Source organism: Callithrix jacchus, chromosome 4 (genome assembly GCF_049354715.1).
Source record: "Callithrix jacchus isolate 240 chromosome 4, calJac240_pri, whole genome shotgun sequence".
Taxonomy (NCBI): domain Eukaryota; kingdom Metazoa; phylum Chordata; class Mammalia; order Primates; family Cebidae; genus Callithrix; species Callithrix jacchus.
In genome coordinates, this window is record NC_133505.1 from 41,205,037 (window position 1) to 41,338,294 (window position 133,258).

Genomic DNA, 133,258 nt, shown 5'->3' on the forward strand with positions numbered 1-133,258 from the left:
CAATGATTATGTGCTAATAATAATTAAATATAAAATTAAGAAAAAAATACATAAATGCAAATGGTCTAAATACCTCAATTAAGAAACCCAGTCGAGGCCAGGCATGGTGGCTCACACCTGTAATCCCAGCACTCTACAAAAAAAAAAAGAAAGAAAGAAAGAAAAAAAAGAAACCCAGTTCAAATATAACAATATAGGCCAGGCCCACTGGCTCCTAGCACTTTGAGAGGCTAAGCCAGGTGGATTACTTGGGGTCAGGAGTTCGAGACCAGCCTGGCCAACATGGTGAAACCCTGTCTCTGCTAAAAATACAAAAATTAGCCCAGCATGGTGGCACGTGCTTGTAATCCCAGCTACTCAGGAGACTGAGACTGGAGAATCACCTGGGGGGTGGGGAGGAGGAAGTTGCAGTGTGCAGAGATAGTGCTACTGCACTCCAGCCTGGGCAACAGAGTGAGACTCCATCTTACAAAAACAAAACAAAACAAAACACACAAATGTAACAACAAAGGCATTTTAAAAGTAAAAGGTTGGAAAAATTTACATCATGTTTTCCTTAATTGGAGGAAAACAGGAGTAAGTGTACTGCTATCAGATAAAGTAAACTTCAGAGCAAAAAAAAAAAAAAAATTACCAGAGAAAGATAGGGATGTTTTACAATAATAAAAGAATCAATCTACCAAGAAGACATTACAATCACAAATGATCTATGCCCAAAACACCAGAGCTGCAAAATATGTGAAGCAAAAACTGAAGGGAAAAATAGAAAAATTCACAATTATAATTGGAGACTTCAATACAACTCTCTCAACTATTAATAAAAGTAGAAAGAAAATCAGCAAAGATATAGAAGAGCTCAATAACACCATTAACCAACAGGATTGAATCCACATTTTATAGGACACTCCACCCATCAACAGCAGAATACACGTTGGTTTCTTTTTCCTCTTTTCTGGTTTTACTAGGTGCAAGTGGTACATATGCAGATTTGTTACATGGATAAATTGTGTGTCACAAGGGTTTGGTGTACAAATATAATTTTAAAATAATTTAAATTGTACAAACTGTTCTCTGAATACAATGAAATCAAACTAGAAATCAATAACAGAAAGATAACAGAGGAAAGATCATCAGCAGAATACCAGACAGGTACTTTTTCAGTCGTCACCCTCCTCCCACCCTTCACCCTCAAATAGGCCCCAGTGTCTATTTTTCCCATCTTTGTGTGTATGCGTACTCAATGTTTAGCTGGTTTTCTACTCCTGCAGTAATTTGTTTAGGATTATGGCCTCCAGTTCCATCTATGTTGCTGCAAAGGCAATTCCGACTTGTAATAACTGTGTAGTATTCCACGGTGCATATGTACCACATTTTCTTTATCCAGGGCACTGTCGATGAGCAGTGGATAAAGAAGTCTAGGTTGATTCTGTGACTTTGCTATTGTGAATAGTGATGCAGTGAACATACACGTGCATGTGTCTTTATGACAGAACAATTTATATTCCTGTGGATATATACCCAATAATAGAATTGCTGGGTTGCATGGGAATTTTGTTTTAAGTTCTTTGAGAAATCTTCAGACTGCTTTCCACAGTGGCTGAATTAATTTACATTACCACCAATAGTGTGTAAGTGTGCCCTTTTCTCCACAACCTTATCAGCACCTGTTATTTTTGACTTTTGAACAATAGCTATTCTGACCGAGGTGAGATGGTATCTCACTGTGGTTTTGATTTGCATTTCTTAATGACTAGTTATACTGAGCATTTTCTTCCATATACTTGTTGGCCGCACAGAATATACATTCTTTTCAAGTATCCATGCAACGTATACCAAGTTGGACTATATCCAGGGCCATAAAACAGGTATTGATAAATTTAAAAGAATTTAAATTATACAGAATGTGTTCTCTGACTACAATGGACTCCACCTAAAAATAAGTAACAGAAAGATGACAGAGGAAAGTCAAGAAGCTGAGCAAACTAAGCAAACACTGTTAAATAATCCACAAGTCAAAAAGTAAGTCTCAACAGAAATTTAAAAATACAAGGAATTGAAAGAAAATAAAAATACAACATATCAAAAATGTATAGGAGAGACAACCCACAGAATGGGAGAAGATATCTGCAAACTACCCCTCTGACAAAGAATTAATAACTAGAATATACAAGGAGTTCAAACAACTCTATAGGGAAAAAAATCTAATAATCCAAACAAAAAAATGAGCTGATTTGAATAGACATTTCTCAAAAGAAGACATACGAATAGCAATCAGGCTTATGAAAGGTACTCAACATTATGAATCATCAGAGAAATGCAAATCAAAACTACAATGAGATATCATCTCACTTCAGTTAAAATGGCTTGTATCCAGGCCAGACGTGGTGACTCATGCCTGTAATCCCAGCACTGATGGACGTGGAGGTGGGCAGATCACCTGAGGTCAGGAGTTGCAGAGCAGCCTGGCCAATATGGTGAAACACTCTCTCTACTAAAAATACAACAATTAGCTAGGCATGATGGCACGTGCCTGTAGTCCCAGCTACTTGGGAGGCTGAAGTAGAAGAATCACTTGAACCTGGGAGGTGGGGGTTGCAGTGAGCATAGATCACACCACTGCAATTCAGCCTGGGCGACACAGTGAGACTCCATCTCAAAAAAAAAAAAAAGGCTTGTATCCAAAAGACAGGCAATAACAAGTACTGGTGAGGATATGGAGAAAAGGGAGCGCTTTGTACTCTGTTGGCAGGAATGTAAATTAGTTCAATCAATGTGGAGAACACTTTGGAAGTTCCTCCAAAAAAATTAAAATTGAGCTACCATTTTATCCCACAATCCCACTGCTGAGAATATACCCAAAAGAAAGAAAATTAGTGTATCAAAGAGATATCTCCACTCCTATGTTAACTGCAGCATTATTTACAATAGCTAAGATCTGGATGCAACCTAAGTGTCTATCAACAGATGAATGGATAAAGAAAATGTGGTACATACATACAATGGAGTACTGCTCAGCTAGAAAAAAGAATGAGATCCAGTCATTTGCAACAACATAGATGGAATTGAAGATCATTATGTTAAATGAAATAAGCCAGGCACAGAAAGACAAACATCACATGTTCTTATTTATTTGTGGGATCTAAAACTCAAAACAATTGAACTAATGGACATAGTGAGGAGAAGGATGATTACCAGAGCCTGGGAAGGGTATTAGATAGCTGAGGAGGGAGGGAGGGATGGTTAATAGGTATGAAAAACATAGAAAGAATGAATATGACCTACTATTTGATAGCAAAATAGGGTGATTACAGTCAATAATAATTGTATATTTTTAAATAACTTAAAAAATGTAATTGAATTGTTTGTAACTCAAAGGATAAATGCTTGAGGGAAAGGATACCCCATTCTTCATGATGTGCTTATTTCACATTCCATGCCTGTATCAAAACATCTCATGTGCCCCATAAACATATACACCTACCATGTACCCACAAAATATTTTCAAAATAATAATTTTAAAAATTATAAGACAAAGCTAAACCAGTACTGAAAAGGAATGTTATAGCATTAAAGGCATACATTAAAAAGAAGAAAAAATGGTTGCTACTTGGGAGGCTGAGGTAGGAAAGGATCACTTGAGCCCAGTAGTTCAAGCCCATCCTGAGCAACAAAGTTCTCAAATTAATAATCCAGACTCTCATCTCAAGAATCCAGAAAAAGAAAATTAAAATACACCCAAAGAAGAAAGAAAGGCCAAGAGTGGTGGCTCACACCTGTAATCCCAATAATTTGGGAGGCTAAGGCAGGCAGATCACTTGAGTTCAGGAGTTAGAGACCAGCCTGGCCAACATGGTGAAACCTTGTCTCTACTAAAAATACAAAAATGTCGGCCAGACACATGCCTGTAATCCCAGCACTTGGGGAGGCTGAGGTGGCCAGATTACCTGAGGTCAGGAGTTCAAGACCAGCCTGGCCAAAGTGGTAAAACCCCATCTCTACTAAAAATATAAATATCAGCTGGCCGTGGTGGCACACATCTATAATCCCAGCTACTTGGGAGGCTGAGGCAGGAAAATTGCTTGAGTCCAGGAGACAGAGGTTGCAGTGAGCCAAGATTGTGCCACTGCACTTCAGCCTGGCCAACAGAGTGAGACTCTGGCTCAAAAAAAAAAAAATATATATATATATATATACAAAAAATTAATTGGGCATGGTAGCAGGCACCTGTAGTCCCAGCTACTCAGAAGGCTGAGGCAGGAGAATTGCTTGAGCCCAAAAGGCAGAGGCTGTAGTGAGCTGAAATTGCACCACTGCACTCCATCCTGGGCCACAGAGTAAGACACAAAAAATTTGCTTCTTTGAAAAGATCAGTCAACTAATGAACCGCTAGTGGACTACACTCGCAAAGGAAAAACGAAAGAAGTAAGAAAAGTCCACAGGGGCTATCACTACAGACCCTACAGACATCAGAAAAACATAAATTGTGCTGGAACAATTGAACACCCAAAGGCCATAAGAGGAGAGAAAGACAACAAGGAGGAAAAGAAGGAGTGGCAGTGCAATCTAAGATTCATACTTCTGCAAAAATTGGCTCAATAAGGATTACAAAATTATATGTAAAATGTAAAACTATAAAACTTTTAGAACAAGATAGGGGAACATCTTCTGAATCTAGATCTGAGCAACAAATTCTTAGATCTGACACCAAAAACATGGTCTGTAAAAGGAAAAAATGGATATATTGGGCCTAATTAAAATTAAAAACTGTTGCTCTGTGAAAGACTTGTAAAGAAATGAAAAGGCAAACTACATAATGGAAAAAAATTTGCAGACCATGTATCCAACAAAGGACTAGTATCTAGAATATATAACAAATTATCAACATTCAGTCCAGGCTTGGTGGCTCATGCCTGTAATCCCAGCACTTTGGGAGGCCGAGGCAGGTGGATGACTTGAGGTCAGAAGTTTGAGACCAACCTGGTCAACATGGTGAAACTCTGTCTCTACTAAAAATGCAAAAAATTAGCTGGGTATTGTAGCGCATGCCTGTAATCCCAGAAGGTGGCCGTTGCAGTGAGCTGAGGTCATGCCACTGCCCTCCAGCCTGAGTGACAGAGTGAGACTCCATCTCAAAAAAAATAAGTAAATAAAATCCAACAGTTAAAAAAAAATTAATTAGAAAATGGGAAAAATTCATGAAGAGACATTTCATCGAAAGGTTGACAGATAAGCACATGAAAAGATGTTCAACATCATTAGCCATTAAGGAAATGCAAATTAAAACCACAATGAGGTCTCACCACACACATATTAGAATGGCTGAAATAAAAAGTAGTAACAATATTAAATGCTTATGAGGATGCAGTAAAACAATCACTCACACACTGCTGGTGCAACCAGTCTGGAAAACAGTTTGACAGTTTATTTAAAAAACTAAACATGCAACCATCATACAATTCAACAGGTACACTCCTGGGCATTTGCTCCAGAGAAGTGAAGTCTTATGTCCATACAAAAACTTATATTGATATCAGCCAAATCTAGAAACAACCCATATGTCTTCAATGGGTAGATAGCTAACGTGTTATACCCATACCATATAATACGACTTAGCAATAATAAATTATTGATATATGCAACAACCTTGTATGATCTCCAGAGAAATACACTGAGAGAGAAAAAAAGTCAACCCCAAAAGTTTATATACTACGTTTCCATTTATTATTTGTCTTAAAATGACAAAAATTTTGTCTTCAAGTGACAAAGTTCTAGAAATGAAGATCAGATTAGTGATTGCTAGATATTAGGAGGGTATGGGATGGTGGGGAAGTGGGTGTGTCTAGAAAAGGGCAAGTAGAAGAATCCTTGTGATCATTGAAGTGTTTCGTATCTTGACTGTATTCGTGTATCCTAATTGCGATGCTGTACCATAGTTTTGCAAAATGTTACCATCGAGGTAAACTGGGTAAAGGATACAAAGGATTGTTTTTATTACTTCTTACGACTGCATGTGAATCTGTAATATACAGCCAAATTTATACTTAATGGAGAATATTTAGGTTTATTTCCTTTAAGAGTAATGCTCATTATTACCTTACTGTTTGCCATAGCATTGGAGATCCTAGTCAACAATATGAAAAAGAAAACACTAAGGATTAAGAGGGAAAACACAAAATTCAATGCTCGCAGATGATACTTTATCTACCTGGAAAAAAGAGAGAAAAAATATCAGTAACAACAACAACAAAATCCCCACTAAAACCAATAAGAGAATCCAGCAAGGTTGTTCCATATAAGATCAACCTACAAAAATTGATTAATTTCTAATATTTGAAAATTATTTATCATTATTTTAAAATCATATATCCAATAAAGGGTTAATATCCAGAATATATAAAGAACTCTAAACCCCAGCAACAATTGTTTATACAAACAATTAAAAAGGAGGAAAAGGACTTGAATAGATATTTTGCCAAAGATGGTATACAAGTGGCCAACACACATATGAAAAGATGTTCAGCATTACTTATCATTAGAGAAGTGCAAATCAAAACCATAACATCATCTAACACTCATTAGCATGGCTACTATAAAAAGGAAAGGAAAAAGGAATGAAGGAGGGAGCAAATGAGGGAGGGAGGGAGGGTGGGAGGGAGAGAGAGAAGGGAGGGAGGGAGGGAGGGAAGGAAGATGGAAATAAGTGTTGGTGAGGATGCAGAGACATTAGAACTTTTATATGCAATGTTCCTGGGATTGTAAAATGTGTAGCTGCTATGGGAAACAGTATGGCAGTTCCTCAAAAAATTAATAATAAAACTACTATATGACCCAAGAGTCCCATTTCTGGGTATAAACCCAAAAGAATTGAAAGCAGGGACCTAAGCAAATACTTCCCGCCATACTCATAGCAGCACTATTCTCAATAGCTAAGAGGTAGAAGCAACAAAAATATCCATAGACAGATGAATGGGCAAACAAAATGTGGTATATACATATGGTAGCTAAAAAGGAAGGAAATACTCTCACATGCTGCAACAAGTATGAATTGTAAGGGCATCATGCTAAGTGAAATAAGCCAATCGCCAAAAGACAAAAACTCTATGATTACACTTGTATGAGGTATCTAAAATAATCAGATTCATAGAAACTGAAAGTAGAGTGATGATAGCCAGGGGCTAGAGGAAGAGAGAAATGAGGAATTGTTGTTTAATGGGTGTAGAATTCCGGTTTTGCAAGGTGAGAAGGAGTCCTGGAGATTGGTTGCACAAAAATGTGAATGTATTTAACACTGCTGAGCTGCACACTTCGAAGTGGTTAAGACGGTAAATGTTAGGTTATACGTTTTTACCACATTTTTTTAAATTGGGTACATTCTTCTACATCAGAAATTACTGACTCAAAAATAGAAGTGCAATAAGATACCAATCACAATAGCAGCAAAAGCTACAAAATGTCTGAGAATTAACAGCATACTCAGGACTACTATGAAAAAGTAAAATTTTAAAACCATAATAAAGAGCAAACGACATGATTTGAATAAATAAGTGAAGATTCTGTTTTTGCATTGTATGGTTTAATAATAAAAACAAGTCAGTTAACCCAAAACTTCTATAAATTCAGTATAACCACAGTCAAAATTCAAGTGGGGAAGATAGAACTAGAAGTGAGTATCCTCCCAAATTCCTGGTAGGAAACTACAAACTTAGGTTCTGTTGCTACTTTGCTTTTGTCCAAAGCCAAAAGAAGCTCAAATTTTGCACCTCTCTCTCCACCCCGTAACATTGACTTTCTTCCTTCTTGTTGTGAATGTACTTCCTGTCCTCCATCTGTTTTTCTGGACCCACCCTCAATACGTCTGCACCTGGGGTCTGCCTCAAGGGCTGACCTGCATGACATAACTGGCTCTCATACTCCCTGGCTTCCTCTTGCTTCCAGCATCAGCCTAAGAGCAGAGGGAGGAGGAGAGTGAGGTCATTGTTTCTAATTCCTTGGCTTCCTCCCTACAAGGTCACCTTGAGCTGCTGTGTCCCTTGACTGAAGGGCACTGCCCTTAGCAAAGTGGTGACTGTACAGGGCTCGCTCTCCTTCTGAGCCCTTCTGCCCCTGGCCTCTTTAGACCTGCAGTAACAGCTCAGCTGCTGCTACTCAGGGTTACTGTGTTATCCTCCACCCACTTCTTTGTAAATACCTTCCTAATAAATGAGCTCTCCTTGAACTGTCTTATTTTCAGTCTGTCATCTGTTTTCTGTTGAGATTCTGATACAATAAAAGCCATTTATTTATTCTCTGATCCAGACTAGAGTGGCCAGGGGCCTCTTGGAAGCCTCATATGCAATGAAAGAGGAAGGGTCTGGAGTAGTCTTTATGGTTTGTGGCCTCTCTACTCTCTGAAACCCCCGGAGACTGGTCTGGCCAAGTAGTGGCAGGAAGCACCACGGAGAAATTCCCCATGCCTTGCTTCAAGGCAGTTGGAGGGCTCTTTTATCAAGCCAAAAAGAAAAAAGGATTTGAGGATGGGGTTGAACTCCACCCTCATTTGTCATCTGATTTGCCCAATTTTACTTTGGAAACAGAATTACTTGAGAAAATGGCCTAAAAACAAGTTTCATAAATAGACATTAGGATTAAATGTCAATCTTGACTGTTTCTTTCACATGCATGTGTGCATGGGTAGAAGGCAAAGAGAACCTGGAACCCAGGAGCATGCTCTCCCTCAGGAAAAAAATATGCCAAGGATACCACCTCCCATGGTGTAATTAGGATTATTATCTGCTTCAAGACTGAAGGAACTCCCTGCACTGTGTGTGCCGTCGTTAACACAGACCCAGTTCTTTTATGGGAGGGGAGCTGGACTAGATGACCTTTAAAGTCAATTCTAGCTTCAAGTTCAGCTTTTAAAACAACAAGACATTGAAGGGAGAAAACAGTTATTTGTGCCACGTGGATTAGGTATAATCTGAAAGTCCAATTCTCTCCCTCTCACTCCTCTCCCTCCTCTAGGTCTCTCTCCTTTCTCCCACTCCAATTCTCTCCTCTCACCCTTTTTCTCCCTCTCTCTTGCTCTCTTCCACTCCTCCTCTTTTTTCTCTCTTTCTTTCACATGTGCTCGTGTGTGACACACGCACCCCTTTCTTGACAATCCATTATGTTTAACATTTCACTCTCCTCATGCAGCATCCATTCCTCTCTCCTCATCCTCCTACGATTGATCCACCATTACCCTTCTTCTACCTTCCTTTCAAGTACCACTTATTCCCCTGTCTAAGGACTCCTCTTTCTACCTATAGTATTCTGACTTTCTGGATCCTAGGAAACCTACATAGTACTTTTTCTTATTCCTTACCTGGAAGGGGACAGCCTTCCTATAAAACAAAAACTTGCCTTTCCACACTACCTGCCGAGGGGTCCATACGGCATTGTTCTGGGTTCCCGTCCTAACTTAAAGGGAAACTTTCACAATGTCTGGAGCCCTTGATGTCCTGCAAATGAAGGAGGAGGATGTCTTAAGTTTCTTGCCACAGGAACCCATTTAGGTGACACCAACCTTGACTTCCAGATGGAACAGTACATCTATAAAAGGAAAATGATGGCATCTACATCATAAATCTGAAGAGGACCTGGGAGAAGCTTCTCCTGGCAGCTCATGCCATTGTTGCCATTGAAAACCCTGCTGATGTCAGTGTTATATCCTCCAGGAATACTGGCCAGAGGGCTGTGCTGAAGTTTGCTGCTGCCACTGGAGCCACTCCAATGGCTGGTTGCTTCACTCCTGGAACCTTCACCAACCAGATCCAGGCAGCCTTCCGGGAGCCACAGCTGCTCGTGGTTACTGACCCTAGGTTACTGACCTCTCACAGAGGCATCTTATGTTAACCTGCCTACCACTGCTCTGTGTAACACAGATTCTTCTCTGCACTATGTGGACATTGCCATCCCATGCAACAACAAGGGAGCTCACTCAGTGGGTTTGATGTGGTGGATGCTGGCTCGGGAAGTTTTGCGCATGCGTGGCATCATTTCCTGTGAACACCCGTGGGAGGTTATGCCTGATCTCTACTTCTACAGAGACCCTGAAGAGATTGAAAAAGAAGAGCAGGCTGTTGCTGAAAATGCTGTGACCAGGGAGGAATTTCAGGGCAAATGGACTGCTCCAGCTCCTGAGTTCACTGCTACTCAGCCTGAGGTTGCAGACTGGTCTGAAGGCGTGCAGGTGCCCTCTGTGCCCATCCAGCAGTTCCCTACTGAAGATGAGCACTCAGCCTGCCATGGAAGACTGGTCTGCAGCTCCCACTGCTCAGGCCACTGAAGGGGTAGGAGCAACCACTGAATGGTCTTCAGCTGTTCTTTCATGGGCTCTTAAGCAACATGGAAATAAGATTGATGGAAAATAAACATCCATTACCTAAAAACAAACAAAAAACCTACGAAGTTAGGGCAGATAAAAGCCTGCATTGGAACTCTCTAGAAAGGGAACTGGAAACTGTCCCATTAGCTAACTCTCTACTTCCTTCCTCTGAGGTCCTGTCACTTTGATTCCCCCTGCGGTAACCAGAACCAGACCCTTCAGATCTGCAGCTTCTCTTTTAAAACTGCCCAGATAGGCTGGGCACAGTGGCTCATGCCTGTAATCCCAGCACGTTGGGAGGGCGAGGCAGGTGGATCACTTGAGGTCAGGAGTTTGAGACCAACCTGACCAACATAGTGAAACTCCATCTCTACTAAAAAAAAATGCAAAATTAGCCAGGCATGGTTGTGCATGCCTGTAATCCTAGCTTCTTCAGAGGCTGAGGCAGGAGACTTGCTTGAACACAGAAGGCAGAGGTTGCAGTGAGCTGAGATTGCCCCATTGCACTCCAGCCTGGACAACAAGAGCAAAACTTTGACTCGAAAATAAAAAAATAAATAAAATAAAAATAATAAGTAAAACTGCCCAGATATAGATAAGGCCAAAAATCCCCATTCCTAGACTTAACTAGAATTTCAAAAGGAATTTGCTTTGTCAACAAACAAAAATAAAACAGGAACAGTGAGTAGAAAAGAATAAAAATGAAACATTAAAATAGTAAAATATAGATATTAGCTTCCTTCCATTGACTTATTCTGTTAACCCCTTCCAGAAGAGATGCTCTAATTCCAAGGATCCTCATGAGGAAACCATGGATGTGCTGCAGATCAACTCACTCCTGACTTCTTTTCTTTCCCACATTCTAGTACGTAACTCTAATTCCAAAAACAATTCCACACACCAGCTTTCTGTGTCCAGCAGGTGTCGCCCTTCACAGGACTACAAGCCACCAGCTGGCGCTCTTCCATAGGTGAGCCCATTCCCCCAGCAGGGATCTCCTTGGGCTTGAGGTAGAAAGGAATGGAACGGTGGCCCTGAAAAGATGTGTGCTTACCAGCCTGAGGGGCTTCAGAATAAAGTAATCTGCTACTTCCGGCTCAGGTAGACAAACATCCTACAGAAATCTGTTCTTTGACCTTGGACAGGTCACTTAAATGTCTCTGAACCTCACATCCTTTGTAACATAGAGAGAAACAATCTGTTCCCTATGGGGTTATTGTGAGAAGAAACGGAGCCACAAACATAAAAGCCTGAGCCCAGTGCCCAAGACATGATAATCACTCAAGCTGTGTTCCCTTCTGCATTCAGGGTATGGAAGAACAGCTCTGTCCCCTGAATCCTGAGGGGTCTGCCTTAGGGTTGTGATGAGGATCAAAGCACCTGGTGCAATGCCTGGCCAGAATGCTGAGTAGCTGAAAATAGCTGACATCACTATTGCAGGCTGGCTATGTGCCTGGCAGCGTTCTTAGCCCTTTACAAGTATTAACTCATTTAATCTTCATAAAAGCCTATATGAGGTGAGTAAGCTGTTAATCCCCTTCCTTCCCCATATTCTGTGACTCCATCCCACCACAGTTAATTTCTCATTATGAATTGTAAATTAGAAAACGGCCCCAAATTCTGTCGTGTCTAAGTGGGAAAATGGAAGAAGGCACTGATTTCTCCCTCACTCAAGTAGAAGAGAATCAACCTCAGTCCCTGCTTTGCCCATATTCCTTCCCCAGGGTCCCAGGAAGAAGACATGGAAAAACAGTATTTCCACCAAAGTTTATTTCTCAGAAACAGTCACCAGTGACTGTCCGTCCTCTGTGGCACACTGAGGCCCCCAGGAGGGTCTTTAACTTCCTTCCTCACATTGTATTCATCCCAGAAACATAGCCTTGGGTAATAATTTGGTTACAGAATAGTCCCAGGAATGAGGTCCCCTAAATTGTTAAGGTTTACATAACAAAGACTGGGAAAGTCAAAGAATTCGATGGAGAAACCAGAGAATCCAAGGTAATGTCAGGGAGTTGAAGACGTTGGAGAGGAATGGTAGCATCATGGAGTTTGAATCTCCTTCTCACTCGGAGTGGAAGATGTAGGATTCTGCCTCTAGGAAATGTGCCGTGCTACAGAATAAATAAAAAGGAGATAATGAGGCTTTCACCCAAATTGCCCCCATTCTTATGTCACTGTAACCATCCCATGCATTAATACAGTGATATTGAAAAGTCTAGGGCACCAACAACTGATACAAAGGAACCACCTTCAGCTCCTCGCCACAGACACCCCACTTGGTAGAAGAGGAGGATATCGGCTTTCCTCTTTCCTGCTCTTAATCCTAGCAATGGCAGCTTAAATCATGCCCTTGGCTAGATCCTCATGGAAGTTCACCCATATAATAAGCAAGATTAGTTGAACCCACCACTGACCTCTCTAACCCGCACCCCTACCAAAGGACAAGTAGGAAAGGAGACCAACAGAGATATTACCTTCCGGATAATTGGACCCAGGAAGAGGAATGTAGCCTAAGAGAGGAAGATACTTGATTAGACCAGTCTTTGTGGATGAACGTATCTCTCATTATTCATAGCAAATGCACTAGGAAGGAGAAAGTCAATCACAAACAGAAAGTAAGCAGAGATTGGGACCAAGAGCGGGGATGGGAGTTCAGGGAGTCACTCACTAGAGGAGCCAGCCCTCCGCCAGCTGATCAAACCAAGAGAGAAGATGATGAGGCCCAGGCCCAACGTCACTGCAGACACAGAAACCTTCACTGTCTGCATGGGGGACAGCCCAGGTGCTGCAAAAAATAGAAGTTTTCTCAAACCAATTTCTGTTTTCACCCCCAGGGCAACTCAATTTATTGCAGCCACCTCTCGGTGGGCTCAAAGGTCCTTTATCCTAGCTCCAAGGGTCTAGCTCATTCCACCCACTCCCAAGAAACTGACCTTTCTCAAATCCCATGGACCTCTACTCCTAGAGTAAGCCTGGGGAACCCACCTCCCCAGAATTAGCATCCTGGCTTCCAGGTCCTCTCTAACACAGTGGGGCCTCTCAAGGTATCCTCTTTCCTTCCCTTACCCCAAAAGACACCCTTATCAGGATGAAGGACTCCTCACTGCCCTCTCCATTGCCCCCTTACTTTCTCCAGCTTCCTTACTTTCTTCCTTTGCTTCCTTACTTTCTCCAACTGGGCAGTTTCCTATTACACTGTCTTGCCACATTTCCTAACCTCCAGTGGTTCCATCCTGTGAGCTATCCTACTACTTGTGTGCCTTCTACATCTAGATCTCCCACGTGTCCTCCATCCCATCCCGCAGTCCCCGCACTTTCTGGGCCTAGTCCTGTTCTGAATCATGTCCCACCCAAATCATTTCCCCATTATAAAATGAGCACTCCATTACCAAAGGGAGGTAGGTTCTTGTGTACCCTATTAGGAGACATTCCCCAGGAGAGTTCAAGTGAGCATGTGATTTCTCTGTTCTCAGATTTTTTCTCTGTTCTCCATTCCCTTCCCAGCTGCCCAGCAAGAAACAGCACTTCCCACAAGGGGAAACCTGGTTACAGCAGCGAATCTGAGATCCTGTTCCCTGATCCTTTGCAGAAACTCTTCCTCTTCTTCATTTCTTCCTCTTTCTTTCCCAAGAATCACCAAAGCTGTGTGCAACTTCTCACGCTACCTTTATCTCCTCCCAACACTGAGGTCAGTGTTTGAACTGCAATTAATTCTTTATCCATTAGCCCCTGAGTGTCCATGCCAAATGGTCTGCCAGCCGTGGCTTCACTACTTCCCGATGCTTGGTAGAGCAGCCCAAATGCAGTACTGCCCCACACCAAGAAAAGTACCCCTGCTTCAACCTTCAGATCCCATCTGCTTCTGGCACTGGAATAGTTGAAATCTAAGGAGTCTAGCTAGACTAGTGTATTACAAATTTGGGGTTCTGAAAATATGATTGCCAAATTTGCATCCTCTTTTCAAAGCAAGCATGCTCCCTTCCCACACTCAAACACAGAAGCAGCAATGTCAACCACACCACAAGAGCAACAGTAGCACAGAATATTAAATTGGTGCAAAAGTAATTGCTGTTTTTGCTACCAAAAGTAATGGCAAAAACTGCAATTACTTTTGCACCAACCTAAATGTTTCCATTTCTTTATCCCATTTCCCCATTCCGGTCCTAAGCCCTCCATAAGTTTCTCCAGACTCAGTCCCCATTTTCAGCACCTCGCTCTCTACCATGCACCATATATCGATCCCCATCTCATTTTCTCTGCTTTAACCCTAATTCCATCCACCTGCCTATACTTACTCCAGTCCTGAAGGATGGGCTCAGGAGCCCCAATGTGCTCCACCACACAGGTGTAGATGTCCCCGTAAGAGGGGGTTAAGGCTAAATGAGAGAGGGTCTGGTATGTCCAGTCTCCATTGGGCTGGGCAGTCTTCTGGGCGCTGCTATGAGGAATGACAGGCTTCCCGTTCTTCCTCCACGTGATGATCACATCTGCTGGATAAAAGCCCCACACGTAGCAGGCCAGCATCACAGGCTCCCTCGTGTTAAAAGGAGTGGTTCGGGCTACTTGCACAGATGGTGGCCCTGCATAGGAGAAAAAACATCTTTAGGAAGAAGGGTAACATTCTGGCTTCTTCCCCAACCTGGTTGCTTTCCTATCACAATTCTTCATCGATTTTGCAACCCACTTCCCACCCCAGCTCCCCTGCCATGCTGCCCCTTGGAAGGAAGCGTTAGAATGTATTCCTGCATCACTCTTTCTTCTCTCCCATTCCTTCTTTCTTTCTTTCTTTACTCTTTACCCTACCCCTTTCTTTCTTTACTCCTCCAGAACTATGTTAGATTACAAACAGGAAAAGCCAGATCTAAACTGCAAGCTGTTCTAGAAGTCATTGTATTTATTTCAAGTATGTAAGCTAGAAAGTATTTGAAATAAGTAAGCTAAGAGTAATCTAGAGTTGTGCATTGGGTTTTTTAGGGTGGAAAAACAACTTTTCTCCAAATCTTGTTTAATACATTAATTTCCTAGTTAAAGTCTGTTCTCCTCACATAGTTAAGGAAACAAGCCTAACTTAGTACTCATTCTTAGATTTGGAATGTAGTCAAATTAAAATTAGTGAGATTGTTAATACTGCCATCTTTTTTTTTTTTTTTTTTTGAGTTGGAGTTGCGCTCTTGTTACCCAGGCTGGAGCGCAATGGCGCGATCTCAGCTCACTGCAACCTCTGCCTCCTGGGTTCAGGCAATTCTCCTGCCTCAGCCTCCCGAGTAGCTGGGACCACAGGCACGCGCCACCATGTCCAGCTAATTTTTTTTGTATATTTAGTAGAGATGGGGTTTCACCATGTTGACCAGGATGATCTCCATCTCTTGACCTCGTGATCCACCCGCCTCGGCCTCCCAAAGTGCTGGGATTACAGGTTTGAGCTACCGCACCTGGCCAATACTGCCATCTTTTACTAATTTATTCTCCTAGATGATCCTCTTGCTTGCCCCTATCTTGACATTTTTCAAACACAATCTTAAATTTTAAAATCCAAGAAATTATGTTAAAATGCAGATTTCCTAGCCTGTATCTCCAGCTACTTTCTTTTGACAGATCTGGAGTGGTATCAAGGGGCTTTCATATTTAACAAGCACCTCCTCCAGGCAATTCTGAGAAAGGTGCTTCAGAAACCACCCTTGGGACACACTACTCTGTCCTGTGGAGATCTTCAAGCTTACTTTTACAAATGTCAAGTCATTGTCAATGCCAGAGATTAAGGGTAAGAAAAAGCATGGGTCAGAATCCCCTAGGATTCCAAATATTCTCATGCCTGGGTCCACCTCAGATCTAGAATATCAAAATCTGGGATAAGAAGGCATGAACATGTTGGGTATGCATCCTGAGACACCCTGGCTTCTGCGAAAGCTCCCGGGATGGCTCCTCTCGGTTCAAGTGTCACCTCCCCTTCTTTACCCCTGTTCCACCCACGTCAGCCACCTTGTTCTCTTGAGGTTCAACCCTCCCTCTTCCAACATTTCAGATCCACACATTTTCTCTTCTTTGCTACTCAAAACTCAAATCCCTGGCCTACTCTGGGATCCTCCCTGGCCTGCCCTCCTAACTGCACTTCGTGATAGCCCCTCTGCACCCCTCTCTCCTCACGTGTCCTGTGGGTCAGTGATCCCCAGAAGGGCTGGGTATGTGTGGCACAATCCTGAAGCCCATTGCGCAAGCGCTGCATCAGGGTGTCTTGTTTGTTGAGGTAATCTGATAAGCCATTGGCCAACTGATTCAGCACCCCAAATTCGCAAGGGGCCATCTTGTTCTCCTCTGGATCCCAGCAGGTCAGCAGATCCTTGTTGAAGGAGATGCAGTATGTGAAATCCTTTGGCGTCCCATCATCATCCAACAGACAGGTGCTTTCCACATGGGCCACGAAGCCACCTAGAGGAGCCAGAGAAGGAAGAGCAGGTCAATGTCTTCTACTGGTGTGATAATAAATAAATAAATAATATATATGACATATAAACATATATTTAAGGGCTTCACAGACCTCCTAAAACCCTTGTAATTTCCTGAGTGACAGGGATGGTAGGTGCTTCTTTTGGTTTTGTTCTAATATTTTGTCTTTGACCCTGGTTCCTGACACAGAGCGCTTAATTGCTTAGAATTTCCTAGGTAACAGGCGTGTCTTTTGTTATAATGAGGTAACTCTTTGTGGGCTCCTGGAGGAGGGTCTGGTCACCAGAAAGACCAAGCCATGATTAGAAGCCTGGAACTTTTAGTCCCCTCCCCTATCCTCCCAGAAGGGGAAGGGGCTGGAGATTGAGTTAATAATCAGTCCTGCCAATGCAATGAAGCCTCCATAAAAATCCCTGAACTATGGAGTTTAGAGACCTTCTCAGTTGGTAAATACATCCACGTGCCAAGAGGTGAAGTACCCTAATTCTGTAGGGACAGAGCTCCTGTGATTGGGACCCTTTCAGACCTGGTATCTCTTCATCCAAATGTTCATTTGTATCCTTTAAAATATCCTTTGTTAAAGGGTGCAAAATTATGATTGAGTGTCCTATACCACTGTGGGATGACTATTATTAACCATAATACATTGTATCACTTCAAATAGCTAGAAGAAGGATATTGAATGTTGCCAACACAAAGAAATGATAAACGTTTTGAGATGATGGGATGATGGATATGCTAATTACTCTGATCTTATCACTATGCATTACATATACTAAAACATCATTATCCACCCCATGAATATGTATAATTATTATCAATTAAAATATCCTTTGTAAAAAATCTACAATAGTAAGTAAATTTTCCTGAGTTCTGTAAGCCACTCTAGCAAATTATCAACCCTAAGGAGGGGGTAATTAGAACTTCTGATTTGTAGCCAAGTTAGACAGAAGATGTGGGGTAAGCCAGGGACCTAATACTTGTGATTGGTGTCTGAAATGGAGGTGATCTTGTGAGACTGAGCCTTTAACCTTTGGGGTCTGTGTTAACTCCAGTTAATGTCACAATGGAATTGAATTGTAGGATATTCAGCTAATATAGGAGAATTGGTTGCTGTGAGAAAAAAAAGAAACCCACACGATTGGACAAAGAAGTGTTGAGTGTGAGCACATTGAAGAAAAAAGTTGATTTTTTTCCTATATTCAGCTGAGAACCCAAGCCTTGGTGACACCCAGTTAGTGTGGCACAGATGTCCTGCGTCAGGGAACATCCACTGACCAAGCTCATACACGGAAGTTTCTGAAAGCCTGATTTGAGGGAGTCGATAGAAGTAGTGGGAAAGTTTTCAGAACCAGTCGCCTGTTTCTGCAAGACTAAGCACAGGGATAGGAGTGGCCCCTGAGAGTATTTGCAATGTTTAAACATAATGATTTTCCCAGAACACAGACCTTCAGTAAGGCAAATTAATGAGAGAGAAAAAGGGTCAAGAGAAAGAATCAGCCTTGTACTGTGCTGGAAGTATTAAACATTCACTTCATACTTACTTACGAAGCACTTGCTGTGTGCCAGGCAAGTACTTCACTGCTAGGAGCTGGCAATGCAACAATAAATAAGATGAACATTGTCCTTGCCTGTATTCCAGCAAGGGATAGACACTGCACAAATAATTATACAGATTAGTTACATTAAAATGGATACAAAGGTACAGGACAAAGTGCTATAGGAATATATACCAGGGAGACAAACTATCTGGAGTGTCTTACCTGAAACAGGAACAGGGGAAGGGGGAGTACCTGGAAGAAGTGTCCTTACCTGCTCCGGTGCAGCCCAGGCTGAGCCCCAGCAGCAGTGGCAGGAATGTGATCATGCTCTGTTCTACAGAGACGCTGGGAGTTCAGTCCCCTGGACCAGCTCTTCCAGAGTCCGTGGGTCCTCGCCTGTCCCAGAAGCCCCAGTCTAGGTAGATGATCTCCAGACACTAAGAAGAATACTATATTGCCCGGGTCCCTTGATCCCCCCAGATAAGCGATTTGGGGATACTCAGCCCCTAGACATTAAACCGGTTCCCTCCAGCTCCCAGGAGTCCCCAGTGTCCCAAAGAGGGACAGATTGGCAAGGTAGGCGGGGACAGATGTAGAGACAAATCGCTAACTGCCTTGGCCTAGCATCATCAGTTACTAGGTAAACCTCATCCTGTCTTAGGCTTAGACAACAGGACTCCTGGTCTCTCTTCTTTTTCTGCAGAAAAACCAGTAGATTTCCCTAAAATAGTGGAGAGAATAATTGCAATATTCCCAGGATGTATGCAGCCTGGGCTGCCCACTGGTTTAACTTTTTCCCCTCAATGCCCTCCCAAAAGACCAGGCAGGACCAGATAACCTCTCCCGTTCCTTACAGGGAGGTTAGCTAAGAAGATAATTACAAAAATCCTTGTCTGTCCTGAGATGAGAGGACCCAGGGCCCTTCTTAGGCAGGTGTCAGAGGCAGGGCTGCTGAGAAGGAAGGAGGCACAGGAAGAGTACACAATTGTCTGATCTCAAGACTGCAGAATGAAGCGGCGCCACCTTAGAGATCAGGAACGGAGGCCTGGAAAATCCCTCCATGGGCCTCCATTGCTGCTTCAGTTCTAGCCAGTCAAGCTTATTTCCTCCTCAGTTATAATAGCTGCTTTCTGGAGCCAGTAAACCATATCCTCCTACAAACTGAGCAATCTCACAGGGTAGACCACAGGTTAACACCACTCAGGCTCCTTGAAAAATAGCTGATGATGGGTCAGTGCCCAGAGCTCACCTGCCTTCCCCCAAACACTAGACTCTGCTGTGTGTTTCCCCTACCGTACCCTGTTCCCTGGGGGCAGGTCCCTGCATTCTGAAGCCACTAGGAAAATGAGATAAAGCTTTCCTACTTTTCTGCCCCTGAAAAAGACAGATTTTATTTTTTGAGAATCCTAAGTAAGATTTTATTTTTTAATTTATTTTTATTCACTTTAACCTTTATTTTAGGTTCGGGGGACACGTGCAGATTTGTTATATAGGTAAATTGTGTGTCATGGGGTTTTGTCATACAAATTTATTTCATCACCCAGGTAATAAGTATGGTATCTGATAGGTAGTTTTTTTATCCTCTCCCTCCTCCCACCATCCACCCTCAAGTAGGCCCCAGTGTCTATTATTCCCTTTTCTGTGTCCATGTGTACTCAATGTTTAGCTCCCACTTATAAAAGCGAGAACATGCAGTATTTCATTTTCTGCTACTGTGTTACTTTGTCTAGGATAACAGCCTCCAGCTCCATCCATGTTGTTGCAAAAGACATGATCTCGTCCTTTTTTATGCTTGTGTAGTATTCCATGGTGTATGCATGCCACATTTTCTTTATACAGTCTACTGTTGGTGGGCATTTAGGCTGATTCCATGTCTTTGCTATTATGAATAGCGCTGCAATGAACATTTACATGCATGTGTCTTTATGGTAAAACAATTTATATTCCTTTGAATATATGCCTAATAATGGGATTGCTGGGATGAATGGTAGTTCTGTTTTAAGTTCCTTGAGAAATTACCAAACTGCTTTCCTCAATGCTGAATTAATTTATGTTCCCACCAGCAGTGTATAAGCCTTCCCTTTTCTCTGCAACCTCACCAGCATGTTATTTTTTGACTTTTTAATAGAAACCATTTTGACTGGTGTGAGATGGTATCTCATTATGATTTTGATTTGCATTTTTCTAATCATTAGTAATGTTGAACATTTTTTCATATGCTTGTTGGTCACATGTATGTCTTAAAAAGACAGATTTTATGTATATTTTGTAGCTTTTTTTTTTTTTTTTTTTGGAGAGAGTCTCACTCTGTTGCCTAGGCTGGAGTACAGTGGCATGATCTCAGCTCACTGCAATCTCCACCTCCTGGGTTCAAATGATTCTCATGCCTCAGCCACCCAAGTAGCTGGGGTTATAGCCATGTACCACCACACCTGGCTTTTGTAATTTTTTTTTTTTTGTAGAGATGGGTTTTCACCATGTTGGCCAAGCTGGTCTTGAACTCCTGACCTCAAGTGATCCACCCAACTCAAGCTCCCAAAGTGCTGGAATTACAGGTGTGAGCCACCATGTCAGGCCTGAAAAAGCAGATCTTAAATGGCAATTCATTCTTCTATCCCATTGTGAACTATACCGTTGATGGATCTTCCATCACTAACTTGAAACTCTAAATTGGCTTCCTTCTGCTCCCCAGTAGGTTTCAGGGCTGCCTCCCCACTCCTTAGTTTCTTAGAACTCTTGGATTTGATTCGACAGTGAGCTAAACAAAAGAGGATGAGGAGGGGGCCACTAGACACCACACTTACCTGCCCTCCCCCAAAGTCCCTGATCTCAGGAAAATCTAATACTTAGGAAAAAAATGGAAAGAAAAAATGCATACAAAGATCATTACCAAAAACAAAAGACTCATTGTATAACTAATTGAGACTAACTGAAGCTCTGCCATATCTCCCAGCCACCTTTGTACTACCCTTCCATCCTACAAAGTATATACACTTTGATTATATAGTGTAACTCTGCTAATGAACTATCAAGTGTGTTGGAATGGACAGAATATGGGGTGGGAAGTGCATAATTTGTAGAGCTTCTACTTTGTAACAGACACTATGCTAGGTAGGTCCTTTATGTACTATCTCATTTCATCTTAAAAGACTTGTTGCCTAGGCACAGTGACTTATGCCTATAATTCCAGCACTTTGGGAGGCCAGTGTGGGAGGATCACCTGAAGTCAGGAGTTCAACACCAGCCTGGCCAACATGTGAAACCTCATCTCTGCTAAAAATACAAAAATTAGCTGGGCGTGGTGGCAGCAAGCCTATAATCCCAGATACTCAGTGGGGAGCTGAGGCAAGAGAATCGCTTGAACCCGGGAGGCGGAGGTTGCAGTGCCACTGCACTCCAGCCTGGGTGACAGAGTGAGACTCTGTCTCAAAAAAAAAATGATTTGTTAATTGTCTTAATTCCCCAGGTTCAAAAACAGGTCCAAGGATTCACACCCAAAGTCAAGAGGCTCCTCTTGTTATACAGCTCTTACACGTGCATGTGCATGCACGAGCTCTCTCTCTCTCTCTCTCTCTCTCTCTCTCTCTCTCTCTCCCGAGCATGCACACACACTCACTATATCCTGAGCCTGTATGAATTTTCCCCTGTCCCCAAAACACTTCCCCCTCACATTCCTCCCCATCCTGCCCAGGTAAGCTGTTAGCCTAACCTTATAGGAACCAAGTCCTGGGATCATTTTCAATGTCTACAAAGCCTGGCCCTGGCAAAGGAGCACTCACTGTGTGGTCCTGTGCCAGCACTGAGCATGGCCTTAGCCAGTAACAGTGAGGCTAGGGGGTAGTTCCCTCTTACATAGCTGAATGTAGTTCCCTCTTATGTCTAGATCTCTGTCTGCTCCGATCAAAGAAGATGAGAAACCTTCTGTGAGGCCACAACAGGAAACAGTGGGAGGTGATTTCACTTCTCTATTAATGCAAACACTGAGGAAGCTTTTTAGAATAAAGAGGGACAGAAAATCCAGATGCCTGTTCCCTTTTTTTTCCTTCTGCTCCTCCTCCCAACCCTCCTATTTTTACCGATATAGCTGTCTTCCAACCTCCAGCCAATTTAAAATAACATCTCAATTGCTCTGTTGATTGTTGCTTATTTGTTAATTACTGATTGATTGTTGCTTATTTGTTAATTACTGATATAGCACCGGGACTGAAGAGGTATGGAGCCCCAACCAGGTTCCCACATGTTGCCTTTCTTTTACTGCCTCTATACAACCACCCATCGAGTGAGTCCTCTCTTTTTTCCCACTGCCTCTGCCCTTAGCCTGGCTACCACATGCCCTCGGTGAACTAGTCTCAGGGTTTGTGTGCAGAGCATTACTGGGAACATTCAGAACGAGAAGATATGGATTCTGCCCTCATGTCCTTTGCTTGTAGGTCAGTTGGGGAGCGAGAACAAACACTTTAAAGAGAATAGTTTATGTTAAAGCAATTAAGTAATAACAGAGCAATAAGGTCAGTGGTCTTGGAAGAGAGAGCCGGGCATGGTGGCTCACACCTGTAAGCCGAGCACTTTGGGAGGCCAAAGCGGGCAGATCACAAAGTCAGGAGATCAAGAACATCCTGGCTAACACGATGACATCCCATCTCTACTAAAAATACAAAAAACTAGCCAGGCATGGTGGCACATGCCTGTTGTCCCAGCTACTGGGGAGGCTAAGGCAGGAGAATCGCATGAACTTGGGAAGCAGAGGTTGCAGTGAGCCGAGATTGCACCACTTCACTCCAACCTGGGTGACAGAGCAAGACTCTGTCTCCCCCCCCGCCAAGAAAAAAAGAGAGAGAGAGAAGAGAGAAATAACCATAGGCATGGTAGACAGAGAATACTCTCAATCAAGGGGGCCTGGAGTGAGCCTTGAATTCTGGGCTGTATTGTGTTGCAGAGGAGGAAGGCAGTTGGCATCTCAGGCCTGGTATATAGCTCTACAAGCTCCTCATTGCTGTGAGGTACCATCAGGGAGGAGGCACCCTGCGAGGAGCCTGGGCTAGCTAAAACAAAGACAAGCTACAATAACGTCACTGGCACTGCACACTGAAGGAAGTCATAAATGTGATCTCTTGTTTGTTTTTGAGAGTATGGCCATAAAAATAAATTTCTTTTAGGCACTTCCTAAAGTTGCTCCATGTCAGTTCTGAGGTTCCTCTTTGGGACAGCTGGTTTTAACTCAAGTCTCCATTTATAAACACAAAAATTGCTCTACCAGTTAATCATGCCTCATAGCATAAGACCACATTCATGACTTCAGTGTCTTTTCAAAATTACACACACCTACATCCTGCCAAGATTACTTGCCCAATCTGTCCAATCCCCACCCCATCCCTGCCATCTACCCCTTACCTCACCTCCGCCCACACACACACCCCTATCCTGTCAGGATTCACTGCTCTAGACTCTGACCTTGGGATTATAGTTTTTGTAGGCAGTTCACTATCCTTCCATCCTACAGCCAAATTACCTAAACTTCTAAGGGATAGTCTACCTGATTTGCCACCACAAATACTTTTCCTTTTTTTTTTTGACCATAACTATTGAAGAATGTTATCTTCACCTTAACCATGAGAAAATGGAGGCAGAGGGAGGTTAAGTGATTTCCCAGATTTACCCAGAAATCACTTAACCAGATTTACCCAGAAGTCACTAAGTGATAGAACCATTATTTGAACTCAGGATTTATTATTTTAAATCGTATATTGCTAATAATCAATTGGAAAATAAAACTTTATTGAAGTGCACAAAAAAAGACCTGAGAGGTGCAGAGATATACCGTATTCATGGATGGGCCATGGTACCATAATGAGAATCTTTCCCTACGTCTCTAACCTAAATTCTACCCCAATTAAAATTACACCAGGATTTCAGAAGAATTTAACAAACTGATTATAAAATGCACATGAAAATAAAGTCAATGAGTATCTTAGAAAATAAAGAAAAGGAAAGTAAGTTTTTGGGGAAGGTGGTAAAGGAATGGAGACTAGTTCTACCAAATAGTAACACATATAAAAAGTCAAAATGATCAAACAATGTGATACAGATTAGTAATGAGAGAAAAGCAAATTAAAGCAACAAAATACCACTCTACACTCACCATGTTGCCAACATTTGAAAGTAATTACAAGTATTAGTGAGCATAAAAGGAAATGTGAACGATCTTGCTCTGTTGGTGGGAGTTTAAACTGTTTATGATCCCCGAATTATAGAAATTATAAACTAGTTGGGTGAAAAATTAACATAGGAAATAAGATAGCATATCCCAGTCCTTAGGCTGAGTGTTCTAAGTCTGGGAAGAGTTCAATAAAGAGAAATTAGGGACAGGTTCATTGAAGAAGTCAAACTGGAGTTGGACCTATGGAGTTGGTTAAGACAGGAACAAGCTGAGCAGAATAAAGAAGGCATTCCTGTGAGAGGAAAGAGCCTGGCAAATGCCCTAAACTAAAAACAGATATAATACCTTCAAGGAAGAGTGAGGAAAAAAGATTCTTTCAAGAACGGCATTTCTGCTGGGAATAGTGGGTAATATTTTTTATTAGAAAAGGGGCACCAGACTAGAGAAGATACTGAGTGCTTCTAGGGTACTTAAGTAACAGTGTCATAGAATGTCTGATCACAGAGCATCTAATCTAAGCCTATCATTTTATAGATGAGGACTTTGAGGCCCAGAGAGGGGAAATGACTTGTCTTTTAAGGCTTGCCTGACCAAAAATATCTAGATAAGTTGGAAAATAGAGAGGAAGAGAAATTAGGAAGAACTAGAAAGCAAAAAAGAACACATCTAGAATTAGTAAAGTGAGAATAAAAGCATCTAAAATGGAGAAAACACAACGCTTGAAGGTAGTTTTAAGGTATATTTCAGAAAAGAGAAAAAAGTTTATGAAGCTCCTAAGTTCTCCTCTGAAGATCAAGACGAATAATGATAAGGTTAGATTATTGAGCACATTTTGTATGTGCCAGACACAATTTTAAGCATTCTATAGATATTAACTTATTTAAGCTTCACAGCATGAAGACACACTGCCTTACTTCCTATGTTAATTTTTTCAACTCAACTAGTTTATAATTTCAGTAGTTCAGGGACCATAAACAGTTTACATTCCCACCAACAGAGCAAGATATTATAGTTCACATTTCCCTTTGTCCTCACTAATACTTATAATTATTTGACTTTCAAATGTTGGCAACATGGTGGGTGTAGAGTGGTAAGGCGGACACCATTGCTATCATCATCCTTTTATAGAAAATGATACCAAGGCACAAGTCAAGTAACTTGCCCAAGGGCTCACAGCTAAACACTGACAGTTACGATGGAAACCCCAGCAGGCTGGTTCCAGAGCCCATGCTTCTTAACCAGTAGCATGCTGCTGTTAGAAATGAGACGGTTCAGAGACAGTGCCAACTTCTCTTTGGGAGAATTGAATATTTTGTTTTAGATTAGACTTTAGTACAATGCCAAGAACAGAAACTCCCTCACCAAGTAATTGCCCTCTCAACTTTATTGCCACACTGTCTCCAAAGCAACTAAGGAATGCAAGAAATAAAGCATATGCAAAGCAATCTACCACCAGTGCTCATGTGCTGCCAGCTTTCATTATCCGCCCAGGACAGCACCTGTGCAGTTCTCCTTGGACAGTTCACTCAGGCCAAAGAACAGGTTGTCGGGAAAGACACGTGAATTCTCTGCCCTTCCAGCCTGTTCCCACTTCATGTCAGGGGCTTCATGATACTGTTTTCCCATAACTGACATGACTGATTGGAATAAATCACCTGGGAACTTATTCTTTCCATCCCTGAGCTTCTGTTTCTCAGTTATGGTGAGGGTTGAAGGGAGTTATACGTTCCTCAGGGCAGCCTATATGAGACATAAACATTTTCACAAACAGTAAAATACACACACACACTGCACAAGCAGCTTCCTTAACCATTTTGTGAGCAGATTATTAGAAAATAACTTTGCCTTCATTTCTTACATATTTTGAACAAACTGATAGAAGAAAAAACATCATGTAGTGCCGAGACCAGAGAATAAGCGCTCAGCTGACAAATTAGGGGTTTTCCCTATTTCCCTCCCTAAGGAGGGAAAGCTGTATTCAGGTTAAGGCATGCTGAACTGAAATGAGAACCCACTGAAGTTGCGATATCCAGAAACAAATACTATGAGTTAAGAAAGAAGCCACACTGATATTAAGAAATGAGATTTATTGCCTTGACAGGGAAGGGATGTGGTTGTGATAGGCAGACCACTCTGGGATCCCTGGGATGCAAGCCCAGGGACAGCAGAGCCCCCAGGTGGGAAACCTACACACACACACCCCAGGGATGTCACAGAGACTTCTTCTAGCCTGAGAAGAAGAGATCCTGGGCGGGATGCGAGAAACCTGTGCACCCTCTGTTTGGATGGCTGAAGCTGTTGGCATCAAACTCTGGTCAGGAAGAATCAGTCTGGGGAGAGAAAGTGATGGAGGAAAGCCATCAGGAGATCGATCCTCCTCCTCCTCCCTGCGCCACAAAGGCCTCACTTGCTCTTCCTGCAGCACACCCTTCAGAGCTTGATTTCTCCTTGTTCCCAAATCATCTCCAAGCACCTTTCCTACAGCACCCTATATGATTCCTTTTTCACTCAAAGCCATTCTTGTGACCCCATAACTGTGTGTGTGTAACTGGGTCCCCAACTGGGAAGATGTGCCCCCATGTTGCTGGATACAGGCCCCCACACCCAAGGGCCTGAGGACTGCTATATGTGTCCCCCCACCGTGCCACAGAATAATCCTGACACATGCACACATGCATCACTGTATCTGGCCCTTCCAGATGATATACTACCTGAGCAAGGCTTCCGGAAGTAGATGATGAGAACAACACCCACGATGATGCCCAGCACACCCAGGCCAAAGGCCACACCACACAGCACATTCTCTAGCAGATCTGAGGGCAGTGCATTCTGGGGCACTGAAGGAAATAAGGAGTGGCTCAGCCTGGGGACCTGGTCAGGGAGCCTCCCACCCAGGAAAATGACTTGGGTGTCTGGGATGACATGGGAGAAACTGAGGCCTAGAAGACTAGCATGGGCTTAGGGTAGGAATGGATTAAACAAGGTCCCAGTGGAGAAAGAAGGCCCCTCCCATAGGTCTATCCCTTTTTTGCCCCCAAAATGACCAGACTTCCAGGGAGAAAGCCTCACCCCAATAGGCAATTGCTGTGTAGCGGTCAATTTCGTGAGTCACAATGCAGGAGAAAATGTCAGAAGGTTCCGGTGTGACATTTAAGTAGGAAAAGGCCTGGAAGCTGAGTCCATCAACAGCTGAGACAAAAGTAGGCCCAACTCCTTCCACAGGGACGGAATGATGCTGCCAGTTCACTGTCAGCATGGGTGGGAAGAGATTACTGACAAAACAGACCAGCGTGTTGGGCTTGCCAAACTCCAGGGGCTTCAGCGTGAACACCTCAGCGATAGGAAACCCTGGTGCGGGGGTTGAGGTGTGGGGGAAAGAAGAGACTAGTTTAGATGGTATCTCTGTGTTTGGAAGGGGCATGACATATGAAGGGGAGGGCAGAGAAGAACACAATAGTTCAGACTTTGGGAGACAGAGATGACAGAGGAGCTGGGCTCCCAAGGGAGGTCTTCTTCCAGGCAAGAACTGCAGCGAGACCTAGAATCGGAGCCAGATCCAGGCTACTCTGGATTCCTCTATCCCAACTTCCTTCAGCACTTCCTGTCTAGAGCTCACATTGGTGTCTAACTATGTACTGTCTTCTCACTAAGATATAGTCACATCATCAATTTCTGCTCTCCCCATCCATCTTGCTGGGCATAGAGGCACAAGTGTTAATATCCAGTAGGCATCAATTGGTACCTGTTGAATTCATCACATTCAATACATAGTTCTGAATGCCTACTACATGCCGGGTGCTTCTACTCACAAAAAACATAGGGTGCAGACCAAGGCCGGTGGAAAAATTAAGGTGATGGGGAGAACCAGAAGCCATCTGATGTGGGGAGCTTGTATCAAGGAAAATCATTCAGTGCACATATGAGGTTAAGAATGCAGCCCTCCTCCCTTCACTCCCCTAAAAAACTCCTGACCTCTGGACACCGGGATTTTCCCATCAAATATTGGCTCTAGTTCCCGGATCATCATCTGGCAGAACACTTTGTCAAATAAAATGGCAGGAGCATCTCTCTGTTCCTGAGCCCAGTCAGCAAATTCAGGCAGGCGAGGCACCCGAGTGTTCTCGGAAAAGTTGAAGAAGAAAAGCTGGTCTTCATCGTAGGACTCAGAGAGTCCAACACTGGGACTCCCATCCTGGCAGTACACTGTGTGCTGGAACGTGTGGTTTTGCAGGTCATCCCGCCACACTGAAGTAGGAGCTGCAAAGGACACAGGGTGAGGCTCAGGGAGGTAGGAGCCTTCTCCTCCTCTCCAACTTGAAAAAAAGCAAGGCGGGACCAGGCGCAGTCGCTCACGCCTGTAATCCCAGCACTTTGGGAGGCCAAGGTGGGTAGTTCATGAGGTCAGGAGTTCGAGACCAGCCTGGTCACCATGGTAAAACTCCGTCTCTACTAAAAATACAAAAAATTAACCGGGCGTGGGGGATGTGCCTGTAGTCCCAAGTACTTGGCTGAGGGAGGAGAATTGCTTGAATCCGGGAGGTGGAGGTTGCAGTGAGCCAAGATCAAGCCACTGCACTCCAACCTGGGTGACAGAGTGACACTCTGTCTTAAAAACAAAACAAAAAACCTGGCAAGGCCTGCTTCAAGGAGCGTGGGCTGAGGTGAGACCCTTTCCTGTGTCTGTTGTTTAGACTGCCACTCCCAATGGGGGTGAAGAACAAATTGTGCTATCTCTCTAAGCTTTCCCTGCCTATAAAAAGGCCAGTTGTCTAAGTTGTCAAAAGCAAAAAGAGTTCTACTATCTAAAGTAACTAATCCCAGCACTTTGGGAGGCCGAGGCAGGCAAATCATTTGAGGCCAGGAGGTCAAGACCAGCCTTGGCAACATGGTGAGACCCTGTCTCTACAAAGACTACAAAAACTTAGCCAGGTGTGGTGGCGAGCACCTGTGGGTCCCGGCTACTCGGGAGGCTGAGGAGGGAGGATTGCTTGAACCTAGGAGGTTGAGGCTGCAGTGAGCTGTGATTGTGCCACTGTACTCCAACCAGCCCAGGTGACAGAATGAGCCCCTGTCTCAAAATATAAATATATAAAGGCCAGTACGGTGGCGCAAACCTATAATCCCAGCACTTTGGGAGGCAAAGGCAGAGGGATCTCCTGACGGCAGGAGTTCGAGACCAGCCTGGCCAACATGATGAAACCTCGTCTCTACTAAAAATACAAAAATCAGCCAGGTGTGGTGGCGTGCGCCTGCAAACCCAGCTACTCAGGATGCTGAGGCAGGAGAATCATTGAACCTGGGAGGCGGAGGTTGCAGCAAGCCAAGATCATGCCACTGCACTCCAGCCTGGGCAACCGAGCGAGACTCTGTTTCAAAAAAAAATTAAATTAAATTAAATTAAAATTAATATATATATATATATATAAAATAAAGTGACAGATTCAGAGCCACTCTGTTCATTGTGTTTGTGGGCTGCACAAAAACACCTAGCCAAAGACACAGGTGGAAGCCTGCACTCTGCTCACCACGCCATACATCCTGGCACAGGGCTTCATCCTCCTAAAGGGGATTCCTTTGTCTAATTAATGCCGGGCTACTATATTGACTAGAGAAGGCCATGGATGGGTTTCTCACTCATAGGAGGGGAGGAGGAGGAATGCCACAGCCTCCCCAAGCCATAGATGGGACTGCCTCCCACTTTACCCAGACACAAATGGTAAATTGGAAAAACCAGTCTCCAGACATTTCTTCAGCCACTTCACTGGCACCAAGCCTCTCTGAAAATGTCTTCTGTTCCTTCAACCCACCAGGCCTCCCAACGACAGCATTGGGAGAAGTAACCCTGCAACTGGAGAATATAATCCCTCTTCTTTGAAGCTCTTGGCAGGAATCCCCCAGTCAGCAAGAAACCTTTAATCCAGTACCCAGAATAACAAATATTTAGAGGAAGAGGGATCTTCCAGATTATTCTTCCATTCTGCCCCATCCTCTACAGAGAAGAAAACTAAGAGCCCATAAAGTTAAGAGACTTTTCAAGAATCACAAGATAAGTTAATGATAGGAAGCAGAGTAGAATCTGAGTGGAGGAGTGAAAATAACATTCACTTTGTTCAAATCCGAGCTCTACCACTTTCCAATGGTGTGGATTTGCACAAACTCTTGAGTCTCATTTTCTTCATTTGTAAAATGGAGGGAAAATCTCTGCTTCAAGAGATTGTCTGAAATGGAACATGTAAAGCACCTCTGACATCGTTTACCAACCATACATAGTAGCTGTCTTTCCCCACTCTCCTATTGTTTCTGCTCATGACTTCCCACCACTCACAAAGCACAGCACTCTTCCTCACAAGCACTGGGTAGGCTCCCTGGGTTCAGGATGGAAGTAAATGGGAGTACCATCTTACCTTCAGGGATGGCCCAGGAGTGGGGCAGCAGCCACAGAAGTGGTAGCATCTGTAGCAGCGCAGCTCCTTGGTTCTGTTCATGACCCATATCTTCTAGCTACACTGTAGGTAGGAGCTGCCAACCCAGCCAACCCAGCTTCCCTAACTCCCTCCCCCAGAGGGTGGCCTTAGATCATGTTTTGCGAGATCATTTCCAATAGCTGCCCTTGTCATTTTGTCTAAACCAATCAGAGAAGTGTAGGGTTTAACATCATCAATCACTGGGGAGATCCCTGGGGCCAGCAACCTCCTGAAGACTTGGCTGTTTGACCAGGGCAGACTATGGCATGTAACTGGGCTGGGAAGCCCAGTGGAGGAATGTTGCTTCCTGGTGGAGTTTCTTGTTTAATCTCAGGCTGTCCGCCTCAGTCTGTAAGCGACCAGCTGGCTCTTCAGAGCAGTGCCACCTCCTGGCAGAACGTTGCAGTTGGGAAGCACACCTTCTCACAATAAACCCCCAGGGCTCTTCAGACCCTGCCTCTTCTCCTCCCTCCTGGCTCCCTTTCTCTTTCTCAAAAAACTCATTCTTCTTCAGGCATTAGCTCTAATTCATTTTGCAGACATATGCTCAAAATATAAGAAATGCTGGGTGTTGGCCCCAGTGCTAGAAATACAAAGATGAATAGGCATAGTCTGCCTTCAAAGAGCTTAGAGTCTAGTGCTGAAGGAGAGGGCCAAGGGATAATTACCAAACAATATAACGCATTCAAATAATAATGTGCCAAGTGTTTTGGAAGTAGCAGTAATTTTATGAGGATGCGGAATAGGAGGAACATAATCAGGCAGGCTTCTAAGAATCTTGAAGGAAAAACAAGTTGACCAGCAGAACATGAAGGAAGAGAAAAACATTCCAGGGCAAAGGGTAGGCAGAAGTACAAAGATCAAAGACAACCAGAGATCCTTCTTGGAGACCCTGCATACTAGCTGATATGCATGTTGTGAAGGTCGACTGTGTGATAATAGGAGGTAATGGGGGGAAGAGGGATGTTGTGATGAGCTACAAATTCAGGTAAGAGCCAGATCACATGGACCCTGCTACACCACAAGGTGGAGCTTGCTTTTACTTAGCAGATGATAGAGATATTAAATGGGAGATATTAAATGGGACACAATCATTTTAGCATTTTAGAAAAAAAAGTTCTGATTGATATTTCAAACAATGAACTAGAGCTTTTAAATAATTGAGCTGAAACTACTGGGCAAGAGTCTATAGCATACAAAGATGAACAGTTGCACATACACACACCACACTCTTGTAGCAATACAGCAATAATTTAAATGACAGATGATAAGGGCCTGAATTAAGTCATAATTAGAGGAGGCGGAAGAGATAGAATATCGAGATAATTAGGAAGTAGAATCTAAAGGGTTTGGCTACTGAGTAGCTGTGGGAGTGAGAAGGTGGAGGAGTCAAGGATATCTCAGGTTTCCAGCGTGGGTGGCTGGGTGGGTGGTCAGGGATGGACTGAATTGAAGCAGAAAAGAATGCGATGGGAGCAGGTTTACAGAGGAGAGAAAGAGCTTGATTTTGTACATGTTGAATTTGAAATACAAATGAATAGCCAGCTGAAACTGCACGGTAGTCAGTGAGGTGTGTGGGTATGGACCCCAGGTAGTATGGTCTGAAGAGCCTGATTTTGGAGTCATCAGCACAAATGTCAAAGCAGAGACCATGGATAAGGTCACCCAGGTAACTGTGCAGAAGGAGTGGGACGTGAAACAAGGACAAAAGTATGCAGGGGTTCAAACTCCAAACCTCATACCAGTTATCCAGGATCCTGTCAGGAGCATTTAACCACTTTATGTGCTTCAGACTGAAAGAATTTATTATACAGAACTGGTTACAAAGGTGTTAAAAGGGCAAGAAGTACAAAAAAAAAAAGAGTCCTAGAAATGTAATTTTTTTTTAAACGATCTCTATCTATAAATCAGAAGCTGCCATCATTCCCTGTAAATCTACCCATTGCCTTGTGAGAGACATTGTCATAGTCAGTTCCAATCTACTAAAACGGTGCCACCTCCGTCAAGGCTAGAATCCTTGATAGGTGCTTCTTTTGCCCAGGAGGCTGGAGTCCTGAGTCTCCCATTCTTCCTGCTGCTACAACTACCAGCTATTGCCAGCAACTGTCACTCTGTTTAGAGGCTGAAGCAGGATGCTTCTCAGTTTCTCCTGCCTTCTGATCTCCTGCCAGTGCCTCCTACTGGCAAAATCTAACAGGAAGCCAGCTGTCCAGGAAGGCTGAGAAATACACACCTGGCTGACTCCTAAGCTGAGCAGTTCAAAACACAGTAGCGGAGGGTGTGCATATCACTGAGACAAAAGATAATAATGAGTACACGGAAATACCCTGGTCTGTAGGAATCTGGTGGCACAAGGAGCATCCAGAGTACTGAGAAGAACAAGGTAGAAGCAGATCAGAGAAATAAAACGGAGATGTACCATGAAGGAGGGCAAGGTCAGCGTTTTTGACTACTACTCAAAAGTCAAGGAAAAATTTTAAAATGCCCTTAGATTTGGTGATTATGAGATGGCTGACAAATTTATTGAGAGCTGTTTCAGTGTTGTAGTGGGAGTCAATTCCAGATTGTGGTGGGCTGAAAAATAAGTGGGAGGTGAGGAAGAAACTGTCAGTGTATATGCTTTAAGTTTGTTAGAGAAAAGAAAGAGAAAGACAGAAGGGGTGGGGGAAGAGGCAGTGAGAAAGCTCCCATGTGGCAATCAAGTTATCTGAGAAATCAATATATATGAACATTGTCCATCAGTGTTTCTGAGGCTTTCAAAATTCATACCTTCCCTCTCTCTTTTTTGAGACAAAGTCTCACCTGTTGCCCAGGCTGGAGTGCAGTGGCTACTAACAAGTGCAATCATAACTCACTACCGCCTTGAACCTCCGGGTTCAAGCAACCCTCCCACCTCAGCCTCCCAAGTAGCTGGGGACTACAGGCACATGCCACTGCACCTGGCTTCATACCCTCTTTTGATAAACAAGTAACAGCAGCAGTAATAGCGAAAAACAAAAACAACTGCATGATCTCCTAGATATTCTGGAACAGCAATGTGTAGATACGCGTGTATGTCTGTGTGGTGGAGGCAGGGTGCCAGGGCAGGACTAGGGTTTGGAAATCATTGTAACTCCCCAAAAAACAAAAGAACATTTCCCAGTATCCCAACCTTTATGGACTAACCCATCAGTGGTTCTGGCCGTGGGGAGATTCAGGCCCCTTGGAACCGAAGAAGTTTGTAAGACTACTCGGGGGAGACATATGGGACACAGCCACCTAGAGTCCTAAACCAAGGGTTAGTAAACGTTTTCTGTAAAGGGCCAGATGGCAAATATTTTAGGCATTGTGGGCTATCTGATCTCTGTCATGAGCACTCAGCTGTGGCACGAAAGGCTCCATACGCGGTATGTAAATGAAAGAGCGTGGCTGTCTTCCTAGTTTCCTCCTAGCTTTTCCTCCCACTTCTCGAGCATCTCCTTCTCTGTCTCCTTCATAGACTCCTTCCTTTCAGCTACTCTTTAAATACTGGTGTTCCCTGGAGTTTTGTCCTCAGCCCTCTTTTTATTTATGGACACTAAAATTCAAATTTCCTGTAATTTTCATGTGTCACGAAATATTCTTCATTTGCTTTTATTTTTCCCAACCATTTAAAAATGTGAAGACCATTCTTAGCTTTTAGGCCATTTAAAAACAGGTGGTAGGCAAGATTGTGCTCACAGCCCATAGTGTGCTGAATGATGCTCTACACATGTGGTCAGGATTGGGATGAAAACCCCAGATAAACCCACCTTTCAAAGAAGAACCTCAGTCCCCTTATTATTGGATTGGCAATCAGTTAACAAACACTTTGTGCCAGTTATACCAGTTTATTTGGAAGGAGATCTGGGGAAGAACAGGAGAAAGTAGACTGGGCGGAAGGGCAGAGGAATAGGTACAGCAGACACTGCAGTTGCTCTGGGTGAGAGGAACAAGGCAGAGAGGGTTCCAAGTTATCCATCCGGAGCACAGTGTAGACAAGACCAGAGTGAGGAGAAACATAACCACCCCTCACCATAGTCTTGGTGAGAACTATGGGGAGAACTCCATTCTCCCCTTCTGTAATCGCAGTTTAAATGGTAACAAGTTCAACATTTATAGTTACTCTTCCCTCTATGTAATCCTTCCCCGCTAGGACTTCCCAAGTACCTCCATCATAAGTATCTTGGGAATAGTCTCTCTTCCATTTGGAAAGTGATCATTGCGGGCAACAGATGAGCAAGGCAGCCGGTTCTGCCTTGCAGTAGGTCACTGTCTACTTTGTCATTAGCTATGAATGCCTCTGAAAATAATGGCACAGCACCGGGAAATCCAGGAGGCTCTGGCTTTCTAACACTCAGCTCTGCATCCCTTTCTAGCATTTAAAATGGACTCTATTTTTTCCCCTGGCAGAGTCAAATTTATTAGAAAAGTCACGGGCAACTGTGGCCCACTCTCATACTCACCATTTAATCTTTTAACTCTCAACAATGCAATTGTTCACCAAAACTTTTGTGTTGCCAAATCAAATGAACTCCTACAGTCTCAGCAACATTTGACACTGTTGGCCATATCCTATCTCCTAAACTGGTCAAATTTTTGGCATCCCTGATGGCACTCTCTCCTAGTTTTTCCTCCTACTTTTTTGGCATCCCCTTTTCAGTCCCTTTGGGACTCCTTTCTTTCAGCAACCCTTTAAGTAGTGGTGTTCCCTGGAGTTTTGTCCCCAACCTTTACTCTTCTTAGACTATACACTTGCCCTGGATGGTCTCATTTACTCCCACAGCCTTCAGTTACCACCCATTTGCTAATGTCTTCCAAGCTTACCTCTTCAGCTCAGATCTTGCTCTGAGTTCCACGGTACCCACAGACCAACAGCTTCTGGTCATCTCCACTTGGATGCTGTGCAACAAGATAATAGCATTCAAGAAATTTAAAAAGTAAGTTTAGTGATACCGATCTTTTATTTTTGAATTTATGTCAACATAGACATAATACAACATCAAACACATTTATATAATTTTATTATGTAACAATTTATTATATTTAATAAGTCTATTTTATTTGCAAGCAATAGAAACCAATTCTGGCTAACTTAAATTTTTTTAATTAGGATTTCTTGTAAACATACTGATCTGACTCATGGAATGAACGCAATAGTTGAATAAGCTAGCCTCAGGCAGAACAGCCATAGGAACTTTAGCAGCAGGGGTTGAGTTGCCATTAATATGCTCACCTGCAAAGGCCTCCTGCCTCTTTATCTTTCAAATTTCGCTTTGCTGGCAGAGACTCTTTTACTAGCTCAGCTTGTATTAGGTGTGTACAGGATTCATTGGTTGTGGCTAGGTGCAGTATCACCTCTATGGATTAGAGCTATTCCTAGAGAAGGGAGAATCATATGAAAAGTTATCACCTCAATACAGCTATTTCCAACATATGACATCTCAATTTTACGAGATCATCTAAGGCATAAACATATGGTTACATCTGTGTATTAATGCTCAAACATTTCCTAACTACCTAGGTGACATATGTCATCTACTTGTTGATCTCTGGTCTGTCACTTATCACATATTCAAATTACATTTATCTTATGATTCAATATTGATTTATTAATTTAAAATTGTATACTCCACTAATTTCCTTTGAAACTCTAAAATTTTTTTTTATTTTACTTTGAAAAACTCCAAGCACACACAGAAGAATCTCATAAACTCCAATGTACTCTCATGAATTTTAACAAGTTTCAACATTTAACATTCTTCCATTCTTGTTTCATCTATTGCTCTCCATTTTTTTTTTTTTGGAGTATTTTAAACAAATTATGTCATTACATTTCACCAGTAAATACTTCTAGGCATATCTGTAATAGAAAATAACCTCTTTCTTAACAAAACAATAATGCCATCACCACAATCAGTAAAATTAAAAATTACTTAACTTCTTTTTGCTTAGTATTGTCTTGGCTACGTGGGCTCTCTTGTGATTCCATATGAACTTCAGTGATTTTTTCCAGTTCTGTGAAGAAGGTCATTGGTAGCTTGATGGGGATAGTGTTGAATCTATAGATTATTTCGGGCATTATGGCCATTTTCACGATATTAATTCTTCCTAACCATGAGCATGGAATATTTTTCCATCTCTTTGTGTCCTCTCTTACTTCGTTGAGCAGTGGTTTGTAGTTCTCTTTGAAGAGGTCCTTTACATCCTTTGTTAGTTGTATTCCTAGGCATTTTATTCTCTTTGTAGCAATTGTGAATGGCAGTTCGCTCATGATTTGGCTCTCTGTTTGTCTGTTATTGGTGTATAGGAATGCTTGTGATTTCTGCACATTGATTTTGTATCCTGAGACTTTGCTGAAGTTGCTTTTCAGTTTGAGATTTTGGGCTGAGACGATGGGGTCTTCTAGATATACAGTCATGTCATCTGCAAATAGAGACAATTTGACTTCCTCCTTTCCTAATTGAATACACTTTATTTCTTTTTCTTGTTTGATTGCTCTGGCTAGAACTTCCAATACTATATTGAATAGGAGTGGTGAGAGAGGGCATCCTTGTCTAGTGCCTGATTTCAAAGGGAATTATTCCAGCTTTTGCCCTTTCAGTATGATACTGGCTGTAGGTTTGTCATATATAGCTTTTATCATTTTATGATACGTCCCGTTGATACCTAGTTTATTGAGTTTTTAGCATGAAGGGCTGTTGAATTTTGTTGAAGGCCTTCTCTGCATCTATTGAGATAATCATGTGGTTTTTGTTTTTGGTTCCGTTTGTGTGATGGATTACGTTTATGGATTTGCGTATGTTGAACCAGCCTTGCATCCCCTGGATGAAGCCAACTTGATCGTGATGGATAAGCTTCTTGATGTGCTGTTGCAATCTGTTTGCCAGTATTTTATTGAAGATTTTTGTATCAGTGTTCATCATGGATATTGGCCTGAAGTTTTCTTTTTTAGTTGAGTCTCTGCCTATTTTTGGTATCAGGATGATGTTGGCCTCATAAAATGCATTAGGGAGGATTCCATCCTTTTGTATTGTTTGATACAGTTTCAGAAGGAAGGGAACCAGCTCCTCTTTGTACATCTGGTAGAATTCGGCTGTGAACCCATCTGGATCTGGGCTTTTTTTGATTGGTAGGCTACTGACTGCTGCCTCTACTTCAGCCCTTGTTACTGGTCTATTCAGGGTTTCAACTTCCTCCTGGTTTAGTCTCCATTTGACCCAGCAATCCCATTACTGGGTATATACCCAAAGAACTATAAATTGTTCTACTTTAATGACACATGTACATGTACGTTCACTGCAGCCCTGTATACAATAGCAAAGACCTGGAACCAACCCAAATGCCCATCAATGATAGACTGGCAAAGAAAATGTACATATACACCATCGAATACTACGCAGCCATAAAAAACGATGAGTTTGTGCCCTTTGTAGGGGCTTGGATGAATCTGGAAACCATCATTCTTAGCAAACTGACACAAGAACAGAAAGCCAAACACCGCATGTTCTCACTCATAGGTGGGTGTTGAACAATGAGAACACGTGGACTCAGGGAGAGGAAGATCACACACTGGGGGCAGCTGGAGGAGTAGGGGAGAGTGGGGAGGGATAACATGGGGAGAAATGCCAGATATAGTATGCATCTAAAGTAAAATAAAAACATAAAAAATAAATTACTTAACTTCATTTAACCCAATCTGTTCATTTCTTCTAATTATCTCAAAAATGTCTAAAGGAATGAAGTTTCAAATGAAAGGCATTTAAATGCCTTTCTTATAATTTATGTCTTATAATTTTCAACTGTGCCATTAGTTTAAAAAATTGATTAGTTTTCTATTTTATGTTTCATAAACCTACTGCTGGTTCAATAATGAATTCTAATTAGGTATTCCCTAGGCAAACAGACTTAGGAATTGCTGCTCTGAATGTATCTCCATCTCAAGATCACAAGACTACACTCATCACTTTCCCTTCCCAATATATTCCAACTCGTCTCCTATATTTAAGACTTAAGTGAATAACAAGATGTCCACCTGAGCTACAAATGTGGGTCATCCTTGAGGACCCCATCTTCCTCAAACCTTCCCATCCAATTGTCCTAACAATTCTACCTTTCTAATAGCTCTTGAATCTTCCTTTCTTTTCTTTCCATTCCCACTGGTCCAGGTCTTCAATGTTTGGTTTTCACTGGATTATTGCAACTTTCTTATAATTGGTCCGTTGTTCTCTCTCTCTCCAATCTTACTACTTTTCACCGTGCTGCCAGAAGGGTATTCTTGTTATGCTTAGTTGATCAGATTACACTTCTGCATGAAAACCTTCCATGATTCTCAATCACCTACTTTCCTTGTCATGACCCTTATTAACCTGAAGTCCACTTGTCTACTTCTATATATCCTTTCAGGAGAAATCTCACCCCTCTCAGGAAGCCTTCTTTGAACCCAGTTGAGATTAGTAGCCTATTCAGTACGTTTCCATAGTATCCTGTGCCGGCCATTATCATTGTTTATATTGTATTATTCTCTTCCATTTATATGTCTGTTTCATAGTCACCTCATCTCTACTACAGGTCCTTAGGGGAGGGTGTACTTTTTTTATATATTCCCAGAACCCACCAAGAAGGCCTACCAACAAGTGACAATTCACTTGATGAACAAATGGGATACCAGTCTCTGAAAATGGAAGAGCCTTCAAGTATTAGATGGTGATGGATTGTCCGTTCTAACACAGATATTTCAAAAGTAAATCTTATCAGGCATATCTGTGAGCCTTTCTACACCTCCACACCTTCCCTATGCACTCTACTACCCTTCCAATTTCATTCTAGCTCCTTCCCAGCTCCTTGCCAACTACCGTTTTCTTCCTACTCCCTGCCACTTCCTGTTTCAGAGCAACCCTGGCCATCCAGCTCCCACATTAACTCTTATTTCTACCTTAGTGTATTTAACCATACCCTTATTCATCCTTCCGTTTTAGTGACGTTACTATGATGCAGCAATCCTTACAACTATCTACAAAGTTTTAACTTATTATCCCCATTATATATACAAGAAAACTGACTCAGAAAGGTTCGTTCATTTATTTAGCAAATATTTATTGGGCACCTTCTATGTCTCTAGCAGTATGCTGTGTATCAGATACCTGCCATCATCACACTTAAAGTCTAATGAAAATAAAGAGACATCAAGCAAGCAAACATACAAATCTATAAAAACAAATTATAAAGGATACCATAAAGGAAAGGAATTGAGATCCATAAACTAACCAGAGTGGGAAACCTAGTGATATAGAGATGAGATCTGAAGGTTAAGTAAGACTTAGCCAGGTAAAGAATGGGAAGCAGTGTTCTAGCAAGGGAACAGCATGTAAGAGGCCCTGAGGAAGGCAATGGGCTAGCTCCTTCAAGGAAATGAAGGAAGACCAGTGCAGTTGGAACATAATTAGGGAATAGCAAAGGACAGGAGATGAAGCCAGAGGCAAGACTATGTGAGACCTGTGGGTCCCAGTGAGAATTTGGGGTTCTTTTCTAAGTTCAATTATTTTTGATGTCATGACTACTTTATTCCTTCTTATGGGTGAATGCGTTAGGTTCCTAACTGACCTACCTCCAGTCTCTCCAAAACCACTCCACAATTGTCAAATAAATAAATCAATCCTACAACGAAATCTTCCTACAAAGGTAGCTCTTCCTTTTCCTTTCAAAAAACAATTCTCCTTTCCACTATATTCAGTCTCAATTATTTAGCCTGGGGTGTCAGGTCCCTCATACTCTGGATTCTAATTTGATCCGAAGTATGGATTAAATAAATCCAATACATCTTCTTATGAAGGTAGCTCTCACTTCCCCTCTCAAAAAACATAAATAGCTCTCTCCTTCCTACCATACTCTTTATTACTTGGTCTGGATTTTCAGGTCCTCATACTCTATTGTATTCCCAGACTATAGAACCTGCTCTCCAATATCAGTAATGTCCCCCAGTTACCAGTCCAGTGAGTTTTTTTCTGTCTTAATTCCCTCACACCTTGCTACAGGGTCTCACTTCCTCTTTCAATCAGAAGAAGGGTTTTTAACCTGCAGTCCAAATGCCATAGCAATCAGAAGTCTAGTTCTAGTCAGAGCAATTAGACAAGAGAAAAAAAAATAAAGGCCATTCAAATTGGAAAGAAGGAAGCCAAACTATTCTAGTTTGCAGACAAAATGATATTATATATACCAAACACTAAAAGCTCCACACACACAAAACCTCTTAGAACTGATACATTCAGTAAAGTTGCAGGATACAAAATTGTCATATAAAAATCAATGGTGCTTCTGGATACAAACAGTAAACTAATGGAAAAAGAAATTAAAGAAAGTAATCCAATTTTCAATAGCTACAAAAAAAAAAACCCAAAACAAAATATAATAACTAAAATAAACCAAAGAGGTGAGAGATTTCTACAAGGAAAACCAGGAAACACTGAGGAAAGAAACTGAAGAGGTCACAAAAAATGGAAAGATATCCTGTGTTCATAGATTAGAAGAATTGGTATTGTGAAAATGACTGTACCACCAAAAGCAATCTACAGATTTGTTGCAATTCCTATCAAAATACCAAAGACATTATTTGCAGAAATAGAAAAAACAAACCTAAAATTCTTACGGAACCACAGAAGACACTAAATAGTCAAAGCTATGCTGAACAAAAAGAACAAAGCTGGAAGCATCATACTACCTGACTTCAAAATATACTACAAACCTATAGTAACTAAAAGAGCATGATACTGGGATAAAAACGATTCATAGACGAATAGAACTGAATAAAGAACACAGACATAATAGATCTACATATTTATAGCCAACTGACTTTCAACAAAGGTACTAAGATATTCAGTATTTAGTACCTTTGTTGAAGAGGACACTATCTTCATTAAATGGTGCTGGATAACAATATGCAGAAATATACAACTGGACATCATTTCACACTGAGTATAAAATTAAAGCAAAATAGATTAAAAACTGAAATGTAAGACCTGAAACTATAAAATTACTATAAGAAATACTGGGGAAATGCTCAAGACTTTGGTCTGAGCAAACATTTTTTTGGTATAAGACTTCACAAGCACAGGCAACAAAAGCAAAAATAGACAAATGGGATTACATTAAGATAAAAAGCTTCTGCCACAGGAAACAATCAACAGAGTGAAGAAACAAACTTCAGAATGGGAAAAAATATGTACAAACTATCCATCTGATAAGGGATTAATAACCAGAATATATATCAACAAAGTGAAAAGACAACCTTCAGAATGGGAAAAAAAATATGTGCAAACTATGCATCTGATAAGAGATTAATAACCAGAATACATAAGGAACTCAAACTCAACAGCAAAAAACCTCCAAATAATCCCACTTGAAAATGGGCAAATGATCTGAATAGACATTTCTCAAAAGACATACAAATGGCCAACAGGCATATGAAAAAATGCTCAACATCACTAATCATCAGGAAAATGCAAATCAAAACCACAATGAGATATCATCTGAATCTATTTAAAATGGCTGTTATAAAAAAGACACAGATAAGAAATACTGGTGAGGATGCAGAGAAAGGGAAATGCTCATATACTGATGGTAGAAATGTAAATTAAGAGAGCCACTATGGAAAACCGTATAAAGGTTCCTCAAACAACTAAGAGCAGATCTACTACATGATTCAGCAATTCCACTGCTGGGTATATATCCAAAAGAAAGGATATCAGTGTATCAAAGAGATGTGTACACACCTATATGTATTGCAGCACTACCCACAGTAGCCAAGACATGGAATCAATCTAAATGTCTATCAAGTGACTGGATAAAGAAAATGTGGTGTGTATTTAATATATATAAAATGGATATTATTCAGCCATAAAAAAGAATGAAATCCAATCATTTGCAGCAACATGGATGGAATTGGAAGTCATTATGTTAATGAAATAAGTCAGGCACAGAAAGAAAAATATTACATATTCTTTTATGTGGGAGCTAAAAAAGTTGATCTTATGGAGGTAGAGGGTAGAATGATGGTTACCAGAGTCTGGGAAAGGGCAGGAGTAGATGAAGAGAGATTCATTAATGGTTACAAAAATATAGTTAAATTGAAAGAGTAAGTTCTATAGTGTTGGATAGCACAGCTGGGTGACTAGAGTTAGCATTCATTTACTATATATTTCAAAATAGTTACCAGAGTAGATTTGAAATGCTACCAACAGAAAAAAATAGATGTTTGAGGTGATGGATATACTAATTACCCTGATTTGATCATTACACATCTGTATGTATCAAAACATCACATGTACCCCATAGACAATTATTATATATCAATAAAAAAGTTTTCAAAGAAAAACAAAAGAATTCAGAGGTCCATAAACTTGGATGAAATTTTAAAATGTCATCTTTCCTTTTTTTGAGATGGAGTTTCACTCGTTTCCCAGGTTGGAGTGCAACGCATGATCTCAGCTCACCACAACCTCTGCCTCCCGGGTTCAAGCAATTCTCCTGCCTCAGCCTCCTGAGTAGCTGGGGTTACAGACATGCACCACCATGCCCAGCTAATTCTGTATTTTCAGTAGAGACGGGTTTCTCCATGTTGGTCAGGGTGGTCTTAAACTCTCGACTTCAGGTGATCCACCCGCCTCAGCCTCCCAAAGTGCTAGGATTATAGGCATGAGCCACCGTCCCTGGCCTGTCATCTTTATTTTCAAAAAACTCTCATTGAAATTTAATTTTATGAATGTAGAAAATAAATCTTTGTAGTAACAGTAACACGGTCATCAATGGAAAACACCATCAATTAATATTTTCATATCACATTATAGTTGTTACAGACATCTCAAAATATCACTTACAATTATGGGAGTTGTTGAACTTGCCAATAAATCATGCTTTTTAATGTATTAGTAAAGAAACACTGTATTGTATTAATACAGAAACACATACTACTAGATCATCACACATTTCTTTAAATACAGTAATGCCCCCTACATAGCACCAAATCTGGTTATACAGTTTCTTCCTATCCACAGATGTACTTACAATAAAGTTTAATTTACAAATTAGGACAGGAAGAGATTAACGACAACAGTAAAATAGGACAATTATATTGTAATAAAAGTTATGTGAATATGGTCTTTCTGTCTAATACACAAAGTATCTTATTGTACTTATTTTTAGACCAGGGTTGACCTTGGGTAACTGAAATCACAGAAAGTGAAACTGCAGATAAGCGGGGACCTCTGTATTTCGGTAACTGTAGTTTATATTTTATTTTATGCATTTACAAATATCATCAGACAAGATCCAAAGGCTTCACCAAACTGGCAAAAAAGCTCATGGCACATAAAAAGCTTAAGAAGTCCTGATAGAATCATTCATTTAATAAACATGAAATCATTCTTGGAACCATCTTCTATTCTAGCTTTCTCACATTATGTTGCTCTGCTTCTCCTTCTGGTTTGAGATCTGCCATTGGTTCCACTTCTGATTCTTGCTTCCTGTATGAGGATCTAACCAAAGCTCAATCCTTCACCCTAAACTGTATTTATAACCCCTCCTTTATAAATCTCAGCTACTTTCATGGCTGATTCAAACATCACTTCAATGCTAAGTCTCAAATTTACTTTTCCTAATCTTTTTTTCTCCAACTTCAATCTTGGATCTTAAACTCCCAGCTGTGCCTAGTAAACAGAGTAATATACCACCTAGAGTCAGCTGGGTTCAAATCCAATTCTACTGCTTACCAAAAGTGTGACCTTAGATAAATAATATCTGCTATGGTTTGAATTTCCCCTCCAAAACTCTTGTTGAAATTCATTGCTATTGTGACAGTATTAAGAAGTGGGATCTTTTAAGAGTTAATTAGGTCATGGGGTCTCTGCTCTCATAAATGGATTAATGCTACTACTATAGGTATGGGTTCCCATTTAAAAAGGTATGTTCTGGCCCCCATTCTCTCTCCATCTCATGTGCTTGTTTGCCCTTCTGCCTTGGGATGATGCAGCACAAGGCTCTTACCAGCTGCGAATGCCATGCTGTTGGACTTCGCAGCATCTATTGTTTATAAATTACCAGTCTGTGGTATTCTGTGATAGCACCAGAAAACAGACTAAGACATCCTTTGCTTCTGTTGTTTCATTTGAAAACTGAGGGTAATAATACTCCAACCCCCTGTTATTTTAATTTTATGTTTATTAACATGGACAGTGCCAGCCACTGGAAGACAGAGTTCCAATCTAACAACATAATTCTGATCAAGTCACTGGCTGAAAAATTTCAGTTACCCACTGGTTCCAAACTTAACAGCTGGAAACTCTCCATGATGTATTCCCTAATATAAATTTACCTACCATTTTCTATTTGCCTGCTCTACTTCTTAGAGCTTATGTTCTGGCCAGATTGAACTAGACTATTTCCTGTGACAATTTAACGCTGTGCTGTGCTGTTCTACTTCTGTCTTTCCTCACACAATTCTAATGTCTCAGATATGTTTGAAGGCATCAATTTTGTCTATGATTATTCCCCTATACATGATGCCCCATAAAACATACACATCGCACTCTTACCTAAGTCACATACTTACACATCAACTCACCTCAATATTTGCTCCATTTGTGAGGACCTCATACTGGCCAGATACTATGACTGGATCTGGGGGTATGAAAAAGAAAAGAAAGCAAGGAAAAAAAATACATTATGGTCCTGCTCTCAAGATCAAGGTCTAGTACTAGAGAGAAACATGTAATCACATAAATGCCACTCACTGTGGAAAGTATAATCATAAGAGGAAGGGACACCAAAGAATGAGCAGTCAGCTCAACTTGAAAGGTAACATTAAGCTTTTCAGAGATGTTGGTATTTGGGCTTACATAGATTGGGGAAAAGCCATATACAAAGCACACATGTGTAAAACAAAGAGGCATGAAACAAAATGATGTGTCTGGGAAACAGTTCAATAGAGCTGGAATATAGGGGCCAAGAGGAAGTGGCTAGACATGAGGCTTGAAAGCTAGGCAGCCTGTTCTGGCAAACATAGGAATTTGGACTTTATCACATAGTCAATGAGGAATTAACATTGAGTTTAAAAAAGAGATATGGCCAGGGCTATATTTTGGAAAGCTCTCTCCTGGCAGTATCATGGCAGAGGCAGAGAGGAAAGTCTAAAGCAGCATTGTCCACCAGAACTTGCAATGAGGCCAGGAACGGTGGCTCACACCTGTAATCCCAGCAGTTTGGGAAGCTGAGATGGGCAGATCACAAGGTCAGGAGTTCCAGACCAGCCTGGCCCACATGGTGAAACGCTGTTTCCACTAAAAATACAAAAATTCGCCTGGTGCGGTTGCAGGTGCCCATAATCCCAGTTACTCGGGAGGCTGAGGCAGAAAAATTGCTTGAACCTGGGAGGCGGAGGTTGCAGTGAGCCAAGATCGAGCCACTGCACTCCAGCCTGAGTGACAGAGCAAGACTCCATCTCCCAGATGGGGGTGGGAGTCAGGGTGGGGGGGAGTTGGGGAAATGGAAGGAAAAAAAGAATTTCTTGCAATGACACAAACGTTCAATAATCTGTGCTTTCCCCTATGACAGCCACTAGTCACAGGGGGCTATTGAGAACTTAAAATGTGGCTAGTGTACTGAGGAACTAAATTTAAAATTGTATTAATTTAAATCCCGATAGCCATGTGTCTAGGAAATAATTTAGGAGACGGTTGGTATAGCTCAGGTGATAGAACTAGGACAGATGAGTGAGTTGATGGTTAGTTCTAAGAGGTAAAAATCATGAGTCTGTAAAGGTGTGGGAAAAGGATGTAAAGGTGAGAGAAAAGGAAATCAAGAATGGGCTCCCAGATTACACACTTTGTAACTAGCCACCATTACTTAGGATAACAGAAAAGAAAGAACAGGTCTAGAGTGTCTAGAGACTGCATCAATTATGAACATACTGGTGTCTGAGAGTTATTAAAGTGGGAATATTTAGTAGGAAGTTTAGCTGAGAGAGCTGTCTGAACTAAAGATACAGACTTGAGAGGCTTTGAGCCATTGAGTCAGATTACCTAGAGAAGTTGAATTGAACTAGAAGCAAACAGGCATAATCATAGCAAACATCAACACACAAAAAGGGGCTAAGGAAGAAAAATCCAGAGACTGGAGAGGTACAGTTAGACAAATAGGAAAAGAAACAAGTGAGCGTGATCATAGAAATCAAGGGTAGAGGGAATGTCAGGAAGGAAACATGATCAAATGTGAAACGCTTCAGAGGTCAAATAAGGTGAGAACTGAAAAGTGCTTCCTGATTTTGCTAATTAGGCGGTTCTTGGTGAGATTTGCCAGAAAAGTTCTGGTGGTAGCAGCCTGGCAGAGGTAGCTTGAACAGTGGGGATGGGGAGAGAGAGGGTGAGAAAGAATTGAGATGGTAAGGATAATTTCAATTTCAGGTCTTGGCTGTGCAAGGGAGCTGAAAGGTAAACGAGTCTCGAAGAGGGCATGACATTGAGAGGGTTACGCTTTCTGCTAGCGGGGGAAAACAAGATAAAAGTTAAAAAGGTCGAAGGGCGGAGAAGGAAGGACAGGCTCTGGTCAATAGAGAAGGTTGACCAGGTCAATAGTAAAGGATTTCCTTAAACCGAAGAGAGGACCTCTAGTGAAATGGGAAAGGAATATACATTTGGCCCAGTTTGCAGGTGGGAAATGGGAGGCCACGAGTTCCGCAAGTTGGCCTTTTTGTTCTGTGAGGTGTCATCTGACGGTGGGGAGAGAGATTAGGGTCTACATCGTGAAAATGTGGACCATACTCTGGGGAATCAAGGGAGAGGTTATCGGCTAATGACAAATTAAAGGCTTACGTTTTAGCTGGCAATTGAATCAGCGTAACATTTTAGGTTACCAATTCCAAAATTTGGGGGGGATTCATTCAAGACTGAGAGAGTAGAGGTCAACACTTTAGGAGTATACGAGGTTCAAACGGTCCACCACGAGATCAACAGAGAAGGAAAAGTGATTAGCTAGTAAATATCGTAGAAAGAAGAGCTGTCCAGGGATTCACAGGTTTCACTAAATTAAAGTTTAGCACAGGTTCAGGGAACGGAGAGGTTAACAGGCTAAGACTAAGCCGAAAACGAAGTCCAAATCTCTGGTCCGCTCCTCATCTCCCCGCGCTGCAGGCGCGACGAGGGCGAGAAACTCCCTCTCCAGTGATCGCACACCACAGGACACCAGGGAAGGGGCCCCTCTCTGCAAACCCTCATATCTGCAAGTCCAGGCCCCATTCTCCTCCGCTGACAGGATCTCAGCGGCGCGCGCTTCCACTGGATTCCGGCCAGGATTAGCCAAGCAGCACCTTACTGCTACCGAGGATGAAACAAGCGTGAACGCCCGGGGTTGCTTCGCTAGGCCGCGGGTAGTGGGGGAGGGGGCGTTGAGGCTGGAAGTCGGTGCCCGGGGCGGGCTCCAGCCACACCAACTGCGCGCGCTCGGAGCCCAGTCGCCGGAGCTGCGGGCCTGGCCTAGACGCATGCGCACTGCGGCTCTTCCCGCGGCCTCCGGCACGCTTTTCCCTTCCCCCAGTCAGGACGCACCCTTGCGCCTGCGCCATGTGTGTTCTTGGGCTGCGGCAGCCATGCTGAATCCGTACGGAGAGGCGAGTGGGGGGGACACAGTCGACGTCTGCGGGATAGGAAGCTGGGGATTTGGAAAAGCAACAGCATTATAGCGATCTGGGTTTCAGAACATAGGCTTGGGCTATGCGGACCCCTTGGTCCCTAGCGCGACCCCCAGGAACGTTTAGGAAAACTGGTCCTCCTGGCTGGGGGAGATGGGGGGGGGAAAGACAGTGGGCACGTGACTCCGGTCAGCCAATCTGAGTGCTGCTGACGTGGCGGCGCGGCCCCAATGTCTCCCCACCCCCCCAGCCCGGTCGGGAAGGGAGGGGCTGGGGGCTACGCCCCCTCCCCCAACACGGCTTCGTTTTCCGGGGGGGGTTGACACCCCGGATTACATACCCCGTACCAAGCCGAGGGCAACTTTGGAGGCCCCCTGGAAGGCTTTAGGATCCAGGTGAGAATGGGCCCTTGTGGGGCGGAGATGTTGTCAGTCACTTAAGTGCTTAACCAATGGTGGGGAGTCCGGGAGGGGGATTCTTGGGGTTCAGAAAAGAATCCTGAGAGTGGAAAGATTTGTCCTTCAAATCTTTTACAGCCAATGGGAGCCTGGAAGGGGGCGAGCGGGAGAGGGCCACCGGGGTGGGGGAGGGGAATGGCCAGCCTCATTCCTCCATACCAGTTGGAGGGCAAAGGGGTGAGGGGGCGGCGTGCCCCCCCAATCCATTCGGCCCCTGGGGGTACAGCAGCTAGGAGCCAGGTGAGAAGGGATCCTTCGGCGGCCGATAGAGGGGTAACCTGGCGGTGGGCTGAGGAGTGGAGTGGTGGCTGTGGCTGTGAATGCTTTCGGTGATGGCCACTCAGGTTGTGAACTGAGGTTGTTCCCAGGCGCCAACTTGCTTTCTCCCCAGAGTCTCTGGAGGGAGCATTGCTGTGCGCCCTTTCTGTCCGCGGTAGAGGAGCTCCAGTCGTCACACGCCAGGCTGGAGGTTACGCTTCGAGTCGCTTATCGAATTTGTGTGCATTCACGTGGACACGACCTGTGGGGCCTTCTGCCCTTGTAGGGTCTTTCTTGAGCACGTGTCTACTCCAGGCTGGGGGGCTTACAGGCTGAAAGCTTGAGATCTGCTTAGGAAGAGAAACCAGGCCCAAGGTGGGTGCTGGCAGCAGGGGGTCAAGAAGGCATGGCCTGAATGCGAGGGAGGCTCGGGACCTGGAATGATTTCACAGCTCCCAAGGTTTCGGGTTTCTCCAGGGTGGCCTCTTCCATCGCCTCCCTCATCCCCTCCCCCAGTCCTGAACAGTTCTTTCCTTGTGTACTGCGGGGGAGGGAACGGAAAGGAGGAAAGAGTTACTTTCCCAAATTACTGAGTAGCAGTAGCCTCCCTAGTGACTCATGTGGGGGAAGGGAGGATAAAGAGGGATCGGGAGGCAGTGATTTTCTGGAATGCAGAGTATAAGCGAGAGCAATGTCTGGCTGCCCTTTTCCTTTCTAAGGCCCAGTATTTTCTCAGCCTCCTAAGTTTTTCTTCCATTGCCGGCTGCTCGACGGGCCTCTGTCCTGACCTGCAGAGCCTTGATGGAGAAAAGTAGATTTGGGAGGTTGGGCCACTAGGGGGAGGGGAGAGGGCCTCTGCAAAGTTGCTGTGTCATTGCCCCCCTCCCCCGCTGCAGCCACCCAGACAGGGCCGCATGTACTTTTGGGGGCCAGGGCCTGGTCCCTGGTGGGGGAAGGGGACTCTGCTCTCCCGATGCTCATTTTCTCCCGCCCTCCCGGGGTTTGCTCTACTCAGGGCGTCAGGAAGACGGGAGATTGGCGGCCATTTTAGACGCAGTAACCGAGGTTGGAACTGAAGGGCTACAGCAGAGGAGGGAGGGTGGCGTGTTTGCAGCTCAAGGACCTAGGCCCTTACGAGCCCTTCGCGGGGGACGGGGAAATCTTCCCGTATATTTGTTCACCTACGTTGATTATTTTTCTCAGATACCTACACAAGTTTGTTTTCTCCCTGGTATCAAAGAAAGGGGAAACGGGGGAGGGAACGCCCCGCCAAAGCCCAGGTTTTCTCGGGTGGGGGAAATCCTTTCACTCTCGTAAGGGGGCGGGGACGGCCCCAGGGATGCTCTAGAGATCCTGACCTTGGGCTCTGGTTTATTTTGCACCCTTATTTAGATAACCAAATTATGAGGAAGACTTAGTAAGTGGGGGGAGGAGGCGAAACTGAGCTCCCAAAATGGCTCCTGCCCCTCCTCGGAGGCGGACGGCCGGGGGGAGGGGAGGAGGGGAGGAGGGGGAGGGCTAGTCTGAGCCGCAGCCGCCGCCTCCTCCGCTCGCCCTCCTCCCTGGCGCTGACCGATGGACCAGCCGCTCCGTGGGGAGGACTCCGGACCCGGGTGGGGGGGGGCGGGGGGGTTACCTTGTCTCCCGTGGCTGAGGGACCCTAAGAGGCGGATACGGGTCTGCCCTTAGGGGTGGTGCGGGGCGTGGGGAAGGTCCAAGCTCGCCTGGAGGGGGAGGGTGTTTCCCCTAAGTCGCCCCTCGCAGGACTTGTTTTTTCCTGCCCTGAGCCAGACGCCGGAATGGAGTTTGAGGAAGAGGTGAGGTGGGTTACATTGTATAGGGTAGATGGATGCGTTTGGAGATTTTAATCCCACTTCAGGGTGGCCGAGGGGTTTTCGAACGAGCAGAAATGTGTTACTAACTGCAGGTGTGAGTGGGGAGGGATCAGAAAGGCGTTTGGGCGTGCAAATTTGGGAGACGTATTCGAGCTTTCGTGGCCTGTGGGATTAAACAGAGTAGTAAATGTTTTGCTCTTGTCTTTCCATTGTTTGGCTTGGGGGAGGGAGGGGAGTATTTTAAGACTGGCAAGGCTGTGTTTTAGATTGTGAAGCATGGGACGTTAGGTCCCCTCGTCGCCATTCTGAAGCCTGTTTAAGCTATTCGCCATAGAGGAGCAGGCCGCGGCTTCTAAGATGGCGTCTTCTTCCTCATTTCAGATTCTTCGCTGCAGCGGCCGTACTGCCGAGAACCACCACCCGCCGGGCGCCTTGCGGCCACACCCCTGGCATGCCCGGGCCGGCTACGCCCACGTGACCCCTCCCGTTTCCCTGCCGGTTTGGCCAATGGAGGAGCTACGAATGGCACGACCTGCCAGAGCTTGGCAGTCTCCAGTTGCGCTGTGTATGGAAGCCTGGGAAGACTTTGTTGGAAGGGGAGGCGAGAGAGGGTGCAGGAGGCTCTGGGGCTATGGCTTCCGCACCCCTTCCAACCGCCCTCTTTCCCTGGAGTCGGCGAACCACAACCCAGCCAATTGGCTTGGAGATGTGGCGGGTTGCCACTTCCCTGTGGGTCTCTGCGGCACTCTGCCTGGTGACTGACACCTTGGAAATGAAGTTTATGACGTCATCCTTGCAGCTGGCCAATAGAAAAAGCTCCCGCGGAGAGGTGTTCCTCCCCCTTCGACTGAGCTGCCTCATGCGCGTGAGCGAGCGCGGGCGCGCGGAGGGGGTGGAGGAAATCTCGAGCAGGGTGGCGCGCATGAGCGGCGAAGCTCCGCCTCTCCGCCTATATATAAAGGGCTGGCGCGGGGCTCGGCGGCGCCATTTCGCGCTGGAGTGGAGCAGCCTCTAGAACGAGCTGGAGGATTCTGCCTACCGATACAGAGCCTTCGAGTCGTCCGGGGCCGCCATTACAATCCATCTCCATCCGCTTGGAAATGGCTTTCGTCCCGGCCTATGACCGGTCCCAGCGGACAGTACAGACCCCATAGAAGCCCCTGAAGCTCCCCTTTTTTGGGCCCCGCCCAATCCTCGGAGTCTGTCCACCCCCTCTACTCCGCCCTCAAGAGGATTTCAAAGATGGAGGAGGCGGCTCCCTAAACCACTTTTCGTGTTCATCCGCCTCCATCCGAGATCGAAACGGGACCTCGTCGGGCCCGTAGGGTCCTGACAAGAAGAGGGAAATCCCTGCAGACCAACAGCGGGCTATATTGACGACGGTGTTTGGGATCGGGGACTGTCTTGGTTTGAAGAGTCAGTCCCTCCTTAGTCGCCCGCCTCAGCTGAGGCCGCCGCCATTTTCTTGCTGTCCGACGTCTGCAGAGCGCGCCAAGCTGTCCGGAGCTCTCCGCGAGGCCCCGAAGAGACTGCTATTGTGTCGGCTGGGCAGGGGGTTTGTCGCCTGGAGGACCAAGAGCAACGGCCTTCCCCCTAACTTACCGGGTTATGCTGGACCGGGCGGTGAGGGGAACCGAGGCCACCCGGACTTACCGCGGCTGAGGGCGGCGCCGGTTCCCTGCGGTCAAGATGCTGCAGAACGTGACTCCTCACAACAAGTACGTTTCCGTGAGCCGAGTGTGGGTAGGGGACACGGGGCGGCGACACGGGGGTGTGGGACGCCCCGGCGTGCTGCTGTTTTGCGGCGCAGCTGTTGGGCTCGCGGAGGGGGTTGAGCGACCGCTTTGAAACCGTGGTGGCGGCCCGGCCACTGCGCATGGGGGAAATCGGGTTGTCAATTTGTATGCCATTAATGCCGCCTTGACCCAGTCTTGACCGAGTCAGGCAGTTAGTTTGACGGCGGAGTGTAGTGAGGGTGGACAGCAGGTCTTGCGTTTGGTGGGGTCTGGTGTCCAGCGGCGGTTTGTCATAGTCTTTTAGGGGGATTCACGGCCACCTTTAGTGCCATGTAGGGTTGCCATGGAGATAGAGAGCTTCAGGGACTGGCAGTGGGGATTCCCAGAGAAGGGTAAAAGGATCACTCTCCCAGCCTGCGGGTTCCTAACGCCTGGAGTCTGTCATTAAATCTCTTGTTTTCTTTGGGTGGGTTGTGTGTTTGTCGGTGGAGGGTTTTTTTTCCCCCTAACAGGAAGCATTTCATTCAGGGCAGGAGGGTGGAGCTAAGGCTCCTAGTTCAGCTCTGCGATGTAAACAATGAGATGCCCATCTAATGTCTTAAATCTTAGGTGGTGGGAAACGCTAATCGGAGGAGCACTGCAGGGGACTGTAAATTAACTACCGTTGGCGTTTGGTGTCCAGAGTTGGTGTTACAGGGGGAACTGGTAGTGGAATCGTGTTGTGTAGCGGGTGGGTGGAAGGGGCTATCGCTTATTGACCTTGACTGTTTTGTATGGCTGTTTTTTTTACTTCTTTGGAATGAGACTTTTCATTTGGTGAGAATAATTTGGGGGCCTGGCAAAATTTTGTTTCAGGCTGTGAAGTCTGACAATTGCTTCCTTGTCTGGATTTGGTTTTGAGTTGGTGTGATTCTTCCTTTGGATTTCTAGTCCATGTTGTGTTGTGGCGTTAACTATCCAGAGCTTCTGGAAGATGGTTCTCTATCTAGATGGATTCTTCTGTGTCTCATCAGCATTTCGTGAAATTTTTTATTCCCATAATTTGTTCTCTTCCTCTTTTCACCGGCTTTTTTCAGGCTCAACTACCATGGCAACCACCAAACCCCTAGTGAGGAGGAAGCTCCACCCATTTTTAAGCCCCGTCCCCATAGGGCTGTAGTTCTGAGATGTGCCCTATCAGAAACCATCTTGGAGCTTTTTAAAAAATAAAAAAAGAATAGAAATAGAGCTCATCAGACTTCAGAAAGTGGGACCTAGATTGGTATACTAAAAATATTAATAAAATGAAGGCGGGGGCAGCAATAAAAGAGCCACAGATTGTTTGGATATTGCTTCTGCTTAAGAAGCACTTGCACAAGCTTAACCATCTCACTACGGCCGGCACCTGGATTCATCAGACCGTCGTGCAAATGCACTTTTTCCTGGTTTGCACGATACTACCCTAATTTTGTTTCCCCTCTTTACAGGCTCCCTGGGGAAGGGAATGCAGGGTTGCTGGGGCTGGGCCCAGAAGCAGCAGCTCCAGGGAAAAGAATTCGAAAGCCTTCCCTCTTGTATGAGGGATTTGAGAGCCCCACAATGGCTTCGGTTCCTGCTTTGCAACTGACCCCTGCCAACCCACCACCGCCGGAGGTGTCCAATCCCAAAAAGCCAGGACGAGTTACCAACCAGCTGCAATACCTACACAAGGTAGTGATGAAGGCTCTGTGGAAACATCAGTTTGCATGGCCATTCCGGCAGCCTGTGGATGCTGTCAAGCTGGGTCTACCGGTGAGTAGACACACTGGAGTAGGGAGGTATGGGATGAGCATGAATGTGTGTGAATGGGGGTGGTCTGCCTAGTGTAGATGCTGCGGCCCCTAGGGAGTTCCCATTTCTCCCCTGTAGGGCAGGTAGCCACCGGATTTCTGGATTCTTGACCCTTTGTGATTGATCCGACCGCTTGCTGTAACTATCTTGGCATCTTTCATTGTGCCCTCCATGTGTCCTTCCTTAACTTTTGTGCCCTGGCTCCATTTTACAGATTCCCACCTCGGGTTGGGAGAGGACCACGGTGGCCAAAATTCTTAGCTTCTTCCTTTCCCTCATGCAGCCCATGGATAGCCAGCCCCAGAGGTAATGTCACAGGATGGGAAGTTTCCAGAGTGGGTGGGAGGTGGGTGGTTAGAGAAAGGCAGCAGGGGGCTCCCTGTGGGTGTCGAGAATCCTTTTTTTTTTTTTTTTTTTTCTTTTGTCCCACAGTTTAACTGGGGCCGCAGTTTAGATAACTGTTCTTTGATGCATAGAGAGGGTGTGTGTGTGAGTGTGAGTGGGGGATCAGTAGTCTCCCTATAAGCATTTTTCTATGGTTCTGACCTAACATTTCTTTTTTTAGGATTATCACAAAATTATAAAACAGCCTATGGACATGGGTACTATTAAGAGGAGACTTGAAAATAATTATTATTGGGCTGCCTCAGAGTGTATGCAAGATTTTAATACCATGTTCACCAACTGTTACATTTATAACAAGGTGAGTTTTTCTGTGTGTTCATTTAGTAGGTGGAGAGAAACAGTAACTTTTATTATGGCTAGGTATATTTGTCTACAGTAAAGTTTAAATCATTTTCTACAGAATGTGTTATCTAGGTAGTCAGTGTTAAAAACCTGACGCCAGATGTTACTGGAGTGATGTGACTTCAGAGGTTCAGTAAAGGTTATTTAAGTAGAACACTTCATACTTGGGGGTGGTGGCCCTGTTTCTTAGAAAGTTCCAGAGACCTGAGTTGGGACACAAGGGATCTGTTTTCTTGTGAGCTCTCAATCCCTTCTGAATTTTAAGGGGTCATAAAGGTTTTTTTCTTATTTTGGATTTTGGGAGACAGTTCGAAGAAAGTGGAAATTAGTGGCCTGGAGTAGGAAATTCTCTTCAAGATTTGATGAGAGCAGATTACTTGCAGGGGTATGGTAATGTTCTCGGGTCTGAATGCCTCTGAAAAAGATGGTGTATATCTATCTACTGTTGGCATTTTTCAACTTTATTCATTGCTGTCTGTGTTCTTGTAGCCCACCGATGATATTGTCCTAATGGCACAAACATTGGAAAAGATCTTCCTACAGAAAGTTGCATCGATGCCACAAGAGGAACAAGAGTTGGTGGTGACCATCCCTAAGAATAGCCACAAGAAGGGGGCCAAGTTGGCAGGTAAGAAGAGTAGGGGTTTTGCAAATGGACACCTAAAGATGGGAAAGAGAATCAAACTAAACTTCCCTTTTGCCTTTTTTCTAGCACTCCAGGGCAGTGTTACCAGTGCCCATCAGGTGCCTGCTGTCTCTTCTGTGTCACACACAGCCCTGTATACTCCACCACCTGAGATACCTACCACTGTCCTCAACATTCCCCACCCATCAGTCATTTCCTCTCCACTTCTCAAGTCCCTGCACTCTGCTGGACCCCCACTCCTTGCTGTTACTGCAGCTCCTCCAGCCCAGCCCCTTGCCAAGGTATGGATCTATGGATTTCCTCTGGGCTGCCTGGAGGGAAGGGTCTTAAAGTAAGGTGGGCCTGGAGTAATAAGTCGCTGTCTTGTTTCTTTCTGCAGAAAAAAGGTGTAAAGCGGAAAGCAGATACTACCACTCCTACACCTACAGCCATCCTGGCTCCTGGTTCCCCAGCTAGCCCTCCTGGGAGTCTTGAGCCTAAGGCAGCACGTCTTCCCCCTATGCGCAGAGAGAGTGGTCGCCCCATCAAGCCCCCACGCAAAGACTTGCCTGATTCTCAGCAACAACACCAGAGCTCTAAGAAAGGAAAGCTTTCAGAACAATTAAAACATTGCAATGGCATTTTGAAGGAGTTACTCTCTAAGAAGCATGCTGCTTATGCTTGGCCTTTCTATAAACCAGTGGATGCTTCTGCACTTGGCCTGCATGACTACCATGACATCATTAAGCACCCCATGGACCTCAGCACTGTCAAGGTACCCACTGCATGGGGCAGATGGGATGCTCAGGTAGCGATGGGAGCTTAGGGATCAGAACAATAAGTCAAGTCTCCTTATGTGGGCACACAGCAGTCTTCGGGTTCTTGGTATTTTACTTTTATGGAATAGTAGTGAGACAGAAGGTCGGGTGTTTTGAAGAATTCATATTTTCTGGAGTTTGAAACAGTAGGGTGGGGTTTGTCTTGAACAACACTATCTGCCTATAATTAAGTACGACTTATGTGGTAGTGTTGGGTTAAGGAAGTTATGGGGTGGAAAGATAGTCATAGGTCACCTCTCCTCCCTTGTCACTTAGAAATGATTTCTTTTTCTAGACATAAATATTGCTTCAACCCACCCAAATTCCTTTGACTTCAAATTGAACCCCAGGGCACAGATCCTTAAGGTCATCCCCACTGTGCTCTCAAGAGAGGGCTCCTCTTGTGGTGTCTGGGGTTGGCAGGGAAAGGTGAGTCTCCTGCCTGTGCAGCTTCTGATGGCTGCCTCCTTCTGCAGCGGAAGATGGAGAACCGTGATTACCGGGATGCACAGGAGTTTGCTGCTGACGTACGGCTCATGTTCTCTAACTGCTATAAGTACAATCCCCCAGATCACGATGTTGTGGCAATGGCACGAAAGCTACAGGTGCGTATAAAGGTTGGCATTTGAAAAATAAATGGTATGGGGAGTTATTTTGTCATCCGTGCTGCATAGCCTTAGCATGAGGATCTCACTATCTGTACAGTTGTAAATTGGAGCTGTATCACTTGGTGGCTGGGTATGCAGGGCACTGTTTATCAGCAGAGTATTGAGTCTGCCTCTTTCTTTCTAGGATGTATTTGAGTTCCGTTATGCCAAGATGCCAGATGAACCACTGGAACCAGGGCCTTTACCAGTCTCTACTGCCATTCCCCCTGGCTTGGCCAAATCATCTTCAGAGTCCTCCAGTGAGGAAAGTAGCAGTGAGAGCTCCTCTGAGGAAGAGGAGGAGGAAGATGAGGAGGATGAGGAAGAAGAGAGTGAAAGCTCAGACTCAGAGGAAGAAAGGGCTCATCGCTTGGCAGAACTGCAGGAACAGGTATTTTGTCACCTGGGTAAGAGGTTCACAGTCTGCCTTTGTTCTAATTTTTTCTTGTTTTATCTTTATTTATTTTTCCCACTTCATGTTTTTTTTCCTCTAGCTTCGGGCAGTACATGAACAACTGGCTGCTCTGTCCCAGGGTCCTATATCCAAGCCTAAGAGGAAAAGAGAGAAAAAAGAGAAAAAGAAGAAACGGAAGGCAGAGAAGCATCGAGGACGAGCTGGGGCCGATGAAGATGACAAGGGGCCTCGAGCACCCCGCCCACCTCAGCCCAAGAAGTCCAAGAAAGCAAGTGTCAGTGGCGGTGGCAGTGCTGCTTTAGGCCCTTCGGGCTTTGGACCTTCTGGAGGAAGTGGCACCAAGTGAGTGAGAGTAGGAAGCAGAGACTAATTGGGCTCTTTCTGTCTTTACAAGGGGTACCATCTTTCCTTGCAAAGTTTTCTCTATATGGCCAGTTAACAAATACAGTAGGCTTTGAGCATTGTTCCCTAACCTTTTTGGCACCAGGGACCAGTTACATGGAAGATGGATTTTTCCATGGACAGGGTTTGAGTGGGGATGGTTTTTGGGATGAAACCGTTCCTCCTGAGGTCATTGGGCCATTAGAATCTCATAAGGAGCGTCCAATCTAGATCCCTCCCACATGCAGTTCACAGCAGGGTTTTCTGTTTCTATGAGAATCTAATGCCTCTGCTGATCTGACAGGAGGCAGTGATGCCCACATGCCTGTTGTTCATCTCCTGTGTGGCCCAGTATTAGGCCACAGACCCAGTACTGTTCTGGAGGTTGGGGACCCCTAGTTTTGGGAGCCATAGGGTCTTCCATAGCCACTCTGACAGTGAAAAGTGAAAGTAGCCATAAACTATGTGTAAACAAATGAAGATGGCTGTGTTGTAGGAAGACATTTTTTGCAAAGACAAGAGGCAGACCATATTTGTTCCTTGGGCCATGTAGTTTGCCTGTTTGTCTAAGTAAATTAAAGTCTAGATTTGATTTCCATGGTGTAGTTGTTTTTGGGTGGGTGGGGGTGTGTGTATGTTTTGTTTGTTTGTTGAGGCTCCAGGCTAGAGAGTGTGGCGCAATCTCGGCTCACTGCAACCTCCGTTTATTGGGTTCAAGCCATTCTCCTGCCTCAGCCTCCTGAGTAGCCAAGATTACAGGTATTCGCCACCACCCCCAGCTAATTTCTGTATTTTTAGTAGAGACAGGGTTTAGCTCTGTTGGGCAGGCTGATCTTGCACTCCTGACTTCAAGTGATCCACCCCCACCTTGATCTCCGAAAATGCTGGGAGTACAGTTGTAAGCCATCGTGCCTGGCCCTCAGTGTAGTTTGATAGTGCTTTAGGGAGCAAAGAGGTAGATTTATGCCAGTATACCTAAATAGGTGTACCCTGTTTTATTGTATTTCACTTTATGGAGCCTTTTAGATATTACATTTTCTTTTAAATTGAATATTTATGGCAACTCTGTATGGAGCAAGTCTTTCAACACTTCTTTCAACATGTTTCTGTTAAAGTATTTTTTCATTAAGGCATGGACATTCTTTTTAAAGATGTAATGCTGTTGCCCACTTACAGTCAGGAGCATAGTGCAAACATAACCAAATAAGTGTGATTCACTTTATTTTGATACTCACCCTTTTGCAATGGTCTGAAATCAAACCCCCACAATCTCTGAGGTATGCCTGTTTGTCATGAAAGCCCAAAGTAAATATAATAAAATGCCTGGCAGGTAAGAGTTCTATATAATGCTCTGTTTCACTAATATAGTGTCCCCATAGCCCACCTCTGACTTGGCCATTTGACTTGATGGAAAAACAGAAGCTTCACTCTGAGTAGGAAATAGGATCACTGAATTAAACAGTCAGAACGTACTGGGAGAGGTTAATGAAACTTTTTTTGCTAACAACTTTTTTTGTCCATAGGCTCCCGAAAAAGGCCACAAAGACAGCCCCACCTGCCCTGCCTACGGGTTATGATTCAGAGGAAGAAGAAGAGAGCAGGCCCATGAGTTACGATGAAAAGCGGCAGCTGAGCCTGGACATCAACAAATTACCTGGAGAGAAGCTGGGCCGAGTTGTGCACATAATCCAAGCCAGGGAACCCTCTTTACGTGATTCAAACCCAGAAGAGATTGAAATTGATTTTGAAACACTCAAGCCATCCACACTTAGAGAGCTTGAGCGCTACGTCCTTTCCTGCCTACGTAAGAAACCCCGGAAGCCCTACAGTAAGTATGAAATATGAGGTTCAGCTCATCTGGTTCTGAGGACGGTTTAGGAAAGATGGTAGAATCTGTTTGCATTCAGGATTATGGGCTCCCAGGGTAATGGGATGTGTTGTGGTTGGCTCCTGATATTCAAGAAAGGAACTTGGCAACCTAGAGGTCCATAACAGAATGCTTGGGGCAATCCTGATGTATCCTGGTAAATTTTTTTATTAGCCATCAAGAAGCCTGTGGGAAAGACAAAGGAAGAACTGGCTTTGGAAAAAAAGCGGGAATTAGAAAAGCGGTTACAAGATGTCAGTGGACAGCTCAATTCCACTAAAAAGCCCCCCAAGAAAGGTGAGTATAAACTTTTAGGCCACTACAGATTGACTGCGTCCTGCCTTTCTTGACCATCTTTTATTGACAGAAGTCTTTAACTTTCAACTTTGTTCCTGCAGCAAGTGAGAAAACAGAGTCATCCTCTGCACAGCAAGTAGTAGTGTCACGCCTCAGCGCTTCCAGCTCCAGCTCGGATTCCAGCTCCTCCTCTTCATCGTCGTCGTCTTCAGACACCAGTGATTCAGACTCAGGCTAAGGGGCCAGGCCAGATGGGGCAGGAAGGCTCCGCAGGACCGGACCCCTAGACCGCCCTGCCCCACCCACCCCTTTCACCTTTGCTGTGACTTCATCTCACCCTCCTGCCCCCGTCTAGGAGAGCTGGCTCTGCAGTGGGGGAGGGATGCAGGGACATTTACTGAAGGAGGGACATGGACAAAATAAGATTGAATTCTCATGAGGCCCCACTGGGGAGTGATCTCTTGGACATAGATCCCCCATTCAAAATGACTGGGGCAGGGCAAGGGGGTACAGGATGGAAGTGTGCAAAGCTCCTGATTGGGAGTTATATAAGGCCATAGCTGCCCTGTTGACTTCTAAGGGCCCTGTTTTGAGGTTGTTTGTTCTAATTTATTTTAAGCTAGGTAACGCTGGGGGGGGAGGGTGGGGCCTTGGTCCCCTCAGCCTCCTTGGGGAGGGAAGAAGGGGGAGCTCTTTTTTTACGTTGACTTTTTTTTTCTACTGTTTTCCCTTTTTCCTTCGCTCCATTAGGGGCCCTGGGGGTTTCAGTCATCTCCCCATTTGGTCCCCTGGACTGTCTTTGTTGATTCTAACTTGTAAATAAAGAAAATATTATTCAAGTTTGAGTTATCTTAATAACACTGTCTTTTGTAGTGTTTCAAAAGAAACGTGATCAGAACTGTCTGGATAATTTTGGAGAAAATACTCTGGCAATGAGAAAAAGCAATAGCTATTCTATAATTGGACTGTCTTAATTTTTAAAGCAGTAGGCTTTTGCTGTGTTTTAAATAAAGTAAATCTATCTCATTTTAAGTAAACTGAGTCCTTAGAAGTAATCTTTAGGTCTAAATTTGCTCTGGTTTAAACGAAAAAAATAAAAAAGCTCTCTGGCTTATTCATGGTTCAGTCAAGAATTCAGAATTTTGAGGTGGGCTTTACGTTTTCACATTGGCACTGGATGGGTGAATTTTCTCCTGAGCTGACTTAGAGGTATCCTGAGGTCATAAGTATGTGTTGGGTTTATTGACTTTTAAAAAGGCAGTCACACCTACTTTGTTATATTTTGCTGCTGTGGTCACACATTACAGATTTACAGATGAAGTTTATTAGTAGAATACTAATTCAAGAGTATTCTAACAATGAAATTTAAGTCAAAACTATGCTTTATGCATTATCCCCTTGCCTTGCTAAGGGGAGAGAAAGGTGGTATAAAAAGTTGAGGGGGTTAGGATTCCATTCTGGAGTTAGCCGGGCGTGGTGGCAGATGTGTGTAATCCCAGCTACTCAGGAGGCTGAGGCAGGGGAATTTTTCAAACTAGGGAGGGAGGTGGAGGTTGCATTGAGCTGAGATCGCACCACTGCACTCCAGCCTGGGTGACAGATTCTCGTCTCAAAAAAAAATACTGGAAAAGAGACATTTGGTTTAATATAGTGGTCAATAGTAGGAAACCTGAGTAGAGACCTGAAAAGTAGAATCAGGAATGTAGTGAAGCAAATGGTTTATTCTGCCATAAATGACACTAGAAACTAGGGTGGGTTTTGGAAGCAATAGATTTTACTAGTGATTCTCAACCCTCTAGGAATTCCAGTTGGGGCTTGAGCAGCAATTTTCAAAAGCATTAAGAGGGGAACAAATCCTTTTTTGGGCTTTTTTGCTTACTTGTGTGCACCAATGAAAGCTCTTCAGCTCTCATTGAGCTTGGTCCCTTTCTGAGAATAGATGTTGCGGTTTTATAAGTACTTAATAGAGACTTGCGTTGGGCAATGGGTGATGGGATACAAATTACAAAGTTCTGAAAATCAGAGGAAATAGATTTAAGCTAAGTGCATGTCTATCGAGTATGTCTCATTTCAGAGGAAATTTAAAGACGGATTAGTTTTAGGAGGAGGCTCATTATAGAATATTTTGTCTGACTGCAGCCCCTTATGTACTCAAAACTCAAGATTTGTTTTCTGTAGTATGGAAAAAAAATTTCAACCTGACTTTGGAGGCCTGTTAGTACTTAATTCTCTATAAATTGAACCCACACCAACCCTAAGTGCTTTGAGAGATAGAAAAGGCCTGGCTCATCCCCTTGACTGCCAACCTGGCTGAACTGGGCTTCAAACCTGCCTTCTACCAACTGGACCAGTCTGTCTTTAGATTGACATTAGATTGACTTTAGTTTTGAGCTTATTTCAAGCCTACCTCCTTTAGACATTGTAATTGTTTGAGGAGTTTCATTGAGTTCCATCTTCGTTGCCAAGGGACTTCATTCCAAAATAAGTCTCCAGCACAAAGGACTAGTTGCGAAGTCCTGTGGGCATTATTTACCCCATTCTCTCTTCAGCTCTTGGAATCATGGGTTCTATTGCTGCTGCTTTTCATGCTGCCGTTTACTCCCTTTTATTGCATTCCATAGGAAGCTTTTTGTTGGGGTGGAGAGGTGAGAGTCTGGTCTTAGGTACTCAGTCACATATTTATTGAGTTCCCTTGATTGCCTTTTCAGCAAACTTAGGCCCATAGACCTGTACATTGCCAACTCAGAAAGTATAAGGTGAAGATGAGAAGACAAAGTCTTATAATGGAGTTTGCTTAGCACAAATAGAGTGCAATTAACCATCACGATGTGGTGATTATACTGATTGAATCCAAGATACAGGCATGACTTGGTCTTCACAGACTATCCTTACAGTGCACCCATACGTGGACCCCAGTTCCAGCCTGCCTGGAACCTTCCCAAACTGCTGCTCTTAGGTTCACTTGAGACTACCTTGATTGGAAGGCCCTGCTTCCATGAGTGACCAACATGGACTCCAGGACAAGGACCAGAGCTGACCGGTGTTACTCTCTGGGGCTTAGTGGAAAACTGGAGGAAGATTTTCCTGAGCAATTAGAGAGTGGCTGTGATAGCTGTGAAGGAAACGTGGGAATGGTAGCATGGAACTGATGTGTCATCACCATGATTTCATTTGTTTCTGGGTCGTCACCCTAGTTAAAGATGTTCACAGAATCTCACTAGTTGGTCTCTAGCACTGAATGAAAGGACAGCTTCTTGCTGTCAGAATGTATATGGATTGGGGAAAGGGGCAGCATTAGACAACCAGTCACACAATTTTTAATTAACAGGACAGTGTGCAGAGATCTAGCAAGAATTTAGAATAGAGGGTTCTCTGGTCTAATCTGAGATCTATTCAGATATCTCAGAAGGAAGAGTTCCTTCCTGTTTTTAAGGGGTGGATGTGTGGGAGCAGGGAGTAGTGAACATTGCCAGCAGAAGAAATAGCAACTGAGAAGGTAACTAGGTGGTGCTGAAGCAGTAAGGATGAAGGTGAGTGCTTCCAGGTAAGGCCAGAAAGTGGGGACGCTAGATCAAGGAGAGCATTTCACCTCGGATAAGGACTTGAATTTACACTCAAAGACTAATAGGCAACACTATGGAGCACTTACTGTGTCCCATGCACTGTGCTAAAAACTTACCCTGTAAACTCATTTGGTCCTCACTATAATCTGGTGAGGTAGATCTTGTCTGCATTTAACAGATGAAGAACTGAGGCACAGAGAGATTAATAAATTTGCCCAACATCGCAACATTGTCAGTGAGTGCTGAGGTGGGATTTGAAACTAGGCAATCTGGCTTCAGGGTCCACATTTGTAACTACTGCACTAGACTTCCAGTGCTGTGGACCAGTAGGGAGCTAGGAGATAGACATGCTTTAAGGAAATTGCACTAGGGGGAATCATGTTAGGGTTGGTGTGGGGTGTTGAGAGTGGGTAATTTAGAAAGCAATTGCAGCAATTAATCCCAGCAAGTGGGAATAGTGTTGTACATATTTTGCACCAATCCAGTGTATTTAAAAAAAAAAAAAAAGTAGTGTTGTAGAGAGGCAGAAATGTAGATAGATTTGAGAGCTATGTAGGAGATAAAATAGGGACTTACTCTCTAAAGGTTTTTTTTTTTTTTTTTTTTTTTTTTTTTTGAGGCGGGGTTTTGCTCTTGTTTCCCAGGCTGGAGTGCAATGGCGCGATCTCGGCTCACCGCAACCTCCGCCTCCTGGGTTCAGGCAATTCTCCTGCCGCAGCCTCCTGAGTAGCTGGGATTACAGGCACGCGCCACCATGCCCAGCTAAATTTTTGTATCTTTAGTAGAGACGGGGTTTCACCATGTTGACCTGGATGGTCTCGATCTCTTGACCTCGTGATCCACCCGCCTCGGCCTCCCAAAGTGCTGGGATTACAGGCTTGAGCCACCGCGCCCGGCCTCTCTAAAGGTTCTTATCTCCACACACTAAAGGAACAACTGAGCACACGTGCACATGCAGATACACACCTCTCCGAGTCCCTAGCACAGAACTTTTCCAATAGTGGAAGCTTGGTATTTTGTTGACTAAAGGAGTGCCACCTGGGTGACTGGCAGATTTGAATGGAGCTCCCTCCAGCCAGTCTTGCCAAAGAAGGAGGGATTCTGAGGCTCTTGTAGACTGCCACTGAGGGCATTTGGCGCCACCTGTTGGGCGTGTTACCCATAATTTCCTCCCGAATCTCTCCATTTTTGTGCCCTGTCCACCCCGATGTTAGGTTCTTCTTCCCTTCTTACTTTCCTATGCTTCAACTCTTAAAATGTGGGCCTTTATTTTTATGACCCAGAGGTTCACAGAAAGAGATTAGGACTTCTTAGTCCTTATCTTCCTTAATTTACCTCTGAAGCATTCCATGGGGCTTCCCCTGATTTTTTTTTTTTTTTTTTTTTTTAAGAATGAGTGTTTTTGTCACCCACGCTGGAGTGTAGTGGTATGATCATAGCTCACTGAAGCTTCGACCTTCCAGGCTTAAGTAATCCTCTTGCCCCAGCCTCCTGAGTAGCTGGGATTACAGGCATGAGCCACTGCACCCAGCATCCCTTGGCTTCTTTGACTTGACACCACTTGTTCCTGGCTCTCATACTTTTCAGGCAACCCCTCTTAGTCTGCTTCTTTAAAGCTTCTGCCTCTGCCTTCCATAATATGTTGTCCCTCATGACACCTTCCTTGGTCCCCTTTTTATTTGTGCAGTATTTTTAAGCAAGTTTACCCATTCCTCTGGGGGCAACTCCCACTCATAAAATCTGAGTCTCTGTTTAGACCTTTTATTAGTCCATTCTCACGCTGTTATGAGGAAATACCTGAGGCTGGGTGATTTATAAAGAAAAGAGGTTTAACTGACTCACAGTTCTGCATGACTGGTGAGGCCTCAGGAAACTTACAATCATGGCAGAAGACACCTCTTCACAGGATGAGAGCCAAGTGAAGCAGGAAAACACCTTATAAAATCATCAGATCTTGTGAAAACTCACTATCACGAGAACAGCATGGGGGAACAGCCCCCATTATTCAATTATCTCTACCTGATCCCACCTCTGACACATGGGGACTATTGCAGTGTAAGGTGAGATTTGGGTGGAGACATACAGGCAAACCATATCAAATCCTGAGCCAAAGTTCCAAGTGCCTAATGCATTGCCTGGCTAATGGCAAGGTCCCATAAGCTCCTGCATTCAACATGTCCAGATAAGATTCTACCTTTTTCCCAAAACATGTCCCTTATAGTGAGTTCTCTAAGTCAGCAGTCCCCAGCCTTTTTGGCACCAAGGACTCGTTTTGTGGAAGACAAGTTTTCTATGGATGGGCAATAGTTTCCAGATGAAACTGTTCCACCTCAGATCATCAGGCATTAGATTCTCAAAAGGAGTGTGCAACCTAGATCCTTCCCATGCTCAGTTCACAATAGGGTATGTGCTTTTATGAGAATCTAATGCCGCTGCTGATCTGAAAAGAGGCAGAGCTTGCTCACTGCTCACCTCCTGCTGTGCAGCCCAATTCCCAACAGGCCACGGACTGGTAGTGGTCAGTGGCCCAGGGGTTGGGAACCCCTGCTATAAGGAACAAGCACTCTTATGGAGCTTACTATGTACCAAACACTTGTGAGCACTTTTGCACTGTGGTCTTCTTAATAATCCCAAGAGGTAGGTACTCATCACCATTTTATACAGGAGAAAACATTTAGTAACAGGTCTATAGCTGCCTAGTTTCTCCCCCTTCTCTCCTCCCCCAACTCCCTGTTCAGTCATTGAGATCTGTTGAACCTTCCTCTGTCACTTCTCTCAGTGCCCCCCATCAGCCTGGACTCTCACTCAACTCTCTCACTAGTCCACATCTTAGAGCTATACTGTGTTGTTTCAGGGTCCATCACCCATCTCTCCCTTCAGGCCCTGCGCTATCCCCACCACACCGGTATAGACCTCCCTTCCTGGGTTACCAGGCCTGTCACTTGCAGTGAGGCCTCCTCATCTCAACTAAGGAGGTCAAAATAAGAATAATCTCATATGAGTAAGAGGAACTCATCATCCTTGCCAAGCTTTCCAACCAGCCCCAAACTTCAAGTATTTTTGTGTCCTTGTATAGCAAGTGAATATTTCTACATAATAAAATATTTCTTACATCTCTTTGTCAAATAAGGACATTGCTCATTTTGTCAGAACAGCTAATGTTTGATTTGAGGTTGAAGGAGAAAAGGGATTTACTCCCCAGCAATAAGCATTTTTGCTGGTGTTTAACAAACAAAGAACATTTCTTCTATTAGCCGCCACTGTCAGACCTCATGGAATCAGGTGCTTTTCTAATTGCTGAGACTATGAGAAGGTAACTGATTAATTGATGAATACTTTCCCCTCTTCTGCCCCTGCAGAAGAGATATTGGAACTGTAGAGACAATGACAGTTCTTTCAAGAAAAACAGTTGGCTGGGCACAGTGGCTTACGCCTGTAATCCCAGCACTTTGGGAGGCTGAGGTGGGTGGATCACTTGAGGTCAGAAGCTCGAGACCAGTTTGGCCAATATGGTGAAACCCCATCTCTACTTAAAAAAAAATACAAAACTTAGCCACTGCACTCCAGCCTGGGTGACAGAGGGAGACTCTGTGTAAAAAAAAAAAAAAGTTATTACCTTGTCCTCCTGCATGGTTTTTGTTTCTTACCCAGTTACTGCAAAAAAAAAGAAGACATTTTTGTTTCATCCACCCATTTTCTTCTCTCTCTCAAAAATAATAATATTATTATATAAATCACCCAGTCTCAGGTATTTCCTCAAATATATATATATTTCTATTTTTAGACAGCGTCTTGTTTTGTAGCCCAGACTGGAGTGCAGTGGCGTGAGCTTGGCTCACCGCAACCTCTGCCTCCCGGGTTCAAGCAGTTCTTGTGCCTCAGCCTCCCAAGTAGCTGGGACTACAGGTATGTGCCACCATGCTCAGATAATTTTTGTACTTTTAGTAAAGATGGGGTTTTACGATGTTGGCCAGGCTGGTCTCGAACTTCTGATCTCAAGTGAGCTGATCTGCCCACTTCTGCCTCCCCAAATGCTAGGATTACAGGCATGAGCCACCACGTCCCACCCAAAAATGATTATTTTAAAGCAGTTTTCAAGGTTTTCTAGCTTTGCTCATATTCTTTTAACTCTAAGTAACCCAGGTAAGTGGAAGCTGAAAAGTTACAAAGTGACAGTTACCAGGGCCAAGCAGTCCTGCATCTCTACCAAAGTGAAACTTCATTCTCTCTGATGCGAAGTAAAGTGATGGTTGTTCTTCCAGATCCATGATTACCATGACATAGTGTTCTATATTCTTGATTTAAGAAAGCACTAGCACTACCCAATCTCCTGTGCCCTTTGCTTGCTGTGTCAAGCTTCTGGTTGCACCCCCTGCCTTCCATAAGGAACTTTCCTTACTTGGCCTCGAATTCCCTGATGTCTGGTCGGTGACCTGGTGCTGAAACTGGCTCTGACACTGTGCTTAGACTTCCCTTAAAATTCTGCATTCTGTTCTGGACCTGTTTCCAACCACAATGACACAACCCACTGATTTACTGTTCTTGAATTCATCTCTGCTATTCAGGCTGATCCCCAAAGATCTCATGTCTTTCTATCACTGCCTTTGGTCTTGCAAATAGACCCCGCAGAGCCCCACGATTATTTAACCAATGATTTGGCCAGGGAGTAATACAAGAGACAAAAATTGAGGACAGGAGAGAATGATGAGCAACTGAGGGAGCAGCGTGGGGTTGAAAGGCTACCTCAGAAAGCAGTTATGTTATTGATGGGAAGGTGACCGATGTTACTGCAGGGGATATCAAAGGCATATGTCCCGAACTTCAGAGTCAGGTAGAAAACAAAACAGAAAGGACCTTCATTTCCTCTGAGTCTGGGGAAACAGAGAGAGAAGGAGAAAGCCAGGGAAAGGGAACTGACACTTACTGAGCCCTTGCTATCTGCCAGGTATATAGATAGGCACTTTTCATAGTTACCGCTTCTGGCCCACACAACATTCCTATCACATATGTATTATTATTTCTATTTCAGAGATGAAGAGACTCTAAGTTAACGTGCATAAGATCACAGAGCTAGTGAGACGAGACAAGGCTAATTTCAAAGTTTATATCCTTATATACCAAACATTTCTGGTTATATTCTAGATATAAGGAAACAAGGAATTCAGAAGTAAAACTTAGAAAAAACATCCAGATATTGTTAATTCCACCAATCTGAGCTAAAGCATGAGGCTAGAGATGAACACACACACACACAGTCACATACATACCTCTATCTTTTTAGAATTTTATTTTATTGGCCAGGCATGGTGGCTCATGCTTGTAATCCCAGCACTTTGGGAGGCCAAGGTGAGCAGATCATGAGGTCAGGAGATGGAGACCATCCTGGCTAACACGGTGAAACCCCATCTGTACTAAAAATACAAAAATTAGCCAGGTGTGGTGGCACATGCCTATAGTCCCAGATACTTGGGAGGCTGAGGCAGGAAAATAACTTGAGCCCAGAAGGTGGAGGTTGCAGTGAACCAAGATCATGCCACTGCACTCCAGCCTGGGTGACAAAGTGAGATTCCATCTCAAAAAAAAAAAAAAAAAAAAGGAAGAAGAATTTTATTTTTTATTATTTTTTTTGAGACAGAGTCTCCCTCTGTCACCCAGGCTGGAGTGCAGTGGCACAATCTCGGCTCACGACAACCTCCGCCTCCTGGGTTCAAGCAATTCTCTTTCTTCGGCCTCCCAAGTAGCTGGGATTACAGGTATCCGCCACCAGACCTGGCTAATTTTTTGTTTTGTTTGTTCTTAGTAGAGATGGGGTTTCGCCATGTTGGCCAGTCTGGTTTTGAACTTCTGACCTCAAGTGGTCTGCCCACCTCAGTGTCCCAAAGTGCTGGGATTACAGGCATGAGCCACCAGGCCCAGCCTAAAATTTTATTTTTATTATTTTTATTTCAATAGCTTTAGGGGTACAAGTGGCTTTTGTTTACATGGATGAACTGTATAGTGGTGAAGTCTGGGCTTTTAGTGTACCCATTATCCAATAGTGTATATTGAACTCAGTAAATAATTTTTCATCTCTCATCCCCATGCCCCGACTCCCCACTTCTGAGACTCCCCACTTCTGAGTCTTCTATTCCGTATGGCTTTGCATACCCATAGCTTAGCTCCTACTTATAAGTGAGTGTTAAATTAGGTTTAGCCTAAAGCTGCCTCCTTACATGTTTTAAGTTCAGCCTAAAGGTTTCTCTGTACATAGTAAAGTGAAATCTAACTGGATGTGTAATCAGACTGAAACCTACTCTAGTGCCAATCACTGAGTTTTGGCCAATCAAAGGTGACCAACTGTTCAAACCGAGTTCAAATAAGGCAAATGCCGAGCTATAACAAATCTGGCTGTTTCTGTTCCTAACTTCAGTTTTCTGTACATCACTTTCCTTTTTCTGACCGTAAATCTTCCACCACGAGGGTGTGCTGGAGTCTCTCTGGCTCAAGAGGCTCCCCAGTTCACGAATTGTTCTTTGCTCAATTAAACTTTGTTGAATTTCATTTATCTAAGGTTTTTGTTGTTTAACAGTGAGAACAGGAAGTACTCGGTTTTCTGTTCCTGAGTTACTTCACTTAGGAAAATGGTCTAGCTTCATCCAAGTTGCTCGAAAAGATATTATTTCGTTCTTTTTTATGGGTAAGTACTATTTCATGACATATACACATCACATTGTCTTATCCACTCATCAGTTCATGGGCACTTAGGTTGATTCCATATCTTTGCAATTGTGAATTCTGTGTCTTTTTGATATAATCACTTATTTTCCTTTGGGTAGATACCCAAGAGTGGGATTGCTAGATCAAATGGTAGATCTACTTTTAGTTCTTTGAGAAATCTGCATAGTGTTTTCCATACAGGTTGTACTAATTTACATTCCCACCAGCAACGTATAAGTCATCCCTTTTCACAGCATCCTTGCCAACATTTATTGCTTTTTGACTTTTTAATAACAACGATCCTGGCTGGGATAAGGTAGTATCTCATCGTGGTTTTAATTTGCATTTCCCTGATGATTGGTGATGCTGAGCATTTTTACATATGTTTGTTCGCCATTTGTATATCTTCTTTTGAGAAATGTCTGTTAATGTCGTTTGCTCACTTTTTAATGGGATTATTATTATTATTATTATTTTTGAGACGGAGTTTCGCTCTTGTTACCCAGTCTTGGAGTGCAATGGCACGATCTCAACCGCAACCTCCGCCTCCTGGGTTCAGGCAATTCTCTCGCCTCAGCCTCCTGAGTAGCTGGGATTACAGGCACGCACCACCATGCCCAGCTAATTTTTTGATTTTTAGTAGAGACGGGGTTTCACCATATTGACCAGGATGGTCTCTATCTCTTGACCTCGTGATCCACCCGCCTCGGCCTCCCAAAGTGCTGGGATTACAGGCTTGAGCCACCGCGCCCGGCCGGGATTATTTTTTTTTTTCTTGCTCACTTGTTTGAGCTCCTTCTAGATTCTGGATATTAGTCCTTTGTCAGATGTTTGCAAATATTTTCTCCCATTCTGTGCTTGTCCGTTTAACTCTGTTGATTATTTCTGCTGTGCAGAAGCTCTTTAGTTTAATTAAATATGTTGGTCCTATTTATTTGTTTTTGTTTCTGTTGCATTTGTTTCTGAGGTCCTATTCATAAATTCTTTGCCTATGCCAATATTCAGAAGAGTTTTTCCAAGGTTTCTTCCAGCCAGAATCTTTGTAATCCCAGGGCTTAGATTTAGATTTACAGACTTAGATTTAAGTCTGTAATCTATCTTGAGTTAATTTTCATATATGTTGAGAGTCAGGGATCCAGTTTCATTCTTCTACATGTGGCAATCCAATTTTCCCAGCACCCTTTATGGAATAGGGTGTCCTTTCTTCAGTGTATTGTTTTGTCTGCTTTGTCAAAGATTAGTTGGTTGTAGGTATTTGGCTTTATTTCTGGGTTGCCAATTCTGTTCTGTTGGTCTATGTGTATAGTTTTTAAAGCAGTATCATGCTGTTTCAGATACTCTGGCCTTGAAGTGTAATTTGAAGTTGGGTAATGTGATGCCTCTAGATTTATTCTTTTTGTCTAGGATTGCTTTGGCTATCCAGGCCTTTTTTTCATTCCATATGAATTTTAGGATTGCTTTTCCTAATTCTGTGAAAAATGATGCTGATATTTTGATAGGAATTGCATTGAACCTGTAGATTGCTTTGGGCAGTCATTTTTCATATTGATTCTTCCAGTCTATGAGCATGGCATGGCTGTTCATTTGTTTGTGTCATCTATGATTTCTTTCATCAGTGTTTTGTAGTTCTCCTAAGGGAGATCTTTCACCTCCTCGGTTAAGTATATTTCTAGACATTTTATTATCTTTTTGTAGCTATTGCAAGTGAGATTGAATTCTTGATTTGATTATCAGCTTGGTCATTATTGGAATAGAGCTGTGCTATTGATTTATGTATGTTGATTTTGTAACCTGAGACTTTACTGATTTCATTTATCAAATCTAAGAGTCTTTTGGAGGAGTTTTCAGGGTTTTCTAGGAAGAAGATTGTATTACTGGCAAAAGCGATAATTTGGCTTCCTTTCCTTTCCAATTTGGGTATGCTTTCTCTCGTCTGATTGCTCTGGCTAGGACTTCCAGTACTATGATGAATAGGAGTGGTGAAAGAGGGCATCTTTGTCTGGTCCAGTTCTTGGAGAATGCCTTCAGCTTTTTTTTCCTTTTTCTGAGATGGAGTTTCACTCTGTTGCCCAGGATAGAGTGTAGTGGTGTGATCTCAGCTCCCTGCCACCTCCACCTCAGGGGGTCAAGCAATTCTCACGCCTCAGCCTCTCAAGTAGCTGGGACTACAGGCATGTGTCACTATACCTAGCTAATGTTTTTTTTTTTTTTTTTTTTAGTAGAGACAGGATTTCACCATGTTGACCAGACTGGTCTCAAACTCCTGACCTCAGGTGATCTGCCTGTCTGGGCCTCCCAAAGTGGTGGGATTATGGGCATGAGCCACTGCGCCCGGCCAGCTTTCAACTTGTATCCATTCAGTATGATATTGGCTGTGGGTTTATCATATCTAACTTTTATAATTTCAAGGTTTGTTCCTTCTATGCCTAGTTTCTTGAGAGATTCATTATAAAGGGATGCTGGATTTTACCAAATGCTTTTTCTGCATCCATTGAAATGATCACATGGCTTTTGTTTTAAATTCTGTTTATGTGGTAAATCACATTTACTGACTTGCATATTTGGAACCATCCTTGCATCCCTAGGATGAAACCCACTTGATCATGGTGAATTATCATTTTGATGTGCTGATGGATTTGTTTTCTTAGTATACTGTTGAAGATTTTTGCATCTATGTTCATCAGGAATATTGGTCCTGGCTTTGATATCAGGGTAATACTGGCTTCATAGAATGAGTTGGGGAGGATTCCCTCTTTCTCAATCTTCTGGAATAGTTTCAATAGGATTGGTACTAGTTCTTCTTTGAACATCTGGTAGAATTCAGCTGTGAATCTGTCGGATCCTAGGCTTTTTTTTTTTTTTTTTGAAGATTTTTTTATTACTGATTTAATATTACTGCTTGTTACTGGTCTGTTCAGGATTTCTGTTTCTTTCTGATTCAAGTTTAGAGGGTTGTATGCTTCCAGGAATTCATTCATTTCCTCTAGGTTTGTTCAGGATTTCTGTTTCTTCCTGATTCAAGCTTAGAGGATCATATGATTCTGGGAATTTATTTATTTCCTCTAGATTTTCTAGCTTGTATGATTAGAGGTGTTTATAGTATTCTTAGATGATCTTTTGTATTTCTGTAGTGTCAGTTGTAATGTCTCCATTTTCATTTCTACTTTTTTTTTTTAGAAAGAGTCTTGCTTTGTCGCCCATGCTGGCTGGAGCATTGCAGCCTCTGCCTCCTGGGTTCAAGCAATTCTCCTGCCTCAGCCTCCTGAGTAGCTGGGATTACAGGTGGGTGCCACCACACCCAGCTAATTTTTGTATTTTTAGTAGAGACGGGCTTCACCATGTTGGTCAGGCTGATCTTGAACTCCTGACCTCGTGATCCACCTGCCTCAGCCTCTCGAAGTGCTGGGATTACAGGCATGAGCCACCATGCCTAGCCTCTTACGTGTTTTTAAATGCAGCTACTGCGCGAGATTCCTGCATGCTGTAGAAAATTTATTTTTTTCACTAAGCCCAATTAATTTCGCTTAGCTGGAGAACTGTTAAGAAGTGTGAAGACACGAAAAAGAAATGAATGACTTCATTCCACAAATATAAGTAGGGGAAGTTCCAATGATGGCATTTGCTGCAGGAAGAGAAACCAGGATAAGTTAAAACTGTTAATATTCACTTTAGACTGTGTAATTTCTATATGGTAACTATTCATACCTACCATTCATAAATTCTAAATGGTAACCAGACCCTCAGACTTGGATCAGAGACTGGGACCTTTGTGAACGAAGAGGCCTGAGGGAATGGATTGTAGGAGATGGATGGTGAAAGGAAAGCTGCGGGTTGGAGCAGGTGTGCGTCTGCGCCTGCATTGACCATATAAGAGGGAGAGTCAAAAATTATAAGGACTTTTAAGATTGTGGAGACTTCGTACCTTCTTCATTTTTACTACTTTTTATTCCTCATTTCTGTAGGTTGGCCATAAAATCTCAAACATGGGGAAAATACAAAACTATAAAACAACATTTTTTCCAGGTGAACTTATTCTTGGTGTTTCTAGGATGTCTATGGAAAATGTTACAGTAACTTCTGACTACAGAATTTTTTTCAAATGATATAATATTGACAAAGCAGTTGTAGGGCTCCCAAAATAAAATAAGTTTGTGTTTTGAACCTATGGATGAAAAACTTGCCAGAGAAATGGTCAAATTTTATGTATCTATTTAGCAGTCATGTAGTGGAAAAAAATTTAAAGGCATTATATCATGTTTATTATATTTTAATTAAAAGAACAAAGCATTTATATTATTTAAATTATAAAATATTACAGAACAATAATTATTCAATTGGTGACATACAAAGCTTACGAGCTCAGGAATATAGTGATTTCTTCCTTAAATTCCTGCTATTTTCAAGTATGGTAAAGCATTGCAAACACACACACCTCTTTATGAAAATTTCCAAACCTACAGAAAACTTGAAAAAAAGTAAAATAATGCTTGAATGCTGCTATGGTTTGAATGTGTCTCCCAAAGTTATTAGGCTCTTTCATTTGCTAGGACACGTATATTAGTAAATCATTAATTAAAATTGGCATTTCTAGTTCAAAATTTTTTTCCAGTTCAAATTTAATATTATTGTTTTAATTCAGCTACTTTTACTTGATTTTTATAAATTAAAAATCTTAGTTCTTGACTGGGCATGGTGGCTCATACCCGTAATCCCAGCACTTTGGGAGGCAAGCAGATCATTTGAGGTTAGGAGTTCAAGACTAGCCTGACCAACATGGTGAAACCTTTCTCTACGAAAAATACAAAAAAATTAGCCAAGTGTGGTGGTGCATGCCTCTTATCCCAGCTACTCGGGAGGCTGAGGCAAGAGAATCGCTCAAACCCACGTGGTGGAGGTTGCAGTGAGCTGAGATCAGGCGCCACTGCACTCCAGCCTGGGCGACAGAGCCAAACTCTATTTAAAAAAAAAAAACAAACTTAGTTCTTAATTACATTAACATAATCACTGATTTGCTTTATGTTACATATAACATAAAGTTGCTACATATAAAACCTGTAGGAAACTTAATCCCCATTGCAACAGCGTTGAGAGGTGGGACCTTTAAAAGATGGTTAGGCTATCTCTTAGAGAGATGGGCAGAACCCTCATAAAGGGATTAATGCCATCATCTCTAGAGTGGGTTAGTTATCTCATCTCAGGAATGAACTCCTGATGAAAGGATAAGTTTGACTCCTTTCCTCTCCTCCACCCTGTTCTCAGCCTTTTGTCTTCTGCCACAGTATGACACAGCAAGAAAGCCCTTGCTAGATATTGGCACCTTGATACTGGGCTTCCCAGCCTCCAGAATTGTGAGAAATAATTTTTTTTTTTGTAAATTACCTAGTCTGTGGTATTCTGTTATGGCAACACAAAATGGACTAAGACAAATACCATAGATTCAACAACTGTCAAGATTTGGTCCTATTTGTTCGAACTGTGTGTATTCTAAATTCATTTCAAAGTAAATTAGAGATCTCAGCATTTCATCCCTAAATACTTTAGCATAAAGATGCCTTGTTATATAACTATAGTACTGTATCATACTGAACAAAACTGAAAACAGCTCTCTAATATCGTCGATTGCCAGTCCATGTTCAAATTTCCCCATTTGTCTGAAAAGTGCTTTTATATCTGTTTTCCCCAAAGATATTGGTGAGAATCATCCACTAAATGTGATTGTAATGTCTCTTAATTCCCACTATCACAACCATTTTTTTTTTCTTTGAGATGGAGTCTTGCTTTGTTTCCAGGCTGGAGTGCAGTCACACGATCTCAGCTCACTGCAACCTCCACCTCCCCGGTTCAAGCCATTCTCCTGCCTTAGCCTCTGGACTAGCTGGGATTATAGGCCGGCACCATCACGCCCAGCTAATTTTTGTATTTTTAGTAGAGGCAGGGTTTCACCATGTTGGCCAGGATGGCCTCGATCTCCTGATCCATCCACCTCAGACTCCCAAAGAGCTGAGATTACAGGCATGAGCCACCGCAGCCTGCCCCCACCCATTTTTTAAACATCATCTTTTTAAAGAGACCAGGTCGGTAGAATCTCTCACATTTTGAATTTGTGTGATATTTTCTTTGTGGTTTCATTTGACTTATTCCTCTATCCAATGTATTTTTTATAGACCAGAACTTTTTGAACTAAAGGCTTGATTAGATTCAGGTTAAAGCTTTTCGACAATAGTTCTTCATAGGTATTGCTGTGTACTTTGCATTTCGTCTTATTAGAAAGCATATGCTTAATATCTTGTCCTATTATTGGTGAGGCTAAATTTGATCACTGAGTTGAGGTGATGACAGCCAGGTCTCTCCTCTGTAAAGGTATTTCTCCCATTTGCCAATAGGAAATAATCTGTGGCCATGATACTTTGGCATGATGTGACTCTCCTGTTCCCCCCATCTATTCTCCTGATGTTTTTAACATATATGGTGCCTTCCCTGAAGCAGTGACCACATTAGGTTTACAAAATGCTAGCTTTCCAATTCTATTATTTTTCCCAACATTTATTCACTGGCACTCTGAAGGGTAGACCTTTTTCATCAGTGAAACATTTCCTTGTGAAATGTCAGGATAAATACTTGTTTTCTTTAAGTACCGATTTTCTGTGTTAGGAATAGGAAGATCACATTCAGTGCTAATATAAATGGGTTGTTGTTGCTTATTTTTTTTAAAATCTGTATTTGACTATTAATAGGAACCCATGAATTTTTATATACTCAGTGTGCTTAATTACATTATAGTCATCTTTTTGATGTCTGATTGTCCCAATTTTGGCCAATGGAAGCTGCTTCAAACTGGCTGATCTGTTTTTTTACATAACTTTATTAGTCTTTGAACAGTGCCTTGGTTTATGAAAACAATGAGATACTCACACTTGCTTTGTATTTTCCATAAGTCAGATCTAGAACTGGTCACTTCTCCAAGAAGTTCCGTTTCTTCTGAGTGAGAAATGATATTCAGAAACTACAATCTGTGCATTGAGGATGCTCATTGCTACAGTGCTGTTATTAGGATCTTTCATTTGGTAGAGCTACGACATATATATTAGTAAATCATTAGCTAAAATGGACAGTTCTAGTTTTTTTAGTTCAACTTTAATATTATTGTTTTAATTCAGCTACTTTTAGTTGCTTTTTATACATTAAAAACCTTATTATTATTTTTTGAAACAGAGTCTTGCCCTGTTGCCCAGGCTGGAGTGCAAAGGCGCACAATCTCGGCTCACTGCAACCTCAGCCTCCTAAGTTCAAACATTTCTCCTGCCTCAGCCTCCCACGTAGCTGGGATTACAGGTGCTCACCACCACGCCCAGCTAATTTTTGTATTTTTAGTAAAGATGGGATTTTGCCATGTTGGCCAGGCTGGTCTCGAACTCTTGACCTCATGATCCACCCACCTTAGCCTCTCAAAGTGCTGGAATTACAGGCATGAGCCACCTTGCCCAGCCTTAAAATCTTAGTTCTTAATTACATTAACATAAACACTGATTTGCTTTATTTTATATATAACATCGTTTCAAATAAGGATACAAATATCACAACCGTAAAACAACTGAATGATGTTCAAAGTTTTGAGAGTTCTTTTTGTCCTTAGAATATTTATTCTATTAAGTCAGCCTGGGCAACATAATGAGACCCCATTTCTATTTAAAAAATTTATTTTAATTAACTGGGTATGGTGGCATGTGCCTGCAGTCCCAGCTACTCTTCTTGGGAAACTGAGGTGGGAAAATCACATGAGCCCAGGAGTTTGAGAATGCACTGAGTTATGATCACACCAGTGCACTCCAGCACTCCAACCTTGGCTGGCAACAGAGCAAGACCCTGTCTCAAAAAAAATAAAATAAAATAAAATAAAAAATAAGAGAGAGAGAGAGAAGAGAAAAAGAGAGAGAGAGAAAATAACTATATTCCACCAATAATATACAGTAGTATCTTTTAACATCACTTGGAATACTTTTTTCCATGTAGTTCAGTTCTATTTGTTTTAAATTTTAGAGGGTTTTTTTTTTTTGTTAAATTCTTATTAACAGTGTAAAGCATTTATTGTTTCAAAGGTCAATATTCTCTTCTCACTTCTATTCTCCCTTCCTCCCTAAAAGTAGCCATTTTTATTAATTTCTGGTTTATCCTTCCAATGCAGCTCCCCCCCACCCCCACTTTGGAAACATGCACTTCCTCTATTGCCCAAGCTGGAGTGCAGTGGCACAATCATAACTGACTACAGCCTCCAACTCTTAGGCTCAAGTGATCCTCTTGCTTCAGCGTCCTGAGTAGCTAGAACTACAGGGCATACCACCATGCATGGCTAATGTTTTTAAGTAGAGACAGGGTCTTGCTATGTTGGCCAGGCTGGTCTTAAATTCCTGACCTCAAGTGATCCTCCTACTTCGTCCTCCCAAAGTGTGGGGATTATAGGCACAAGCCACCATATCTGGCCCAATGAAGCTTTTTGAAAAAAAAATATATATCTTCTCTCTTTCTTACTACAAAGGTAGCACATAGTTTAATCATTCTTTTGCATTGTGAATTTTCCACTATAACCTAGAGATTCCTCCATATTAATTCAAAGAGATCTTTCTCATTTTTTGTTAGACTTTTTCCTTTAATTGATACATGATATTTTACATATTTTATTTATGAGGTACACATGAGCATCTGTTACATGCATACAATGAGAGTAATGATCAAGTCTGGTATTTGGGGTATCCTTCACCTTGAGTATTTATCATTTCTATGTGTTGGCAACATTTCAAATCCTCTCTTCCAGCTACTTTGAAATATACTATATATATTATTGCTGACTACAGTCACCCAGTCTGTTACCAAACACTGGAACTTAGTTTTTCTATCTCCTCATTCTTTCTAACAGCTCTACGTTACTCCACTGTGCAGATGTACATAATTTTTTTCAACTATTCTACTCTTAGCTTACTAGGCATGTTTCCAATAATTTCCACTTATTACAAATAATGACATATCATTTTTAAAAAGCAGATTACTATATAATAAAGATACATACTTAAGTGCTCAATAGGTGAAAGATAATAGTATTAACAAAACAATAAGGTTAATAACAGAAGAACGAATTTTAATTTATTTTTTTTATGTGGACATGTCACCAGGGTATCTGAGAGCAGGGTGACTACATTTGTTCTTTAGCCAGCTGGAGATTAAACATTTATTGAGTAACCACCATGTTCCAGGCATTACAGTAAGAACTTGTACCTAAAGCAGCTCCATATGCTGAAGGCCTTAGGAAAGGAATAAAGGGCAACTGGGAATCTGACCAGGTTTCAAGAGTGATGTTGGGACTCTAGGGAGGAGGCAGCAGAAGGTTTCCGGTGGACAGAAGTCCGGGGTAGTCCGCCTTGGGAGACTCTAGGCTTACTCAGATTTGGAGGCTCCATGTGGGGTGAATGCAAGCCACAAGATGGAGCCAAATCACAAGTCATTGGTAGCAACCTCCTACACCATAAGGAGGTGAGGAGAGGAAGTGAATCTTCCTCTGCGTGCTCCTCTGCGTGCATGATGACTGGTCCGGAAGATTTTCTGAGGTCAGAGAAGAAAGGAAAGCCTGAGAAGTGGAGCCTCATTCACTGAAAGGCATCTGTTTATAGAGATAAATAGGGTAATGTGATAGGGAGACTGGAGATAGGTGGTTTATTTAGCAAAGTTGGTCAAGGAAGCCTCCCTGACTTGGTACAACATGAGTTGTCATCGATGATGAATTGGAGGCATTAATGTTAAGATCTTGGGCTGGAGGACTCCAGGGAAAGATAGTGTGGCTGCTGCTTAATGAAAGAAGGAAGAGTGGAGGGAAGTAAAGATGGAGACACATGCACTGCCAGATCATATAGAATCTTGTTGGCCAGAAAGGAATTTAGATTATATTTTAAGCAAGAAAGAAAGTCTGAACTGGGAGAGTGCTTTGAATGATCCAGGAACAAGCAGTAAAATCTCTTCAGTAATTCCAACCCCAGTCATTCTTCAAACTCACCTCATTCCTGCAGCCTGTTGCTGCTGAAGCCTCAGAAGAAGTTAATTCCCAAAGTGGGTAAAACCTCCTCCTACAGATTTCCTAGTAATGCTGATGTCTGACCCTGCTCATCCTGCCACATGTCTCACAGCTGGTCTCCATTTGCTGCTGAGTAGGACAGTGCAGTGGAAAGAACATGGGCTGTAGCATCACACAGACCGTCCAGCCACCTCCTAGCTGTGTGACCTTTGGCAAGTTAAGTAATTCGAATCCTAGCTTCCTTCTCTGTAAAATGAAATAATTACACTTAACTTGCTGATTGGTTGTAAGGAAGAAATAAAATAATTCATGTACAGTAGAATGATGCTTTTCTTTTTTCTTGTATTTAGGGTTATCACACAAGACAAAGCATATGTCACCTCCAAGGCCTTTCCTCTTTTGGCTTTGGATTTCCCAAAACCTGAAGCTCACTTGACATTATGCCAGGTGTCTCAGACATTGTACCAGAGAGAGAGGGGGAAATGCCTTTGCGAGGCAAAGGGGGAAGGTTCTCCCGAACTGAGGAAGGCACAGTGGCCTGTGGGTCTGAAAGAGCCCTCCTCCCTTGCAGCAGCCAATGCAGGGTCGGGGGGGAAGGACATGGGAGGGGAGGCCCCCCAGGGAGGGGAAGTTGTACCCCTGGTACCATGTGGTACATCTTTGTAGTCCTGCTCCCAGGCACTGAAGATCAGTCCTCTCTAAAGATTCCCCTGTCCCAAGCCTGGTGCAGAAGCAGTAGAGCTGCCACTTGGAAAAGACCATACAGGTTAAGCCCTGAGCATGCTTGCAGTAAGCAGTCTGGACAGATGCAGGAAGACAACAGGGGCTTCTCCAAGGCCTCAGCATGTGTCAGGGCACACACCCTTGGAACAACTGTGAGAGACAGAAGCCCCAATAATGACAGATTGAATTTAAAACCAACCTCATGGCAGGGATTTTGAATCAGATTTAAGATGTTTTAAAGAGCAGGTTTTGAATCGGATAAATCCAATACACGTGAAAAGCATTAAGGACAGGCCCATTGCATGTGTTGGGTAAAGGGTAGCCAATGTCACTAAAACCAGCTGCAGATAGTCACAGCAGGCTGGACTTGGAGCAAACAAAATGGAATTAAATAGAATTCTACAAGTGTTTCAAAGCCCATTATGTTCTGGGTGTTGGAAATATAAGGCACAGACTTCTTTTGTGTTAGAGGAGCAGTTAGTGACAAAGGCAAATTCATACACAGTCAACTCTGCCATTGGGCGGAATGTGGTATGCACTGCAGAGAGAGGGTGGCCAGCATATTAGGCGCTGGGATTGGAAAGGCTTCACAGAAGAGGTGACATTTAATCTGGACCCTGGAAGGACAGGTGGAATTTTTACTGGTTGGCGGAGGAAGGCAGGTCCAGCACAGAGAATAGTTTGTGCAAAGGCAGGGAGGGGTAGACATGCAATGACAGTTTTCTGTGGCTTAAGTATTGGCCATTTTCAGGAGGAGCTATTAGAAATATGGTTAAAATAGGCCAGGTGTGGTGGCTCATGCCTGTAATCCCAGTACTCTAAAAGGCCAAGGTGGGTGGATGACTTGAGGTCAGAAGTTCAAGACTAGCCTGGCCAACATGGTGAAACACTGTCTCTACTAAAAATACAAAAGTTAGCCAGGTATGGTGGTGGGCGCCTGTAGTTCCAGCTACTTGGGAGGCGGAGGCAGGAGAATCACTTGAACCCGGGAGGCAGAGGTTGTAGTGAGCCGAGATTGGGCCACTGCACTCCAGCCTGGGTAACAATCGAGATTCCATCTCAAAAAAAAAAAAAAAAAAAGAAAAGAAAGAAAGAAAAGAAAAAAAAGAAATACGGTTAAAATAGTGCACTGAGGACAGTTTGAGAAGGGTCTTTTCATCCTGTAGGTAATGAAGCTCCTAGAAGAATTTAAAGGAAGCAGGGAAAAAGGAGATAACCTACAAGCTTCCAGAAAGAAAAAAACAACAATTACATACAAAGTTTCATGACACAATATCTTTTGGCTTATCAACAATAACACAGGAAGCTAAGGGATTATAGAGAAATGCCTTAAAACTTTTGATGGAAATTATTTCCAATCTTGAGTTTTATACCTGTGCAAGCTATTATTCAAGTGCGAGAGTAGAATAAGCACATTTTTTGACATACGAAGCATAAAGCATTTTCCTCATATGCACTCTTTCTCGGGAAGCGGAAACAGGATGTGTCTCACAAAATAAGGCAGACCACAAAAGGGCAATGACTGGATACAAGAAACTCGGGGGACAGGTAAATCCTGACGAGGATGGTGAAGGGTGATCTCAGAGTGGCCGCTGTGTCATCAAGGGCAGAGTTAAGACTGGAGCAGACAGAATGTTCTGGGAGAATTATAGCTGATGATAAAATTGACAGAATAGCTGACTTGTCTGATTGTACTGCAAGGAATTTTGTGATTCATTAATAATCAGTACAAATAACAGCCAAGCAAAGGAAAACAGGACAATTAAGCACTCCAGAGAAAATGAAGTCCTCTAGGAAAGGAAGAGCAAGCATGGCTTCCTCTATGGTTTGCCATTACAGGATCACACTGATATAAACACAGTAACATAGTAAAAATACAATATAGCAAAAATTAAACATAGTAATACAGTGAACATACAATATAGTTAAAAATGACCATATAGTCATGTTAAAAGAAGGGGCATGGGAAGGGGACATGATGTTCTTTGAAGATGAAAAAACATATAAATCCCCTTCTTCCACAGCAGGAGGTAAAGAGATAAAGCTTAAAGCTGAAAACTCTTGATGTAGCGACATAAACATGTTATTTGGAATGGGAGGTTAATACCAACAGAACACATTAAAACAGTTGAAAGTTATTTTCTGTGAGGGTAAGGATATGGTGGGAGAGGGCGTTGGAGACTGGGATTTCTATGGCAAATCTTGTAGAAATGTTTGACTCGGGGCTGGGTGTGGTGGCTCACACCTGTAATCCCAGCATTTTGGGAGACAAAGGTGGGCAGATCACAAGGTCAGGAGTTCGAGACCAGCCTGGCCAACATGGCGAAACCCTGTCTCTACTAAAAATACAAAAATTAGCTGGACGCGGTGGTGGGTGCCTGTAGTTCCAGCTACTCAGAAGGCTGAGGCAGGAGAATTGCTTGAACCCAGGAGGCGGAGGTTGCAGTGAGCCGAGATTGTGCCATTGCACTAGAGTCTGGGTGACAAGAGCAAGACTCTGTCTCAAAAAAAATTGACTCTAAATTATGCATATAACATAATTTGGTTAAAAATTAAAAACCAAAGAGAGTGGATGGGAAGAGAAGATCTGCATGCAGTCCGTGCAGGACACTCTCAGAGAGTGTGACTGGGAGGAGCTTGGGTAGAAAGGAGACTGGGTCATAGGACAGACAGAGGATTTGATGTTCTCATTATATAGGAGAGATGACATGCTTGGGGACCTTTTTTGTAGGGGACCCTGCAAAAAAGGGAGAGTTTGGAAACACAGGACAGGAGACTATTGGATGCTCTAAAAGAGAGTGAAAGTCAGATCAAGAATGCAGGAGGGCAATTTGTTTTTTGAAATAAAAGACTATGTACCTTGAGACTAGAAAAAAATGTGAATATACACGCAGATGCATAAATCTAAAAGATTTGGAATTATTCCTAGAAGTTCCAGTGACTTCAGGGTAGTATATGCAACACTGAAAAAAAGCACATTTCTTGGTCAAAAGAACACAGTTTTATGACTTTATTAAGCCTTAGGACGGAGATGAGAGAAATGCCTTTCCAACGATGCACCAAGTTAACTTCTAAGCGAAAGATCAGCAGAGATCAGAGACTATTGAAAACACACATATCTCGTGATGTCTTCTGAGAAACAACTTATTCCTCTTTCTCTGAGAACAACGTGACCCTTGCCACGGGGTGAGTGCTTGGCAGCCACGTTTGTGCAGTGGGATCTCTTCCCCTGTTCTAACTACACAGGGCTGGGATGGACAGACACCTGCTCCAAGTTTGGCCGGTTATTTATTTTTCCAAGAATTTAAAATTCTGGCTGGGAGACACAGCCTCTGTGGGTTGTGAGAGTTGAAATGAAACAAACTGAGGAGTTGTGTGGACATGTTCACTGTAAAGGACAGTCAGTCCACAGAGAGAGAATACGGCTGCCATGCAGGGGGTCTAGAGAACACAGACTGCGTGGATGTGAGAGTGTCAGAGGGGCAGCTCTACCTTCTCTGGGCTTTTTGGTTCTGAGTTCTGTTCCTGGGAGGCCTGGCTAAATCCTACCCTTGGGCCCTGCGCTCCTCCCCACGTCTACATTGCAAATATCCTATACTTTGCATGTGATCACATGAAGAGGGTTTCTGTTACTGGCACACAGAAAGTTTGCCTGAGACGTTTCTCTTTCAACTTCCACCAGGGTCTTCTGGTCGTTGATTTCAACTTATTCTCTCTTAAGAAGCCCATCTAGTCCCCATAATCTCTTGGTTTCTTTCTTTTCCAAGTCCAACGGCTCACAGTTTAAAACCTCATTTTGCCCGTACTTACTTGTACCTTGATTGGCTTTGATGCCCTAACAGACCCAGGTTCTTCAGAAAGCCTTCCTAGTCCACCTCAGACCTCAGGGATCTCCCTTTCCCATGATGCCCCATGGCACCTGACTATGTCACAGGGTCCCCAGTTATCAGACCGCAGCGCAGGTCCAGAATGGCTGCATCAGTCATCCAGAGATGGTTAAAAATGACAGCCTTGACAGGGTGTGGTGGCTCATGCCTGTAATCCTTGGGAGGCCAAGGCAGGCAGATCACAAGGTCAAGAGATTGAGACCAGCCTGGCCAACATGGTGAAACCCTGTCTCTACTAAAAATACAAAAATTAGCTGGGCATGGTGGTGCGTGCCTGTAATCCCAGCTACTTGGGAGGCTGAGGCAGGAGAATCGCTTGAACCTGGGAGGTGGGGGTAGCAGTGAGCCAAGATTGCACCATGGTACTCCAGCCTGGTGACAGAGGGAGAGTCTGTCTCAAAAAAAAAAAAAGACAGCCTCCTTGTTGCCACCCCTTGCACCCCCAAGATTCTAATTCAGTAGGACTGGGTGATGCCTGTTATTTTTATATTTTATTTATTTAGAGACAGGGTCTCACTCTGTCACCCAGGCTGAGGGCAATGGCACAATCTTGGCTCTCTGCAGCCTTGAACTCCTGGGCTCAAGCACTCCTCCAGCCTCAGCCTCCCAAGTGGCTGGGAAGACAGGTGCAAGCCACCATACCTGGTTAATTTTTAAATCTTTCTTTTTAGAGATGGGGTCACTCTACGTAGCCCAGGGTAGTTTCTATCTCCTGGCCTCAAGCGATCCTGCCCCATTGGCCTCCCAAAGTGCTGGGATTACAGGAGTGCACCTCTGCACTAGGTACTGTACTTTTAGAGGGATCCTGAGCAGTTCTTATGTGCATTCTGGTTTAAAAATCGTCATCTGTACTGCTCATTCTGGTCTTGACATAAGCTACCTGGTATGGTGACTTATTCTCTTTGTATGTTTTTGATTTTGTTCACAGAAAAGTAGACTAAAATCTTCTAGGCCACATAAAGAGTGTCCCGGTGGACCTCCTCTCTAACCAGATACTCTGCAGACCAACTCTACCGCCTCCTACCTATCATGACTGCCCCCATTGAGGGAAGTGGCCACCACATGCAAGCCTTGGACCTCTCTTTGCCATGCATGGGACTCTAGGGAATGTAGAAAAAAGAAATAACATCCTGGCAGGATACCAATGGCCTCTTCATACAGAGTAAACCCAGGCAGGAGTGGAGTCCCCATGAGCCTGTCCTGTCCCAGTGCCCTTCAGACCTGTCATTAGCTGAGAAGGTTGTGAGGAACAGGAGACTCTATCCCTTTCAGGGCAAACCTGAACTCAGGAGGCATATTTTATGAAGTCCACGTGAAATGGCTCATTCACAAAGCAACACACAATGGGCCAAACGGAGCAAGACACAGCCGTACGGGCCCCAGGACAGCTGCTAATCCCCAGCACCACACGCCTCACCTCTGGGAAAACTGGCCGAGACCTAAAAAGGACACAGTGTAAACACTACCAAAGCATTTAGTGCAGCCAGAGCTTCGGGTAGAGCAAGAATGTGTGCGTGTGTCGAAGGGGAAAGGGAAGCGACTGGGTATCCCACGAACCTGCCATGAATACTGGGCCCAAAAAGGAGGGGACCTATAGGAAAAGTTTGATCCCACTCAAAGTCAGCACAGCGAGATGCATTTAAAGGATGCTGAGCACTCAGGGGCTGTCACGAACCCACGAGGATCTGCAGCGTGTCTCCCACAAGCCGTTGCTCTCAGAAGAATCATTACCTAAAGTAGCAGAAACCATACGATCGAGGTTACTCAGTCTGAAGACTCTGCGATCCTATCTCTGAGTGCCCACCTCTTCCAAATCCCACTCCCTCACCCCACATATTCTTCTTTCCTCCTTGCCCATTTCTTTCCTGATTTCTTTCCCCCCAACAGAATGTCTGATTCTCCACCCATGTCCTGTTCAGAGTCATCCACTTTCCTCCCTCTCCCCCCAGACTCCCGTAGCCTCTGCACCTGGGGGCACTGGACACACATATGCCCATGATGATGAGGATGGTGCCCACGAGGAAGCCCACCAAGCCAATGGCCAGGCCCAGGGCACAGACCAGGGTCTCCATGTTATCTGGCGGTGGAGTAGGCACCTGGGGCTCTGGGAGAGAAAGGAAGGAGTTGGTCGTGCCGGGAAGGACTCTAGAGTAAAGTAAATGCCAGGAGGGTGTGTGGGGAGGGGCTCCATACCCCAATGCCTGAGCAGCGGTGTGTCCAGGCCCCAGTGCTCCACCTGGCAGTCATAGACGTCCTCAGCCAAGGGCACAAAGGGCAGGTAGTGGAACTTGCGGAACGAATGGTCAGGCTGGGAGTAGAAGCTGGTCTGGGCCACTCCCTCAGTGACAGTTTGGCCATTGCGCAGCCAGGTGATATTGATCACAGGGGGGAAGATGTTGTCCACGATGCAGATGAGGACGTTGGGCTGGCCCAGCTCCACCCGGGACTTGGGGAGCACAGTCACCCGTGGAGGCACTAGGAGGAACGGGACCTGAGTCCACAGGTTCCTCCCTCACCCCAGGGGCTTACTAGAACTGGGATTAAGGGATGTGTCCCCTTCGTGGCCATCTGTGGGCAGGGGATGCTTTGGGATGGTATCCACTGGGGCAGGAGAGGAGAAAAACAGAGGGAGAGGAGACTGGGAAGGGAGTGGGGACACCAGGAGCTCCTGCATCTGACTGGTCCCTGGGCAGGAGTCCGGGTGAGAGGTGTCTTTCCTCAAGGAGAGGGGTGCCAAAGGGGTCTGGGAAGGCCTGGAGCCTCCTCGGAAAGAAAGGGACAGAGCATGACAGGTGCGGGCGCTGAGAGCATGCGCCAGAGTGATGGGGGCCTGGGAACTGGGATGGGAGGAAGTTTCCCTGGACCTTCCTGCCTGACTGGGTGGGCAGAGGGAGGGCCGGTACCGTTGATGGCCCTGGTACGGTTGGAGCGCTCCACCAGGACATCCAGATGAGCTTTGATCACGGCGATGCTGGCCAGCCCACCCTGTGGGTCAAAGCGGGCAAAGTCGCCAAACTCAGGCAGACGCCACCCGGCCTCGCTTTTCTTCAGGTCCACAGAGAACAGCTGTTCCCCATCAAACTCATGGGTGAACTGGCCCGAGGCGTCGTAAGACTGGTAGAAGGCGGGTCCGTAGGAGCCCATGTGGTCAGCTGTATGTGGTGAGTTCAGGGTTAAGGAGAGAGAAGAAAACGTGTCTGTCTCATCCACAATATGTGATTGTTGAGTCCCTAAGCCTGGGCCCTGTCCTGGGTTCTGTGTGGGGACATAGTCCTGTTCTGACACGAGGGTAGTCCTGGGAGAGGGGAAGGGAGAAGACAGGAAGAAAGACGCTCATCCCAGCACACCGCAGCCGGCACAGACACAGTGCAGGCTGGTGTATCAGGATGGAAAGAGGAGAGGCTGCCTAAAATCATGTTTGGGGCTCCAGAATTTAAATCTCGGCTGTGGTCATCTGCTCTGCCTGTGTGGTCAGGCCCTGTGTTGTGAGCTGGTGGGACTGTAGGGGTGGGATGAGGAGTGATTAAGGACAGGAGAGTGGTGGAGCTTTGCACAGAGATGCAGTGCAGGTGAGTGTGAGGGGAAACAGGCCACGGCTGGCAGGAGTAGGAATCACGGTTAGTGACCCAGAGACCAACAGGATAGAAAGAAGCAACTCAAGGCAGAAGAAGTCAGAAGTCAAGGTTCATGTCCCAACTCCTCCATCTCAGAGCATTATCACTGTCTCTTCCAGAACTGTTGTCTAGTTTTCTGGAAGTTGGGGATTAAGTTTTAATTCTTGTAGACTTCTGTGAAGTTGTTTGAGCAACAATTATTGAGGAACTAGCATGCACCCAGCACAATGGTGGGCCAGGGAAATAAAAGCAAGCAAGACAAACTAGCTGTGGACCCGCACACCAGCCCATGTCTCCTGAAGAACAAAGACAGGTAAACAGCTAACTACCAGCGTGGGCATAAACACTGCAACAGAACTGGACTTGATCAGGCACATTCTGGGCCAGGGGTGGTAGAGAAATCAGGGTGCTTGCTGGCATCTGCTGGGTAAAGGTTTGGGTCTCAGGATGGAGGAAGGAATGAGGAGAAATCTGAACATGAGCAAATGCTGAACAGGACACCTGCGCAGCTGACCGAGCTGCACCTTCACTTAGGTCCAGAGTGGATGTGACGGAGGTGAGGGGGATTGGGTGTTTCTTGGTGAAGGAAGCTGCCCATAAACCAGAGAGGGAGGGGAACAAGCATCCTCCATGCCACCTCTCATGTAACCCAATTCCATAAATCTCTGCTCCCCCCCACCCCCCTCACCCTTGGACTCACCCTTGGTGGCCCCTGCCTCCTGCAGGCTCAGGAGGGTGGTCAGGGTGTACAGCCCCAGGACCAGCCCTGCTCTGAGGGCCATTGCACTCTGGTGCTTTAATCAAATCAATCTCGGTCAATGTGGGGTGTACAGGAACAAGGCGGAAGTAAAGAGGAAGAAAACAGATTCGAGGATGGGGGAGACCCCTGCTATCTTCAGCCAATCACAGAAATTCTCTGAGTCAATGTATCTGTTGCTGGGTAAAGAGGGAAAGAGCCTGGGTGAGAAGGTGGAAGGATTCACTGGGCCCCCAGGAGAGGCCAAAGGAAATTTTGGAGGACAGGTGGGGCTGGGAACAACTGATACCACATCCTCCAAGAAGGGACCCCCGGAAGGGAGAGAAAAGGCCGTCCGAGCGCCGCGTCTATCTTGATCTGCGATGCAGGGAATCCTACTTTCCCTAGAAGCTTCTGTGGACAGATTTTGAGTTAAAAGTAAAATAAACTTTACCAATAATCTTTAAAAGGAAAACATTGGATACACAGTAGAATGAAAACCTCTTAAAACCTTAAATCACTTTCAAAAATGTTATTTTATTTTTCTCTTATTATTTCATTGTGTAAGAAAAAATATGTAATTGTTGGAGATGTTTGGTCTAAAGCAGAGTGTAAGGAGCTTCTCCGGACTCCCTGAGGAGGGCAGAGGTGCTGGTCCTCTCTGCTGGTCCCTCCAGGACGCGGGCACCTCCTCCAGGCTGCCACAGGCCGGAGGACGGCATCACCCTTGCCTTTGGCTTCCAGTTGGGCTTGGCTAATACAAGGCACTGGGAGAATTTAGTCCAGTATTAAAGAAAAAAAGAAGTGAACCTAACATCTAAGGAAACAGAAGTCTAACCAAATTAAGCCATGTGTGAAAGACCATGAAATAGATGATTTTCAACTTGGAAGGGACCTAGGAAATCATCTGGGTCTCTGGTTCCAAATGAGAGTCATCTGGTGAGTTTGTTATAATACACGTTCCCAGGTTTCCTCTTGACCTAGTGGGTTAGATTCGCCTTTCCAAGGAAGGTGGTTCTTGGGTAGCCTGTGGACTGGTAAAAGCTGGTCCAGTGCTCTTTCCTCAATAAAGAAGGGATGCCTATATTGAGTGGGGCAGACACAGCTTCAAATTAATGAAATGACAGCTAGTAATTGAATTGTGTGGCACAGTTTGTGGGGAGCCCTAATCTTAGTTTTTGTTTCCATTCTGCAGTGTCTAGCATAATGCCTAGCACATAAAGGTGCCTAGGAGATATCTCTGCATGAATGAACAGTGTCTTCACTGCTTCGTTCCTGCCCTGGTCGGGACCCTCACCACCTTCATCTCTCCCCAGGTGAGGTGGGAGCTGGAGCCATGAAATGATAAGATGGGTAAGACATGAAAAACTCAAGAGAAAGAATTTGCTTCTTTGTTTAATAACAATTGAGTATTGGGTGTTTTTTATTTCAAAACATACACAGATTTTTTTAAAGTGTGATTTTTTTTATTAACTTAAAACTTAATTATATGATAATCCTTTATGGCATAGAGTGTGGTCAACTTCTGTAAATATTTCACATGGACTCTAATAAATTTGATGCAGAATTTTATACATGTACATGTTTATTGGATCAAGCATGTGGATTTTGTCATTCTTATTGGTTATGGCTTTCTTTATTTTTGGACTGACCTATACATTACTAAGAGTGCTGCATTTATTTATTTATTTTTTAGAGATGGGCTCTTGCTCCGTTGATCAGACTGGAGTGCAATGGAGTAATCACGGCTCACTGCAGCCTCAAACACCTGCGCTCAAGTGATCCTCCTGCTTCAGCCTCCCAGAGTAGCTGGGACTACAGGCATGCACCACGACTTCTGGCCTATGAATGGTGTATTTAAACCTCTAACTATGACTGTAGTTTTTTCAACTTGTTTCTAATTTTTAAATCAGCTTTTGCCCTCTATGCATTTAGATTATTAGGTGCTTACTCTTGGGAATTTTTACAGTGGTGAGCCTTTTCCCAATTTGTCCTGACAATCTTTCTGTCCTAGTCTGTCTTGTCTGATGGTAATAAGCTCTACAGCTGTCTTTGGGTATTTGTTTGCTGTATCTTTTTCTACTCTTTTGTTTTTACTCCCCTGTGTATGTCTGCTTTAGATGTAGCCCTTGGTGTGGGCTACAAAAATAAACAATATATAGATTTTTGATTTTGATTCAAGCTGGCAGTCTCTGCCTTCTAACTGGTAGTTCACTTCATGTGGCAGTCAAAGGGAGCAAACTTGTTTCTGCAAGAGACAAACACGGAAGCGTCAGTGGTTTAACACAACACAGGTTTATTTTTTAGCCATGTGTAGTTCAAGGCAGGTCAGGCACTCTGCAGCTCTCCTCCGAAAAGTGCCTCAAGGTAGCTAAGCACCTTGTATCTCCACTACTGAAGAGCACTTCACTTCCAGCTTTGCAGGGGAAGGCACATTCGTCCCGTGGTTTTGGACCAGAAACGATTTGCCATCTCTGCTCACATTCCATTGGCAGGAAGTAAACAAGGACCCCGCATAGGCGCATGGGGATGGAAAAACGCACTTTAGCTGTATGTGCAGGAAGATGTAATGGTTTGGTGAGCACATGGCACTGTCTTTGCCATATTCTGACTGTTTATTGTGAATATTAGTTCACTTGGACTTGTTTCTAATACCTTATTTATTTCAACATTTCTATTTTTTTAAGTTTCCTCTCTCTCTTTTTTTTTTTTGGAGTTGGAGTTGGAGTCTCACTCTGTCGCCCAGGCTGGATGCCGGGTGCAATCTTGGCTCAGTGCAACTGCCACCTCCCCAGTTCAAGCAATTCTCCTGTGTCAGCCTCCTGAGTAGCTGGGACTACAAGCACATGCTGTCACACCTGGCTAATGTCTTTGTTTTTTTTTTTTTTTAGTAGAGATGGGGTTTCACTGTGTTGCCCAGATTGGTCTCGAACTCCTGAGCTCAGGCAATCCGCCTGCCTCGGCCTCCCAAAGTGCTAGAAATTACAGGTATGAGCAACCACACCCGGGCAACTTTTCTCTTTTGGTCTTCATTGGCTTTTTTTGTTTTTGTTTTTACCGATACCTTCCCCATCTTCCCTTTGACTGGATAAGAACTTTGCATGCTTTCAAATTCATTCTCATACTTTCTCCTTCACCGAAGTATTTGGTCAGCATTAGTTCTCACATCTTTTGGCCCCTTCTAGAATGCTTTCTCTGATTAGAATTCTTTCAAAAAGTGTCAAATGTGGGAATCTGCATAGCAAACCTTCTGAAGGCTTGGTATGCTTGATAATTTTTTATTACACCAACACTTTTGAATAAAGTTTAGCTGTGTATTCAATTCTATTTGAAGCTTTTTCCTTTAATATTTTAAATAACATCATTCCAATTTTTTTTTTGCATCCAATGTCACAGTTAGAAAATCCCATGTCAATATTTCATGCTGGAATCTTTTAGAATTTTCTCATTGCCTTTGATACTTTAAAATGTTGCTAGTGTATCTAGAGTGGGTTTTTCCTTCTCTTTAAGACATTATGGATTTTCTCTATAAATTCTGGGAATTCATTTTATTTATTTTATTTTATTTTTGAGGTAGCATTTCACTCTTGTTGCCCAGGCTGGAGTGCAGTGATGTGATCCTGGCTCACCACAACCTCTGCCTCCCAGGTTCAAGTGGTTCTCCTGCCCTGGCCTCCCGAGTAGCTGGGATTACAGGTGTCCGCCACCACGCCCGGCTAACTTTTTGTATTTTTAGTAGAGACAGTGTTTCATCATGTTGACCAGGATGGTCTCAAACCCCTGACCTCGGTTGATCCACCTGCCTCAGCCTCTGAAAGTGCTGTGATTACAGGCATGAGCCACCGCACTTCTTTTTTCTTTCTTTAACTATTTTCTCCTCTATTTGTTTGTCTTTATAAAACTCACATAGTCTATATTTGAACAATTCTCTCCTCCTTTTCCCTTGACTTTGCTGTTTATGACCTCTCCATTCTTCCCTCTTTAATTAGCTCCTCAGTGTAGTCCGTCAACTTTCCATTTGTTTTCAGTTGCATCTCTCCCACCATTTATCCCATTAATGAGGCTTTTACTTTGACTGTATTTATTTTACACTGAGAACTTCTAGGTGTTTTCCTATATTTTCTATTGTTTTCCTACTATAATAGCTTCTCACTATTAAAGTGCACTTTTAACGCTGATTTTAAATGGCTGGCCTCTGTTTTCTATGACTTCTTTCAAGCACATCGATGGTCCTGTTTGCTGATTTTCTTTTGAGGTAGTGGCACTCCCTACAGGTCTCGTTATTTTGGCCCATTGGTGGTCATCTGTGTTAGTGTCATGTGTGTAAAGACAATGAAGAGCCAGCTGGAGTCTTCGGCCAGCACAAAACCACAGTCACTACCCTTTGGGTGTCACTTCAGTTCAGGGCTTCAGGGTGGGAGCACTGGGAGGCATAGGGAGCACTGGTAGCTGGAGTGACGGAGGAGGCAATGACTAGGGCAGTCCCCAGCTCCTCCCCACTCCAGCAGGATTTCAGCTTGGATTTTCTCACCTATCCCTCAACAGCTTGGCAGGCAATCAGGATATGGCCATCGTTCTTCCCAGCAGGGAGCAGGCAGTGCTTGCTCAAGGCCAACACCAGGGAGGCAAGAGCAGAAGCTTCCAGGAACCGTCTCATCGCCACAGCCAGCAAGCAACCCAGTTCAAAACAGCTTTCAGTCTCACCAGGGCTTCCTCATTATTTGTCTTCTCAGAATATGCATGTATGGCCCACATTCCCTCCCAGATAGAAAAGACCTGTAAGAATCTCTGTTACACAGTCGCCTCTTTCCCCCCAAATGGTAGCAGAATATTAAATAAATAAGTTGATGATAACAAATAAAAGTAAACAAAGTGGATAACATGCCTCTAGGAGAGGTACTGTTATTGGGACTAGAGTCTAATACTGGGGTAAATATAAGTTCAACAAAAACTTACTAAAGTGTCCTTTTAAAATGACACAAATCCAGTTCTAAATTGTCTAAAATGCTGACTTTGAGGTAAAGTTATATCTGTCATGTTCTTTGGAGCATGACAAGTTCAGGTAGGTGTTGGGGGACATTCTTCATTAAATACATGTTTATAGGACACCTACCATGACCTGGGTACTGTGTCTGCCCTGGGAGCACAGACGAGCAGGACAGACTATGCTGTCCAGTGCGGTAGCCGCCGCCACCTGTAGCTATTCAGCAAAAAATGTACTCTAAGTACAAAATGCCCTGGAATTGGAATACTCGATTAAATATACATACATAATCTCAGTAATTTTATATTAATTAATGTTGAGTTGACAATTTTTTGTATATTTGCAGTTTGCAATATATATTACATTAATCTCACATGTTTCTTATTGTTTTTTAAATGTAGCTACTAGAAATTTTGAAATTGAATTAAGAGGCTCCTTTCTACTGGCCAGCACTGCTCTGGTTGCTCTTGGTTGGTTACCAGTTGGCCACTGGCTCCTTTTCTGAGATTTTTCCATTTAAGCAGCCTGCTACTTGCCAGGGTCTTCAGGTCCTTTCCTGTTGCTACCTAGATATTCCACCAGAGGGCGTCCTTACCATTGAATTTTTCCATTCCGGACCTTAGAGCTGACTATTCTGTTGGCGCATCGCTCTATTTTTAATCTATTTTAAGCACCGTGCTAGGTTCTGGGACCACAATTATGGTTCCTGCGATCAAGAATAGCTATCTTGGAAGTCTGTACACAGAAATAAATATGTTGTTAAAAAAAGGAGAAAGTCCATTATATTAATGTGCAATATAAATTTTTATGTGGCCTGCAGCTTTCTGGGGCTAATCCTTTCCATAGTAATTAAGTAGTTTCAAGTGCCCGTATAACTGCAGGAAGTCAGGTGGCCCAGTGCTGTCACTAGAATGTCTGATGATTCTTGCACAGAGAAGTGATGCAAATGTGTGCTTACATATGGAGGATGGCATCTCTTCCCCAGCCTCCTGCCCTGGGCGGGCTGTGGTGGTTATTTGGGGGCAGCTCCCTAGGACAGCAGATTTCTTGTTGGCCATCACTTTTCAAACTCTGGACTTCTGCCCTTTGGCTGGGAGCTGCTCACTTCCCTTAGAACTTTCCCCTTCCATCTCCTGACTTCCCTAAATCCCAGAGCCCCAACCTCTATCTCCTGGAAAATTCTAAGCTAAAATCACTCTTCCTTTGTATCTGCAGATAGTCTGAAATTTATACATTAAAACGTACTTATTTTTTGAAAACTTCACATCTCTTTTGGGAAAGGCGGAGTCTTTCATGGTTTCTTCTCCTCCCCCTCCCTCCCCGTTTTGGGAATGACATCCTGGGGCAGAGAATGAACTTATAGAGTGTGCTGGCTGTGGGAAGCTGTGCCTGGGTAACATTTTTTCTCTTTTCTGATGGTTCTCTGCTCCCATTTCCTTGGCCTCTCCCATCGATTGCCAAGATTTCTGTGGCTGGTCTAATCTGTGATCGATTATCCCTGGCAAAGGCAATGGGGCTCAGCCACCTTGCCTGCTGGGGGCCCCAGCGTGGCTCTGCCCCTGCTTACATCCTTCCAGTTTTGCTGGGGCCTGATCCTGGGCCCCCGTGGTCTGGGCTGTGGCCCCTGGCTCCAAGCCAGTTCTATCCTCTCCGTGACCATCCTGAAAACCAATTTACTGCACATCAGCTCACTAAAATCAACCCATCAACTACTCAGAAATTAATTCACCAAATCATCAATGCTTCAATTTTATCAATTTACCAACAATTTGGCTTTGAAGTTTTTGTCCTTTTATATTGAATTGAATGGTTTTTACAGGCTTTTGAAGACTTCTGAAAAATTTTAGTTAATTTGCCTTTCCTTTTGTCTTCATAGTAGTTTTGAAGTAATGTTCGATGTGTCAGATGTTGGGGATACAAGGAGAAGATGACAGTGGTGACAGAGTTTTTTCATCTTCCCAAGTGTCCTCACAAAAACAGAGAGTGCAATTGGGCTAGCAAAGGAAAATACCCACAGAGTCTCTTTATCAGAACAGGGACGTTCCTAGGGGACCTCCCAAGACTCTAGAATGTGTGTGGGTAGATCCAAGCAACCACACGGGATTCTGTGGACTCTAATGCCATGTGGAGATAGCAGAGGGTTGAGAGGGGAGGGTTCTGGTGTTTCTAAGGTCTTGGGAACACAGAAATGGCCAGTACATGCCCACCTCCCCAGAGAGATGATCTCAGTCTAGAATTACTAATTTTGCCCTAGGTAGGAGAGGCTAGAGAGAAGATGACATTTGAACTGTGCCTTGGAGGGTAAATACGAGTTTACCGATGCAGAGAAGAGGGTGAGAGGCTTGCAAGGAAAGAAGACGGCCCGGGCAAAGGCACAGAGGCTGCAAAGCATGTGGTAGGCAGGGGAGTGCTGTGTGGCCAAGTAAATGAGGAGCTGGAGGAGGCGAGGCTTAGGAAACAGGCTGGTGTCAAACTGTGACAGTCACAGATGTCCTGCTAATGTAATAGAGTTGTGCCTTATCTATGATAAATGGCAGCAAGAACAGTGTTTGTTTTGGAGCCAGGTGAAAGCAGGATGGACTTGAATTGATAGGAAAAGAGGCAGCAAGCCATTTAATTGATTGATTGATCAATTAATTACTTATCCCAGTCTCCTCGTGAAAGTTCCAAACCTTATCACTCTGCTCTCACTCCACATTCAGTTATACATAGCAGGAATTCCTTGCCTTTTACCTCATCAAGAAAACACCCTTCATCAGCGACATTCTGACCGTTCGGAGACGCTGGCTTCTCTTTCTCAAGTCTCAGAGGCTGGGACTCTTCCTGCTCCAGGCTAACCCTGACCTCCACCTATGCCCTCGAGACCTTCACTCCTGCCTCCACTGGGTGCTTGTCTCAGCCGTCCTCCCTTCTATCTCTGTTCACTCTAATCAGTCCCTTGCTGCTGGATCCTTCCCCTCAGTTTAGAATGTAGGCTCAAATCTTCCTTGTCCCCAACACTTTTCTCATCTCTCTAGCTTCCATCCCATCTCTCTTCTTTTTTTTTTTTTTTTTTTTTTTTTTGAGACGGAGTTTCGCTCTTGTTACCCAGGCTGGAGTGCAATGGCGCCATCTCGGCTCACCGCGACCTCCACCTCCTGGGTTCAGGCAATTCTCCTGCCTCAGCCTCCTGAGCAGCTGGGATTACAGGCGTGCGCCACCGTGCCCAGCTAATTTTTTGTATTTTAGTAGAGACGGGGTTTCACCATGTTGACCTCCTGGTCTCAATCTCTTGACCTGGTGATCCACCCGCCTCGGCCTCCCAAAGTGCTGGGATTACAGGCGTGAGCCACCGCGCCCGGCCCCATCTCTCTTCTTTACTCTTCCCATGTTCACTAAAGAAAATGCTACATTTTTGTGTTTCCTTTCTTCCCTCCCACACATTCTCAGGGCCACCGCAATCTGACAGTCTTGTCCATTACCTCACTGGGACAGAAACTGATTGCCAAGGTTACTGACTCTTTATCTCGGTGGATTTCTCTGCTGCTTTCATCACAGGGAATCATTCCACTTTCTTGAAAACTCTCCTTATTCAGATTTCAAGACATCACACTCCTCTGGTTTTCTTGACACCGTTGAAATCATTCATTCTGGGGTTTCTGCTCCTCTGGGAATCCATAAATGCAGGGTCTCTCTAGGGATCTGTCCCCAGCTAACAATGTCTCCTTGATCACACATTCATTTACACAGCTTCAATTCTTAGTCGTCTAATCATGTCTGACATAGTAAAGAACCATCCTTGGCGTCTTCTAGGTGCTTAGTAGCTGTCACGTCCTTTCTTCTCCCCAGACCTTTCGAATACAGCATCCAGGTTTTCTATTAATGGAGAACAAAATCTAACCATGTATCTCTTCTCCTCTAACATGAATCCTCTTCTTTTTCCACTTCCGAACACTCGCCTTCCTGCTTTGGCTCTCTTCATCTGATCAGAATGAAAAATTAAAAGATATTTCAATGGTTTTGTCTAATAGCTGATCGACTACAAAACATTTATATTCTTGGATGTGCCGTTTTATTATGCAATCACAAATGGTTTACACATTTGACTTTTCTTAAAACCAAAAATCAGTTTTTAAAATTGCTTTATACCTCTGTGTGGTGCTTGCTTGATGAAAACAAGCAACTAGAAAAGGCCCGTCTACTCCCACTCAGTGTCTCCAACTCGGTAGCTTGCCTGGCTACCAGGCCCTTCTTGGGAAATAGTCTGCCAGACACAAATGACACTCTGAGCTCACACTGCCCATTGGCCCAGGAGGGAATGGAGAACGTTCTCTACGCAGAAGTGGGTGTTCACCGCAGAAACCCCCTTCCATGAGGTTGCTTCGGTTCTGCTTTCACTTTCTCGTCACATGCAAAGTGGCCCAGAAAACAGCAGCCCCTCCCTGGAGCTATTTTCTGCCTTTCTCAGAGAGCAGGGTCTCCTACTCTCTGCTAAGTTTTGTGAGGAAATGGATTGTATCCTTTCTTGGTGAAAATGAACTCTATGACTAAGGTCTTAGTGTTGGTTATATAGCTCTCGTGCCGAAAGACAACCTCCCTGACAGGGCAAGAAAGTCCTGTTTATAAATAGTCAGAGACAGACCAAGGAAAAGGACAGAGCTGACCACTGAGCCCAGAGGGCTCTGTGACTCATCAATCCCGTGGCAATTCACTGCTAGTCTTCTGCAAAAGACTGTGACCCAGAGGTGACCTCAGACGCAGGGAAATAGGAACTCTGTAGGGGACTGAGAGGCAATCTCTTTAATTGGGCAGAGTGTAGTATCTTTCCTCTCATGGTTTGCAGCTCAGCCTAAGGCCAGGCAAGCTCCCAGGAGGCCATCCAGGCTGTGAGGTCCCTAGGGAATCTCAGAGACCTCACCAAAGGGTCACTCCTGTCTTAGCAACTGAGTAGGAAGCATTTCTGCCACCAAACTGAACAAATCTGAGAAACTTGGGCCAGGAGGGAAGGGAGGACTTCGAGGTTTAGAGTTGAGCAGACGACTGCCCAGACAGGCGACAGCAAGGACAGGCAGAGTCCAAAGCATCCTTGGAGACAGAAGCAGCATCCAGGGTGTGCCGATAATCCAAGGACATGGTAGAGCTTCAGGGGACAGACCCACACAGATTCTAGAGAAAGAGTGTGGACATGGCCAGCGTGGGTTAGCCTCAAAGCCAAGGGGAGGTTTGATGGGACTGAGATGTCCTCATGAGGCCAACCTAGAGTGGGAGGGCCTCGTTTCCACAGGATTTAGGAAGTAGGTTTTGGCAGAGTCAGGCTGGGACCAGCTGTAAAGGCTTTGCCAGTCTGACTTGACTTAGTGCCACAGGCAAGTGAAGGCAGGAAGCTGAGGCTAATTGGTTCTGGGCCTTTTGTTTTCTGCCTCAGAACAGAGAGCTCTGGGTTGAGGAGGGAATCATACTAGCACCCAATAAATGATTGGAAAGATGTAGGGGGAAATATTGAAAACATTTTAAATGTGATGTCGAAGTCCAGTCTGTCTGGAGCACAGCGTGTTTGTAAGGGCACAGAGGGAGATTACGCAGACTGTACACAACCTGCACTGCCAGGCTCGGGACGTGGGACTTTGCAGGCAGTAGAGAGACAGTGAAGGTTTTTGAGAAGGAGCTGAAGTGATCATGGTTGTGTTCTAGGACTATTAACCTGGCACTAGTGTAGCAAATAAATTGGATCTGAGAGTGGCAGGAAGGTTGAAGAAAAAATAAGAACAGCCTTAGCCAACTGCTTTGGAGAACAACCGGGTAAGCTCAGAAATGCCCAATTTGATGCCAATAATTATCACAGAAGGCGTTTGCTTTTGTGATGTACGTAGACTCATCAATGTGCTTTTTCTTCCATTACATCATTTGGTGCCTCTGGTGTGACCTTCCAAGTCCATCCTCCCTCCCGACCCTATCTATCCAGGCTCAGCCCCGGTAATGCACTGCTCCTACAGAGCCTTCCACCGCTGGCCCTGAGTTTCAGAGAAGACACAGGGAGACGACAAAGCTCTAGAAACCATGGAAACAATCTGGGGAATGGGGGGTCACTATGAGAGGAATGAAAGACGTCCGCTGTAGACAGCATATATGGTGCAAGTCTATAATCTTGGGAAAAGTCGGGCTACATTAATCCTGTTCACCGAATCCTGAAATACACAACAGAGGGAGTCTTTTAAACTTTGAAGATGGTAAGTTTAACATAAGTAAAAAGGCAAACTCTCTCATACCAAAGGCTAATAAACCTATGGGAACTCATTAGTCCCAAAAGTGCAATGTGTAACTTCTCAAAGCATGTGTATGTGTATATATATGGACACACCACACACACACACACACACACACACACACACACACACACGACAGAAACTTGAAGGATTGCTAAGAGAGCTCAAGCATACTTATGGTCTATTTAAACTCAAGAAGCTTTTGTAGGGGAATCTGCCCTTCTACACTTTGTTCCCGCTTGAAGAGAGAAGCCCTGTGCTTACAGCAGTATCCACCTGAGTGGTTTTCCCTCCCAGGGGATATTTGCCAATGTCGGCAGACATTTTTGTTCTCACACAAGGTGAGGGGAGCACTATCGGGTATCTGGCGGGTGTAGCCCAGGGATGTTGCTAAGCCTCCTGCAATCACAGGACAGCCCCCAGCACAAAGAATGACTCAGCCCAAAAGGGCAGGGGTACCAGGTTGAGAAACCCTGACTTAGGGTCATGTTCCGGCCTTAAAGTGCAGTTGCTATTGTTTGCAAGCTTAATTATTGCAGGAGCTATTCCTCTGTTAAGGACCGAATTGTATGTCTCCCCACAGCTGGAAATTCCTATGGTGAACCCTTAACACTTAATGTGACTGTGTCGGAGACAGGGCTTCTAAATGGTAATTAAGGTGAAATGAAATCAGGTGGGGCCCTAAGCCAAAGAGACTGGTGTCCTATAAGAAGAGGAAGAAACACCAGGAGAGCAAATGCAAAGAGGCCACGTGAGGACACAGTGAGAAGGCAGTCATCTCCAGGCCAGCGAGAGAGGCCTCAGAATGCAAACTACCTTGCTGGCAACTTGATCTTAGACTTTCAGACTCTGAGAAAATAAGTTTAAGTTGAAGCCACCCAGCCTGTGGTATCTTGTTATGGTGGCCCTGGTTGACTCTACCATTTCTCATTTGCCTTGAGCTCTTCCTCACTCAATAAGTTTCCACTGAAAATGAGATGCTGGTGCAGCTCCCCGCTGCCCGATGCTCACACGCAGCCCACCGTAGATGGACCTACACAAGTGGCACTCAAGCCCCGAGAGCCGAGGGGACCCCACCTCCAGGCCAGCCAGGTGCAGGGCAAGGGAAGACACGCCCAGGCCACCCCAACTTCCCTGGATCACATGGGCTGCGGGGGCTGGTGGATCAGGGATGGGAGGTGCGGGGAGCTTGCTGCAGCTCCTCACCTGGACAGGAGGGAAGATGCCCCCCACATCCTCTAGTTCACCCTCTCAATTCAAATTTGTCAGCCCTGCAACTGAGATCAGGGGATGGCACCAGGTAGAGTTTTTAATTCAAAAGGAAGCAGAATGTAAAGATTTCATCAAGACAACGAAAGAATATCCCAAAGGCATTTCAGATGAGGGCTGCCACTCCTATCCCAGGCACAGAATGCAAGGGCACGGGGGACAGAATGATTTCAAAGCAGGGGCTGCAGGTACTTGTGGGGCTTCGGCACTCACTGCCATGGGCCACCTTGAGGCTCTGCTCTCCACGCTCCATCACAGGGCTCCTAGGCTACCCCAGGCGTGGCTCCAACAGATCCCAGTTTAGTGTGTGCTGTGCCTGGCAAAGCTGTGGGGGCATGGTAACCTCCACCTAGGTTTCAAAGGATACTCTGGAAAGCCACAGAGTGTGGTCAGAAAGCCACCATGTGCAGGGCCACCATGGAGGGGTTGCACTGGGCAATGCCCAATGAAGCAGCAGGGTAAGGGCACCCCTGAGGCCCTAGACCATTAGAACCACTGGTATGCAGTTTCACCCTGGAGAGCCTCTGGCACAGCGCTGCCTCAGAGGTAGGGCCACTGAGGGAGCAACCAGGAGGGCAGGGCTGCCCAAAGCCCTGAGGCAGAGGCCACCTCCCCAGTGTGCCTGGAGGGCAGAACCCTGATTCAAAAAGATCATTCTGGAAACTTGACTTGCTCAGGACCTGGTACACCTTTCTTCTCTCCCATTCCTCCCTTTTGGAATAAGAATTTCTATCCTATGCCTGTCCCACCATTATATTTTGGAAGCAAATAGTATATTCAGCTTCACAGCTGGAGAGCAATTTGGCTCACAATGCCTCATTCCCGGAGTCTCACCCGTATCTAATTTATTCTCTTAGCCCTCTTTATGTGTACAGTTCAGTTGTGTAAACAACATTCACATTGCTGTGTAAGAACTCTAGAACTTTTTTATACGCAAAATGAAACTTTATATTCAGGGGCCAACTCCCCGTTTCCCACTCTTCCCTTCTCCTGAACCACAGCTCTGTTTTCTGTTTCATACAGTATTTATCTTTTTGTGACTGGCTTATTTCACTTACCATAATGTTCATCCATATTGTAGTGTGTAACCGGATTTCTTTTTAAGGTTGGATTCCACTGTATATGTGTGTATATACATTATATAACCCTTTGTTCCATTCATCTGTCAATGGACTTTTGGGTTGTTTCCACCCTTGGCTATAATGCTGCAGTATACATGGGAGTAGAAATATCTCTATGAAGTGCTGATTGGGTTTCCTTTGGGTATGTGTCTAGAAGTGGAATTGCTGAATCATGTGATAATTTTATTTGCAAATTTTTAGGAAATCTCACACTGTTTTCCACTGTGGCTGCACCATTTACATTTCTACCAACAGTGCACCAGGATTCCAGTTCTCGACATCCTCACCAACTCTTGTTAGTTTTTGTTCGGTTTGGTTTTACAGCGGCCGCCTTAATGGCTGTGAGATAATATCTATCTCATTGTGGTTTTGGTTCACGTTTCTCTAATAAAGTGGTGTTACACATATTTTTGTATACTTGTTGGCTATTTGTATATATTATTTGAAGAATTATCTATTCAAGTCCTTTGCCCATTTTTTTTTTTTTTTGAGACCGAGTTTCGCTGTTGTTACCCAGACTGGAATGCAATGGCACGATCTCAGCTCACTGCAACCTCCACCTCCTGGGTTCAAGCAATTCTGCTTCTCAGCCTCCCGAGTAGCTGGGACTACAGGCATGCACCACCATGCCCAGCTAATTTTTGTATTTTTAGTAGAGATGGGGTTTCACCTTGTTGACCAGGATGGTCTCAATCCCTTGACCGTGTGATCCACCCGCCTCGGCCTCCCAAAGTGCTGGGATTATAGGCGTGAGCCACCGCGCCCGGCCCCTTTGCCCATTTTTAAACCAGGTTATTTGGTTTTTTTAATTGACAAAGAAAAATTATATATATCTATCATGTACAACGTAATGTTTAAAATAGGTATAATTGTGGAATGGTTAAATTGGACCTAATTAATATATACATTATATACTTCTATGGTGAGAATGCTTAAAACCTACTCTCTTAGCAATTTGCAAGAATACAATGCGTTGTTATTAATTATAGTCACCATGTTGTACACCAGGCCTCTGGATGTATTCCTCTCACTTGACTGAAATTTTGACAAACATCTTTCCAACCAGCAGCACTTTGAGCTCCTAATAACCACCATTCTATTCACTATTTTTATGAGTTTAACTTTTTTGGATTCACATATAAATGAGATTATGTGGTATTGGTCTTTCTGTGGCATTTCACTTGACACAGTGTTCTTCAAGTTCATTTATTTTGCTGTGAGTGACAAGATCGTCCCCTTTTTTAAGACTCAGTAGTATTCTGTTGTGTGTATATAGCACATTTTCATTATCCATTTATCTGCTGGTAGACGCTTAGGTTGTTTCCGTATCTTAGCTATTGTGAACAATGCTGCAATGAGCACAGGAGCATAAGTCTCCCTATGAAGTGCATAAGTATCGCATTTCCTTTGGGTATATGCTCAGAAATGAAATTGCTGGATCATATGGTAGTTCTATTTTTCATTTTTAAAGGAGCCTCCATACAATTTTCCATAATGACTACATAATTTATATTCCCACCAACAGTGTACAAGGGTTCCCTTTTCTCCTTATCCTTGCCAACACTTGTTATCTCTTGTCTTTTGATAATAGTCATTCTAACAGTTGTGAGATGATATCTCATTGTGGTTTTAATTTTCATTTCTCTAATTAGCTACATTGAGCACTTTTTTCATATACTTGTTGGCCATTTATATGTCAACTTCTGAGAAATGTCTTTTCAAATCCTTTGCTCATTTTAAAATCAGACTGTTTTCTTCCCATTGAGTTGTTTGGATTCCTATACTCCTTATCAAGCATATGGTTTGCAAATATTTTGTTTCATTCCATAGATTATCTCTTCACTCTATTGATTGTTTCTTTGGCTGTAAGAAAAAGTTTTTAGTTTGATATAATGCCATCTGTCTATTTTTGTTTTTGTTGCCTGTGCTTTTGGGATTGATTATATCTAAAAATTATTGCCCAAACCAATGTGATGGAGCTTTTCTCCTATGTTTCCTACTAGTAGTTTTACAGTTTCAGGTCTTATGTGTAAGCCTTTATTCTGAGTCAATTCTTGTTTATGATGTGAGGTGAGAGTCTAGTTTCATTCTCCTACATGTGGGTATCCAGTTGTCCCAATACCATTTATTGAAGAGACTGTGGTTTACTCATTGTTGGTTCTTGGCACCTTTGTTGAAAATCAATTGACCATCAACGTGTAGATTTGTTTCTGGGCTCTCTATTCTGTCAATGTATCTGTTTTTATGTCAGTACCATGCTGTTTTGATTACTATCACTCTGTAGTATGTTACTACATTTTTAATCAGGTAGTATGATGCCTTCAGTTTTGTTCTTTTTGCTCACAATTGCTTTGGGTCTTCAAGGTCTTTTGTGGTTCCATATGAATTTTAGGATTTTTTTTTCCTGTTTCTGTGAAAAATGTCAGGGAAATTTTGATAGAGATTGCATCAGATCTGCACATCACTTTGGGTTGTACAGACATTTTGACAATATTGATTCTTCTAATCTATAAACACAGGATATCTTTCCATTTATTTATGACTTCTTCAATTTTCTTCATCAGTGTTTTATAGTTTTCAGTGTATAGGTCTTTGACCTGCTTTGTTAAGTATTTTATTTATTTACTTATTTTTAGCTACTGTTAATAGGATTGTTTTATTGGTTTCTTTTTCAGGTAGTTCTTTGTTAATGTGATGCTACTGATTTTTTGTATGTTGATTTTTGTGTCTTGCAACTTTATGAGATTGCTTTATCATTTTTTCAGTACAATCTGTATTCTGTTGCAACTAGATTCCTTTATTATTTCATAGTTTTTAAGTAGAGTCTTTAGGGCTTTCTGTATATATAATCATGTCATTTACAAACAGTGACAATTTACATTTTTCCTTTCCAATTTGGATTATTTTATATTTCTTTCTCTTGCCTATTTGCTGGCTAGAACTTCAGTACCATGTTGAATAGAAGTGGTTAGAGTGGGCCTCCCTGTCTTGTTCTTGGTCTTAGGGGAAAAAATTTCAAGTTTTCCCCACTGAGTATGATGTTAGCTATAGGTTTGTCATATATGGCCTTCATTGTGTCGAGGTACATTCCTTCTGTACCTAATCTGTTGAGTTGTTTTTTTTTAGTCATGAAAGGATGTTGCATTTTGTCAAATGCCTTTTCAGAATCTTTTGAGATAGTCATATGGTTAGTATTCTTCATTCTGTTAATGTGGTATGTCACATTTTTAGATTTGAGTAGGCTGAAACATCTTGCATCCCTGAAATAAAACCCGCATGATCATGATAAATGATCCTTTTCATGTGCTGTTGCATTCAGTTTGCTAGTATGTTGTTGAAGACTTTTTTAGGTTATTTGCCATTGTTGCTGCTGTTGAGTTGTAGAGGCTCCTTATCTATTTTGGATATTAATCTCTTGTTGGAAATATAATTTGCAAATACACACATACATACATATATATATATATATTTTTTTGAGAGTTTCACTCTTGTTGTCTAGGTTGGAGTGCAATGGTGCAATCTCAGTTCACTGCAACCTTCACCTCCTGGTTCAAGTGATCTCCTGCTTCAGCCTCCCGAGTAGCTGGGATTACAGTCATGCACCACCATGCCTGGCTAATTTTTGTATTTTTAGTAGAGGCGGGGTTTCTCTATGTTGGTCATGCTGGTCTGGAACTCCCGACCTCAGGTGATCAACCCTCCTTGGCCTCCCAAAGTGCTGGGATTACAGGCATGAGCCACTGCACCAGCCCTGTAAATATTTTATTTCATATTGTTTTTCACTCTGTTGATTGCTTTTATTGATGTGCAGAAATGTTTAAGTTTGATAAAGTTGAATTTGTCTATTTTTTGGTCTGTTTTTGGTCATATCCAAGAAATTATTGCAAAATCTAATGTCATAAAGTTTTATTCTATGTTTGATAGAACTTCTTTTAGGATTTTGGTACTTTTAGCTCTTACATTTAGGTCTTTTATCCATGGTGAGTTACTTTTTGTTATTATTTGCATATGGCATGAGGTAAGAATCCAACTTCATTAATTTCCATGTGGATATCCAGTTTTCCCAACATGATTTGTTGAACAGATTGTCCTTTCCCCATTGTATACTGTTGACACCCTGGTGGAAGATTATCTGACTATACACTTAAGGGTTTACTTCCAGGTTCTCTATTCTGTTCCATTGGTATGTTTTTATGCCAGTATCACATTGTTTTGATTACTGTAGCTTTGTAATATGTTTGAAATCAGGAAGTATGAAATCTTCAACTTTGTTTATCTTTTTCCTCTTTTTTTTTCTATCCAGGATTCTTTGTGACCTCAAGAATTTCATACAACTTTTTAAGATGGCTTTTCTATTTCTATAATTTGTAAACTTCTTTTGATAATTCTCCTCTCTTTACCTGAAGTCATTAGACATAAATCCTTTAAAAGTCTTACAAAAAGGATGTAGTTGCTTTAAAAATAAGAAAAAGAAAAGGAGAAACTGTAAGGGTGGCTCAATCCAGCAGAGGTTTAGGTGAAAGATATCTAGATAAGACAGGTTGCATTAAGTAGAAGGGAAAACACTGTAAAAACCCCATTTTTATTTTAGTTCTGTGTCTCTGCTGCTTATTTGACTGAATAGAACATAATAGCTATCAATTAACACTTATTGTATAAACAGGTGGAATGGACAGTTGACATTGGGGTGCTCAGAAAACAACAAGAATATAAGAGTGTTTGAGGGTCTATTCTTAGAAAAAAAATATTTCTCATACCTCATAATCTCTGCCTTTGTGAATCCTTTCTATCTTGCAAAACAAAATCCATACTTATTCATTTATTTATTTACTCACTTATTCAACTCGATTTTATTCAGAGTGCCAGCATTCCGAGTAAAGACCTCCTGTAGGACTTACATCCTTCAGTTATCCTCAGTTTTTAATGATTCATGTTTCATCTTAGCTCCAGTAACTCTTCCATATGATCATTCATTTACTGCACCCATGGTGTCCTGTATTTGCATGAGACTCAGATATATATGTCTTGAATCTAGACAAGGGATATTGTATTTTAAGAAGTTATAACAATAAACATATTCCATTCACCCAAAGCAGTGACTTTCTAATGGATAAATATAAGACACAAGTATAAGATGAGAGTGACTGAAAAAGCAGGAACTTCCCAGTGCCTTGAAATCACGTGATAGCTTTTTCCTACTCTAAGACTGTCTGGCATGCTTTTTCTCTCCTATTATTTTTGACCAAATTGGTACCTCTAGGTGTGAGTTTTTCCTTTCACTTCTCATCTCTCCAACCACAAATGCTGTCACAGGGACCAGAAGGAGAAGTCAGCAATAACTCATAGTCATCCCTGAGCTGTGATGTTGGCTCTCCACTTCTACCAGCCCGCAGATTTTCATATTATCTTGTCTCTCTCTTCCTCTTTCCTTACACCAAACCTTGATTCATCAAGGAGTGTGATCACTTTACTGTATGCCCATTTCAACTCACACACACTCAAATTCATCACTGATAATGTCTACTTTATAAAATATTCCTTCAAAGCAGCCACTGGCATAATCCCCAGATGATGCCATTGATCAATGGCAATAGGAAGAATAATGTCTCTAACGTTACTTTCTCCTCATAGTCCTTCAATTTCTTATATAGAGGCTAGCTTCAACTGAAAAAATAACATGGAGTCCTCTCTCCACCAAACACTCCTCTTGTAACATTCATATCTGCTCTGGGACACAAATCTGTCCTCTGGACACCAGAGGAGGTTTAAGAGTGGCCCAGTGTTGATACAATCCAACTGATGTAGAGTGATAAGGAGGGAGTCAGGCAGCATAAGGAAGTGGGAATATGGGAGTTATGGAGAATTTCTGATGTAGACAATGAGTTCCCTTTTTATTTCTTAAAAGATTTCCACAATCCTTCACTTTGTGATACTGGGGACAGTGATAATGACAGGGAGGGAAGAGCAGGAGAGGCTTTTTCCAAGAGGAGATAGTAAAAGGTGGGACTGTGAGGACCTGTCTAGCAGGCTTCAACGTCCTATGTACATGTCCTTTTCTTTAGAAGTACACTCCTAGTCCAGGCCCTGCTCATCATTATTCACAAATTTCCATGCCTGAAATAATCCAGAGAGTGGCCAATCAGACATTCACAGATTTACTGATGATTAATACTTCTTCTCTTTCTCTCCCTCTCTTCTCCCTCTCCCTCTCTCCATTCCCTTCTCTCCCTCTCCATCTTTCTTCTCCATCTCTCCCTCCTCTTCCTTCCCCCACCCTCCCCTCGCCTCTTCTTTGTCTCTCTCCCCCTCCAATAAAGAATGAATACAGAGATGCATAATCCCCAGACTCCCCTCTCTCCCATCTGAAAAGTCGGGGATGGGGTGGGGTCCTAGGAAGTTAGTCTTAGAATCTCTTCCTCTCACTGTGGCTTCCTTAAGCTCCGTCATCTCATAACTAATGGTAAGTCTGAAAATGAGCCCTCTTATTAATTCTCATTTCTGACAACAGAATCCAGCCATATTCTACTGTTCTCAGCCAACCAGGGACTTTCCAAGTATTCACAGAGAAACACAGGCTTCCCTGCCTGGATCTCCCCACCCACTGCCTCTGCACTTCGTGCCTTCAAACCGCTCTTGTTTCTCTTGCCCTCACCACGTCTGTATAGATCCCAAGCACCCTCTACACAGCTTCGGTTACACACATCCATGCCACAGGACCTTCTCAGGAGCTTAGTCTGCCAAAACTAGTGACGCTGCCTTTCGCCCACTTTTTATTGGACAGAGAAATGTTACCAGAATTTCCCAGGAACTGAGCTTCTTTGACGTCTCTGTATGAATTCAAATAAATCTTTTCCTCCTATATTTTCTCTCCCTCTCCCCACTCACAGCCCCGATCAGAAGCCTGAACATGTCATGATGGCTGGGGTCTCAAATCCAGGGGACAATCTGAGGTGAAAATGAGCTAGGAGAGAATCTACGAAGAGGCCGTGGACGCTGTCGTGGAAGGAGAATGTTTAAGTATCACAGACAATCAAACCCTTCCCAGTGCTCCAGGTTCCAAAGCAGAAATGCAAACTTGTCCCCTCTGTTGATTACTCGTCTTTTCTCATGAATCTACACACCTGATGTTAGGTCATCAGTCCTCCTCTTACCACTCGACACCGGCTGCTCTGGAGACTCATCCAGGCCTGTGGTTCCCTGCAGGTCTAGCCTTGTAACCTCCCAGTCCACAGTCTCCAGCACTCCCTTCTGCTCCCATCCCCAGGTGGCAGTCAGGGGCCTGCACTTGGCTATCTCAACATCAACATCACCCCAACACCTGTTTTTTTCATGCTTTCACAGGAGAATCTTTTCTCCCCAAATTTCTTTCACCTTTCCTTTGGGGTTCCTAGAAAAAATAATATGAAATTTGAGGTTGTCTTGTGATACTGCATCTGTCTGGAGGAGAGAGAGAGACCCCCAGGAGGGAGCTGACCCAATTCTTTTCCATCACTGGGGAGTTAGTCTGACATCTAGTCTTGCTGTTTGGAGCCTTATAAAAAGATCTCATGAGCAGTCCCCTGGGTATAGCATATGTCTTTGTTCCCTGAGAGGCAATGATTTTTATCTGGACCCCACGTAACTTTTCACTTCCCCAGAGAACATCACAGTAAAAGCACGTTTATCTTCTCTCCTTAACATCCAGCATCCTTAAATCCCAGGGAAGAGCATGGAGGGAGACAGATTGCTGAGTCTGTGTATTTGGGTAAACCAGAGTCCTGGCTAAAATCACTTAGTAAAAAATGCCAAACATGGCCAAGGGAAAAGGGTTAGAGAGAGTTTAAAAGAATGAAATTTGGAGACAGGTGAACTCGAAATTTAATCTTCCTATCACCTATTATTGTCATGTGATTTGGGGTCATACGCTTAACTATAACTACCTATTGCCTCATCTTAGAATAATAAGTATGTCAAAACGTTACTGTGAGCATTAGTGCTCAGTAACTGTTACTACTGTACTAATGCAGATTTTTAATTTTAAAACAACAGAAAGCAATCTTGGCCGGCCAGGTGGCTCATGCCTGTAATCCCAGCACTTTGGGAGGCCCAGGCAGGTGGATCACCTGACCAGACTGACCAACATGGAAAAACCCTGTCTCTACTAAAAAGACAAAATTAGCCTGGTGTGGTGGTGCATGTCTGTGATCCCAGTTGCTTGGGAGCCTGAGGCAGGAGAATCGCTAGAACCCACGAGGCTGAGGTTGCCATGAGCTGAGATTGGGCCATTGCACTCCAGCCTGGGCAATAAGAGAGAGACTCCATCTCCAAAATAAAAAAGAAAGAAAGAAACAAACAAAGCAACCTTGAGTAATTAAGCAGAAAAGGCATTTATTGGAAAGGAACTAAATAGCTCATAGATGCTATGACAAAGGCAGGAGTTCTTCATAATTGATATTGTATCTCCGTGCATTGAATCAGGAGACACATTATGTTGATTTGTTCTATTATTAGTGATGCTAATTTTGACTTTTTGATTTTAGTGATAACTGACAGATTTTTCAACCATAAAGTTACTATTTTCATTGCTTGGTTTTCAGATATTAAACTTACCCTATGTTCATAGAATAAACCCAACTTGGTGGTTATTTTACATAGTGTTATATTTAATTGAGTAATAGATCGTTTAGGAGTTTTATATCTATGTTTAAAAACGAGGTGAGCCTGTACTTTTGTTTTTTGTTTTTGTTTTTGCTTCATGCATACGAGGATTTGGCATATTGCTGTATGTTGAGAAATGTTCTTTTATTTCTCTGTCTTTTGGAACAGCTTATGTAGGGTTAGCAAATACCTTCATTGAATATTTGGAAGAATTCACCCAATAAGATCATCGTTGTCTACAGATTTATTTGTGGAAAGTTTTGTAATTACCGACTCAATTTATTTAATAGATACAGGATTATGAAAATTTCTATATTATTTCTTGAGTTTGTTTTAGGAAGTAGCATTTTTCTCGAATGTGTCTATTTCATCTAGCTTTTCAAATTTGCTGGCATAAAGTTATAATATTTTCTATTTTAATTTTAATGTCTATGGGACACATAAATAGCACCTTTTTTAGTCCTGATATTGGAATTTCATGCCTTCTGACCTTTTTTTTTAATCTTCCAAAGCCTTGCTAAAATTTTATCAATCTTATTAGTTTTTTCAAAGTAAAAAACCTTCAGTGTTGTTGATTTTTTCTATTGTATTACTACTTCCTATCAAATTATTTTCTTCTATTATGTATATCATTCCCTTACTTTTACTTTTCTTGGGTTAAATTTGACATTCTTTTTCTAAGTATATATGATTGATTTTCAGTCTTTCTTTCTGTTCAATCATATGCACTTAAGGCTGCATATAATTTTTGTCTAGGCCTGACTTCAGCTACATCCTATGGTATAATATTTTGTAATGCAAGTATAATTTGAAATATTTTCCATTTTCTTTCTTCCTTCCATCTTTTCTTTTTCTTTCCTTTCCTTTCAAGACAGAGTCTCACTCTGTTGCCCTGGCTGGAGTGCAGTGGCACTGTCATAGCTCACTGCAGCCTTGAACTCCTGGGCTCAAGTGATCCTCCCACCTCAGCCTCCTAGGAAGCTAGGGCTACAGGCATGCAGCACACACCAGCTAACTTATTTTTTATTTTTTGTAGAGATGGGGTCTCATCACGTTGTCCAGGCTGATCTTGAACTTCCTGGGCTCAAGCAATCCTCCTGCCTCAGCCTCCGAAACTACTGGGAATACAGGCATGAGCCATTATGCCTGACTGATACTTTCAATTTTTTATTGTCAGGGATCTGATAACAATTAGATTTAATCTCTGATTATCTTCTTTGATCTATGGATTATTTTAACTCATATTTCTTAGTTTCTAAACTCTTCAAAATTTTCTGGTTATCTTTTTGTTACTGATCTCTAGCTCTGTTTTTGTTTTTTTGTTGTTTGTTTTTTTTGTCAAAGCGTTTTACCCAAGTGAGTAAAGGAATGCACCACACTCTGAGATTGAATCAGGAGTCATTTTATTGCCGGTGACTGAGAGACAGCTAACGCCCAAACTTCTCTTGGCCCCAAAGAAAGAGTTAGGTGTTTCTTATACCCTAGTTTGAAAGGGTAGGGGGGAGCTAGCTGAAGCAATTTTTCTCACGGAAGCAGAGCAAGAAAAGAAAGTTAAAAGAGAAACTAGTACATGAGAAGTACATAGTACCAGGTGCAGGGGCTTAAGCTGTGACAAAAGACATACAACTTATAGATACGGGGCTCTGGGTACTTGACAACATCTGCATTCCCAGGGTTTGCTGGTGCTGCTTGACTTGCTATCTTATCAGTAAAAGCATTTCTGGGTCTGTTTGGAGTCAGCTTAACCTGGCTACGTGCTCAGGGGAAAGGGGGAGAAAAAGGAGGGCTAGTGAAGAAACTAACATGGAATCTGCCCAGCTCAAAAAGCTAACATGAAGTCTGAACAGCTCTCAGCTAAGAAAGACAGAGTCAGGCTAATAAAGGGTAGGTTATCACAAAAGCACATCATAAAGGATAAAATACTTTGAAGTATTGTACTCTTTTTTATTCTGTTTTGGTAGTTATGTTTTTCGAGAAATTTGTCTCTGTTTTTTTTTTGACAGGTTGCTATGTTGCCCAGACTAAAGTGCACTACAATCCCAAATTCCTAGGTTTGAGGAATCCTCCTGCCTCAGTTTCCCAAGCTGCTGGTACTACAGATATGTGCCACCCTGCCCAGCATAAAATGCATTCATTTTATTTAGGTTATCTAAATTTGTTGGCATATAATTGTCCATAGTATTCCCTTAAAACTGTTTTTTATTTCTGTAAGGTGGGTAGAAAGATCTCATCTTTTATTCCTGATTTGTATAATTTGATTCTTTTCTTTTTTTTTTTTCTTAGTCTAGCTGAAGTTTCCTCAGTTTTGATTCTTTAAAAGCAAAAACTTTTAGTTTTGTTGATTTTTCTCTATCATTTTTTTAATCTCCAGGTTCATTTATTCCCATTCTGACATTCCTTCCACTAGTTCTGGTTTATCTTAGTCTTTTCTAATTTCTTTTCTTTTTTTGGAGTGCAGTGGTGTGATCTCCGCTCACTGCAATCTCCCTTTCCTGGGTTCAACGATTCTCCTGCCTCAGCCTCCTGAGTAGCTGGGATTATATGTGCCCACTGCCACGCCAGGCTAATTTTTGTATTTTTAGTAGAGATGGGGTTTCATCATGTTGGCCAGGCTGGGCTCAAACTCCTGACTTCAAGTGATCCACCCACCTCAGCCTCCCAAAGTGCTGGGATTATAGATGTGAACCACCATGCTTGGCCTCTTTTCTAATTTCTTAACGTGGAAGGTTTTCATTAATTTGCAATTTTTCTTCTTTTGTAATGTAGGTATTTGCAGCTATAAATTTCTCTTTTATTGTTAAAATGTCCTTACTTTTCTCTAGTGGCAGTTTTTGTATTAAAGTCTATTTCGTATGGCATTAGTGTAGTCATTCCAGCTTTCTTTTGGTTGCTCTTTGCATGGTGCATCTTTTCCTACCTTGTACTTTCAAGCTCTTTGTAACTTTGTATCTAAGGTCTGTCTCTAGCAGAGAATATATAGTTGAATCATTTTTAGTTTATCCGTTCTCCTAACCTGTCTTAATTTAAATGTGTAATGCTTTTATATTTAGTGTGATTACTGTAACATGTTATGTCTGCCATTTCATTGTTTATTTCCTGTTTTTCTTTTCTTTCTTTCTTTTTTTTTTTTTTTTTTTTGAGCCTGAGTCTCGCTCTGTCACCTGGGCTGGAGTGCCATGGTGTAATCTCGGCTCACCGCAACCTCCGCCTCCAGGGTTCAAGCAATTCTTGTGCCTCAGCCTCCTGAGTAGCTGTGATTAGCCACCACATCCAGCTAATTTTGTGTATTTTTTAGTAGAGATGGGGTTTCACTATGTTGGCCAGGCTGCTCTCGAACTCCTGACCTCGTGATCCACCCGCCTCAACCTCCCAAAGTGCTGGGATTACAGGCGTGAGCCACCGCGCCTGGCCATTTTCTTTTTGTTATGTCTTTTTTGTTCTTCTATTACTGCTTTTTTGGGGATTTTGTATCATTTTAATTCACTTGTCATTTCTTTTACTGTACTTTTTTAAGTTCCTCTACTTTTTTGTTTAGTGATTGTTTTACAGATTAAAATTAACATGTTAATAATCTGCTTTGTATTAATACCAACTTAATTTCAATAATATACAGACACTTTACTTCTATATAGCTCTGTTCCCTACCCCCGCGCTGTTACCGTCACAAATTACACCATTATTACATGTGTGCCTATCAACACAGATTTATAAATATTGTTTTCTGAAGTTTTAAATTAAATAGCAGAAAAAAGTCATTGAAAGTCCATTTATATTGTCTTGTATACTTACCTATTTCAGTTACCTTTATTGGTGCCTTTATCTCCTTACATGGATTTGAATATATTACGCTATATTCTAGTGTCCTTTTACTTCAGCCTGAAAGTATTTTAGTGGTGCTGTCTTGCTAATGATGAAATCTCTCTCTTTTTAGCTGGAAATGACTTAATTTCTCCTTCATTTTTGAGGGATAGTTTTGCCAGATTTAGGGTTTTTGACTGACAGCGTTTCCCCTCAGCACTCTGAATATGTCTTTCAATTGCATGCTAGGCTCCATGGTTTCTTTCTTCTTCGTTCTTTCTTTCTAAATTCTTTCTGTCTTTCTTTGGAAATTTCTTTCTTTCTATATTTTTTTCCTTCTTTCTTTCTATCTTTCTTTCCTTCTTTTCTTTTTTTCTCTCTCTCTCTTCCTGTCTCTTTTTTTGTGTTTTTTACTTTTTTTCAATAGAAATGGGGTGGTGAACTCTTGCACTCAAGCAATCCCCCCACCTCAGCCTCCCAAAGTCCTGGGATTAAAGACATGAGCCCCTGCACCTGGCCCTCCATGGTTTCTAATGAAAGCTCATCTGTCAATCTTCTTGGTTGAATGTGACGAGTCACTTCTCTCTTACTGGTTTTGAGATGATATCTTTGTCTTCACCTTTCAACAGGTTGATTACAATGTGTAGGTTTGGACCTCTTTGGGTTTATTCTGCTTACGGTTCATTAAGATTCTTAGATATGTAAATTAACATTTCTCATTAAATTTGCAAAGTTTTCAGCCATCATTTCTTCAAACACTCTTTCTGGCACTCTTTCATTTTGGGACTACAATTATACGTATTTTGGTCAGGTTATGGTTTCTACAGGTCTCTGAGGCTCTGTTCATTTTTATTCCCTCATGTTTCTTTTTCTTCCTCAAACTGGATAATCTAAATTGACCTACATTTAACTTTGTTGCTTATTTCTTCTGCCTGCTCAAATCTGCTGTCAAACCAGTTTGGTGAAATTTTCATTTCTGTTATTGTATTTTTCGACTCCAGAATTTCTATTTGGTTCTTTTTTGTCATTCCTGTCACTTTAGTCTCTATTGGGTGGTGAGACATCATTCCTATACTTTCCTTTAGTAAACATGATTTCCTTCAGTTCTTTGAATATATTTTAAATGCTTATTTAATGTTTTTGTCTAGTAAGTCTAATTGCTGGGCTTCCTTAGAGACATTTTTTGTTAATTTTCCCCCCTATGTACAGGCCATACTTTATTATTTCTTTGCATGTCTTGTAATTTTTTGTTGAAAATTAGATATTTTGTGTAATATAATGTGGCAACCCAGATAATCAGATTCTTCTCTCCCTTTCTCTTCTAAGGTTTGTTTTCATTGTTTGTTATTGTTTTGTTTTGTGACTTTTCTAAACAAATCTTGCAAAGTCTGATTCTTTTTTATATGTAACTATCAAACTTTTTCTCAGTTAGCTTACTGGTCAACTGATGTTTGAACAAAGGTTTCCTAAAATGCTGGGAATAAACACATCTCCTAGTCTTTCCTGAAGGGCATCTTTGTTTTGTGTTGCTGTAACAGAATACCTGAAATGAGGTAATTTATAAAGAAAAGAGGTTTATTTTATTCATATTTCTGCAGGCTGAGAAGTTCAATATTAGACAGCTGCATTTGGTGGCTTCTGCTGAGGTCCTTGTGCTATGTCAAAACAAGGCAGAGAAACAAAAGGAGAACCAGGTATATGTGAAGAGGACAAAACAAGAGAGGCAAACTCACTTTATAACAACTCACTCTCATGGGAACTAATCAATCAATCCCTTGATAACTAACCCAGTCTTTCAAGAAATACATCAATCCAACTCAATGACCTCAGCACCTCTTAAAGGCACCATCTCCCAACACCACCACATTAGGAACCAAGCCTCAAACTAAGTTTTGCTGGGGACAAGCCACATTCAAACCACAGCAGATTCTGTGTGCATGTTGGTGAATACCTTCAACACTCAGCCAGATAGTTGACAGCTCTGCTTTACCCTTTATTTCCTCCTTGTACAGAGCCCCAAGGCCAGTCAAGAAGAAAGATTACAATCTTCTCAGGTCTTTCCTAAGTATGCACCCAGTCCTGCACATGAACATGGCCTTCTAGATTTCCAGGAATATGACAGAAATAATCAAAACCCTTGGACATCTCATTTCCCAGATTTTCCCTTTAAGCTTTTATTTAGTTTCTTATTTTCCTCAACCATTATCCACTCCCTCTGGCAACTCAGTTGCCTTTAATTATTTCCAATAAATGTTTTCATGGAAAAGAATTTTTGTACTGAACAAGTTCCCAGTCAGGTCAAATAAGAACTACTTTACAACTGGATATTCCAGGAAACCATCAGACAGTAAAATAATGACAATTTTCTGATCATGAGGTTTTGGGAAAGCCCCAGCTCTGTTCTGCTCCCTCCGGGCTGCTGGTTTTCGCTGTGTTATAGGCTGTTGGTTTCAACTCTACTGCAGAACCTGAGAGGACAAAATGCGAATTGTAAAAGTTAAAATCAAATTCACTGTTCTTATTGAGATTGCACCATTTTTCTTTAGTAAATATTTTCTGGATTGCTGCAAGACTTTGGTTAATTCCCAGAGTTCTGAAAAAGTTTTTTTTTTTTACATACTTTTTGTCACTTTTCTTGTTGCTTTTATGGAGAGGAGAGTTTTTGGAGGTTCTTCGTTATTTTTGCCAATATCGACCCATCTATAGTAGTTTTAAAAAAATTATATCATTTTCATTTTTTACTTCTAGAATTTCTATTTAATTCTTTCTATACATTCTATTTCTTTAATGAATTTTTTCATTATGATTTCTATTATCTTGAACATATTCATTATAGCTATTATAAAATTTATATCTAGTCTAATAGTTAAGTCATTCATTCTTTTTTTCAGTGATGCACTTTTCTTCCAGAAGGAATTTGCCTTTTCTTCTGTTAGGCATATAGAATAGAAACCGATTCTTATTTTAATCTGGAATGGATCTGACTTAAAGCAGGGTTTAAGTTTTTTTCTGGTTGTCATTGTCTACTGTTTCACTGACATCCCGACCCCTTAAATTTGGCAGCCCCACATACCATTCTTTGTCTCTCCTTGCCCATAAGTTGTCTGCTAGAATTATCAGTCTCTTGCTCTGCCCTAAAAATAAAATAATTTCTTTAGGCATAAAGCAATTGCAGGATGTTGGCTCACCTCTCTTGTTATCTTTTTTTCATGATCTCATCTTCTCAAGCTGTGGTCACCTTGAGAGTTTTATGATTCCCTTGAGCATGTGCTTTTTGTAGGTTTTTTTTGGGTCTTGCTCTGTCACCCAGGCTGGAGTATAGTGGTGTGATCATAGCTCACTGTAGACTCAGCTCCCTGAGCTCCAGTGCTCAAGCAATCCTCTTGCCTCAGCCTTCCAAGTAACTAGGACTATAGGCACTTGCCACCATGTCCAGTTAACTTTTTATTTTTGTAGATACTGGGTCTTACTATGTTGCCCAAGCTGGTCTTAAGACTCCTAGACTCAAGTGATCCTCCTGCCTCCTGAAGTGCTGGGATTACAGGTTTGAGCCACTGTGCCCGGCCTATTTTTTGTGTTTTACCTGGCTTTACTCATTGTAATTGGAAGGAACATTAATATTGTGCAAGCTATTCCATCATAGCCAAAAAGTAAAGGTCAATCTACAGTATTGTTTTTGATTTACAACTGGGGATATAATGGGAACCTCAAGTCTTTCTACTAGTCTCTTCCATCATAATCTCTTGTTTCCGATGTGGAAGTTGATATTGGACATCTTCCAGTAGCCAAGCGCATATATTGCATTCATATAGTAAGGATCTGGGGATATAATCAAATGATTGTTGTGACTATCATAATCTACCACTTTGACCAACAAACCGTAGTCACTCCTTGGTGGGAGACTACAATTGATCAAACATACATTATGAAGAATAATTTTATCTCTCTTCAGTTACTATAAAGTAGTCATTTACCTTAGATACTCTTAGAATTAATGACATTCATTAACCAGTTTATCACTGATGTCATAATAAATTAGAAGTGAGGAATTATCTTTATCAATGTCAGTATTTGAAGTAATATCAGCAAGAAATTAATAATCTGTATAGATGTGCTTGGGAAGATTAATTTGAGGCTGGGAAAAGAGAATGGTCAGGTACATGGTCTGGTAAAGGTAAGGCATCCGTATGGCTAGAATGTAGTATACAATAGTGTGGCAGAGAGTAAATGACTAGAATAATGAGTTGATGTCTTTCATTTACTACTTCTCTGCCTCTCTCTGGGTAGAGAGGAAGTAAACAATATCACATATTGGCAAGTAACAATATATTATTATGACTTTACTTGAAAAATCAAGGCCTATGGGTAATTAGTAAGCACATAAAACACAATATTGAGAGTTCTAAGATCATTAGAATTAGAATCAGGCATCTTTTGTTTAAACCTATTTATATCCCATGAAATAAATTTAACTCTACATGGAGTGAATGTAAAACCATAAGTATATTTCTCTATTTTAAGTGTATCCCCAAGTTAACTTTCCCTTGTTTGAATCTCTAAAATATCTACAGACACACTATTGCCACCTAACAAGGGGCAAAGGTATGATGAATGAGAAGTCAGAATGAAGAAAGACAGCAGTCTTAACAATTTCCTGTTAAATTATCTTACTTTTTGCAAATTGTACAGAAACATATTATGTTAAAAGGCTCCGGGTGGGGTGCAGTGGCTCACGTCTGTAATCCTAGCACTTTGGGAGGCCAAGGCAGGCAGATCACCTGAAGTCAGGAGTTTGAGACCAGCCTGACCAACATGAAGTAACCCTGTCTCTACTAGAAATACAAAAAATTAGCTGGGCGTGGTGGCACATGCCTATAATTCCAGCTACTCAGGAGGCTGAGTCAGGAGAATCACTTGAACCCAGGAGGCAGAGGTTGCAGTGAGCCGAGACACACCATTGCACTCCAGCCTGGGCAATAAGAGTGGAACTCCGTCTCAAAAAAAAATGCTCCTGCAAGAAAGGTTCCTGAATATTAAGTTTCTTTAGCTGAAAGGCAAGTCAGCCTCTGTATAAGGACAAGTTCATTTCTATACTTGCTCCTATTTTCTTCCCTTTTTCTCTGGATTTGGCTCTCTTCTATCTTCTTTTTCTTGTCATTCTATTTTTTTCAGGTTTTTTTTCCTATTTACCAACTGGTTGTAATTTAGAAATTGAAAATATTTATCTTAATATTTTGGTGTATTCATTTACTTAATAATATAAGTTCTGAATATTTGGAATGTATAAGTGAAAATTTCATTATGCTTTGTTTCTGTAAAATAAAAACTAAACTACATGTTTGGGTTTGGAGGTTAGTTTTTGTTTTTAATTTTAAAATTGTTGGATACATTATATTTGAACATATTCATGGGGTACATGTGATATTTTGTTCCATGCATGCAAATGTAATGGTCAACTCAGGGTGTTTAGGTTATCTATCAACCATGATTTATCATTTTTATGCACTGAGCACATTTTAAGTCCTCTCTTCTAGTTTTTTTGAAAAATACTATATACTGTTGTTAACTATAGTCTCTCTACTCCACTAACAAGCATTAGAATTTAACCTTTATATCTAGTGTATGTTCGAACCATTAACGAACATCTGTTTATCTCTGTCCACTTTCTAGTTTCTGGTATCTGTCATTCTACTTCTACCCTGATGTGATCAGCTTTTTAAACTCTCACATATGAGTGAGAACATATGATATTTCTTTTTCCGTGCCTGGCTTATTTCACTTAACATTATGATGCCCACTTCCATCCATGTTACTGCAAATGATATGATTTCATCTTTTTAAATGGCTGAATAGTTCCTTTGTCTATATATACTACATTTTCTTTATCCATTCAGCCATTCATAGACCTTAGGTGGATTCCATACCTTGGCTACTGTGAATAGCGCTGCAATAAACATGGGAGTGCATGTATCCCTTTGATATATTAATGTTTTCCATTTGGATAAATATTAAATAGTGAGATTGCCTGATTGTGTAGTTCTATTTTTAGTTTTTTGAGAAATCTCCATATATAATTTTTCACAGTGGCTGTACTAATTTACACTTCAGTCAACAGTGAATAACAGTTCCCTTTTCTCTATATCCTTGCCAACATCTATGGGTTTTCTCTTTTTCTGTTTCATAGTAGTCATCCTAACTGGGGTAAGATGATATCTCATTGTGGTTGTTTGTTTCGTTTTTGTAGTGATGGGATCTTACTATGTTGCTCAGGCTGGTCTCAAACTCCTGGTTCAAGTGATCCTTCCACCTTGGCCTCTGAGAATGTTGGCATTACAGTCATAAGCCACTGTAGCCTGGCCTTGTTGTGGTTTGGATTTGCATTTCCCTGATGATTAGTATGTTGAGCATTCTTTCATGTACCTGTTGACCATTTATGTGTCGTCTTTTCTTTCTCTTGCTCTCTCTCATTTTTCTTTTCTCAATGAAGAGAACAAATGTATGCCTTCTTTTGGGAAGTGTCTGTTCATGTCCTTTTCTCATTTTAAAAATGGGATTAAGTATTTATTTATTTTTGCGACTAGATCTTGCTCTGTTGCCCAGGCTAGAGTGCAGTGGTGCCATAGTTCCCTGCAGCATCAAATTCCTGGGCTCAAGCTATCCTCTTGCCTCAGTCCTTCAGCTGGGACTACAGGCTCATGCCACCATACCAGGCTATTTTTTCTTTTTAATTTTAGTAGAGACTGAGGTCTAGCTATGTTTCCCAGGCTGATCTTGAACTCCTGGACTCAAGCAATCCTCCTGCTATAGTCACAAAGTGCTGAGGTTACAGGCATTAGCCACCACACATGGATGGGATTATTTATTTTTTGTGCTTTGGAGATGTTAGAGTTCCTTGTATATTCTGGCTATTCATTCCCTGTTGGATGAATAGTTGCATGTATTTTCTCCCCTTCAAGAGGTTTTCTCTTCACTCTGTAGATTGTTTTGCTGTGCAGAAGCTTTTTAATTTAATATAGTTCCATTTGTCCATTTTTGGTTTTGTTACCAGTGCTTTTGAGATCTGAGTCATAAAACCTTTGCCTAGACCAATGTCCTGAAGAATTTTTTCTATGTTTTCTTCTAGAAAATTTATAGTTTCAGGTATTACATATAAGTCCTTAATCTATCTTGAGTTGATTTTTGTATAGGATGAGAGGTAGAGGTTCAGTTTCATGCTTCTGCATATGATTATCAAGTGTTCCCAGCACCATTTATAGATGAGGATGTCATATCCCCTTTGTTGAATGTAAGTCAACTATAAATATATTGATCTATTTCTGGGCTCTCTATTCTGTTCTATTCTTTTTCAAAAGAAATATTTCTATAAGTTATTGGGGAACTCATTCAGTTTGGTTACATGAATGAGTTCTTCAGTGGTGATTTTTGAGATTCTGGTGCACACATCACCTGAGCTGTATACAGTGCAACCAATTTGTAGTCTTTTACCCCTCACCCCTTCCCACCCTTTCCTGCTGAGTCCCCAAAGTCCATTGTGTCATTCTTATATTTTTGCATCCTTGTAGCTTTGCTCTCACTTACAAGTGAGAACATACAATGTTTGGTTTTCCATTCCTGAGTTACTTCACTTAGAGTAATAGTCTCCAATCTCAAGCAGGTCACTGCAAATGCCGTTAATGTATTCCTTTTTATGAATGAGTAGTATCTTATTATATATCACGGTTTCTTTATACACTCATTGATTGATAGGCATTTGGGTTGGCTCCACATTTTTGCAACTGCGAATTGTGCTGTTATAAACATGTGTGTGCAAGTATCTTTTTTGTATTATCACTTTTTGTCCTCTGGTAGATACCCAGTAGTGGGATTGCTGAATCAATGATAGTTCTTCTTTTAGGAATCTGTAAGAAATCTCCACACTGTTTTCAATAGTGGTTGTACTAGTTTACATTCCCACCAGTAGTGGAAGTGCTCCCTGTTCACCACATCCATGCCAACATCTATTATTTCTTGATTTTTTAAATTATAGCCATTCTTGCAGGAGTGAGATGATATTGCATTGTGGGTTTGATTTGCATATTCCTGATTATTAGTGATGCTGAGTAATTTTTCCTGTTTGTTGGCCATTTGTATGTCTTTTGAGAATTGTCTATTCATGCCCTTAACCCCCTTTTTTATGGGATTGTTTGTTTTTTTAACTTGCTAATTTGTTTGAGTTTGTTGTATATTCTGGATATTAGTCCTTTGTCATATGTATAGATTTTGAAGATTTTCTCCCACTCTGTGGGTTTTCTGTTTACTCTGCTGACTGTTCCTTTTGCCGTGCAAGAGCCATTTAGTTTAATTAAATCCCAGCTTTTTATCTTTGTTTGTATTGCATTTACTTTTGGGTTCTCATGAAAACTTTGCCTATGCCAATGTCTGGAAGGGTCCCTAGAAGATATTCTAGAATTTTTACAGGTTCAGGTCTTGGATTTATGTCCTTGATCTATCTTGAGTTGATTTTTGCAGAGTGAGAGATGAGGATCCAGTTTCATTCTCCTTTATGTGGCTTGTCAATTATCCCAGTACCATTTGTTGAATAGGGTGTCTTTTCCCAACTTTATGTTTTTGTTTGCTTTGTCAAAGATCACTTGACTGTAAATATTTGGGTTTATTTCTGGGTTCTTAATTTTGTTCCATTGGTCTATGTGCCTATTTTTATACCAGCACCATGCTGTTTTGGTGACTATGGCCTTATAATATATTTTGAAATCAGGTTATGCGATGCCTCCAGATTTCTTCTTTTTGGTTAGTATTGCTTTGGCTATGTGTGCTCTTTCTTGGTTCCATATAAATTTTAGAATTGCTTTTTTTCTAGATCTGTGAAGAATGATGGTGGTATTTTGATGGGAATTGCACTGAAGTTGTAGATTGCTTTTGGCAGTATAGTCATTTTCACAATATTGATTCTACCCATCCACGAGCATGGGGTGGATATATTTCCATTTGTTTGTGTCATCTATGATTTCTTTCAGTAAAGTTTTGTAATTTTCCTTGTAGAGATTTTTCACATCCTTGTTTAGGTATATTCCTAAATATTTTATTTAATTTCTATGGGGACAGCTATTGTAAAAGGGGCTGAGATTTTTTATTCTCAGCTTGGTGATTGGTGTACAGCAGTGCTACTTATTTGTATATATTGATTTTGTATCCTGAAAGTTTACTGAATTAGTTCTTTGGATCTAGCTTTTTGGATGACTCTTTAGGGTTTTTGAGGAATGTGATTATATAATCAGTGAAGAGTGATGGTTTGACTTCCTCTTTACTTATTAGGATGCCCTTTATTTCTTTTTCTTGTGTGATTATTCTAGGTGGGACTTCTAATACTATGTTAAATAGAAGTGGTGAAAGTGAGCATTCTTGTCTCCTTCCAGTTCTCAGGGGAAATGCTTTCAACTCTTCCCTGTTCAGTATAATGCTGGCTGTGGGTTTGTCATAGATGCCTTTTATTAACTTGATGTATATCCCTTCTATGCCAGTTTTGCTGAGGGTTTTAATTATAGTGTGATGGTGAATTTTGCAAATGTTTTTTCTGTGCCTATTGAGTTGATATGATTATTGTTTTTAATTCTGTTTATCTGATGTGTCACATTTGTTGACTTGCATTTTTTTTTATTGTTGTACTTTAAGTTCTGGGGTACATGTGCCGAACTTGCAGGTTTGTTACGTCAGTATACACGTACCATGATGGTTTGCTGCATCCATCATCCTGTCATCTACATTAGGTATTTCTCCTAAAGTTATCCCCTCCTTAACCTCCGCTTCTATCCCTCGTTTGCCCCCACATCCCCCAACAGGCCCTAGTGTGTGATGTTCCCCTCCCTGTGTTCACGTGTTCTCATTGTTCAACACCCGCTTATGAGTGAGAACATATGGTGTTTGGTTTTCTGTTATTGTGTCAGTTTGCTGAGAATGATGATTTCCAGATTTATCCGTGTCCCTGCAAAGGACATGAACTCATCCTTTTTATGGCTGCATACTATTCCATGTGCCACATTTTCTTTATCCAGTCTATCACTGATGGGTATTTGGGTTTGTTCCAAGTCTATGTTATTATGAACAGTGCTGCAATAAACATATGTGTGCATGTGTCTTTATAATAGAATAATTAATAATCCTTTGGGTATATGCCCAGTAATTAGATTGCTGGGTCAAATGATATTTCTAGTTCTAGGTTGTTGAGGAACCACTACTGTCTTCCACAATGGTTGAAATAGTCACACCAACAGCGTAAAATTGTTCCTATTTCTCTACATCCTCTCCAGTATCTGTTATCTCCTGATTTTTTTAATGATTACCATTCTAACAGACCTGAGGTATCTCAGGGTGGTTTTGATTTGTATTTCTCTAATGACCAGTGATGTTGAGCTTTTTTATTTATTTATTTTTTTTTTTTTGAGACGGAGTTTCCCTCTTGTTACCCAGGCTGGAGTGCAATGGCGCGATCTCGGCTCACCGCAACCTCCGCCTCCTGGGTTCAGGTAATTCTCCTGCCTCAGCCTCCTGAGTAGCTGGGATTACAGGCACGCGCCACCATGCCCAGCTAATTTTTTTTGTATCTTTAGTAGAGACGAGGTTTCACCATGTTGACCAGGATGGTCTCAATATCTTGACCTTGTGATCCACCCGCCTCGGCCTCCCAAAGTGCTGGGATTACAGGCTTGAGCCACCGCGCCCGGCCGAGCTTTTTTTATATGCTTGTTGGCTGCATAAATGTCTTCTTTTGAGAGGTGTCTGTTCATAGTCTTCACCCACTTATTGGTGGGCCACTTATTGGTGGGGTTGTTTATTTTTTCTTATAAATTTGTTTAAGTTCTTTGTAGATTCTGGATATTAGCCCTTTGTCAGACGGGTAGATTGCAAAAATTTTTTTCCTGTTTTGGTGTTTGTCAGTTCATTAATGATAGTTTCTTTTGCTGTGCAGAAGCTTTTTAGTTTAATTAGATCCCATTTGTCTATTTTGGCTTTTGCTGCCATTGCTTTTGGTGTTTTTGCCATGAAGTCCCTGCCTATGCCTATGTCCTGAATGGTATTGCCTAGGTGGCACAAATGGCTCACTACAACCTCCATCTCCTGGGTTCAAGTGATTCTCCTGCCTTAGCCTCCCAAGTAGCTGGGATTACAGGCACACACCACCACACTTTGCTAATTTTTGTATTTTTAGTAGAGATGGGGTTTCACCATGTTGACCAGGCTGGTCTTGAACTCCTGACCTCAGATGATTTATCCACCTCAGCCTCCCAAAGCGCCAAGATTACAGGTGTGAGCCACCACACCCCACCCTTCCAGAGTTTTTGATAAGATATGTCACTATTATGGTTCAGTTCAAAGATTTTTAAAGTTTTCATCTTGATTTTATTGTTGATCCAAAGATCATTCAGGAGCAAATTATTTAATTTCCATGTATTCGTATAGTTTTGAGGATTCATTTTGGAGTTAATTTCCAGTTTTATTCCACTGTGGTCTCACAGGGTACCTCATGTAATTTTGATTTTCTTCAACTTATTGAGACTTGTTTTGTGGCCTATTATAATGTCTATCTTGGGAAATGTTCCATGTGCTGATGAAAATAAAGTGTATATTCTGCAGTTGCTGAGTAGAATGTTCTGTAAATATCTGTTAAGTTCATTTGTTCTAGGGTGATATAATTTGGCTCTGTGTCCCCATCCAAATCTCACCTTGTAGCTCCCATAATTTCCACATGTTATGAAAGGCACCCTAAGGGAGATGATTGAATTATGGGGTTGGGTCTTTCCCATGCTGTTCTCATGATAGTGAATGGGTCTCAGGTGATCTGATGTTCTGAAAATGGAGTTGCCCTCACAAGATCTCTCTTTGCCTGCCGCCATCCATGTAAGATGTGACTTGCTCCTCCTTGTCTTCCACCATGATTGTGAGGCTTCCCCAGCCATGTGAAACTGTAAGTCCAATTAAACCTCTATTTTTTGTAAATTGCCCAGTCTCAGGTATGTTTTTATCAGCAGCATGAAAACACACTAATACAGTAAATTGGTACCAGTAGAGTGGGGCACCACTGAAAAGATACCCAAAAATGTGGAAGCACCTTTGGAATTGGGTAACAGATAAATGATTGCAACAGTTTGGAGGGCTCTGAAGAAGAAAGAAAAAATGTGGGGAAGTGTGGAACTTCCTAGAGACCTGCTGAATAATGATATGGACAATGAAATCCAGGCTGAGATGGTCTCAGATGGAGATGAGGAACTTGTTGGGAACTGAAGCAAAGGTGACTCTTGTTATGTTTCAGCAAAGAGACTGGTGGCATTTTGCCCCTGCCCTAGAGATCTGTGGAACTTTGAACTTGAGAGAGATGATTTAGGGCATCTGGTGGAAGAAAGTTCTAAGCAGCAAAGCATTCAAGAGGTGACTTGGGTGCCTTTAAAAGCATCCAGGCATTCAGTTTTAAAAGGGAAACAGCATAAAACTTTGAAAAATTTGCAGTCTGACAATGCAATAAAAAAGAAAATCCCATTTTCTGAGGAGAAATTTAAGACAACTGCAGAAATTTACATAAGTAATGGGGGAGCTGAATGTTAGTTCCCAAGACAAAGCCCTTCTGCTTCTTGCTCTACTCCTGTATTTCCCTCAGCTCTTTAAATTGACTCAGCTCCAGGTCAGGTCAGAATCTTCTCCCATGGTCTAGACTTCCAGGTTCCCCAGTGAGGGGGTAGACGATCCCCCTTTCCCACTTCCACAGTTTGGACACTCACAGTATTTGGGATGTCTCCCTGGTCCTGCAGGAGCAATCTGCTTCCTTCAGAGGGTCTGAGGGTTCTCTTGGCTTCCCCAGTTTATTCCTGCAGTAGGTCTGGAGCAGAAGTTCACAATGCGAGACTCCACACGCTGCTCTGTCCGTCCAAGTCGGAGCTGCAATCTAGTCCTGCCTCCTATCTGCCATGATTCTCTCCCATATTCTGTTCTATTCTATTGGTCTATGTGTCTGTTTTTTATACCAGTACTGTACTGTTTTGGTTACTACAGGCTTGTAAAATGTTTTGAACTCAGATATTGTGATACGTCCAGCTTTGTTCTTTTTGCTCAGAATGGCTTTGCCTATTCAGGCACTTTTTTGGTTCTGTACCAATTTTAGAATTGTTTTTTCTACTTTTATGGAAAATGACATTGGTATTTTAATAGGTATTACATTAAATATATAGATTGTTTTGGGAAATATGGTCATTTTAGTAATATTAATTCTTCTGATCCATTAGCATGGAATTTCTTTCCATTTGTTTTGTCTACTTCAATTTCTTTCATCAGTGTTTTGTAGTTTTTCTTGTAGGGATCTTTCACCTCTTTTGTATAATTTACTCCTAGGTATTTTAACATATTTTTATAGCTATTGTAAATGGAATTATATTCTTCATTTCTTTTTCAGCTATTTTATTGTTGGTGAATATAAATGCTGCTTATTTCTGTATATTGACTTTGTATCCTGAAAATATACTGAATTTACTTACCGGTTCTAAGAGAGTTCTGGTGGAGCATTAGGTTTTTCTAAATATAAGATTATTCTGGAACTTGTTTTATGAGCTCTTGCCAGGAAGACGGCAAATAGAAGACAGGGATGATGTGCAGCCCCCCATTGGATGGACAGAATAGTACTATGTTGAGCAGGAGAGGTGAAACTGAGTATACTTGTCTTTTCCCAGTTCCTAGGGAAAAGCTTTTGACTTTTCACCATTCTGTATGATGTTAGCTATGGGATTTTGTCACATAAAGCCTTTATTATATTAAGGCATGATCCTTCTCTGCCTAGTTTGTTGGAAGTTTTTATCATGAAAAGATGTTGAATTTTATTAAATGCTTCTTCTGCATTTATTGAGACATCATATGGATTGTGGCCTTCATTGTGTTGATACGATGTATCACATTGATTGATTCATATATGCTGAAACATCCTTGCATCTTTGGTGTAAATCCTACATGATCACATTATGTTATTTTTTTGATCCACTGTTCAGTTCAGTTTGCTACTATTTTGTTAACTTTTTGTTTTGTTGATCCTTTGTATTTTTTAACATCCATATTGTATTTTGTTCTGCTCTGATCTTTGTTATTTTTCCTCTGCTGCTTTGGCATTTTGTGTGTTCTTGCTGTTCTGTTTTGTTGAAGTGCATTGTTAGATTGTTTGAAATTTTTCTACTTTTAATGTAGGTGTTTATTCCTTTAAACTTCCTTTTAACATGCTTTTCCTGTATCCCACAAGTTTGGGTATATTTCCATTTTTATTTGTATCAATAAACTTTTTTATTTCCCTCTTAATTTTTTTTTTCTTTTTCTTTCTTTCTTCCTTTTTTTTTGAGATGGAATCTCACTCTGTTGCCCAGGCTGGAGTGTAGTGGCATGATCTCAGCTCACTGCAACCTCCACCATTCAGGTTCAAGAGGTTCTCCTGCCTCAGCCTCCCAAGCAGCTGGGACCATAGGTGTGTGCCACCACACCCAGCTAATTTTTGTATTTTTAGTAGAAATGTGGTTTCACCATATTGGCCAGGCTGGTCTCAAACTCCTGACGTTGTGATCAGCCTCCTGACCTCACTTGGTTTCCCAGAATGCTGGGATTACAGGCATGAGCCATTGCACCGGCCCCCATCTTAATTTCTTTATTTACCCAGTGGTCATCCAGGAGCACATTGTTTAATTTCCATGTCTTGAATAATTTTCAGAGTTTCTCTTGGTATTAATTTCTAGTTTTATTCCATGAAATTATAAGGAGATACTTGATATAATTTCAATTTTTTAAAATGTGTTGTCTTTTCCTGTGGCCTAACATATGGTCTGTTCTGGAGAATGTTCATGTGCTGATGAGAAGATTGTATATTCTACAGTTGTTGGATAAAATATCCTGTAAATGTCTGTTAGGTCCATTTGGTCTAAAGACCATTTTATGCCTAGTATTTCTTTGTTGATTTTCTATCTATATGATCTGTCTACTGCTGAGAGCAGTGTGTTGAAATCCCCCACTAATATTTCATTGGAATTTATCTCTCTTTTTAGATCTAGTAATATTTGTTTTATAAATCTGGGAGCTCCAATGGGTGTGCATATATATATATATAATATTCTTTTTCAGAATTGATCCCTTTATCATTATATAATGACCTTATTTGTCCTTTTTTTCTAATTGAGACTGGGTTTCACTATGTTGGTCAGGCTGGTCTTGAACTCTTGACTTGTGATACGCCTGCCTTGGCCTCCCAAGTGTTGGGATTACAGGTGTGAACCACCACACCCAGACTCTTTGTCTTATTTTACTGTTTTTGCCTTAAAGTCCGTTTTATCTGATAAAAGTATAGCTACTCCTACTCTTTTTTATTGCATAAACTATCTTTCTATCCCTTTACTTTCCGTGTATATGAGTCTTTGCAGGTAAAATGCATTTCTTGTAGTCAGCATATAGTTGGATCATATTTTTTCATCCATTCATCCAGTCTCTCTCTTTCTTCCTTTCATTTGTTCTTCCTTTCTTCTTTCTCTCTTTCCTTCTTTCCTTTTTTTTCTTTCTTTTCTTTCTTTCTTTTGTTTCCTTTTTTTGACACAGTTTCACTCTGTCACCCAGGCTGGAGTGTATTGGCATGATCTTGACTCACTGCAACCTCCACCTCCCAAGTTCAAGTGATTTTCATTTCTTAGCCTCCCAAGTAGCTGAGATTGCAGATCCATGCCACCACACCTGGCTATTTATTTATTTATTTATTTATTTATTTATTTATTTTTAAATAGAGGCAAAGTTTTGCCATGTTGGCTAGGCTGATCTCAAACTCCTGACCTCAAGCAATCCACTCCCACCACACTTGGCCTCCCAAAGTGCTGGAATTACAGGTGTGAGCCACTGTATCCGGCCCAGTCTGTATCTTTTAAGTGGAGAATTTAATTCATTTACATTCAAAGTAATTATTGATACATGAGGTTTTTTGTTTGTTTGTTTGATGGGGTTTCACTCTTGTTGCCAGGCTGGAGTGCTGCAATCTTGATTCACCACAACCTCTACCTCCCAGATTCAAGCAATTCTTCTGCTTCAGCCCCTCAAGTAGCTGGGATTACAGGCATGAGCCACCACACCTGGCAAATTTTGTATTTTTAATAGAGACAGGGTTTCTCCATGTTGGTCAAGCTGGTCTCAAACTCCCTACCTCAGGCAATCCACCTGGCTCAGCCTCCCAAAGTGTTGGGATTACAGGTGTAAGCCACCGTGCCCAGCCGATACATGAGGTTTTGTTTCTGTCATACTGTTAATTGTTTCTTTACTGTGTATATTCTTCATTCCTAGGCTCAAGCAATTCACCTGCTTTGGCCTCCCAAAGTGCTGGGATTATAGGTGTGAGCCACTGCACCCAGCCCTGCTTTGCTCACTTTTAAAAGTCTTTTTATTGTTATTATTTTCATCTGACTGGGTTATTTAAAATGACATTTATTTAAGTTCTGAGGTCTTCCTCTTCTTGGTCTAGTTGATTGTTAAAGCTTTCAAATGCATTTTGTATTGGATTCAAGAACTTCTTCAGTTCCAGAATTTCTCTTTGGTTCTTTTTTTTTTTTTTTTTTAATTTTTTGAGACGGAGTTTCACTCTTGTTACCCAGGCTGGAGTGCAATGGCACGATCTCGGCTCACTGCAACCTCCGCCTCCTGGGTTCAGGCAATTCTCCTGCCTCAGCCTCCTGAGTAGCTGGGATTACAGGCACGTGCTACCATGCCCAGCTAATTTTTTGTATTTTTAGTAGAGACGGGGTTTCACCATGTTGACCAGGATGGTCTCGATCTGTTGACCTCGTGATCCACCGCCTCAGCCTCCCAAAGTGGTGGGATTACAGGCTTGAGCCACCGCGCCCGGCCCAGTTCTTTATGTTATCTCTCTCTTTGGTAAATTTCTCATTTAAATCTTCAAATTTTTATTTATTTATTTATTTATTTTGTTTCTTGGAGTTCTCTTGTATCTCACTGAGTTTTGTTAGTATTACAATTTTGAATTCTTTTTCTGGGATTTGGTGAATTTCTTTTTGATTGGGCTCTGTTTCTGGAGAATTACTGTGTTCCGTTGGAAATGTCATATTTCCTTGCTTTTTCATGCTTCCCGTGTCCTTACATTTGACTTTGTTTTCAGTGGGGAGACTTTTCTCTAAAGATGTATGTATGGTATTTGTTGGGTATGGCAGTTTGGCTTTCACTCTTGGTGTGTGCAGTAGTGTAATCTCTGCATAATTTCTTTGGCCTTTCTGTGCACTAGGGAGCCTCTCCAGACTCCTGGCCAATCCCTTCTAAATGCGCTGTCTTGGTTCTGTTTCTTTCCATGCTTTTGGTGCTTCCTGTCAGTTCTCTGTTGAATTCCAGTGTTCTCGCTCAAATTATCTGTTTAATATGG

At 42.6% G+C, this 133,258-nt stretch overlaps 6 protein-coding genes and 1 pseudogene across 11 annotated transcripts; 3 read left to right on the top strand and 4 right to left on the bottom strand.

Annotated features, from left to right (window-relative positions):
* Positions 1-9,399: 9,399 nt before the first annotated feature.
* LOC100407412 (small ribosomal subunit protein uS2 pseudogene) lies at positions 9,400-10,447 on the top strand (annotated as a pseudogene).
* A 1,648-nt stretch (positions 10,448-12,095) lies between these two features.
* CAJA-DMB (major histocompatibility complex, class II, DM beta) lies at positions 12,096-18,885 on the bottom strand. 2 transcript variants are annotated; one of them, XM_002746418.6, is made up of 6 exons: positions 18,602-18,885; positions 16,490-16,771; positions 14,641-14,925; positions 13,014-13,130; positions 12,820-12,855; positions 12,096-12,456 (listed from the first exon to the last, which is right to left on the bottom strand). In XM_002746418.6, the coding sequence occupies exons 1-6, from the start codon at positions 18,654-18,656 to the stop codon at positions 12,440-12,442; spliced, it is 792 nt and encodes a 263-aa protein (XP_002746464.2). In that variant the 5' UTR covers positions 18,657-18,885; the 3' UTR covers positions 12,096-12,439. The 2 variants fall into 2 exon arrangements, with proteins under 2 accessions (XP_002746464.2, XP_054109832.1); XM_054253857.2 differs by lacking the exon at positions 12,820-12,855 and having other exon boundaries at positions 12,306-12,456.
* Positions 18,886-26,554: 7,669 nt separating this feature from the next.
* CAJA-DMA (major histocompatibility complex, class II, DM alpha) lies at positions 26,555-30,995 on the bottom strand. Its single transcript, XM_002746410.6, has 5 exons — positions 30,892-30,995; positions 28,460-28,744; positions 27,557-27,835; positions 27,199-27,324; positions 26,555-26,817 (listed from the first exon to the last, which is right to left on the bottom strand). Exons 1-5 carry the CDS (start codon positions 30,977-30,979, stop codon positions 26,813-26,815), a joined length of 783 nt encoding a protein of 260 aa, XP_002746456.4. The 5' UTR covers positions 30,980-30,995; the 3' UTR covers positions 26,555-26,812.
* Positions 30,996-34,779: 3,784 nt separating this feature from the next.
* Positions 34,780-48,486, bottom strand: LOC128931735 (uncharacterized). Of its 3 annotated transcripts, XM_078370654.1 has the most exons (5): positions 47,808-48,486; positions 45,563-45,618; positions 36,185-36,327; positions 35,776-35,850; positions 34,780-34,887 (listed from the first exon to the last, which is right to left on the bottom strand). In XM_078370654.1, exon 1 carries the CDS (start codon positions 48,475-48,477, stop codon positions 48,055-48,057), a length of 423 nt encoding a protein of 140 aa, XP_078226780.1. In that variant the 5' UTR covers positions 48,478-48,486; the 3' UTR covers positions 34,780-34,887; positions 35,776-35,850; positions 36,185-36,327; positions 45,563-45,618; positions 47,808-48,054. The 3 variants fall into 3 exon arrangements, with proteins under 3 accessions (XP_078226780.1, XP_078226782.1, XP_078226781.1); XM_078370656.1 differs by lacking the exon at positions 34,780-34,887 and having other exon boundaries at positions 35,714-35,850; positions 48,204-48,486; XM_078370655.1 differs by lacking the exons at positions 34,780-34,887; positions 35,776-35,850; positions 36,185-36,327 and having other exon boundaries at positions 43,116-45,618; positions 48,204-48,486.
* Positions 48,487-48,886: 400 nt separating this feature from the next.
* LOC144582327 (uncharacterized) lies at positions 48,887-52,333 on the top strand. 2 transcript variants are annotated; one of them, XM_078370653.1, is made up of 2 exons: positions 48,887-51,155; positions 51,555-52,333. In XM_078370653.1, exons 1-2 carry the CDS (start codon positions 51,138-51,140, stop codon positions 51,933-51,935), a joined length of 399 nt encoding a protein of 132 aa, XP_078226779.1. In that variant the 5' UTR covers positions 48,887-51,137; the 3' UTR covers positions 51,936-52,333. The 2 variants fall into 2 exon arrangements, with proteins under 2 accessions (XP_078226779.1, XP_078226778.1); XM_078370652.1 differs by having other exon boundaries at positions 49,139-49,320.
* On the top strand, positions 52,157-61,354 carry BRD2 (bromodomain containing 2). Of its 2 annotated transcripts, XM_078370651.1 has the most exons (12): positions 52,157-52,891; positions 54,376-54,679; positions 55,284-55,421; positions 55,955-56,093; positions 56,178-56,392; positions 56,491-56,865; positions 57,385-57,513; positions 57,701-57,946; positions 58,050-58,312; positions 59,875-60,179; positions 60,393-60,515; positions 60,617-61,354. In XM_078370651.1, exons 1-12 carry the CDS (start codon positions 52,863-52,865, stop codon positions 60,751-60,753), a joined length of 2,403 nt encoding a protein of 800 aa, XP_078226777.1. In that variant the 5' UTR covers positions 52,157-52,862; the 3' UTR covers positions 60,754-61,354. The 2 variants fall into 2 exon arrangements, with proteins under 2 accessions (XP_078226777.1, XP_054109831.1); XM_054253856.2 differs by lacking the exons at positions 52,157-52,891; positions 54,376-54,679 and adding an exon at positions 54,957-55,024.
* Positions 61,355-84,540: 23,186 nt separating this feature from the next.
* Positions 84,541-89,892, bottom strand: CAJA-DOA (major histocompatibility complex, class II, DO alpha). The gene is made up of 5 exons (XM_002746411.6): positions 89,756-89,892; positions 88,345-88,593; positions 87,635-87,916; positions 87,410-87,545; positions 84,541-87,172 (listed from the first exon to the last, which is right to left on the bottom strand). The coding sequence occupies exons 1-5, from the start codon at positions 89,835-89,837 to the stop codon at positions 87,169-87,171; spliced, it is 753 nt and encodes a 250-aa protein (XP_002746457.4). The 5' UTR covers positions 89,838-89,892; the 3' UTR covers positions 84,541-87,168.
* Between the last annotated feature and the right edge of the window lie 43,366 nt (positions 89,893-133,258).

Bases quoted from the DNA above. Each gene is read 5' to 3' on its own strand.
- LOC128931735 (XM_078370654.1), bottom strand. From the start codon at position 48,477: ATGCGTCTAGGCCAGGCCCGCAGCTCCGGCGACTGGGCTCCGAGCGCG.
- CAJA-DMB (XM_002746418.6), bottom strand. From the start codon at position 18,656: ATGATCACATTCCTGCCACTGCTGCTGGGGCTCAGCCTGGGCTGCACC. The intron at 16,772-18,601 runs GTAAGGACACTT...TGGCTCCTCTAG, and splicing joins CCTGGGCTGCACCGGAGCAG to GTGGCTTCGTGGCCCATGTG. The intron at 12,856-13,013 runs GTGAGTGACTCC...TTCCTCTCTTAG, and splicing joins GCGGAGGGCTGGCTCCTCTA to GCTACATTCCTCTTCCTGGG.
- CAJA-DOA (XM_002746411.6), bottom strand. From the start codon at position 89,837: ATGGCCCTCAGAGCAGGGCTGGTCCTGGGGCTGTACACCCTGACCACC. The intron at 88,594-89,755 runs GTGAGTCCAAGG...CACCACATACAG, and splicing joins GGAGGCAGGGGCCACCAAGG to CTGACCACATGGGCTCCTAC. The intron at 87,917-88,344 runs GTACCGGCCCTC...CGTTCCTCCTAG, and splicing joins CCGTACCAGGGCCATCAACG to TGCCTCCACGGGTGACTGTG.
- LOC144582327 (XM_078370652.1), top strand. From the start codon at position 49,162: ATGGGAGCCTGGAAGGGGGCGAGCGGGAGAGGGCCACCGGGGTGGGGG. The intron at 49,321-51,554 runs GTGAGAAGGGAT...TCCTCATTTCAG, and splicing joins GTACAGCAGCTAGGAGCCAG to ATTCTTCGCTGCAGCGGCCG.
- BRD2 (XM_078370651.1), top strand. From the start codon at position 52,863: ATGCTGCAGAACGTGACTCCTCACAACAA. The intron at 54,680-55,283 runs GTGAGTAGACAC...TTCTTTTTTTAG, and splicing joins CTGTCAAGCTGGGTCTACCG to GATTATCACAAAATTATAAA. The intron at 55,422-55,954 runs GTGAGTTTTTCT...GTGTTCTTGTAG, and splicing joins ACTGTTACATTTATAACAAG to CCCACCGATGATATTGTCCT.
- CAJA-DMA (XM_002746410.6), bottom strand. From the start codon at position 30,979: ATGGGTCATGAACAGAACCAAGGAGCTGCGCTGCTACAGATGCTACCA. The intron at 28,745-30,891 runs GTAAGATGGTAC...TGTCCTTTGCAG, and splicing joins CTCCTGGGCCATCCCTGAAG to CTCCTACTTCAGTGTGGCGG. The intron at 27,836-28,459 runs GTCAGGAGTTTT...CCCCCGCACCAG, and splicing joins GAAAATCCCGGTGTCCAGAG to GGTTTCCTATCGCTGAGGTG.